The sequence below is a fragment of the Pelodiscus sinensis genome, chromosome 11 (assembly GCF_049634645.1).
Source record: "Pelodiscus sinensis isolate JC-2024 chromosome 11, ASM4963464v1, whole genome shotgun sequence".
NCBI lineage: Eukaryota > Metazoa > Chordata > Testudines > Trionychidae > Pelodiscus > Pelodiscus sinensis.
This window is the reverse complement of record NC_134721.1, coordinates 10,186,072-10,330,250: the sequence shown is the minus strand read 5'-3', so window position 1 is coordinate 10,330,250 and position 144,179 is coordinate 10,186,072. Positions and strand designations below refer to the sequence as shown.

The 144,179-nt window shown below is 44.9% G+C and overlaps 2 protein-coding genes and 2 long non-coding RNA genes across 5 annotated transcripts; 2 read left to right on the top strand and 2 right to left on the bottom strand.

Annotated features, from left to right (window-relative positions):
• Positions 1-9,408: 9,408 nt before the first annotated feature.
• On the bottom strand, positions 9,409-11,972 carry GPR27 (G protein-coupled receptor 27). The gene has a single exon (XM_014573635.2). The coding sequence runs from the start codon at positions 11,362-11,364 to the stop codon at positions 10,222-10,224; it is 1,143 nt and encodes a 380-aa protein (XP_014429121.2). The 5' UTR covers positions 11,365-11,972; the 3' UTR covers positions 9,409-10,221.
• A 26,686-nt stretch (positions 11,973-38,658) lies between these two features.
• Positions 38,659-84,450, top strand: EIF4E3 (eukaryotic translation initiation factor 4E family member 3). The gene is made up of 7 exons (XM_075938642.1): positions 38,659-38,901; positions 67,988-68,060; positions 70,643-70,737; positions 73,294-73,354; positions 77,806-77,872; positions 79,838-79,993; positions 81,034-84,450. The coding sequence occupies exons 1-7, from the start codon at positions 38,735-38,737 to the stop codon at positions 81,078-81,080; spliced, it is 666 nt and encodes a 221-aa protein (XP_075794757.1). The 5' UTR covers positions 38,659-38,734; the 3' UTR covers positions 81,081-84,450.
• LOC142830912 (uncharacterized) lies at positions 49,918-59,868 on the bottom strand. The gene is made up of 3 exons (XR_012906450.1): positions 59,579-59,868; positions 52,923-52,975; positions 49,918-50,554 (listed from the first exon to the last, which is right to left on the bottom strand). It is a non-coding gene; the product is annotated as an uncharacterized LOC142830912 (long non-coding RNA).
• A 9,583-nt stretch (positions 84,451-94,033) lies between the features above and the next one.
• Positions 94,034-142,411, top strand: LOC142830911 (uncharacterized). Of its 2 annotated transcripts, none has more exons than XR_012906448.1 (3): positions 94,034-94,172; positions 124,170-124,317; positions 142,313-142,411. It is a non-coding gene; the product is annotated as an uncharacterized LOC142830911 (long non-coding RNA). The 2 variants fall into 2 exon arrangements; XR_012906449.1 differs by lacking the exon at positions 142,313-142,411 and adding an exon at positions 124,879-125,062.
• The last annotated feature ends 1,768 nt before the right edge of the window (positions 142,412-144,179 follow it).

Genomic DNA, 144,179 nt, shown 5'->3' with positions numbered 1-144,179 from the left:
GCACCCCCAGTCAGAGACCTCACTCCCTCCCATACCCACATTCCTGCCTCAACCTGCAGCTCCTTCGTGCATTCTGAACCCCTCATTTTTGGCCCCATCCCAGAGCCTAGTGGTCCCACAAAATCTAATAGCCCTAGGCCTCCAGAATTGATCTGCCCCTGTTTAACTAGTACAGCCGGTCCCCGAGTTACGAACGCATCAACTTACAATTGTTCATATTCATGACCAACCTCCTATACAGCCGGAACCTGAGTTACAAACGAAATCCGCACTTATGAACAGCGCAGCCATACATAAGTGAATGTAATCCGACTTACGAACAGATCGAGTTGCGACCTAGTGTTTGGTACGTAACTCATTCGTAAGTCGGGGATCGGCTGTATATGGAATTCTCTGCCCTCCGTCTAGGTCTACAATGCCATTTTATTACACTGCAACTTTCTTGCTCTGAGGTGTGAAAACACATCCCACCCAAGCACAGCAAGTTACAGCATTATCAAGCACCTGTGTAAATGGGCTCCCAGCCCTGGGAATTACTCCCCTTGTTTAGGTGGTTTACATATTGCGCTGGTGTTTTTGACCAGGCTTTCACTTTGAAACACGGCAACCCTTTAATTTTCTAAGTGCAGACTTAGCCTTAGCACTAAGAATTGCCTACAAGTGTAGCAAGTGGTAAACAGTCTCAAGTATTTGTTGGCATTCTTTTGTCTAAGCCTTTTAGGGCATCAGACCCACTTTGTCACTGAAGTCAGCAGCAAAAGAGCCACCATCTTCAACGAGTATAGGATCAGGTTTACTATCCCCACATGTAGAATAGTAATAGAGATGTAGCCATGTTAGTCTGGTCTTGCTGAAACAAAAGACAGGACTAGGCAGCACTTTAAAGACTAACAAGATGGTTTATTAGGTGATGAGCTTTCGTGGGCCAGACCCACTTCCTCAGATCAAATGTGGAAGAAAATTGGCACAACCATATATACCAAAGGGATACAATAAAAAAAAGTCAACACATAAAATTGACAAATCAGATTTTAACAGAGGGATGAGGGGGGGGGAGGTTAGTGTCTATGAGATAATGATATTAAGGGTGATAATTGGGGAAGCTATCTTTGTAATGGGTAAGGTAGTTAGCATCTTGGGTAAGATGTAGTTCAAAGTTAGTTAGCTTACCCAAGATGCTAACTACCTTACCCATTACAAAGATAGCTTCCCCAATTATCACCCCTAATATCATCTCAGACACTAGCCCCCTTTCCCCCTACCCCTCCTCTGTTTTAAAATCTGATTTGTCAATTTTATGTGACTTTTTTTTATTGTATCCCTTTGGTATATAGGGTCATGCCAATTTTCTTCCACAATTTGATCTGAGGAAGTGGGTCTGGCCCACAAAAGCTCATCACCTAATAAACCATCTTGTTAGTCTTTAAAGTGCTGCCTAGTCCTGTCTTTTGTACCCACATGGTACTTCATGTATTGAGGTGGAAACTTCTCTGGTTATAGTGAGAGACTGTCACACAGTGACAATGTCCTTTACAGCAGAATGGTCTCATACTGCTGTCTGAATTCCTAAATATTAATAGAACCACCATTCTCCTGGAGGTGATTTTTCATTTCCACCAGAGTTGATTATAGATTTCTGTTCATGCCTCTAGTCTTTCAAGAAGAGAAATTTGGCTCTTGCAGAGGCAAGAACACTTAAATAACTGCATCTTCACATTATATTTTTTAAAAAGCAGTGCTCTTCCCATAGGGTATGTCTACACTACCCCGCTTGTTCGAACTAGCGGGGTAATTTATGCATACCGAACTTGCTAATGAAGCCCGGGATTTGAATTTCCCGGGCTTCATTAGCATAAAGCCGGCGCCGCCATTTTTAAAAGCCGGCTACTGCGAACCCCGTGCCGCGCTGCTACACGCGGCACGGGCTAGATAGTTCGAACTACGTAGCCATTCCGAACTATCTAGCCCGTGCCGCGTGTAGCCGCGCGGCACAGGGTTCGCACTAGCCAGCTTTTAAAAATGGCGGTGCCGGCTTTATGCTAATGAAGCCCGGGAAATTCAAATCCCGGGCTTCATTAGCAAGTTCGGTATGCATACATTACCCCGCTAGTTCGAACTAGCGGGGTAGTACAGACATACCCAGAAAGAGTAGAGAAACTAAGTTTAGTGGCTTCTCCATTCTCTCCTCCTTTCTTGCACTCCCCCCAAAAAATTAACATGAAGCTTAGAAGGAAAAAATACTGGGTTTCTTATTTTTGTTTTCATGGAAAGGGAAAAGAACTTGGATGTGCAGTTTCAGACTGTTAATATGTCCCTAAAATGCATCCCCGACTGTTGTGGGAGAAAAATCAAATAACTCCAATTGTGTCTAAAGGGGGGAACTGTGCAGAAATCATAACTTTCTAAAAGAAAACTGCTGTAAGGGTTAAAAAGTTTTCCAGGCCTCTCTCCCTGTAACAGAGAGAAATCAAATTAGCTCTAATCAAAGACCCTTACAAATGACTATCTCAAATTCATGGATACTCCTAGTCTGTCACAATTTGTCATGTAAACCCTTATCTTTGTCACAGTTTGCCTTGTAGACTCCTCCACTCAAGTTCTCATGTGGCTTTGTGTACTGTAAAAACTTACTTCTAGCACTCCTGGGGTGAACAGAAGTCTCAGAGTACTTCTGCTGAGACTTTGATATGTTAAAGAAGAACAATTCTGTATAAAGGATACCTGAATCTGTCTGTCAGGGCTGCTGCTTCACTCTTGGAAGTGACAGCCTGCATGCATGCATCATAAAGTTTTCTCTTCTAAGTTTCTTTCCTGCCTCGCTGATTTGACCTCCGGCCTCGAACCCTTCTGGGGGCTCTGTACCCCAGGGGAGCGAGATTTCCCCCTCAATTTGGTGTCAGAAGTGGGATGGCTTGGAACTCCAGTTGGAAAGGCTGATGACGGGGAATGGGAACGGACTACAGCGCGCATCTGGAGGGTAAGGGATCCATTTAAAATCCCCCGGTCCGCCTCCCTGTTCTCGTCACCAGCTGGACCGGCTGGCGGTAAGAGTCATCTTTTACTTAAAATTTTTTTTGTTAAGAGGCTTGAGGGAAATTTAAAACGAAAACACTGGGTATAGCCAAATAGGGGTTGGATTTTGTTGTTGTTGTTGTTGTTGCTGACTGATTGGTGGCGAGTCCAAGCGCATGGTTTTGAGTGAGTGAAGTCCGGAGGGGGACTGCAGCCGCACCAGTGCTGTCAGTGTCACTGCACAGCTGCTGAAAGCAAGGGCGGTTTCCCCCGGCACATAAGGAGTATGAGTGAAGCTGACAGTTTGTGTGGACTCCCACACTATCCTTGGAGAGGGTAGTGTTGCTGGACGCCTGTGCTATCCTTGGAGAGGGTAGTACTGTTGGGCTCCTGCGCTGTCCTTGGACAAGACAGTGCTAACATGGATAAGATTGCTCCCTCAAGTCTGTCTCCGACTGAGGGAAAAGGTTTCTCACAGCCTGGGACTCCCTTGTCTCAGATGATCAGTCAGCTAGGTATTGCCTGCAGGTTTGAAACTAAGGAGACTTAAGGAATTATTGAGCATTTGGAATGGCTATACTCAGGGGAATTCCCAGAATACATGACAATTAGAACTTTGACTTACAGAAGCTTGCTTATCTTAGAGTTTTCCTCGAGGAAAAACATCCTAACCAGATGGAATATTGGTGCCTCTGGGAGGATGTGGCAGTAAAAAAATATAATCAGAGCATTATGGCTAGCAAAAAAGATTCTATTGAAAAGCTGCAGCAAGAATTGGCTACTCTAAAGAAACAGCTTGATTCCCCAGATGTGCCATCTGCACCCCCACCCCGCTTTGGACCCTTGTCAGCTGAACATTCTTTCCTGTTATCTCCCTGTTCTCCTGTAAACCTTATGGGACGTGACTTGTTGTGTAAATTGGGTGCAAACCTTCTCTGTAGAGAGGAAGGGATATTTGTTGACCTTCCCCCCCTATCAGGCTCCAAATTGATGGCATTACTACTCTCAGAGGAATCTGATGAGACCTCAGGACATACACCCCTCCTGGACCTCTCAGAAGTCCCAGAGACATTGTGGGCAGCCCATTGTGAATGAAGTGGGGTTGCTAGCCTCTGCAACACCAGTGCAAATAACATACAGACACAACAAGCCTTTCCCAAGGGTAGCCCTGTATCTATTGGCTAGGGAGGCACAAGAGGGCATTAAGCCTGTAATCTCTCCCTCCTTAAACAAGGGATACATGTTTATACAACTTCACCATGTAATACACCTATACTACCTGTGAAAAAGCAAATCTATAGATTTGTAGAAGACTTAAGAGCCATTAATAAGTTTGTAATCCCTAGATTTCCAGTAGTAACTAACCTGGTTTTCTGTAATAGATTTATGTTCTGCCTTCTTTTCTATTCTAGTGCACAAGAATTCCCAATTTCTCTTTGCCTTTTCCTTTCAGGGTCATCAATTAACCTGGACATGTTTTTGTAAAGTTATTGTAAAAGCCCTACTCTGTTTTCTCAGTTTTTAAAAAGCTGACCTTAACTCTCTCTCTCTTCCCTGCAGTTCAGTATGTTGATGATGTGTTAATTGCTAGTGAAACTGAGGAAAGATGTAAAACTGATACCTCCTATGTGTTAAAGTGTCTTGCTAATAAGGGTCACAAGGCTTCCAAAGCCAAATAGCAATTTGTAAAACAAAGAGTTCAGTACTTGGAACATTTACTTTTAGGAGATGGCCGCCAGTTAACACCTGAACGAATCTCAAGTTTTTTTCATTCCTCACCCTTTCACCAAAGTCAGGTATACAAATTTCTGGGTACTGCAGGATATTGCAGACAATGGATTCCTAACTTTTCTGGACTCACCAGGCCCCTTACTATTCTACTCTTAATCTTAGCTCCTGACCCAGTGACCTGGTCCCCAGAATGTGAATCTGCTTTCCTTTCCCTTAAAACTCTTCTGCACAGTGGGCTTACCTAAATATAGCAAGCCTTTTACTCTGTTTTGTCATGAACAGGATGGAATTGCAGCTGGAGCTCTCTGTCAACCCCTTGGACACACACCTCGTCCAGTAGCTTATTTTTCTGCAACACTGGACTCAGTAGCCCGTGGGTTCCCACTTTGTCTGAGGGCAGTTGCAGCTACTGCTGAATTACTTTAAAAAGGCCCAACCTGTCACATTAGGCCACAGCATTATCTTACAGGTCCCTAATGCTGTCTCTGCTCTCTTACAGTGATACCGCACCCAGCACCTATCTGTTCAGAGACAAACCCTGTATAAGAATGTTATCCTCTCTTCCCAAATGTGGTAATTCAAAGATGTAATGTACTTAACCCAGCTACTTTTTCTCCTTTACCCTCTAATGGTAAAGCACATACCCATAACTGTGAAGAATTGCTTGAGCACTGTGTAAAGCCTCCCCAAGATTTGTCTGCTCAACTGCTGGAAAATGCAGTTCTTGTATTGTATACTGATAGCTCATGTAAAAGAAATGCAGTTGGTAAACTAAAGGCTGGATATGCAGTGGTCTCAGATAATAATGTTTTAAAGGTTTTTTTTCTCTTCCAGGAATCAAATCAGCTCAGGCTGCTGAGCTCATCGCTTTAATTCGTGCTTGCCTTTTAGCGTCCGGACAGTCTGCTGCCATTTATACTGATTCAAAGTATGCTTTCTCTGTCTGTCATGCCACAGGACAAATTTGGAAACAACGAGGTTTCCTTACCTCTTCTGGCTCTGCTATCTCTCATGGTCCCCTTATCTCCCAACTCCTTGATGCTATTCAGCTACCCACATCCCTTTATATTACCCATTGCCCGGCCCACACAGGTGCCACTGATCCTGTTTCTCTGGGTAATGGGAATGCTGATGCAGCGGCCAGACGTGCAGCAGCACATGGACCTCTGGCTCCCTTTCAGATTCTGGTCTCTCTTTCCCTCCCTGTTTCTTTGCAGGACCTGATAGAACTACAGCAAGCTGCTCAACCTGCAGAGAAAAACCTTTGGGAGAAAGCAGGCTGCTCCTTATCCCCAGCTGGGATAATGGGTGCACCTGATGGCTGCCCAGTCGCCCCAAAAATCTCTCACACGGCAGCTTGCTCAGGTGTCTCATCAAATGACACACATGAGCAAAAGGGGGGTGGCCTCACAAATCCCAAAACAATGGTACGCCCCAGGCATGCACCTAGAAGCTGTCTCAAGAATATCTAATTCATGTGTGATTTGTAAGCAGTTTAATGTTGCAGGAGGCCCACAGGCTAACAGCCACACAGAAAGAAGAAACCTAGACATAAAATGATGGTTAGGAGAGCTTGCACCTGCAGGTAAAGGAAGCCCTCCCAGCACCTACTGATGTGCTGTGCCACAACATCCAACCAGGCGACTACGTGTTCGTGAAGGAACATAGCAGAAAGAATTCCCTGACAGCCCGGTGGAAAGGACCGTTCCAATTGCTGCTCATCACCCACACAGCAGTAAAGGTGAAGGAGCGCCCCTCGTGGATCCACGCAAGTCATGTACGCCGAACTGCAGATCCAACAGAGCTGATTGACCCCGTCACCCAGGACCCCTCCCTGGAGGAATCACCTGAGGACGAGGTTCAGCGGACCGAGGCGGCAAACTTTCAAACCAGACTGTTACCAAACCGGCCTCCACCAGGAGCTTCGAGGTACAACCTGAGAGGTAGGACTGTACCAGCAAAGACCTACAGGTGAGCCTGGAGCCCTGTAGCTCTCACAAAGGGAAATCCATTCCAGTATTGAGTGAACTAAGAGACTACGAAATCTCGAAGAGTGCCTGCAGAGGCAAGCCAAACAATACTAACTGATTAAGCTTAGTTAAAGAGACTGCTTTGCTAGTTGCTAGCTAATTACTATATTATTATTATCCTTTCTACTTTAGAGACTTAAGATACTATAATAAGATGGGGATTGTTTTCCTTCTTTTAGTAGTCAGAATAGCCTTAGTATATAACTTTCCCCACCCTTATTGGGAAGCCCTGCAAAAGGTTGTGTCCCTCACCAATACAAGTGATACAAGTGACTGTTGGATATGTGAACAGCTTATAGAAGGCTCTGAAGGCCTTTTACCATTACAGTTTATCCCAACTCCTGCCTCCCTGTGGACCAGACCCCTAAAATTCAGATCTACTGGTAGTCAGTACTCTACAGGAGAGCGGGAGCGGGTAGATGCCCAGAATGATAACACTGTGCCAAAAGTACATAGTCATGGGGGGGAACAGGCAGATTTGGCATAAAAATCTGATTGCCTCAGGGATTCCCCTTACTCAAGCATTACATCCATCAGGGAATGCTTCCCTTATGTTTCCCTTATGTTTTAAAAGCAATATTGGCACTGGTAAAGATCTGGGGGTGAATGGGCAGTGGATCATTTACCCAACTGATAAAGAAAACCTCCCTCTAAGATAAGAATTCATCCCAGCAAAAAAAAGAATACCTAAAAATGTCTAGAATAACTTTGAGTAATACTCCAATAGGAGTATTAAAGGGGGGAATTGTGGGAGAAAAATCAAATAACTCCAATTGTGTCTAAAGGGGGGAACTGTGCAGAAATCATAACTTTCTAAAAGAAAACTGCTGTAAGGGTTAAAAAGTTTTCCAGGCCTCTCTCCCTGTAACAGAGAGAAATCAAATTAGCTCTAATCAAAGACCCTTACAAATGACTATCTCAAATTCATGGATACTCCTAGTCTGTCACAATTTGTCATGTAAACCCTTATCTTTGTCACAGTTTGCCTTGTAGACTCCTCCACTCAAGTTCTCATGTGGCTTTGTGTACTGTAAAAACTTACTTCTAGCACTCCTGGGGTGAACAGAAGTCTCAGAGTACTTCTGCTGAGACTTTGATATGTTAAAGAAGAACAATTCTGTATAAAGGATACCTGAATCTGTCTGTCAGGGCTGCTGCTTCACTCTTGGAAGTGACAGCCTGCATGCATGCATCATAAAGTTTTCTCTTCTAAGTTTCTTTCCTGCCTCGCTGATTTGACCTCCGGCCTCGAACCCTTCTGGGGGCTCTGTACCCCAGGGGAGCGAGATTTCCCCCTCACTGTCACACATTCTCATATCTCTACAAGATAATTTTTAATTTTCAAAGTCCGTGTTAGTCTGTAAAAAACTTAAATACAACTGAAAAGAACTACAGTAAAACAAGTTATACACACAAGGCAGTTACCAGTGCTCTATGGATGTCTGTAAGGAAGCCTTAACTAAATAAGAACTGTAACATACAATTTTTATGTTCTCCCCCCTTCCCCTAAAACCTCCCATATTTCCACTTGAAGTTCTGTAACTGTTTAAGTTCCATGTTGTAGTTCAAAGTTCAAACCTTTGAACTGATTAAGTCACTCTCAAGCTCCTTTTTCAAACTTTGGCCAAGTCTAGCCACTGATTATTTAAATTCACGTTCCTGTTTTTGAACCTTTCCCTCTGCTTTCTGTATGTTACTACTGAAGTGAAAGCTCAAAGCCTGCACTTCATGTTGCAGGAAATTTTATTTCTTAGGTTTTCTAGACTCAGTGTTACAGCAAAATTTGGTTTCACCATTCAAGTACTCACTTGTCAGCCTTCTAATTTTAACTGCCATACCTAACTCCTCAAGGTCCTGTCCAATAAGGTTACAATACAGCAAAACATATTTATGCAACAACTTTACACTCAAGAAAGATCTCATCTAGTGGATGAACAATAATTTGTGGCTAGTGTTTATGGAGATACTACTGTTGTGGCAATCACTGAAATTTCTTTATAGAAATTAAGCCCCTTATTTCTGTCATGCATGTGATTTGTTACAAAACAGTAAAAGATTACTGTCTGCTAAATTTTATGTTTGAGAGGTTCCTTGATATAAAACAAAAGTTTTTGACTTCTCTGATGAAAGTACTTTCTGATATAGATACGATAGGTTGGTTCCAAGCAACTCAGTTAATACGTTTAGATACGTCTTTACAACATAAGTCACAATAATAAAATATAAAAATACCTAGTCCATTAATAATTCAAAATAACTTTCCTGAACAGAGAAGCTTGTAGATGCGCACAATGTTAACCAAGCAATTGTGTTAAACTCCTTTTCCTACTAAAATTAATGATAGATAATTATCCAGAATTTTCCCATCATTAATGGAGCAATTTTCTACGTGGGAATTCATTGTAACCGACAGAAAAGGAATTGTGCTATTTAAACCCGTCACCCATCATGAACTTGTCTCTTTAAAAATATTTTAATTACTTGTTTATGTTAATACCTAAAATGAGACTGAACAGCAAATGCAAACTCTGTGCTTCTCCATGATATCCAAAACTGTGAATTATACTCAGCCGTAAGGGACATGCAATTTTATATGCACACTTATGTCAGAAAGCACTATTCGGCCATTCTGAAATAATTTCATAAAGTTTAGTCTTTTATTAAAGAAAACAGTCAAAATGTACAAGTATGTGACCCAGTTTTGTAGATAACTTCCTACAAAGTCAGTAAAATATGAATTCAATCTAGTTTAAAAACTGATATAATTGATCATTTTTAAAGTTGAGATTCATTTTAAAATCACGTCACAAAGAATTATGAAATATTACCAAATGAGTAGTGCAACAAGAATATCGTTCTACACTGTGTTTGCATTTCAGGCAAAAATTACATCACTGCTTTCAATACTTAAAATCACTTGAGACTGCCAACTCAACAGCTCCCCATAAAAACTGACTTCTTGACTTCAAAACAAATAAGAAAACAATACCTGTGAAGTCATCAAAAATAACTTTAGTATAAAATGTTTGTCTTGGCCTTTATCAAATCCTGAATAAAACTGTCAAGCCTTTATCAAAACAGACAGGAGTAAGGAACAAAACTACCATGGCCTTTTAGCTAGATCAGGTGCAATCACACCTACAAAGGTTAGAAGCAAGACCAGAAACTTGGAGCCCTGTTTTGTTTTTAAAAACCACACAAAGACAAATAAAACTGCTTCTTACAGCCTAAGTGGTGGGGTATTTTGTTCATATAAAGTAGCCCCATAGGCAGCAATTTCTTATGTTTTGAAGACAGCATATGCAGAGTATAGAAAAATAAACAATAGCTTCTTACAGCTAAAAGTTTGGGGGCTGGGTGCTGATTTGAATTTCCTCAGAAACAACACTTGAGTGCATGTGCAGAAATATGGGAAAGGATTCATTTTTTCGTGATAAGAAAAGCCACCCTACATCCCAAAGCTCTTCAGATCACAAAGGATGGTGCCCTGCGTGCTCTGGATGCTTTGGCAGCAGGGGAAATGAGCTCTGAAGCAGACCCTGAGCTCTTTGTTGAAGATAAAGCACAGGATGGGGTTGACTCCCGCCTGGGCGAATGTCATCCAGACCGAAGCAGTCAGGTAGACCTGCGGGAGGGTGCTGGCCTTGATGAAGACCCGCAGGTAGCAGGCCACGATGTAGGGGGACCAGAGCAGCAGGAAGAGCAGGGTGATCATGTAGAACATTTTGCAGATCCTCTTCTCCATCTTGAATTCCTCCAGCACCAGCAACCTCTTGATTTGGCTGTGGGTGGCCTGCCTGATGCCCACCAGGGTGGGTGGGGTAGGGCCCCTACCAAAGCCAGCTGTCCAGTTGGCCGCCGCTTGCCCAGTTGCTCCGGGGCCATGGAAGGTCCAGTTCTGGCTGATGGCTGGGACCAGCTGGGCCGGCTTCATCTTGCGGTGCCCGTGGATGAAGAAGAGGAGCTTGACGTAGACCAGGTGGGTGGCGGCGATGACGGCGGCCAGCATGAGCATGAAGCCCAGCGTGTCGTTGGCCTTGACGTAGCGGTGCTCGAAGATGCACTGCTCCTCCTCCCGGATGAACTTGTAGGTGCCCACGTCGAAGACGGGCGGGAAGGCCATGGCCATGGCCAGGGTCCAGACCATGCACACCACCGCCAGGCAGGTCCAGCCCGTCATGCGCTTGGCGTAGAAGCGGTGGTGGGCGATGGCCATGTAGCGGGTCACCCCCACGCAGAAGAGCAGGAAGGCGGCGTGGAAGCAGAAGAGGACGGCCAGGAAGGCCAGCACCTTGCAGCTGAGCGGCCCGTGGGGCCAGGCGCCCGCCCCGCTGCGCACCGACAGCATGACGAAGGGGAAGCAGGCCAGCGAGCGCAGCGCGTCGGCCAGGCACAGGTCCAGCAGCAGGTAGTAGGGGGCGCGGTGCAAGTGCCGGTCCTTCAGGATGAGCCAGGCGAAGAGCACGTTGCCGGCCAGGCTGACGCACAGGATCAAGCCCAGCGTGGCCAGCTTGAGGCCGGAGGCGCTGAGCAGGCCGCCGGGGCTGGGCAGGTGCGGGCTGCTGCTGCTGAGCTCGCTGGCGTTCGCCATCGGGGGAAGGGAGGCGCGGGGCTCGGCTCAGCGCTCGCCCGCCGCACCCAGACGGCGGCTAGCGGAGCGCGCTGCGCCTGCCTCCCTGCCAGCCCCGGCCCGCTCGCCGCGCCCCGCCGGCTGCCGCTCCGCAGACGCTCGGCTGCTTCATGCCCGGGCCGGGCTGGGCGTGTGCGGAGCGCGGCGCCCCCATGCCGGCTGGCGGCCCCCCGCCTCCCCCGCCCGCCGCCGGGACCCCGCTGCCCGGGGCGGCAGCCGCATCGGGCGCCCCGCGAACTTCAGGCGTCGCCTAGCGCAGCCGCCGGGGGGGAGGCTGCCGGGGGCGGGGGCGGCTGGGCTCCGGCATCCTGCCGCATGGCCCCGCGCCCTCCTTTGTCTCTCCGCCGCCGGGGGACCCAGGCGGGGCGAGCCCCTGGCGGCTCAGCTACCCGCGGGGCTCGGCTCGGGCTCGGCTTCCGGCGAGCGGCTGCTCCGGAGCCAAGTGGAGGGGCCGGCTGGGCCTGCGCACAGGAGCGGGAGCCAGCAAAGCCCCGGCTCGCTGCCGGCAGCGCCAGCCGGGCGGGGCTGTCCTCGCCCGCCCGCGCCACTCAGCCAGCCAGCCGTCCAGCAAGGGATGACGCCGGCGCTGTCTCTCTCTAGGGGCCCTCCTGCACGGGTGCAGCTGAGTCGTGCCCTGGCGGGGCTGGGCTGGGCTTCTCCCTCCTGCGCCCCTCCCGCCCAGGGGATCAGTTTTGTCTCTGCGTCAACCTGGAGGAGCTTCTTTGCCTTCGGCAGGGACCAGCTGCTATGTAAAATCCCGGGGGGGGGGGGGGAATGGGAGGTGAATCCCCCCCACCCCCAATAAAGGACACACATTCACTCTTCAATTCACATTCCCATGATAGCTCCTACGAAGGGAAGGCCATCCTTAGGGGTTACTAACAAAGGTGACGAGGAGTCCTGTGGGTGACAGGACTCCTCCTCGCTTTTGCAGATTCAGACTAACACGGCTACCCCTCTGATACTTAACAAAGGTGAAAGTACTTCCCAATTTCTTACAGGTACTGTGGTACTGCAACCCCGGTCCCTGCCAGCTTTTGCCAGAGCTCTATCAGTTCTTGTCAGACCTGCACACCAGGGCGCACCCACTTACTTTCACCTCTGGTTACTAATGGTCTGCCGTCATCCAAAGGTGAGGATAGAAGGACCCAGAATGAGGGCTGAGAGACCAGATTAAAAAAATGTGGACTCTTTTCTGAGGGGGGAAAATAGGTGCTTATATAAAGACAAAAGCCCTAATATTGGGACAGTCCTCCTGATAACATTGGGATCGCTGGTCACCCTAAATGAGGGACGCTATGCCACAGGATAGTTCCTGAAATGGAAAGTAGGATGGGATCCATTTGTTTAATATGATAGCTAATACTTTAGTCAATGGGAAACCTGGATAACTTTACTGGGGATGCGATCCCTGGGTCTGAGATACTACTGAAATGCAAATAATTGGGCAGCTAGAGGAACATACAAAAGGAGCTCACTGAAAGAATAAGCTCTTCAAATACTACACAGAGAGGAAAATGTCTGGGACTTGATACATGCAAAGGGCAGACCAGGGATGCTGCAGATTTTTCCATAATCTAAACCCATCTGCCATGATGGGCTGGATTTAGATGATAAAACCTTTGTTCTTGGACCAGGGCCCCATTGTGCCAGGCGCTGTGTAAACATAGAACAAAAAGATAGTCACTCCCAGTGTTCCCACTAATCTTTTCCATCCATGTGTGGATTTTTTTCCATCCATGTGTGGACTAAATTTTGATGTACAACAATACATGGGTGAATGTGCACCACCAGTAGAAACAAAAAAGCCTAGGTTTGCGTGCTCTGCTAATCCACTGGGCAGCATTTAAATCTTTCCTGAGACCACACAAGTGCTCTGCTTACAGGAAACACTGGTCACTGCACCAAGGAATTTGCAATCTAAGTACAAGACAAAAGATTAATACAGATAGATGGGGGGTAGAAGGAAATAATGAGACAGTGGTGGTCAGCATGATAGACAAAGGCACCCTAACTGATGTCACTTTATTTTGGTGATATGATGGCAAAGGAGTGTTTTAAGGAGTTATTTAGAAGGAGGCTAATGAGGTAGCTTTGTGATTGTTTATGGGGAGATCCCCAAGGACCAGTACTTTATGACAACTGTAAAACAGGAAGTGACAGGAAGTAAAGTAATATTGGGACATTACCATGAAAATAGTGTAAGGAACTGTAAACCTTTGTAATACTACCTGGCTTAGGTGGACTGCACAGCAATAGTGCTTGCCTACTGTAGCCTGTATATCACTGTGCAATGGTTCCCAAATAAATTAACACTGAGTATAGCATAACATGGTGATTTATAGCAAAACAAGCACCTCGCGACTTCCATCTGTCAGGTGACGGAGATGACCTATTCATTCTACCCTGACAGTAACACAGTAACACATAGATTAACACAGGAAAGCTTTTGCAGTCAGTAAAACTAGATTTAGGCATTTGGGGTTTGGAACGGCTGCCATATGAAGAAAGGTTAAAAAGACTGGGACTTTTCAGCTTAGAAAAGAGGAGACTGGGGGCAGATCTACACCGCAGGGCTAAACTCTAAGTAAGCTACGCAACTTGAGCTACACTAATTGCGTAGTTTAAGCACAATTTGGTGTTGTCTACACAGCAGTTGTTTCAAAATAGAGCACTCTTCCCTCAGCTTCCCTTACTCCTCATATAGTGAGGGTTACAGAAGTACGAGTAATAAGCCCATTATTTCAAATGTATTTCAAAATAATGGGCTTGCTGTGTAGACGCCCACTACTGACGGTATTCCAAAATAACGCTGCTGTGTAGACATTATCCTAAGGGGAGGGGATATGATACAAAGACTATAAAATCATGACCGGTGTGGAGAAAGTGAATAAGGAAACATTATTTACTTGTTCCCATAACATAAGAACTAGGGGTCACCAAATGAAATTACTAGGTAACAGGTTTAAAACAAATAATAGGAAGTATTTCTTCACGCACCACACAGCCAACCTGTGGAACTCCTTGCCAGAGGATATTGTGAATGCCAGGACTATAACGGTTAAAAAAAGAGCTGCATAAATTAATGAAGGATAGTCCGTCAATGTCCATTAGCTAGGATGGATAGGGATGGTGTTCCTAGCCTCTGTTTGTCAGAAGCTGGAAATGGGTGACAGGAGAGGGTTAGGACTACCTGTTCTGTTCATTCCCTCTGGGGGCATCTAGCATCGGTCACTGTTGGAAGACAGGATACTGGCCTAGATGGACTTTTGGTCTGACCAGGGCCGACTTATCCATTAGGCACAGTAGGCACAGTGCCTAGGGCCCACGATACTTTTAGGGGCCCACGAAAATGTTTTAATTTCTTTTAAAATCAGAAGAAAAAAAATGAACTTTTAGGGTCGAAGAAAATGTTTAAATTTTTTTCTCACATCAGAAAAAAATGAAACTTTTAGGGCCCACGAAAATCTATTAAATTTTGCCTAAAACAGAAAAAAAGGTTGAAGTATTTAAAGTTATATCAAAAATAATGTTTAATATTTGTTTTTTATGGAGGAAGGGGCCCACTAAGGCAAAGGTGCCTAGGGCCCACGAAAGTCGTAATGCGGCCCTGGGTCTGACCCACTATGGCCATTCTTATTTAAACATTTTTGGCCTGTGTCTGTTTCTAGAAGTTTCAGAGGGGTAGCCATATTAGTCTGTAACTTTAAAAATAATGAGAAGTCCTGTGGCACCTTAGAGACTAACACATGTATTAGGTCATGAGCTTTCATGGTTTTACCCATGAAAGCTCATGACTTAATAAATGTATTATTCTCTAAGGGTACGTCTAGACTACAGGCTTTTGTCGACAGAGGCTTTTGTCGACAGATACTGTTGACAAAGCTTCTGTCGACAAAGAGCGTCTAGACAACATCCAGTTCTGTCAACAAAGCAAACCACTTTGTCAACGTGAGAGTGTAGACGCAAAGGACAGAGTAGATGCAGTAACGCCTTCTGTCGACAGAACTCGGTCGACAAAAGGCATTATTCCTCGTAGAATGAGGTTTACCACCGTCGACAAAACTGCCACGTTCTGACGACATTATGTCAACAGAACTCTGCGATAGTGTAGACGCAGGTATAGTTTTGTCAACAAAAGTCCACTTTTGTCGACAAAACCCTGTAGTCTAGATACACCCTAAGGTATCACAGCACCTCTCTGTTTCTAGAAGTATGACCGCACTAGGGCAAAATGTGCGAGTTAGATCTAACCAGTATGTTCTTCCCTCCACTGATGCTGAGATAATGGGGAATGGCTGAGTATTAATGAATTCAGCATAATACCCTTCCACCAAGCCACTAAACATGCATATGGCTATGCATGTCCCAACTGGAGGTACACGAGAGTTGCTCTTTGATTTTTGAAGAGGTTATTCCTGACAGCTTAATATTTCCATACTGGGGAATTGTATTCTATCTTGACAGGAAAATGGTCTCTGACTTAATGGTCTGTTCCATCTCTAACTACCAAGTTCCTGTAGCTGTTGAAGAGGGGGAAAAAAGAGCACAGCTCCACAATGACACTAATCCTCCTCCACAGCAAGCTGGATGTTTTGAACTAGAACAGTGACTCGCATTTTCCCCCATGTGATTATGAGTCAGGCTTGGCTTCTCTATTCTTCTCCATAATTGAACAGAAGATTTTTTTTTGACTGGAAATAACCAGACCCAGGTACCATGACTGCTAGTGCCTCTGTTCATGCCACTTTCTAAAAGTTCTTTAGCATGCACGTTCCCTACAATAGATGCTTAGACTTTTAGAAGTTCACTTAATGGAGAGGGAAGAATAGGCATTTGGAATTCTGTTCTGTCGCTGTCTTTTCGAAGGTTGACTTTCTGCCCTGTTGATGACGTGCTGTTCTTTAGAAACTGAGCGTTTGCCGACTGATTACTCTGTGACTGAGGACACGGCAAGGCAGGAAATACGAGCATCATCGAGTCTTTTATATGAGGTTTTGGCAGCTCTTCCAGATCACATGTTGAGAAAATTGCAAAAATTGAAAATCTCTAAGGAAAATTCCATGTGCATGCAAGTTTTCTTCCTGCCTCAATCCACTTTGCCACATTACCCACACTTTGGGCCAGAGCTTATCTGCTTTGGTAGCATTTTACATCCTCTTTGCACATGTGAAACTGACTAATTACTATGCAAGGTACTGGGGACTCAAGCCCCTGACCCTGAAAAGGTTCCCCACCCCTGAGTTAGAGACTATGCTCTGAACCTGTTAACAATGAAGTAAAATACCCACTGACTAAAACAGAAGCAGAAAGCAAGTGTGTTACCATAATCTATGAGCTACTGCTCTGAAAAGCAAGTGGATGTGTTAATTGGGCTTTTTTATTGTTTTTAAAAGGCTTAACAGAGTTTTCTTCAGCTTTCTACAAAAACATGTTCACTTCTCAGCAAAGACAAAGCATGAGCAGTTTCAGAGAAAAGGGAATCTTTTGGAATACTGGGAGCATGCGGTATGAAACCAGGTTAGAATGCAAGTTGTTTTGCAATAGTGAATATATATATATATGGCTTGACAGCTATACTGGATACTGCAGTAATAATTATTTGCTAAAAATGTAAGATAAGCTTATTATCATTCTCTTTGTACATCACATAATATGGTCCTGATTGGGCTCTCTAGGTATTACTATAATATCTGGCCTACATTTGCATAATTAAAACATGGAATCATAATTTACTTAAAATGGAAAATACTAATTACTCCAATATTTCCTTCATCTGCCATCAGATAGAATCAACCATAAAAAAACTGAATTATTTTCACAGAAAGGACATTGAATATATTAACACGAATGCTTTACGGTCTCATAATAAGATGAGAGGATATATATTTCTTTTACACCTTGAATAAGGAAAATTATCCTTTTCATATGATTAATAAAAAAGAATTTGATTAATTTTGTTAGGAAAATACGCAGTTCATCCAGACTCTACATAAAATGTATTTAGAAATGTTTATGCCGATTTAATTTTTGCAATGAAACATTGAATTGTTGGGATTTTTCCTTTTGCTGGGCTATAAAAGGGCAGTGAGTGTTCTCGAAAGTGATGGAGAGAAGCCAACATAAATTTATCCTCCTCAACATCCACTTGACTCAACTCCATAAGACGATCACTGGCAAACTCAGTCATGTGAAGCATGGATAGAGTATGAAGCAGAAATGATCATGCATACTAAAATAAACAGTTTTAGGTATGTACAGAACAAAAGAAAACCAATTTGGATAACATTTGAAATGGAGTCCGATTTTTCTTTTTTAAAGGCCCCTCATATTGCAAGGTCCTAAACTGTGTCTTAGTTAGCCTATGCCTTTATTTAGCACTAACCACAAACTTCCACACCTGGGAGAATTAGCTAAAAAAAGGAAACTCCAACAAAGTTTTTTTTTTCTCCTGAGGGAACGAGTACACAAGTCTTTAGCAGTATCATAAGAACTCTTCACCCATTTCTTATTCAGGTTAATGCCTACAACCAAAAAATGGTGTTGCTAAAGTCAAAGATGTGACTCCTGGCAGTAACTGCTTTTTTTTGTGGGTGCTGGATTTTAAAAATAAAAATATTTCTAATTGGCTAATCAAAGATCCTTTATTTTTATTCTGTTTTGCCTTATTTTAGCTAAAAATAAGTGAGCCTGGTTCTGACTTCAATGGAGCTGCACTACTATAACTGAGAAGAGAATTTGGAACATACCCCCTGTGTCTTTTACATTTTGAAGTCATTTGCTCTCCATGGAATTCCTGTAATTTTGATCTACTAATTGAATTATTTGGCATGACAGCAGAAATAATGAAGTCATACATTGTCGCTAGGTTATGATAGGACATATTCCAGAAGACTGAAAAAGGGCAAATCTAGTGCCCATCTATAAAAAGGGAAATAAGAACAACCCAGGAAACTACAGACCAGTTAGTTTAACTTCTGTGCCAGGGAAGATAATAGAGCAAGTAATTAAGGAAATCATCTGCAAACACTTGGAAGGTAGTAAGGTGCATGGATTTGTAAAGAACAAATTATGTCAAACCAATCTGATAGCTTTCTTTGATAGGATAGTGATAGAAATGTGACTTTTCTTCCACTATTTGATCTGAGGAAGTGGGTCTGGCCCACGAAAGCTCATCATCTAATAAACCATCTTGTTAGTCTTTAAAGTGCTACATTGTCCTGCATTTTGCTTTGATAGGATAATGAGTCTTGTGGATAAGGGAGAAGCGGTGGAGTGGTATACCTAGACTTTAGTAAGGCATTTGATGCAGCCTCACAAGATATTCTTATCAATAAACTAGGCAAATACAACTTAGATGGGGCTACTATAAGGTGGGTGCATAACTGGCTGGATAACTGTACTCAGAGCGTAGTTATTAATGGTTCACAATCTTGCTGGAAAGGCATAACAAGTGGGGTTCCGCAGGGGTTGTTTTGGGACCGGCTCTGTTCAATATCTTCATCAACGATTTAGATATTGGTATAGAAAGAACGCTTATTAAATTTGCAGATGATACCAAGCTGGGAGGGATTGCGACTAATCTGGAGGATAGGGTCATAATTCAAAATGATCTGGACAAATTGGAGAAATGGTCTGAGGTAAACAAGATAAAGTTTAATAAAGGCAAATGCAAAGTGCTCCACTTAGGAAGGAACAGTCAGTTTCACACATACAAAATGGGAAGCGACTGTCTGGGAAGGAGTACGGCAGAAAGGGATCTAAGGGTTATAGAGGACCACAAGCTGAATATGAGTCAACGGTGTGAGGCCGTTGCAAAAAAAGCAAACCTGATTCTGGGATGCATTAATAGGTGTGTTGTGAGCAAGACACGAGAAGTCATTCTTCCGCTCTACTCTGCGCTGATTAGGCCTCAGTTGGAGTATTGTGTCTAGTTCTCGGCACTGCATTTCAAGAAAGATGTGGAGAAATTGGAGAGGGTCCAGAGAAGAGCAACAAGAATGATTAAAGGTCTAGAGAACATGACCTATGAAGGAAGGCTGAAAGAATTGGGTTTATTTAGTTTGGAAAAGGGAAGATTGAGGGGGGACATGATAGCAGTTTTCAGGTATCTGAGGGTATGTCTACACTAGCCCCCTAGTCCGATCTAGAGAGACTAATGAGGGCAACTGAAATTGCAAATGAAGGGCGGGATTTAAATATCCCACGCTTCCTTAGCATGTTCCCGGTCGGTTGCCATTTTAGAAATTGACTAGCTCTAAGTAACTGCCCATGTCTACACGCGGCAGTGAAACGGGATTCCAAATTAAAGCCCTAAATCGAATTAGCTGTTATTCTTCCTGCAATGAGGTTTACCAGCTAATTCGATTTAGGGCTGGGGAAGATCAGGAAGAAAAGTGGGGGAGAACCGGCCGGGAAGGGGTCGGGGAGCGAATCGGCCAGCGGGGAGCAGGACTGACCCAGGCACATGCAGATCCCAGGGCGTTGCCTGTCCTGCGCACTGTCCCGGCAAAGCACGAGTGGGTCTGTGTGAGGCTCCACAATGCGCTGAAACAGCGCTCAGGAGCACGGACAGGGCTTCCCCTCCTCTCCAAGGCTCCCAGTGCTGATAGCGCCCCACCTCCCAGCCACTCCCCTCGTCCCCGCCAGGCTTCCCTTGGGAGCCCAGCCGGAAAGCCAGAAAATACCGAACATTGCACATGTGCAGTATTTTCTGAATTTTTTTTATCAGACAGAGGGCCTGAAAACCAGACTGTCCAGTTGAATACCAGACACCTGGCAACCCTAGTCAGGGTTGAGAGAGAGGATTTATTTGTACTTATTCCAAATTCTTACACTTCTCTCATTCAGTTTCAAGTTATAAGATCACTAGCACATTTACCTGGTATTGCTTGGGTCCTTCCTTACAGAGGGGCTCAGAGCAGGGCACTGGGATACCTGGGGGGGGGGTGTGTGTGTGCAGGAGTCAGGGTTGGGGGTGAGGAGGGGCTCAGGGCACAGGTAGTGTGTGTATAGAGGAATGGGGGGGGAGAAGATCCCCTCCCATCAAGTTTCATACCAGGGTTGCTTGCTCTCTCCCTTCCTGTCCCTGTCAGAGAAAGAGAGCAAAGTGCACAGTTCATCTGCCCCCTGTGTTCCCCAGCCAGAGTGAGGAATGCAGCAAAATGTGAACTTTCCCTCGCTCTCTGAGGAAGGTTAACAGTCAGCAAGATCCCCTTATGAATCGGGGGGGAGGGGACGGAGGGAGAGAAAGCTACCCTGGTGATTGTGTCTCTTTTCTGGTTTTATGAGAAGCAATCTCATTCCAGGCACATCCCATTTTCCTAGAACAACCAAACCCTTACGTTGTTTTAAGTTATGATAAGAGGAAGCTCTGTACTGAATTTGATGGTCCTAGCTCTAATGATTTAGGTCGGGGGTGGTCCTTGAGCTACCAGACAGACAAACGCTTTTATAAAATATATAGTAGATTGGAGATTGCACATGCTCAGTCACAGCAGTCTAAATAAACTGACTTGTTAAATTGGTGTAACTTCTGTGTTCAGCCAAGACCTAAACCAGTGTCAATAGAACATTAGGCAAATAGTACATTACCACTCCCTGGAGGAAAGAGGAATTAAGGAAAAACTAGGACTCTACTGTGCCTCCAGAGACTATGTCTGAGATGGTGCAGTTTGTTCAGGGTTGTGCCTGGATTAGAATCTCACCTTTATTGCTTTCGTGTATGGGGTGTTAGGTAAACTATCCAGCACTTTTTATATTTAAACTACTTCTCCAGCATTATCTCATTTAAAAAAAAAACTGTAATGCAGGAAATAGTGCAGAAAAAGTGTATCTCATTTTTATGAGTGTTCATAGGTCTTTACTGAGCTTTTGTGGGCTACTAACTAAAGCTTTTAAAACATTTTTATCATGCTATATTACTATTTTAGCTTTTAAGACAGTCTAATGAAAGGGAATCTATTATTTTAATAGCTCTCTTTCTAGCTTTCTGGTAAGAGGTCTTACAGACTGAAGTAAGTAGAACTTGAAATGTCAGCTAGAAACTGACAGGGAAGCTGTGACACATACTGGAGATGAGTGAATTCTGTAACCAAAATTTGACTGGAGTTTAAATGTCAAAATACCCCAGAACCCCAGATGTCCATTTGGGTTGTCAGACACAATGGATTGCTCTCTTTGTCCTTTTACCCTTCTTTTACCTCTTGGGTAGGGGGATTTTTATTTTCATTCTTAGTTCTCACATTCTGTCTAACTAGGTTCAATTTGACAGGAGTGTTTGGAACAAAAGCTCCACTTCAGAATGACCCAGAGGCCAGAGCTGAATCAGAATGAGGAGAAGAAGCTCTGTAAAATGGGAAATAAGAAGAGGCAGCTTGGTCAGTGCCACAGAAAAAAGGGTTACTTTAATCTTCCTGGGCTATGTCTAGACTGCAAGCCTCTTTCGAAAGAGGTTTTTTCGAAAGTATCTTTCGAAAAAGCCTCTTTCGAAAAAGAGCGTCTAGACTGCAAGCAGTACTTTCGAAAAAGCGAGCCGCTTTTTCGAAAGAAAGCAGCGAGTGAGTCTGGATGCTCTCTTTCTAAAAAGCCCTGTTGGCATTCAAGAACGCCTTTTTTCGAAAGAGCACTTTCAAAAAAAGGCGTTCTTCCTCGTGAAATGAGGTTTACCGCCATCGAAAGAAAAGCCGCGTTCTTTTGATTTAATTTCGAAAGAACGTGGCTGCAGTCTAGACGCAGGTGAAGTTTTTTCGAAAAAAGGCTACTTTTTTCGAAAAAACCCCTGAGTCTGGACACAGCCCTGGCTACATCTAGACTGGCATGATTTTCCGCAAATGCTTTTAACGGAAAAGTTTTTCCGTTAAAAGCATTTGCAGAAAAGAGCGTCTAGATTGGCACGGACGCTTTTGCGCAAAAGCACTTTTTACAGAAAAGCGTCTGTGCCAATCTAGACGTGGTTTTGCGCAAGAAAGCCCCGATCGCCATTTTCGCCATCGGGGCTTTTTTGCGCAAAACAGTTTTTAGCTGTCTACACTGGCCCTCTTGCGCAAATACTTTGCGGAAGAACACTGACAATCTTACGTTAGATCGTCAGTGTTCTTGCGCAAATTCAAGCGGCCAGTGTAGACAGCTGGCAAGTTTTTCTGCAAAAGCAGCTGCTTTTGCGGAAAAACTTGCCAGTCTAGACGCAGCCCCAGAATATTATTTTAATAGCTGAAAGTTATATGTATGAATCCCGCAGTGAGAAAATAGGACTTCTCAGGTGAGTGAGTGAAGTAGGAAAGGATCATAAGAGATTTGTGATTTTTTTTTCATTTACACATAAAGGTTGTAATTCATTAAAAAAGCGGGGAGTCAGTTATGAACAATAAGTAAATTCCATCCCTCTAGTGAGTCATCCATGCCATTTATCACCCATTTAAGTTTCACGTTAAGGGCTTACATGATGGAAAGGGGCATCGAGACTGGCGTGCATTATTGAGTCCTTTGGCTCACCCAAGATTTGATCCTGCTCTCACTGAAGAAAAGGGGAGTTTGACAGTGGCTTGAATGAAAGTAGGATTGAACTCCATGGAGACTGAGTTCCATGCAGTGGTTCTTTTTATCCTGGGTTGTTGTGTCAAATCCATTTCTATAATAACGATAAATACGTTTTATCTGGCTGTTGATGGTATTGAAAATTTTAAAAAATGATTTCAAACAAGTCAGAAATAAAGCACTACTCTGTTGGTAGAACAAGGTTACTATTACAATCCACATTTTCATGGAATTTGTTGCGTTGGTAGGACACTAAAAACTATTAGTATTCTTTTTTGTTTTAATAGATTCAGTCTAACGCAATTAACAAGTAATATGTTAATAGGAGCTTTAACATCTAATAGGAGCCTATGGGCCTGATTTTTATCTCATTTATGGTATGATTTCAGTGGAGTTAACCCCAATTACACTGACATAACTGAGGAAACTTTAACCCAGTTGAGATCCCCTCATCTGTTTATGTGAAGAAAATATGTTAGAACCAAAGTCTGTATTTCATAAAGTAGAATCTTGATCTGAACTAAGGAACACACTTTGTTTAAACTCTCTAGCCTTTATTTTCTTAAAGTTGTTCATTTTTAAAAAAATATACCTGTTTCAGTTACAATCGTGAAGCAGTTCTTCTCTGGGGGCTAACTTACATAGAGGTCTGTAGCGTTGTACTACTGTAGCTTTGGGGATGACAGTTGCTGTCTTTGATGTAGAAGATTGTTGGCTGATTCATAAAACAGATTCTAGGTCACAGTCTGCAAAAGCTGAGAAAAACCTCTACCATACGTTTCCACTTTGTTTCATATTCTACCCTGTATTGTGGAATCTGGTTTAATTCTTCATTCTTTAAAAACATGTGCTTCTCCCAAACTTTGCAGTTCCCAAGTCAAATCCACACTCACACACACATTTAAATGCTCTGCCCATAGTATAAGCTATCATAGTATAAGATATATTGATCACTTCAACTCTTATATATACAACATGAAAAAATTTCCATCTCAGCTGATGTATTAGCATAAAGCAGGTGTTAGATGCAGTGCCAATAGTATTCCTAAAAAAAAAAGTCAAACCTTTGCTCCAATGGAGAACCCTAAGTAACCAACTAATTACCAAGTATTTGGGAAAATGCATATGATAAATGAAGCACATCCAATCCTGATTTTAAGTTACTACTCTGATTATATTTTTCTGTTGCATGTCTATATTTGTATCATAGTGATAGAAATGTAGCTGTGTTAACAAAACATATTAGACAGGATCACAAAGAAAAAACAGTTTCTTGCCATTTCAACCAGAAAGGACACTGTCTCAACGACTTAATTACCTGCATCCTGCTTCAGAATCCTTTTAAATTTGCACTTGAAAGGGAATCCTCTGAACTGTCATTCATGCTAAAATTCAACACTCTACGTGGGGGTCTCAACAAAGACTCTAGCTATCTTACCCATTACAAAGATAGCTTCCCCAATTATCACCTCTAATACCATTAGCTCACAGACATTTACCTTCTCCCCCCCCTCCCCGCATCCTCCTTCTGTTCTGAAATTTGATTTGTCCTTTTCATATGTGTTCATTTTTTTTAATTGTATCCTTTGGTATATATGGTTGTGACTATTTTCTTCCACTATTTGATCTGAGGAAGTGGGTCTGGCCCACGAAAGCTCGTCATCTAATAAACCATCTTGTTAGTCTTTAAAGTGCTACATAGTCCTGTATATTTGTATCAGTATTTGTTCCTTTCGGTGTCTCAGGGCCTGATCCAGTGCCTTATGCCAGTGGGAGTGGAGATGATTTGCAAGTGGGCCTGGATGGTCTAGTGGTGAAAGTAGAGTCAGGAGATCTGGGTTCCAAACCAAGCATCAACTCTGAGGCCCAGATTCTGCACTGTGTTGAAGATGTGTTGTCCCCAGAGCTGGTATGGGAGTAGGGTGACCAGATAGAAAGTGTGAAAAATTAAGACGGGGGTGGGGGTTTATAGGTACCTATATAAGAATAAGCCTCAAATATCAGACTGTCCCTATTATATCAGCACATCTGACACCCTATGTGGGAGGATTAAGGTTCTGATCTCATGCCCGCAGAAGGCAATGGAAGTCTTTATGTTAATATCAATGGGCTTTGAATCCAGCCCTGGTTTTTTTCCATAACCTTTCCCACTGGACTATGGAGGGGAAGATATTTTCCCCTCTTATGTCCTCTACCCTCCCTCTCTCCAGTTGCAGATTCCCAAGATAGTTATGAAACATCTTGCATAGGAGAGTGCTTTGGTGACACTATCTATGCCCTTAGTACTAATCTTCCAATCTGGTCCATAGAAACTGAGGCTTAACACATTGTAAATCATAGGCAGATCCTTGACTCAAAGGTGACACAGAACAGGAAAGAATGGCCATTGTTTATCGATAAGATACTTGTTTCCAAAAGGATACCAGATAGATGTATATTCATACATATTTTTCCACCAGTTGTGAGTCATACAATAGATAACACATTATAAGAGATGGAAAGATGGAATCAGAAACTCAAATTAGGATGCTGATTTGAAGAACCATCCATTTTAGAACCTAAGATTTTTCCCTACGGCTCCTCTTCCGACCCCTTCTTTGGCTGCGACAGCTTTTCAACCAATGTAGGTGTGACGACGCGTTGGGGAGCCCCTGACCCTGCACCCTCCTCCGCAGCCAGATGTGACTCCGCCAGCCAGTCGACTAGAAGGGTTTATTGCTTCTCAGAGGTACAGCACAGCATAGGCTCAATGTTGAAGTAGGAGCCAGGGAAGACAGCCTTAGTCTTCTTGGGGGAAAGGGGTTCACAGGCTCCTGAACACCCCCCTATACTGGACTTAGTCTGCCCTCTTCATGCTTCCCCCAACCAAGACTAAAGCAACTCCCAGCAACTGGACCCTGAGCCCCCAGGCAGCTCCGCCTCCTGCATTGTCCTGCTCCCAGACCAAAGGTGAATCTTTTGTCACCTGGTCCCCAGGAGGTGAGACACTGACATACTTCCACAGTGAGTCATGCCTGGCCTCTCCCCCCCATGCAGAGAGAGGTGCAAAGGCGGGGGGGGGGGGCAGGGGAAGAGAGGGGACTGAGATACACACACACTACAGCATCCCCACTATGTCACAGTCAGTGGCAGCCCATCAATACAGGCAACCTAGGCAGTCGCCTAGGATGCCAAGAAAAATAGCCGTTGAGGGCTTTGGAGGCGGAGGCGCCGATTGCATGCCGATCATGTGTTTCGCCTAGGGTGCCAGTTGCTGGCAGCTTGTCTAGGGCCGCTCCTGGTCACAGTAGGTTGTTTGGCTTTCAACATTTCATCTTCAGTCTTGCCTCATGAACAAATCAATAGGGAAAGTCCAAAACGAAAGACAGGCTCCTCTGCTCCAGAAGAAAAGAAACTTTCAGCCAGTTTTCATAATCACAAGAGCAGGAGATTGTGAAATATCATAATGATTTTACTACCATTCTACTAACACTCTCCAGTGCATTATCTTCTGTAATGAATGTGCTTCATGTTAATGCTTTTCCTAGTATAACTGTAAATACAATTTTCTTTCCAATTATAATAGAAGCAGCAGCAATTGCCATAGTAAAAACTCCATAATGGTTTCCATTGCGAGGTCAGTTTGGGTCATTTTTTTTTCTCAGACTGAAATTTTCCAAGCTTGCTGTCCTGCCCAAAGGTGATTTGTTTTAATTTGAACGGAAACAAGTCAGTCTCTTTTCTGTGTTCTAAATATGTATTGTTCTTTTCCCACTATATTAAAAAAAAGTTCTTGCCAAAAAAAATGTTTTAAATACTTTATAATGAAAAATGTACCAAAGAGGCAGTGGGTTTTGAGAAGGTTACTGTTTGATTTGTAACCTACCAAGGGGTCTAGAGGATGTAGAGTAGGGATTTCAGACTCCCAGCCCGCAGGCCATCCCCACCCAGAGTGATTGCACAGTCTGACCCGGGACTCCAAGCCCCTCCCCTTCATGCCATCACCCCGCCCTCTCCCCCATGGCCCCTCCTCCTCTGAGGCTACGGCTATACTATGAGTTTTGCCGCAAGAGCCAAGGCAAATGAAGCACAGATTAGCATTTTCTCATGCTTCATTTGCATACTCCCTTTCGTTCCGTTTTTGCGCTAGAGGTTTTTGCGTAAAAACAGGCAGTGTGGCTGTGGCCGTTTTGCACAAAACCCCCTTTTCCACAAGATCCTTATGCCTGTCTCGGAGAGCTTTCAGGGTCATCGGGGAGTGGGGCCTGGCACCGTGCCGTGACAATAGTTGTCCCCCCTCCACTACCCATGGCAGCAGGAGCTGCCGGGAAGCAGAGCTCAGCAGAGTGCACTAGATAGTGTGCTCCGCTTCTCCCGCAGCCCCTGCCACTGAGGGGAGTGGAGGAGGGCGTGCAATGACTGCCACTGCGCCACACCATATCGCCTCAGTGCTCCTCAGAGGACAGGGCTCCATGGTGGGAGAGGGTGGGGTGATGGCATGAAGGGGTGGAGCTTGGAGAGCTTCCCCCTGCCTCTACAGCCTGCCAGGACTCCTAGGATGGATTGTGCAAGTGCTCCAGCTGGGGATGGCCCAAGGGACGGGAGTTTGAGACCGCGATGTAAACGTTAGAAATGAGTATTAGGCGCTTCACAGATTTTGCAAGAGGGGGCCCAGTTCTGACCAACTTTACTTTCTCCTAAGAGGGGGAAAAAACCCTAGGACATTCCAAACTAAATACTACATTTAGGATGCCTGTCTAAATACTCAAAAGACAGGACGTGCCAAAGCTAAGGTTGCACCGTGGCTGAAACGTGGAGCACCTCAGGTGGATCTGCCAAGGGGAAACATGCACTGTACAGGCCTGGCTCCATACTTTGTAACACAAATAAAGGGAAGCCTGTTTGTTTTTAACAAAATACAGTTACATAATGGATTTGAGCTCTGACATGTTCCCAATTTGCAGCAAACGAAGAACACATTAAAATATATCGCTGCCCATATCATTTGAATACATTCTGTTTCCATGACAACCTCTGCTTAACAGCTTGGCTGAGATGAAATCTTTCCTGGATGGGGAATCTTTTGCCAAAAACCGTGCAGTTCAACATTCAGAGGCAACTAGTGCCAGCATGAGGAGAGGCTGCGGGGAGGGCCACCCAGAGGGGCAAGGAAGGGGCATGTATAGAACCTCAGTTAGCAATTAAAATATTGGTGAGAAAATAGGGGAGGCCAGTGCACCTCTTGAGTGCTACCATGAGTTACCTAAACATTATACCCAATTTTAGGCATTTGAAAACATTCCCTTTAACCTTTTAGAAGTAAATATAATGGATTGAAGGTTGCTTCTATTTTATTCTAAACTTTGCTTTGGCTTTTGGATGGTTTGCTTGTCACCTTACCACCTACTATCAGCAAGTCTTTCATTTCTCACAGTGCCTCAACCCACAGCTCTGTCACAGTCAATGATTCAGTAGCAAGTGACTTGTAATATAAGGGTTAGATCCAGCAGAAGTTAGTTTTCATGGCTGCTGTGCTGGCCTGTTCTCTGAGCCTCAAGAGTACTAGAATCAGCAACTGAGTTATAAGTAGTACTAGCAACAGGATTCATTGAACGGGGAGAATGATCCAAGTTTCTTTGGAGTTGGTGGAAGTTTTTGTTGATTTCAGTGAGCTTTGGTCAGGCCACTGATGATAGGAGACCTCAAGTTGGCTTAGAATGGAGGTGGCATCTTTTTTCATTTTAATTTTAACAAGGATGCAGTCTCAGTTGTCAGGTCTCTGTGGGCTTGAGAACACACAGGCTACATTAACACTACGATCATCTTCCGCAAGAGGAAATGCAAATGGAGTGCTCATTTGCATATATTGTGCATTTCCTCTTCAGATCCCTTTTGCGCAAGAGGTTTTTATGCAAAAAAGCACTGCGTAGATGGCTCCTTTTGTACAAAAGCCCCCTTTCCTCATTTTTTGAGGAAGAACGGCTCTTGTGCAAAAGGGGTTTTTTTGCACAAAAAAAGAGCCGTCTACACAGCGGTTTTTTGCACAAAAACCTCTTGCACAAAAGGGATCCAAGGAGAAAATGCAAATGAGAGCACAACATATGCAAATGAGCGCTCTGTTTGCATTTCCTCTTCCAGAAGAGGATTATAGTATAGACATAGCCACAGAGAAACTAGTGTATTGCAAGTAAAACCTACTAATTCCTAGTTATAAACTGAACTGTATAGAATTCACTAACCAGAGACCTTTTAAAAAGAAGCTAATTAACTTATATAGTGTTATGTGCCAGAACAAATAACCAGAGGCCAGCGTAGATCAAATGTAGTCCAAAAATTGGTAATGTTATATCTTCTAAACAAGGGTTGCTGATCTCTCATGATTAAGTAGATTAAGAACTTGGTACCATGTCTATAGTTGTGGTATAGAATAACTGTATGTCCTTAGGTCAATAATAATATTCATGTCCTTAAATATGCTATGTAAAGTTAATAATATATTTTTAGTTTAATTAAATGCTACTATTACTAGATACAGGCTAGGGGAAATACATTAATGCATAATAATGCATAGGGTAATATTACAGTAATTGTACTAGCAATTAGCTAGCGTGACATCTGATACGCCAGTATTGGTTCATTAATTTCTAGTTCTGCATTTTCTTTTTTTACCAAGCATGATTTCAGTGTAGTCTTGAATTACAACAACATGGCCTTTTTAGTTTGAATTAATTTAGTCTTTGGTTCTCTTGCATCTGTTTAAAACATACGTTACTGAAAACAACTTGACCTACTTTCCATCAACTTTTTTATTGTAGGTTATTGTAAACTATTATGAATGTTCATATAATTTTGATAACTAAGATCACAATCAAGGTACATTTGTCAACCCAGATATCATAATAGGTCTTTGCCAGTTGACAATACATCAATCATTCCAGGCTGCTTACTTTACCATTCTGAGTTCTAGATTTGTTTTTTTCTCTCAGCGATGTCTTCTACCGTAGTATCAAATCTGTGATCACCAGTGAACTTTCCATTAATCCAAAGACCATGTGGTGCTAGTTTTCTTCCTTGCTTCCATATGCTAACTTATACTTTAGGAAAGAAAAAAAACACCCTAAAAATTCACTCATATCACTTTTTCACGAGAGCAATCGTGGTAGTTGCCATAGTGATTTTATACCACAGCAATGGGCATGGAGGGAATCTGAGCAGTCACAAATGGGAGGAGAAAGGGATCCGCCAAATAATATCTGTTTTCAGACCTGGTCTACAGATGAAAGTTAAGATCAAAGTAGGGGTTTATATTTAATGCTTCCTGAGATGGGTGTCTCTTTTTGCAAATAAGAACCAGCTCTTGCATTTGTGAAACTCTCACTGAAATCAATACAAAATACAGGACTATGTAGCACTTTAAAGACTAACAAGGTGGTTTATTAGATGATGAGCTTTCCTGGGCCAGACCCACTTCCTCAGATCAAATAGTGGAAGAAAAACTATTTCTTCCACTATTTGATCTGAGGAAGTGGGTCTGGCCCACGAAAGCTCATCATCTAATAAACCATCTTGTTCGTCTTTAAAGTGCTACATAGTCCTGTATTTTGTTTTGGCTACACCAGACTAACACGGCTACATTTCTATCACTATTCTACATTAAATCAATAAGACTTGTGGAAGTTCTAAGAGTAGGCCCTAAATGTCAGTTGCCTCCCCTCTTGCCCCAATTGTCTAGGTGGTATTCAGCATTTCTTCCTAATGCTTCCAAAGAGCCTACTCCAGCTTTATGTGTCTGTAATTCCCTGCCCCCAACATGCATTTGATTGAGGCTCTACTATGGCAGAGAGGTGCAAGAACTCAAATTAGGTGAAGAAAGATGGTAATAGAGGCATACTGCTATAGTTACACAGCTAGCTGTGCCTCTGTTGCTTTTCCGATCTCTGCATGTACCACGACCTTAGGCTTTCCCAGGATGGAATTTTGCATTTCTCTCATTCTCAGCTCTTTTTTTTTCTTTCCCCCTCTCTTTATGAGAACAGAGAGCCTGCGTAGACTCTGCTGTATGTTTTGTGGACAGAACTGGCTTCCATCAGTATCCCACAATGCCTGCCCTGATGCCTCTGCTCATTGTTTTGATCTCTGCATCTCTGTGGGCACGTGCTCCCCGCCCCCTTCGAAGTGGTAGTGTCTGACAATTGAATATGCTGATCCACTTGGGAAACAAACAAATCATTGGACCGCTCCATTTCTGCTCAGCACAAGTAACACAACATCAGGCAGACTGCTGCTTCAGGGGGAGGGGGACAGTCACTGTGTTGCTTTGACATTCCTCAGCAAAGAGAGCTCACAGAGCTACTCGTGATGCCACTTCTAGCAATTGAGTAGGCTGTGGGAGAACTTGGAGGGAATTCAAAGATGCACAGCGATAGCTCTGCCTTCCCACAACACTGCACTGTAGGACATATACCCACAGTGCATTGTTCACAGTTCACTGATGGTACCCCAAGTGTGGACATGACCCAATGACAGAGGGAGCAGGTGTGAACACCCTCTGGTGTTTTTTTGTCAACTTTTGAGTGTCAGCATAAGTTTTGGTGACAAATCTTGGTAATGTAGATAAGGCCTTAGTCTCAGCTCTGGGCTACAGTAGTCTATGTATCAGCTGTACTTAATCCAGAAGGTCTAACTAGTTCAATATCTGTGATTATTTTTCCCTTTGGGAGTCTGTGACCAGTGATCAAGGCAGTTGTCTTAAAAGTGAAGTATTGTTTGTTTTAGCAGGAGGAACAAAGCATCAGAGAAAAAGGGTTTTAAAACAGTCCGCACCAATGTTCCTTCTAATCTTTTCCATCCATGTGTAGATTTTTTTTCCATCCATGTGCGGAATACATTGTTATGTGTGCCAAGGCATGTAGGAATGTGCACACCAATAGAAAAACAAAACCCAGCTATGGACACTTTGCTAATCTGCTGGGCAGCATTTGGATTTCTCCTGAGCGGCCACACAAGTGTACCGCTTCCAGGGAAACTGATCAATATGTGTCTGTGCCATACCATCTCCTGATGGTGATCTAGTCACTTCTAACTTTTTCAGAATTCTTTTGTCCTTCCATGTACACAGGATTTTTCCTACCCTGATCCAAATCAGTTTTGTAGGTTGGCTGAAGATGAAGCAAAATTAAGAGAAGGGGTAATGTCTTTAAATATTGAGACGTGACTTACCTTGAGTCATTTTCTTTCCTTTCTGGTTTTTTTTTCCCAGACAGACTTTTGTTGTTAACATAATTTAGTCATACAAAACATACCCCAAGAACCAGGGCAACATACAGTATTCATAAATAATTACAGAACAGCTTCAAATCCATCATCTACTGTCAGACATTTTTTTCAGCTGTCAGTTAAGAGAGCTGAGGTTACGGCATAGTCATATATCTTTTTAATTTGATCATGGCTGGAGGGTTATAAAATTCTTTCCTGGCTTTGATACAGAAAGCAGAAGTTTCCAGCACCACATGAGTATTTACTTTCTAAGAAGAGATGGTGAGGCTGGCTTTTATCAGTATGTAAAAAGTGTAAAAAAAAAAAAAAAAAAAAAAAAAAAAAGTAACCGTGTGACCAATCAAAATTCCATCAGTTACATGGTTAAACGTTTTATCTGAGGATGATGGGGTAAGACAGGAATGGTGCTAGAGGGCTCCCAGCTGTCAGCCCTGTAGTCAATCGGCTCTCAGTCCTGCCGACCCCACGGGCCCCCAGCCCTGACAGTCCCACTGGCTGCTGGCCCCACACTCCCTAGCAGAGTTTAACCTTTAGCGGGAACTGTTACGCATCCGCTTATCAGTTAGCCGGTTAAACTCTTACATCCCTAATCAGTATGTATCCCTTTAAAAAGAAATCCTTTTAACGATACAACAAAAAAGTAGTTAAAAAATGTTAAACGAAAATCCTGTAAAAGCTTTACATGTTTAAATGATTATTTCTCTAGTTTTTTTCCTCCTTGGTCTATTCAAACCAGCTAATGCCAGGAGTGCTTGTGATGCACAGAAGGTTCATCTTAGGATTGTAGGGGGAGTTTTAATAGCTGTTCTTTGTTTGATCCAACCCAGGAAGGTGGCTTTAGTTTCTATCAGAGGCTTCATAGAAGCCCTGTGGATAAAAGATGCATTAATCTAGTGTATTGTCCAGCTGCACTCCCCATCTTCAATCAGATCCACCTCTTCTGTGGGATTTCCGTATTCATTGTATTTTCTGTCCCCCATTGGAGACTTTCTGTCACTGGCAGCCCTCATTTGCAATGGTGTAAACTATGGGTGAATTTAGATGTTACGCTTATCAATTGGAAAAACATCTGAGGGCTTGTCTGCGTGGGGAAATAGCCATTCTTCATAAACTCCCCATTTACATACTCCTATTCTGGACACTGTTTAATCCATTTTGGAAGGGGATTAAGCTAAACCACAAAAAGGTATCAGCACAAAATAAGAGTGTCCAGAAGGAAAGTTGTAGCACAATACCTGTTGGGCTTTCAATTCACTAGCTTATTTTGTAATGGCTTCTCCACATAGACAAGCCCAGAATGTGCGTGATTAGGATTTGTCTATTTCTGAGGTCTGTTTTGTACTGTTAGGGCACATCTACACTACGCACTTACTTTGAAATAAGCTATTTTGGAGTAACTCCCAGGATAGCTGTTTTGAAATAGCATGTCCACACTAGAAATGCTCATCGAAACAGCGCAAATCTCTATTGAAGCAGTGCGTCCACACTGATTGGAGGCTGAATCACATGTAAATCCCCCCGGAAGCATTCTGGCCTGGGCATCAGGACAGCAGTCACTTCCTGTAGCTGCTGCCTGAGGCTAGCTGAAGCTTGTTGCTTAAAGGTGCTCACCTCTACAGTCGTGTCTCAGGCTCTTCACCTTTGCCTACCTTCTTAAGGGACAGCAAACTCATCTTGCTGCCTGCTCTGGTTGCCCTGGCAGACCCCGCAGCACTCCAGCCATGGAGGTGAACCTGCTGCAAAACACTCACCAGCTTAGACCTCATGCCGCACCTCCTGGTGCAGTCACTGCAGGCTGTCCACATGGCCCTGCAGGAACAGGACCCATACCTCACTGCGGGGCACCTCCTCACCTTTCTTCATGCACTGGTCATGCCGCACGGCTCTTCCTGCCCTTCCCTGCACACCATGCACCACCGCTTCTGGCAACAGGACACCAGTTCCAGCTGGTAGGACCGGACCGTCATGGAGTGATGGGCCGACCAGCAGTGGTCCCAGGACTTTCGCGTGCGGAAGGACACCTTCCTGGAGCTGTGTGCGTGGCTTGCCCCTGCCCTCCAGTGATGGGACACTCACATGAGACCCTCCATCCCCTTCCAGAAGTGGGTCGCCATCGCATTTTTGAAACTCAACATGTTGGACAACTACCGCTCTGTGGGGAACCAGTTCAGTGTGGGGAGAAGAACCTGGGAGGGAGGAGGGAGATGGAGGAGGAGCTCAGTGATGGGGTAGGACTGGTGCTTGCCTCGGATAATCCCACTGCCTCATGTGCGGGGCTCTTGGTGGCCACAGGGTGGAGGGCTAGGGGGAGAAGCCAGAGGAGCAGGGGAAGCTGCTGGACTGCTCAACGGCGCCCACCAGGCAGTTGATGGCAGTGGTGTATACCACACATATTCATTCTCCCGGCCTCCTGCAACAGCTCCTGCCGAGTGGTGCAACGCAACTCCAGGCTGGCATCCAACCTCTGGTCCTGCTGCTCCAGAGATGGCTGCAGGGCATGTAGGCAGGCAATCTGCTCTGGCTCAAGATCTTCCCAGGGTCACCAGATGTGACGTCGTGGGGGTGCTGTCTGCTCTGTAACCCGGGGTTCCCCTGTGCTGTGATGTGGATTCCCACTGACTCACCCACATGTGTATTGGCCCAGACACCTAGTCCCAACCTAAGCAGTTAGCAAAGCTCTTCCCAGGGGAGAGACAAAGGAAGGGAGGCGGAGACGAACACCTGGCTGGGGGGCAAGGTCTGGGAACGAGGCAGTTTCTGGCTGGGAAACATGAAGAGAACAGACTAAGCTGAATGCTGAGGGTTGAGGGGGGTGATGCCGTTATTCCTGAAAATAATCAGCGTAATGGAATTGCACAAGAGGGGTTTTCTTGCGCAAGAAGGGGCAGTGTAGACAGCTCCTTCTGGCGCAAGAGCCTCTTCCACAAAAATGGCGGCTCATTAGATATGCAAATGAGGCTCGGCGATATTCCACACTTAGCCTCATTTGCATACTTCTGGCGCAAGATTGCGCCACTGTAGACATAGCCTGGGTGTGTGGGTTACACTTGTAGCCCTTCTGGGGCAGGCTGTTGGCCATCTGTCCATAAATGTCCATATTCCTGCATCTGATGTGCAGATCCTGGAGGTTTGCCTCCTCTCCCCAGACCTCAGTGAGATCCAGGATCTCTGCACCAGACCAGGACGGGGCCCTCCTCTTTTGCCCCCAGGAAGGGGCTTGGGAGCTGCCTGCAGCTGTGCTGACAGCCATGTGGGCTCAGATGGAGCACTGATGTCTGCCATGGTAGCTGGGAAGGTAGAGCAGAGCCCTGCTATGTGGTACAGCTCTAGCAGGGCTCATGTTGTGCCACAAACGGTTTCCCCTGAGGTGGCATCTTTAAGGGCTACAGGAGAAGGGGAACTATAGAGTTCTGATGAGTGTGGACAGAGTGGCCATCACGGCAGCTGTGAGAATCTCTGGAGGCCACTTATTTTGAAATAACCACCGCTGCACTGTCTACACATACCCTGTTTCGAAATAGACATTATGGCTTGTGAAATGAGGATTACAGATTTCAAAATAAGAAGCCCGTTATTTTGAAATGATTTCACAATAACGAGCTTGCTGTGTAGATGCTCACCTTGTTATTTCGAAATAACATGAGTTATTTTGAAATAACGCTGCAGTGTAGACCTGCTCTTATTTTTAGAGAGTTCACAATAAAAACCATTTATTTTAATTTATTTGAGAAATCATTTACAGGTTGGCTAGCTCATTGCTAATGGAATATGGAATCTTTCACCTTGATAAGACCACTGGTTTCAATCTGGTCCAAACTGTTGGCATACAAAAATGAGTAATTGCAAATAATCTGCTGGATTATGTGAAATGAGCTGTGCATATGAGAAAACCACGACATCCACTGGCACTGATTGACACTTCTGATGGGAATCTCAGCAAGGCATATCATAATTCAATAGACATGGAAACAGAACTACTACAATTACAGGGCCTAGAGATGGTCCTTCTAGGTCAAGAAACTTTGGCCCCTTCGTCATCCTCTGCTCCATCTGAGTTAAACAACATATGAGTTATTCTGGCTGAATAAAGCCTCATATTGTGTTCTTTTTGCAAGATTACAATTTTTGGTGTTCACCCCCAAAAACAAGAGTTCACAGCTGGCATATGATATCAATGGATACAGGAATCTAAACTATTCCAAATGGTCATTGATTTCTACTTCTGTTTGAAGAGTTAAATTAAATAAGGATGATGTAACTAGCTTTCCAGATCTTATCTGGCAAAAGCATTTAGCAGTTTTCATCTGCACAGTATAATCATTAACTTTTTGGTACCTTGGTAATGTTCATCGTGTTTTTTGTGAGTGAGCTTACTGATGGATTTAATTTTTTAAAAGAACATGTGTTTATTGATGATCTTTTCTGATGAGGTACGTATGAAATTATTCAGGCTGTTAAATATGCTTTCAAAGAATTGTACATGATTCATAGTCTCCAATCCTGTTGTCAGTTATGCACCTGCTTAACTTTACTACCAGTAAAATTGTTTATTTTTTTATTAGAGTAAGGTTTTAGCATGCATCCTTTCTGAAATATAAGGAACAACTTTCTGTAGACAAAGTTAAATACATTTAATAAGAAGGACAATCAAAAAAAGGAAAATAGAGAATAAAAACCATTTAATTATGTGTTATATGCTGTACCCCTTCCATCATCTATGTGGTCTACTTATGCCTTGATATTGCAGCTGCACATAAGCAGCAGTGTTTCCTCTAAACTGAGCACTTGTGCAGACGCCCAGGAGAGATTCATATGCTACCCAGGTGATTAGCAGAGTGCCCACACTCAGTAACAGCTGGCAGCAAGTGTTTCTATTGGTGGTGCACATCCACTCATGCATCAGTGCACATGACAGAATTTATTCTGCAAATGACTGGAAAAAAATTAGAGGAAACATTGACGAGCAACCCCATTTCATCCATTGGGACTAAACATGTATATGTTACCGGAGGCTGTGTCTACATTTGCATCCCTTTCCGGAAAAGGGATGCTAATGAGACACTTTGGAATTGCAAATCCGCGGGGGATTTAAATAATCCCCGCGGCATTTGCATTTACATGGCTGCCGCTTTTTTCCGGCTCGGGGTTTTTGCTGGAGAAAAGCGCCAGTGTAGACGCGATTCTCCGGAAAATAAGCCTTGAAAGTAGGAATAAGAGATCTTCCGGAAAAGGGCTTATTTTCCGGAGAATCGCGTCTACACTGGCGCTTTTCTCCGGCAAAAACCCCAAACCGGAAAAAAGCGGCAGCCATGTAAATGCAAATGCCGTGGGGGATATTTAAATCCCCCTGGGTATGTCTACACTACCACCCTAGTTTGAACTAGGGTGGTAATGTAGGCATACCGCACTTGCAAATGAAGCCCGGGATTTGAATTTCCCGGACTTCATTTGCATAAGCCGGCCGGCGCCATTTTTAAATGCCGGCTTGTTCGAACCCCGTGCCGCACGGCTACACGCGGCACGGGCTAGATAGTTCGAACTAGCAAGCCATTCCGAACTATCTGTACATCTCTGTGTCTCCCTCCTTTTTGGTAGTGATCAGTGTCCACAGGGGTCCTTCTCTCTGTGTCCTCTTCCCTTCCCCACTGACTGTCCCCTTCCACTAGACTGTGGGTGCCTGTCCCTCTCCTTGTCCGAGTCTCCCTCCCTCCCTCCATCTGCCACCTTTGTCTATGTGTCTGTCCTCACTCCCACTGCCCTTGTCTGTGCCCCCCCTTGTCTGTGTGTCTGTCCCGCTCCCACTGCCCTTGTCTGTGCCCCCCCTTGTCTGTGTGTCTGTCCTCACTCCCACTGCCCTTGTCTGTGCCCCCCCTTGTCTGTGTGTCTGTCCCACTGCCCTTGTCTGTGTGTCTGTCCCGCTCCCACTGCCCTTGTCTGTGTGTCTGTCCCGCTCCCACTGCCCTTGTCTGTGCCCCCCCTTGTCTGTGTGTCTGTCCCGCTCCCACTGCCCTTGTCTGTGCCCCCCCTTGTCTGTGTGTCTGTCCCACTGCCCTTGTCTGTGTGTCTGTCCCGCTCCCACTGCCCTTGTCTGTGCCCCCCCTTGTCTGTGTGTCTGTCCTCACTCCCACTGCCCTTGTCTGTGCCCCCCCTTGTCTGTGTGTCTGTCCCACTGCCCTTGTCTGTGTGTCTGTCCCACTGCCCTTGTCTGTGTGTCTGTCCCGCTCCCACTGCCCTTGTCTGTGCCCCCCCTTGTCTGTGTGTCTGTCCCACTGCCCTTGTCTCTCTGTGTCCCCCTCGTCTGTGTGTCTGTCCGCCCCCCCACACACACACGCCGCTGTCTGTCTGTCTCTCTCCCTTTCTCTGTGTGTCTGCTTCCCCCCCCCCCCCCCTTGTCTGTCCCCCTTCTGTGGGTCGCGGGGGCTGCCCCGCCCGTGTGTCCCGGCCCCCGGCGCCCCCTGCCGCCCGGCGCTGGGCTCGCAGGCTGGCCCGGGCGGGGAGGCCTGACAGCCTCGGCCGGTGTGTGCGGAGGAAGCGCAGGGCCATGGCGCTCAGCCCCCCCGAGAGCCGGCCGGGCCCGGCCCCGCACCCGCCGCCCGAGCGGGACGGCGGCGAGGACCCGGTGCCCATCGACCACCAGCAGCTGCGCAGCCTGGCGCCCGAGCCGGGCGGGGTCCCGCTGCACTCGCCGTGGACCTTCTGGCTGGACAAGTGAGTGCGGGGCTGCGGCCCGGGGACCCCCCACATCCCCCGACAGGCCCCCCGGAGCCCCCCTGCGCCTCCCGCGGGCCCCCCCACGGGCCCCCCGACAGGCCCCCCGGACCCCCCCGCATCCCCCCTGCGCCTCCGCCGGGCCCCCCCACGGACCTCCCCGCACCGCCGCCGGACCCCTCCGCATCCCCCCGGCCCCCCCCACGGGCCCCCCGACAGGCCCCCCGGACCCCCCCGCATCCCCCCTGCGCCTCCGCCGGGCTCCCCCCGGACCCCCCCCGACAGGCCCCCCGGACCCCCCCCGCATCCCCCGACAGGCCCCCCGGAGCCCCCCGCATCCCCCCTGCGCCGCCGCCGGGCTCCCCCCGGACCCCCCCCGACAGGCCCCCCGGACCCCCCCCGCATCCCCCGACAGGCCCCCCCCCCCGCATCCCCCCTGCGCCGCCGCCGGGCTCCCCCCGGACCCCCCCGCATCCTCCCTGCGCCGCCGCCGGGCTCCCCCCGGACCCCCCCGACAGGCCCCCCCCGGACCCCCCCGCATCCTCCCTGCGCCGCCGCCGGGCCCCCCACGGACCCCCCCGACAGGCCCCCCGGACCCCCCCGCATCCCCCCTGCGCCGCCGCCGGGCTCCCCCACGGGCCCCCCGACAGGCCCCCCGGACCCCCCCGCATCCCCCGGCCCCCCCCCCGACAGGCCCCCCCACGGACCCCTCCGACAGGCCCCCCCACGGAGCCTCCCGCCCCTCCACCGGGCCCCCCCACGGACCCCCCGCCAGGCCCCCCGCATCCCCCCGGACCCCTCTGCGCCCCCGCCAGGCCCCCCCCACGGACCCCTCCGCCAGCCCCCCTGTGCCCCCCCTTGTCAGACCCCCCCGCACTCCTACGGACCCCCCTGCGCCTCTGCCAGGCCCCCCACAGACCCTCCCGCCAGACCCCCGACACCTCCCCAGATCCCCCGACACTCCATGGACACACACCCTGCCAGGTCCCCTCGCACCCCACTGTTAGGCCTCCGACACCCCCACAGATCCCCCCTCCAGGCCCCGCACTCCTGCCAGGCCCCCCACAAACTCTCCTATCAGCCCCCTGACACCTCCACAGACCAGTAGCAGGCCCCCGACACTCCACGAACCCCCCCGCCAGCCTCTGTCCCACAGATCCCCCTTGTCAGGCCCCCGACACCCCGCACAGACCTCCCTTCGCCCCGCCAGGCCTTCCTAACACCTCCTGAAGCCCCCATCCATCAGCCCTCCTCCCCCCGGCAAAACCTCTTCCCCAAAACCCTCCAGACCCAGGGACCTTCTGCCAGGTGGCCCCCATGAGATCCTACCCCAACCAGGGACTGTCTGTGGAACCTCTGGGGCCCACGAACACCCCTCCCTCCCACCGTGATAGTTCCCCCATCAGACTCCGCAAGACCTGCTCCGACCTAAACTCAGCCAGACCCCAACTTCTAGGGCCCAGGGGCTCTCTGTCATGCCCCCACGAGACAACCCCTCCACCCTGGCTGAGGGACTCTCCCCTAGCCTCCATGAGACAACTCCACTTCTCCCACCCACCCCCAGCCTGGGGACCCTCTGTGAAACACCTCCCCTCCCCTCCCCCCAGCCTAGGGACCCCCATTCCAAGAAGGATCCCGCTAAACACAGGGCTCAAGGCTGTTGTCTCTCAGACCTGGTGTGGGTGACAGGTCTGGTATTGTCTGCCTTGCAGGCTCTGCCAGGGCACTCCATAACCCCCCCCCCCATCCCAAATACACAAGGCTGAGCAGGGGAGGGACCCTCTCCCAGTTTTGAAGCCCCACACTGTTCCTAACTGCCACAGCTTCCTCATCCCCTTACTCCTAACTGTCCCAGTCCAGACTCAGAGCCTGACACCACTCTGTCCCTATCTGCCCAGCTTGAATCAAAGTGTGATTCTTGCCCCTGTTTTTGACTGCCTGACTGTAAAGTCAAATTCCTTCACCCCATTCCTAATTGGTTCACCCTCTCTGCCCTAACCCCATTTTAGCACACTGTTACCCAAACTTCATAATGGGAAATTGGCTTGTTGTTTTACAGAATTGGGTTGTAACCAGAGAATGAGTCCAGGAGCCATAAATAAAAAGCTTCTTCCTATTAGTCAGCTGTGGCCTGAAACTAAGACAGTTTCTTACAACATCTTGGATTTCATTAGCACCTTTCCTCCCACAGAGCTTTACAAACGAATGTTCCAACTTTATGCAGGGATCATTTCAGCTGCTGCTGAAGTGTTGCCTTGCTTATGGCAGCTGTTTAACATGTGCACAACAGCTCACAGCACAACAAATTAGAACATGAAGTGAAGGGCGACAGTAATAAAAACAAAACTTCTTTGTAATTCTGACAATAAGATCTGAAACACATTTTTAAAGGAGTAAGAGCTCACCAAGTTTCCTGAAATACTCTGTTTTGCTAATTATTGAGCATCTGCAATGCACTTAGTGCAGTACAGAAGAAGAAATTGTCCCAGTGCTATAGTGTTTACTATCTAAATTGAACACTAACAATCCAGTTCAGATGCTACAGGCAGAGTAAATATATTTATCAGTTTAAATGTTGTTTGTTGTATGGTAAACAACCTAGACTATTTTGGTAAATAGGTATCCATTGATTACTGCTATTATTTACAAGCCTATGCTAGGATTTTTAGTATGGTGTTCCTTTAAAAATAAGCATAAAAACATTGAAAAATAGCTTTAAACTTCACCCAGGTCTCTTGTAAAACAGGTTGAATGATGATGAGTTATTTTTCTCCCTCTGACTTTCATATGTTCTACACATAGGAAAGCTTTCTGTATGTAGCTAATGTAGACATAAAATAAATGTGAAATGTCTTTATATACTTTTAGTTGCTAGCTTTAACATTTTATAATACTATACTCATAAAATTAAGAAAACACAAATTCTGAAGTGCCTTTTCTTCCTAGTTTAATAAATAAACATTGATTCATGTAATAGTGTTGTTTCAAAACCCATATTTAGACATGATGCTTGTAAATAACAGTAGGCTAATGGCTATATTTGTAAGATCATGCTGTCATTTCACTTACAGCATGAAAACACCTGGATATTGTATTTTTTGCCCTGATCCTGAAACAGTCAGCACAGGCACTGTCTCCTCCCCCAACATTAGCGTGCTTCTATGTGGGTGAAAGGCCCACCTACGCTGAGTTATTTGAATAACTGTGGCCTACATTTCTAATTTTTTTTAAAAACTGTATCAACACACTTGGTATAGATGATCCAGCAGAAATGAGTTTTTTTTGGAGGAATTAGCTATATTTTACGTTAGTTAAGCAAAGTGAGTATCTAATGGTCACATGATATTTTACCTGTTTGACTTTTTTAAAGAGTTTTACTTAACATACTTTGTAGCTGAAGCATGGGCAGTTAGCAACACTGGAATTGGTACCTGTGATGTTTATAAATGGACATAGAGGAACAAAGCAAAACCTCTGAGAGTTTAGAAATTGAATCCTCTTACTCATTCAGTCACACAGTCTTTGAAGTATCCTCTTTAGAAAAATGTAACTTTTATTTTTAAAAAAATTGCAAGTTTGTTTGTATCCTAATATCGTCTCTGTGTCTTATTAACTATTTAATAGAAAAGTAGAGAAACCTTTGAGAATACACAAGAGGATCTTCTGATCATGCAAACACTCATTTGAGTAATCCCATTGAGTTTAAATGCATAAATATTTGCAAGATCAAGGCCTACAATAGGGGTAGGCAAAATACATCCCTGTGGGCTTCATCTTGCTCACCAAACATTTTTCACCAGCTCACCATGACCCTCTGGCCTGGGGACAGAGGAAAAGGTCCAGTGGCCCTGTGGAGCACTTGGGCAATCTGCTTGCCTGCCATGACCCAAGCTACACCACTCCCAGAAGCGCTATGGCCAGAGGCTGCTGGCAAGTGTGTCTCTGCACTGTCCTTTGGGGGAGGAGAAGGGTCTCTGCTTGCGCTACCCAGGGCGGCAACCTATGGGGTGGGCGCCTGATGGCAGCTGTAAGGGGCACCGTGCGCCTGGCCATGCAGCGCCCCTTACAGCTGCCATCAGGCACCTTGCGCCCGGGGCTGCGCGGTGCCCCTTAGAGCTGCAATCAGGTGCCGTGCGCCCGATTGCAGCTGTAAGGTGCGCAGTGCGCCAGGGGGTGGGGCTGCGCATGCGCCGTGCGCCCTGGGTGGAGCCGTGCATGCGTTGCGCTCCTGCTTCCCAGGATGCAGGAATGGCTCGAGTCGGCCCTGGTGCTACCCCTCAATGGGAGCTCCAGGGGTGGTGCTCGGGTCCTTAACTCAACACCGAGAGACCTGCTGCTCTCTCCCTCCAAGAGGCGTGCAGAGACACTTTTGCCAGCAGCAACTCCCTGCTTTGAGGAGCTGGGGTCACCATGGCATGGAGGCAGTTTGCCTGCCTGAGTGACTGGTTGCACTGCCAGCCAGTGGACACCTATGCTGGGGGCTAATTTGGCTACGAGAAATCAGGAAAGAGATCTTGGAGTTACTGTGGATAGTTCTCTGAAAACTTCCACGCAGTATGCAGCGGCGGTCAAAAAGGCAAATAGGATGTTAGGAATTATTAAGAAAGGGATAGAAAATAAGACTCAGAATATCTTACTGCCCTTGTATAAAACTATGGTACGCCCACATCTTGAATACTGTGTACAGATGTGGTCTCCTCACCTCAAAAAAGATATTTTAGCCTTGGAAAGGGTTCAGAAAAGGGCAACTATAATGATTAGGGGTTTGGAACGGGTCCCATATGAAGAGAGGTTAAATGACTGGGTCTTTTCAGTTTAGAAAAGAGGAGACTGAAGGGTGATATGATAGAGGTATATAAAATCATGAGTGGTGTGGAGAGGGCCAATAAAGAAAAGTTATTTATTAGTTCCCATAATAGAAGAACTAGAGGACACCAAATGAAATTAATGGGTAGCAGGTTTAACACTAATAAAAGAAAGTTCTTCTTCACAGAGCACATAGTCAACCTGTGGAACTCCTTGCCAGAGGAGGCTGTGAAGGCTAGGACTATAACAGAGTTTAAAGAGAAGCTAGATAATTTCATGGAGGTTAGGTCCATAAAAGGCTATTAGCCAGGGGATAATATGGTGTCCCTGGCCTCTGTTTGTCAGAGGGTGGAGATGGATGGCATGAGACAAATCGCTTGATCATTGTCTTCCGTCCACCCCCTCTGGGGCACCTGGTGCTGGCCACTATCAGCAGACAGGCTGCTGGGCTAGATGGACCTTTGGTCTGACCCAGTATGGCCATTCTTATGTTCTTATGCTGGTAAGCATCTCCCTGTTGGAACCTGCACCTGGCACCCCCTTCCATATCCCAAATCCTGCCCAAGGTCACAACCCTCTGCTTCACCCAAACTCACTCCGAGGTCCTGCACTCCTCCTACATCTCTATCCCAGATCAGAAGCAATTCCTATACCCAAACTCCCTACTAGAACCTGTATCCCTTCTTGCACCCAAACTCCATCACAGTCCCTCCCCCCCATTAATATAACAAACATGTGCAACCCATGACCACTTAGCAAAATTCTTGGAGTGCCCCCCCCCCCCTGCAAAAATTATTGCCCAGCCTGACCTAAAGTGTTGAATAACCATTCAGATCCTCCTGGAGTTAATTACGCTGAAGCTGATTTGTCGGTTGTATTTGTTTGCACTTGATCTACACAGCCATTTGGAGATGTTTATGTTTATCTCTTGTGGCCAACAGCAAAGAAAGTTTAAGATCCATGGCAAATTATATATTATGAAATGTTATAAAGCCTATTCTATTTCAGAATTTTTAAAAGTTAAATTGATTTTTTTACTAACTTTTGTGTTGTCTACTTCATATAAGTATATAACAGTATACATTTTTCCTTATTTTAAATGAATGACAATGCTGAAATTAAACACAATAGAACTGAAAGATATGTTTTTGCATTATTGAATTTTCTGACCTGAGCTCCTTCTAACCTGTTAAGAGGAGGGATATCAATGTGTAGACGACTACACGATTAACCAATAAGCCTGGGCTTATCAGTTAATCTTGTTGACTGCATGCATTCTCCTAACCCCCACTGCCTCTTTTCTAGCAGGAGCCAGTGCCCGTGAGGAGCTGGCTTAAAAGCCGGTTCCCCGCAGACAGAGGCTGCTCTGGCATCCCTCTGCTTTATCGGGGCAGCAGCGCAGGGCAGCAGGTGAGAACCGGTCTGCACGGGAAGCTGGTTTTTAAACTGGCTCCCCTCACAGACCAGCGCCTGCCTGCCATCCCGTGTTGCTGGCTCTGATAGGCAGCAGTGTGGGGTGGTAGGAGGCTCTCTGGGAGTGGGAGCCCCCAGAGACTATTGAATAGTTGTGTAATCACTATAATTTCATGCGGTTACACAAGTATTCAATTACGTGCTATCTAACATCCCCAGTTAAGAGTCAAAGGTTGTGCAATATAATTCAAAAAGTATGACCTCAAAATCAAAAGTTTCAGATAGTCTCCAAACTCACCATACACAAATATTACTTCTGTGCATTTCCTAGGAAGACGGGAACAAACAATGGACTAATGTCAAGAGGGAAGGATGTCAGCAAATAGAATAGATGTTTTCGATACCATTTTAAAAATAAATATAAGCTAAAGATATAAAAACAGAAGGTAGCTTTTGATATGTAGGACCCTGATCCTGCCCTTATCGTTATGTGGGCAAACCCCTGTTCTTATGCAAACTCTCATTGAGGTGACTATGGGCGGAGGCATCCACCTATGCAGGCCTGATTGTTGCAGGATCAGTGCTTAGGACTGTACAGTCTCTGAAAAGGGTTGTAAATAATTGAAATATATCCAAACAATTACAACTCTATCTGTAACTGTGTACATTATATTTTTCATACACTTCTAAAATAAGGATGTTAAGGAGCAGGTATTTGTCTAATTGTGTAGTCAATGCAATTTGTATTGATTATGTGATTAGTCGATAAGGGGAGGTGCTCTGTAGAGCTGCAGCAGAGTAAGTCCAGCAGCCCCTGTTCATGATGGTTCAGGCTGGCCATGGGCAGAGGCTGCTCCAGGAGCAACCCCTGTCCATGGCAAGCCCGGGCCACCGCGAACAGGGACTGCTGCCAGAGCAGCCTCTGCCCACAGCAAGGCCAGGTTGCCACGAACATTTGCATTTCTTAGAGGCAGTACGACTTTTTCCGTATGTGTGGCAATGGTATTGTTGATTAGATATCTTGTACTGGTATCTTGCCATGTATTTGTTTTAGGAAAATGATGGAAGTGTCTTGGAGAAATTATTATTCAGCAGTCAGACAAGGAAGATCTTGTATATGATCTTCAAATGTTAATATTCAGCTGCTTCCTAAAAGATCCAGGTAGCGGCCAGCTTTTTTAAAAAAAATGATCTACCTAACAAGTGATGCAAATTTCTACTTTTAGATTATGTGCTAAGTGTTCAAAATGAGAAGGGGGCCTTTAGCACATGAAAATGAAACTGTTTTCTTCTCCTTTTGCAGGGCCCCTAGTCTGCTCCTGCTGTAGTTTACTTGACTTTGTTGTTTATTGTAATGCTGCAGCATGGACTATGTTAGTAACATCGTGTTGCCCCCGGGCCTCCATTGGGTCTTACAGATGCCTGTAGCTCCAACTCTGCAAACTAATCTCTACTAATGCACCCTTATACCTACTTGGGGCAGAGGCTGTGCACAGGTGTAGGGTTCTGGCCACCTGAATTGGCTTTCAGGATCTTGGGCCTTTCAATGAAAGGCAAATCTTGTGGTTTTTAAAATAATCTTTTGAAAAAGTGAAGACTCTCTTTAGACAGCAGTTTCCTGGTGGGCGGGATGTCTGGGTTATTGTGTTAAATGAGAATTTGACAGTCAGAATTTGGGTATTGCAGAAAAAGAAAATAAAACAGTAAGTAAGGAGCATGGGTGTCCCTAATACTAAGGTGGCTTGAGGCATTCAGAACAATTGTTTTATTCGATTTTAGAATTTAGATCTGCAGATCACCACCTTTGTATAAAAAACAAAGCTACAACTAAAGCACAGTAAGGGTTTGGTTGTGCCAGGAAAATGGGATGTGCCTGGAATGGGATTATTTTTCATAAAACCATACAGAAGAGACAGAATCACCAGGCAGGTAGGTTGGGGGTGTACCCCCTCCCATCCAGGATTGCCCCAGCCCCAAGCCTCCCACCCATTCATATGGGGACATTGCTGGCTGTTCCCCTTTGTCAGGGAGCAAGGGGAAAGTGCAGTTTGTTGCATTCCTCACTCTGGCTAGGGAGCACAGGGGAGCAGATGAACCTGGACCTACCCTGACCAGGGAACGTTACCCCTCTCCCAGCTGTGCCTGCTGGAGCTTCAGCAGCCATAGAGAGGTGCTTCTCACCTGGCCCCAATCTACTGTGGTGAGAGAGAGCTGGGATAGTCCTCTCTCCCCCGGACAGCCTGCATCCTGAACCTCTCATCATTGGCCCCAGCCCAGAGCAATGAATTAAATGAAGCATAGACATTTTCATTTTATTTTCCAAACAAAATCCAAAAAATAATTGAGTTAAGGACCCGAGCAACGCCAACTCTTTTATTTACAAATAAAGGATTTTAAAATATAGTTTTACAAATTTCCAGCAGCCAGTTAAATCTGTGTATTATTAATGACCATTTTGAAATCTACAATTGTGAAAATTATATGTTTGAAACAATTTTGAACTTTTAATAGCTTTCGCTGCTCTCCTGCAGCATCCCTTTAATTGTCTAGGTAGCTGTCAAGGATTATGAACACATGGCTTGTAATGAAAACCATTAGTAATATAAAAAATGTTCATCTTAGCAAATGCATTCTGACTGTTTCAGTGGTTTGAAGTCATTTTTGTCTATATTCAGACTGGATTACTTGGCCAGTTGCTAGTGTTGCACACAGTTGCTCTGTATGTACATTTTGGAAGAAAATAGTTTATTTTGCTTATTTGCATCTAAATATTTAGGGTGGAATTTCTAGAAGCTCTCAGCTTTGGTCTGATTCTCTTCCTATTGAAACCAGTCGTAAAAATCCCAATGTGGGAGCCTAGTTATCTCAATGTTGAGCCTGTCTGAAAATTTGACCCTTAATTCTTGCAGATAATTTAGTGATAGACATTGATATTGATAGTGAAAACATCCAGAGTTGCTTTAGAAAATAGTAAATGGAATCTAAACGTTAATGTTTCAGGCATAATAAGCAACTTCTAATTGCTGAGAATAAGAAAGAAACTTCAGGTCTTGGCAGTTATTCCAAATGTCAGATTTCTTGCACTTTTGTCCAAGCAATTGTTAGGGTATGTCTACACAGCAGCATTATTTCAGAATAACTGGTGTTATTCCGAAACAACATAGTGCGCGTCTATATTCAAAACCTTATTTTTGAAATAATGTCAAGATGGAGAACTTCTTATTTTGACTCATGGTAACCCTCATTTCACGAGGAGTAAGGGAAGTCAAAGGAAGAGTGTTCTTCCTTCGACTTCCTGCTGTGTAGATAGTGCCAAAAGCCAAATTAAGCCATTTCAACTTAAGCTATGGAATTGTCTTAGCTGAAGTTGTGTAGCTTAATTCGACTTTAGCCCTGCTGTGTAGATGTACCATTACTGATTAATATCAAAGACAGCATATGAGGATAGGTGGGCCTCTGATCCAGTATAGTGTGACAACTCCTTTATTTCTTGTGTTGCATTAATTTCCCCCCAGCTAAGATTCTGATGGTCAGGCAGTATTTGGGTTTTATAGGAGAAAGCTTGAGGTTTTGGGACATAGGTAGTCTCCCTATGAATATTCCTCATTTTATGTATGTAATGTAGTTGTGGCTGTGTTGGTCCCAGGATATTAGAGAGACAAGGTGGATGAGGTGGGTCTTTTAATGGACCAACTTCTGTTGAGGAAAGATACAAGCTTTTGAGCCATACAGCTCGGCTACGTCTACACTGGCCCCTTTTCCGAAAGGAGCATGCTAATTTTCAACTTCAGAATAGGGAAATCCGTGGGGCATTTAAATATCCCCCGAGGGATTTAAATAAAGATGTCCGCCGCTTTTTTCCGGCTTGGGGAAAAGCCGGAAAAAAGCGTCTAGACTGGCCCGATCCTCCGGAATAAAGCCCTATTCCGGAGGATCTCTTATTCCTACTTCAAAGATCCTCCGGAATAGGGCTTTATTCTGGAGGATCGGGCCTTTCGGAAAAGGGGCCAGTGTAGACGTAGCCCTCATGTTTAGATCTGGAAAAGGAACTCCCAGTCTCAGAGCGAAATGCAAGGTGGAACAGACTGTGTAGTAGTATTAATGGTTAGCACATATTGTGAAGAACTGTTCAAGGTAAAGTGTGTTGTTAACGCGTCTGCAGTCATAGGACAAAAAGCGGGGGGGGGATTCATAATAAGCCATAAATCCAATGTCTTTGTTCAGTCCATCATTTTTTGCATCTAGCAGAGTGAGGTGTAGCTTGTTCATAGGTTTCTAAAAGAAAATATCACTTATATGGCACTTATATGAAGAACTGAAGTAAGACAGTATCCAGATCAAAAATCCCATGAAACATTTTGGCTGTGTCTAGACTGGCCAGTTTTTCCGGAAAATCAGCCGCTTTTCCGGAAAAACTTGCCAGCTGTCTACACTGGCCGCCTGAATTTCTGCAAAAGTAGTGACTTCCTACTGTAAGAAATCAGTGCTTTTTGCGGAAATACTATGCTGCTCCTGTTCGGGCAAAAGTCCCTTTTGCGCAAAAGTTTTGCGCAAAAGGGCCAGTGTAGACAGCTGAGATTTGTTTTCCGCAAAAAAAGCCCCGATCGCGAAAATGGCAATCGGGGCTTTTTTGCGGAAAAGCGCGTCTAGATTGGCCACGGATGCTTTTCCACAAAAAGTGCTTTTGCGGAAAAGCATCCGTGCCAATCTAGACGCTCTTTTCCGCAAATGCTTTTAACGGAAAACTTTTCCGTTAAAAGCATTTCCAGAAAATCATGCCAGTCTAGACGTAGCCTCTGTGTTTAAATGCTTGGTGTCTTAGAGGCCAAGTAAATATTTTAGTTGCTGACTTTTTATTAATGATAACATTTTTGATGGTACTTTTCACATGAGCATGTGAAAGATAAGGTGGCAGACAGGGTTGTTCCAATGAGGGCACAGTGCCTGGGCACCCCCTCCTCTCCGTGACCCACGTGTGGGGACTAAGGCAACCTCCTGCTGCAGGCCCTGTCCCTGCCTCTGCTTTCCTGCCTCCTCTCTACCTCTTCCTCAAGACCTGCCCCTGCTCTGCCCCTCCCCTGAGTAACTGGAGGAGGGGGGAATTAAAGGGCCTTGTGTGGAATGGCAGCAGAGGTCAGCTCCCCCTTCTGCACTTTGAGTGGCCCAGCAGCTTGCTCCTCCCCACTCTGCCACCCTCTCTCACCTTCTTCACAGGGACAGAGAAAGCAGCCAGCTGGGAGAGAGAGGCCCAGCAAAGCAGGACAGGCTGCTGGGCTGCTCTGGATCCTGCCACTACTGTGAATGGGCTCCTCCCTATGCTGCCTTGCACCAAGCTCCTATAATCCTCTGAGTCCCTTCCGGCCATAGCACAGTTGAGGCGGCTGCTGCAGGGTCTGGGGTGGCCATTCCCAACGATCCTGTGGACAGGACAGCTCTGATGGCAAATACAAAAAATAAGGGATTTAAACAGTACCCTGTCGTGGGGTAAGGAGTGTTGTAACTACTTGCATAACAGAGGTGTAAATAATAAGCACTGTTTTGCCATCACAAACCATTTTAAAGGCATTTGTCAATCTCTGCTCTTGTCTGCATCTATTAAAATTAGGATAAATCGTCCACTGTCAGGTAAAATGGTCTAAATAGCCCAATATTAGTCTAATCCTTCAACTTCTGTGATTAGGTTCTTTAAAGTTAGGTTGTTCCTTAATACATGGAATGCAGCAATGAAGAGCTGTAAAGATTAATTTCTGGTCTTCACAGAAAGGTGAATGGCACTTTTGTTTTATCTGTTTTAAAAATGTGAAGGTAATTAAACAGTTAGGGTATGTCTACACTGCAGCATTATTTCAAAATATCTTATTTCGAAATAGTTAAATCGAAATAAGTTATTTCGAAATAGCGTTTCTACACACAAAATGCATTTTGAAATAGCATTTTGCTATTTCAAAATAGCGCCGACGCTGAATCGCATTTAAGGCCGTCCGGAACCAGATCAGGAGTTACTTTGTGTGGCTGCTGCCTGAGGCTATCTGAGGCCTGTGCTTAAAGGGACAGCCCCTGGACAGCCAGTTCTCAGCTTTCCCTGCTTGCTTCTCTACCTCAATGAGGGACAGCAAAGCATTTTGTCTCTGTGTGCTCTGGTTGCCCTCACTCGGGATACCACAGCACTCTGCAACATGGAGCCAGAGCTGCCCCTGGCACTCTGGTGCTTCTCGTGGACATGTTACTGTGAGCCTGGCTGCTCTTTCTGCAGGCTGCCATCCGGGAAGTCCATCGGGAGGCTGTCAGTATCCAGGAGGCCCTGAGAGAGAGCTTCCACCCTGAGGAGCACTAAGAGCCTCCCTGGTCTGCCCCACTGGGGGCTTGTGCCTCATTCCTCCCTCATGTCCTTCCACTTACCCCTCCCTCACCCCCATTCCTGATGTCAAATAAAATACATATATTTTCATGAACACAAACTCTCTTTATTTAACAAAACTAGGGGGGGGGAATTAAACTCTGGTGAGACTGGGGAAAGGAGGCGGGAGAGGCGAGAGGAGAGGGTGGGAGAGGAGAGGGGGAAACCTGGGAGGAGGGAGCTGGAAGGGGGAAGCAAGGGGAAGAAGGGGGAGGGGAAGCTCAGGGTTAAGGGTCTCACCGGGCCAACTTGATTTTCATGCAAACCTGCTCCTGGGTTCGCATGTGGCCTTTGGTGGCCAGGCTGGCAGTTATCCTGCCATAGACGGCCGCATTCCTCTGACTAGTGCGGAGATCATGGATGTTGGGGGCATCCTCCCCAAACCTGAATAAAGGTCCATGATCTTTCAAAATATTGGTTTGGTTGTGTAGGTGCTAGTAAAATTATTTTGAAATAATAGCTGTTATTTTGAAATTACTTTGCTGTGTAGACATACCCAGAGAGTTTGAAAGTGGTCCTATATTTTAGTCTTGCTTCAAAGATTTTGTGGAGATTAACAAAGGGCAGTCAGTTGCCAAACCCGTATTAAACAGCATTGGTAGCAGTAATTAAAAATATCACCCCCATACAATTTTTTAAATTGATATTTGCTGTAGTACTCAACTAAAACAAAATAAATACTCATGTACATGTGAGTCCATGCATAAACTGGACAATAGAGAGCATAAAGATCTGTCTTACTGCATCACTTACATAAAATACACTGATTCTTAGAACCACAAGCACAAAACCCACCAGCTTTTTGGTGGTAAATAAGCCTATTGAGCCTTCTTTCCCTATGTTTCAGGCAGTGGGTGGGGTGGGATAAATGGGATCACAAACTAAGGGTATGTCTACTCTACCAAAAACACCTAGTTTCAGTGACAAAAAGTTTCCACCCCTACAAGAGCCTCCCTCCGCCGCCCTTTATTGTAGACAGAGAGCCAGTGTAGACCTGCTGATTGTGTTGTGGTCAGAACTGACTTCCACTAGTAGACAGTGCCTGCGCTGATGGCTCTGATCAGTGTTTTGATGTCTGCTGTCCTGCAGGCCTGTGCCCCTCCCCTTTCAAAGCTCTGAAATGTAGCTGAGAACTGTGTGCGCTCTTTGTTGGGGGAACAAAAAGCAAATCATAGGACTGCTCCTGTTCTGCTCTGCATTAGGAACACAGCAGCAGGCAGACTGCTGCTACAGGGGAAGGGGGACAAATGCTGTGCTACTTTGACATCCTTAGCACAGAGAACTCACAGAGCTATTCATGATGCTGCTCCCAGCATTTGAGGAGGCTACCATGGGAGATCGTGGAGGGAATCTCAAGATGTGATCAGCAGTTCTTTCACATAACAGTGTACTGTGAGATACATACCCACAGTGCATTGCCTTCACTGATGATGATGGTGCCCCCAGTGTGGACATGATCTGTTGACAGAGGGAGCAAGTATAAACACCTTCTGGTAAGTTTTGTTTTGTCAGTTTTTGAGTATTGACATAAGTTTTGTCAACAAAACTTTTTAGTATAGACATTCCGTAAATATGGGTCAATGATAGGGATGTTTAAATATGGGTAATTTTGTAAGCGTATAACCACTGGAAAACTCAGCAGTTACACATACCCACAGCCAACTCCCCAGAAGCCAGTGCTCACCGCTCCCGGGGAGCCAGCTGCCGCCTGCGCTGCTGCCTCAGATACAGAGGCAGCAGCATGGGATGGCAGCTAGCTCCTGTCTGCAGCGCCGCTTCCGGGGAGCTGATTGCCGCCCCTTCACTGCTGCCTCTGATGCAGAGACAGCAGCACAGGATGGCAGCAGGCTCCCCAGGGCGGAAGCCTGCGTGCAACCATGAATGTTAACCAATAAGCCCAGGCTTATCAGTTACCCGTTTACATGGTTATACAACTACATACCTAGTCAAAAAGGGAATATTGTTGCAAAAAACAAAACCCCAATCTAGAGATGTATTAGCAGCAGTGTTGTATGCAAGAATTAATTCTACTCAGCCCTGATAATGCCTCAAGTAGTGTATAGAAATCATGATCTATGAAGAAAGATTGAAAAAATTGTGTTTGTTCAGCTTGAAGAAGAGATGGCAGGGGCAGAGAGAGGTGATAATCAAGTACATAAAAGGCTGTTATAAGGAGAAGGTGATAAATTATTGTCCTTAGCCACTGAGAACAGGACAAAAAGTAAATTTAATCAAGGGAGATTTAGGTTAGACATCAGGAAAATCTTCCTAACTACATGGGAAGTTAAGTGTTGGTTAAGCGTCTTTCTCCTTCTCAGTCAAGGGCCACAGCAAGGGTTTTTTCCCCCGCTTTTCACTTGTGTGTGGTCCCTGACTGATTTTTCTATGGGTCAGTGGCCCCTAACAGAAAAAAGATTCCCCAGCCCTGCCCTACACTGAGGGAGGACTAAGTATTATCTAGACTAGTGATACTCAGGGTATGTCTAGACTACATCCCTCTGTTGCCAGGGTCGACAAGGTTTACAGGATCGGCCGACAAAGGCTTTCTTTGTCGCCCGATCCCCCTCTTGACAGCCGCTTTTTGCCGACAAACTGCTGACTCGGCAATACGCGATGGCCATTTTTATTCAAATGACGCACAGGAGATTTAAACCTCGCTTCATTTGCAATGTCAGTATGTCTAATTTACATCCCTCTGGCAACAGAGGGATGTAGTCTAGACATACCCTCAGACTGGGGCTTGGGAGCAGCAAATGGGTCCCCCTGCTCTTTCCTCACCTGCCCTATCCGCCTCTCCTACCCCCTGCCCATTTCTCCCCTATCTACACTCCATTCTCCCATCCCCGCCCCTTCCCCATCCTCCCGTCCCATCTCTCTCCCTTCCCCCTCTTACTGCTGCATTCCTCCTTTGACCTGGCTCCTCACTGACAGTGTTTGGAAACCTCTATGGGACCGTCACCCAGAACACACTTACGCCAACACCAATCACCATGCGGGAGAGGCAGAGCCTGCTGTCTGGTCACCCAATCCCTTTGCCCCATATGGAGCAGAGGGCGGGACTCTAATGACATGATGGTTGCTTGCTCCTGCTCACTGGGCAGACTAGGTTAATCAGTTGTGAATTCTGAGATGATATATTTGTGGAAATGCTGTGCATGAAGAAATGATTGAGATATTACCAATGAAAAATAAAACAAAGGGTAAACACATCCTTGAAACTATGATAAACTTAGTAAACGAGAAAAAAAATACTGGATAATCTTGTGTCTCTGTGTACGGACCCCTAGCATGGTCAGCAAATACAGGGGATTCCTTACTCTTGTGAGAACAGCTGAATTGCCCACTTTCGAACTTTCATCATATTGTGCATCAGGAGGCACTTTGTGTGCATCTTGTGGAACTGAACTCAGAAATGTAATGGGTATGGTTGTTTACATTGTCAGTTGGATTCTTTCCCAAGCCCTTAATCACCATTTTACTGCCTGCGTTAATGATAGTAAGCCATTTTTGGATATGAAGGATATCAGACACTCCAAGCTTTCACACTGTGACTGGTTGGTCAAGTTTTACTATCTCATTTGAATGAGTTGAACCTTAAGCTACAAGGACAAGGAAATACAGTCCTGTCTCTGCAGCAGACAGTGTTTGGATTTGAGTCAAAATTGACTGTCTTCATCAAACATATCGAGATGGGCAGATTCATGCATTTTGAAAGATTACAAATGTATTGTGATTTGTATCAGAGAGAGAATCCAAATAACAGCCTTGATTTGCGGCAGCTTCCTGGATTTGTTTCTGAGCTCCTAACGGCATTTGTGACGGGGCGATCGAGTCCCGTGGTGGTGGGACGCTCGAGCCCCGCACTCCAGCTGGGTTCTTCCCGGCGCTGTGGGGCGGTCCGCCCAGAAGGCAGGGGTGGCACACTCCTGCGGAGGGAGCTAGGAAAGTGCGCCATGGGGCGTGCTGGCGATGTTGCGGCGTGCACCGATGATGTTGCACTGTGACTTTGGTGGGCGATTTAAAAACCCGCCGGATTGGGGGGAAGAGGGAGCGGCAAGGCACCAGCACTACCCTGGTGGTCCCAAGCTGGGGGGCCAGGGGACAAAGGGCAGCCGAGAGGACGCTGCAGAGAGAAGGCAGAGGCCGGCATGGAAACCCGGGAAAGGAGCCGGCAGACAGTGATTCCCCCGGCAAAGGGACGGCGTAGAGAGGTGCAGAGTACTCCAGGGCTGACCACCCCCCCACCGAGCTGTGTAGCAGAGAGGTGGTCGGTAAGATTGTCTCCTGGTGGTGACCCGCTGAAGCCCCAAGTCAGGGGTGTGGCGTAGGAAGTGGCCCAGGGTAGGGCGTTGGGCCCGCAGGTTGGTGTGCTTCAGAAGGCTTCCCTGCCAACCTAGACAAGGGAGCAGCTGTGACCCCGCCTTAGGGCCCTGGGCCGGGACTCAGTGGAGAGGGAGGGCCCGGGTCCCCCTACTCTGCCATTGACGGCCAAGGCCAGTGACCAAAGGCGAGTGGAGACTTTGAACTGCAGAAAGACTAAAAGAGCCATTGTGATACAATTGGACCCAGAGGCATTCGAACTGGGAGAGGGTCCCACAAAAGGGTGGTGTCAGCGGTACATAAGCAGGTAGTTGAAGGCTGCCCGGTCAGACGAAAACGGCATGGGCGCGGACCTAAGGGAGGGGTGCACCGGTTGTGTTCTATTGTTAGTGAGGGTGATACTAATAAACCGAGCGGTGGGGCCCAACCCCCACCGGCTTCTGTGTAACAGCATTCAAGTCTCGTTTTGTTGACTTTTGCAAACACAGTGCTTTGTTTAAGTTTGATTCATTCACATAAATCGTCTGTTGAAGAACTGGATTTGACAGTCATTCTAGGCATCTCAGTCAGCAATTTGGAAATGGAAATAGAAGATTTCAAGGAATCAGCTATCTGGGTGGAAAAATCCATCAAGCTGAATTCTGATTTAGAACACCTTGCTTGACAACGTGCAGAATTGGCAAAACTGCACAAATGGGCTGACATGGAGAAATTGGAGCACGATGATAATCTGATTCTGCAAACTTGGAAAGAATATTTCGTCACATACAACGCCATACAGAATGTCAGGTTGCCCTTACTTTCAATGTTTGGCTCCACCTATGTGTGAGCAGACTTTCTCTCATTTGAATCACATCAAAGGTAACTTGTGCTCAAGATTGGCAGAAGACAGCCTGAATGTGCTTATGAAGTGGATTTCACCAGTTATCATGTAAACTTCAAGAAATGTGTGAAAAGATGCAGTAGCAGAAGTCCCATTAAGTAAAGCCATTGGCTACAATGTTTCATTTATGCTATTATTAATCATCATGTCAATTATTAGTAATATTAAGTTGTATATTTTCAGTCACGCAAATGGACATTCTTACCCTAGGTCTTGTTGACCACGTGTTCTGAAGTTTGATGTAGTTTGGCTATTTGGTTTGAAAAAGTTGCCGATCCTTGAATTAGATGGCTATCAAGGTCCCTTCCTGTCCTACATTTTTATGATTCTAAGAAAAGTCTTTTATAACTAACATAACTTAATCTATTTTATAATCATCTCTGTGGTATCTTATAATCATCTCTGATCTTTTAGTCAGAATAAGAAGCACTGAGTATATCCGAATAGACAGCGAGGAGACTCGTATGTTGAATCTTGGCTAGGGAACACCAGTCAAGGCTCACATTGCCTCTAAGTAGAAGCTCACATCTTCCCTGTTCGATGGAGGAATATTTTTGGAATCTGTCCTGTTTATAAAATAGATACATTAGAGGCATTCATCATAAATCTGTTACACTGTTGGCTGATCTGACTACTATGGCTCTGATCATCCATTCCCCATCCTGAGAGAGTCTGGACATGATTGAAAGCAGTGGTTTGGGCCTACTATAGCAATGTCAAAGAAGGTCAAGGACACATTGTAAAGTTAGAATTTGTCAGCTGATACAAAACTTTTCTGTCTCTGAAGTGATGAGGAAAAATATATACTAAAGATCACACATTTATCATTGGAATTCAGTGAAATGGCCTTTTTCATTCTTGATGATAGCCTTAAGTAAATCAAGACCTCAGTGTTACAGGAACAATCTTGATAATGTTATGGTTAGATATGCTGTTTCTCTGTGTTTTTCAGAGAGAAAAATAAGTAATTTCTCACGTAAGCTATTTAAACTTGTTTGGTATAAGGCCCTTGTTTAACAAGAGGAGGCACAAGAAAGGTAACTAAAGGGCTAGATTATTTGATATTAAATCGTGTGAGAACAAGCATGTAGCAAAAAAATTGAAGGATTCCCTGAGGGAAATTTTAAAATTGAGCAAAAAGAGATTCTCACTGTGATTGGAACAGTGGTTCGCGAATATTAAGAACTAGAGAGAAGAAATTGGTTGAACTTTATTAAAGTTGTAGAAAAATAGTTGCCTATTAATTTATCATCACAAGGCTCCAGAATTAAACTCTTTGTATGGAAGGGGCAGTTATATCTTCTTAGGGCTCCTGTTTCTACATAAGAACTCCATTATTTCATATACAGAAACTTAATGTCATGACTATAAGATCTAGAAAGATTTTTTTTATTAAGGAATGCTTAAATTTTGCAGAAGCCACTGGGGTCACAGAGAAGTGGATGCTGATGATCATGACATAATATGATATCAGTTTTATTCATGATGAGAATACAGTAAAATTATCCACTCAAGTTCTAAAATCTTAGAAATCAGCATTTATAATTTCTTTAATTTGCAGTTAAATGAATGATTCAGTTAGTTTTTCAGCACAGCTCAAAGTTACATTATTATTTATTTGCATCAGTAAATTCCAGTTTTGTTTCAAACAGGAATTAATTTTGAAAAATTTTAAAACAAGATTGGGTATTTTGTGAAAAGATATGGTCTAGTGTAAATAAGAATAAATTATGCAGGAAGTCAGACTAGGTGACACTGGCTTCTGGCTTTCTAATCTGTGAATTTATGAATCCAGTATAATTGGGTGTTGGAAGAATGGGAACACAAGAGGTTTGTGTCTCTAAATTTTGTTTTTCATAATTTTTATGTGTTGATTTATATCCAGCCCAAACCATTTTTGTGTGCATTCTGCAACAGAAGTTAATATCTCATAGATTTAAGGCCCAGAAGGAACCATTCTGTCCAGAGGGAACCATTCTGATAATTTAGACTGACCTCTTGCACTTCCAGGTATTGAAATACCATGGAAGGCACCTTCTGTCAGTGTTTTATGTACATTTTGCAGCAAGATTAGACATTTCTCCATTTCTCTAGCTCTTGTATGTTGTTTGGATACTCTTCTTTATCTCCCAAGTTATGGCTTGGGCTACTCTTTTCTGTCTCATAAATAAATATGTAATTTTATTTAGTGTGGCAACTAGTGGAAAGCTTAAATTCCAAATTGACCATTTGTTCACATTTTAGGACTCTCAACAGTTTCTTTTGCACCTTCAAATAATTTTTTTGGAGAAAAAACAAAATATTGACAAACAAACTGGAAGTACAGAGGAGTATTCTGAAGGACTTGGATAATTATTTTAAAAATGAATTGGATAACAGCTCTACCAGGATTACTGAACCACTTGCATATAGTTTTGGTGATCACTTTTTTGAAGTGTTAATTTTTTCTTTGCAGCTCTGATTTTTTTTCTCATCTTTAGTTTGTATCAGTGCCATGAACGGAAGATTTATGTCATTTGGTAGCGTTGGGTATAGTGTTGAAATATGCTAGGCAAGCTCGTCCCCACAGCACTGTCAGGCAAGTTACTAAAAATAAGCAATGAATCATATTCCACCTAAACCTTAAAATGAATAATGTGATGATTGGTTGATATTCTCTGCCAGCTTGTAAGTTGTGAATGTTGTTTCTTTGGAATATGGATTTATAGCTATCAAACTGAATGATTTTATGGCCCCAAAGCAGAGTACTCTGTTCTTTATTCCCCAAGAGATTTTTAAGTGGCATAAAAATGTGATAAATATCTGTTGTTGATACTTTGTCAGCTTTTGAAGTTTACTGTTTCATAATGCTTACTTACCATTCATGCAAGTTAGGTTTTAGTATTATCACAGCACTCCAATGGCAACATCAGTGTACATACATGGGGATGATGATGTCATGTATAGGAAGGCAAAATTATGTCCATATACACTTGGGTCTATGAAGTTAGGAAACAGGCAAAAGGACAGCATGTCAAAGCTTATTTCTCAGACGGCTATCTGAAACACATAGAAACAAAACAATCCACCCATATCTTTTGACCACGGAATTACAATGTAAGAAGCACAAAATGTTAGAGTCTCTAAGGCCATGTCTTCACTACATCAATGAAAGACTGATGCTGCCATGGTCGAACTCGCTAAATCAAACTCAGAGGACGCCCCATCGGCGTATGCTCCCATTGACCTCCCACTGTGTGGTCACCCCAGAAATGTGATTTAAGATATGTCACTCCAGCTACCTAATTAACATAGCTGTAGATGCATATCTTAAGACGGCCTTCTACTGTAGTGTTGACCAGGCCTGAGATGGAATCATAGATTACTAGGACTGGAAGGGACCTCGAGAGGTCATCGAGTCCAGTCCGCTGCCCTCATGGCAGGACCAAATACTGTCTAGATCATCCCTGATAGACATTTATCTAACCTATTCTTAAATATCTGCACAGATGGAGATTCCACAACCTCCCTGGGCAATTTATTCCAGTGTTTGACCACCCTGACAGTTAGGAACTTTTTCCTAATGTCCAACCTAAACCTCCCTTGCTGCAGTTTCAGCCCATTGCTTCTTGTTCTATCCTCAGAGGCCAAGATGAACACGTTTTCTCCCTCCTCCTTATTACATCCTTTTAGATATCTGAAAACTGCTATCATGTTCCCCCTCAATCGTCTCTTTTCTAAAATAAACAAACCTAATTCCTTCAGCCTTCCCTCATAGGTCATGTTCTCTAGACCTTTAATCATTCTCGTTGCTCTTCTCTGGACCCTCTCCAATTTCTCCACATCTTTCTTGAAATGCAGTGCCAAGAACTGAGCACAGTACTCCAACTGAGGCCTAACCAGTGCAGAGTAGAGCGGAAGAATGACTTCTCGTGTCTTGCTCACAACACACCTGTTAATGCATCCCAGAATCAGGTTTGCTTTCTTTGCAACTGCATCACACTGCTGACTCATATTCAACTTGTGGTCCACTATAACCCCTAGATCCCTTTCTGCCGTACTCCTTTCCAGACAGTCACTTCCCATTCTGTATGTATGAAACTGATTGTTCCTTCCTAAGTGGAGCACTTTGCATTTGTCTTTTTTAAACTTCATCCTATTTACCTCAGCCCATTTCTCCAATATGTCCAGGTCATTTTGAATTATGACCCTATCCTGCAGATTAGTCGCAACCCCTCCCAGCTTGGTATCATCTGCAAACTTAATAAGCGTACTTTCTATACCAATATCTAAATGGTTGATGAAGATATTGAACAGTGCCGGTCCCAAAACAGACTCCTGTGGAACCCCACTTGTTATGCCTTTCCAGCAGGATTGTGAACCATTAATAACTACTCTCTGAGTACAGTTATCCAGCCAGGTATGCACCCACCTTATAGTAGCCCCATCTAAGTTGTATTTACCTAGTTTACTGATAAGAATATCATGCGAGACCGTATCAAACACCTTACTAAAGTCTAGGTATACCACATTCACTGCTTCTCTTATCCACAAGACTCGTTATCCTATTAAAGAAAACTATCAGATTGGTTTGACATGATTTGTTCTTTACAAATCCATGCTGGCTGTTCCCTATCACCTTGCCTCTTTCCAAGTGTTTACAGATGATTTCCTTAATTACTTGCTCCATTATCTTCCCTGGCACAGAAGTTAAACTGACTGGTCTGTAGTTTCCTGGGTTGTTCTTATTTCCCTTTTTATAGATGGGCACTATATTTGCCCCTTTCCAGTCCTCTGGAATCTCTCCTGTCTCCCATGATTTTCCAAAGATGATAGCTAGATGCTCAGATACCTCCTCTATCAGCTCCTTGAGTATTCTAAGATGCATTTCATCAGGCCCTGGTGACTTGCTGGCATCTAACTTTTCTAGGTGATTTTTAACTTGTTCTTTTTTTATTTTACCTTCTAAAACTACCCCCTTCCCACTAACATTAACTATGTTAGGCGTTGCTTCAGACTTCTCGATGAAGACCGAAACAAAGAAGTCATTGAGCATCTCTGCCATTTCCAAGTTTCCTGTTACTGTTTCTCCCTCCTCACTGACCAGTGGGCCTACCCTCTCCTTGGTCTTCCTCTTGCTTCTAATGTATTTATAAAAAGTCTTCTTGTTTCCCTTTATTTCTGTAGCTAGTTTGAGCTCATTCTGTAACTTTGCCTTTCTAAGCTTGTCCCTGGATTCCTGTGCTGTTTGCCTATATTCATCCTTTGTAATTTGTCCTACTTTCCATTTTTATATGACTCCTTTTTTATTTTTAGATAATGCAAGATCTCGTGGTTAAGCCAAGGCGGTCTTTTGCCATATTTTCTATCTTTCTGACACATCGGAATAGCTTGCTTTTGGGCCCTTAACAATGTCCCTTTGAAAACCTGCCAACTCTCCTCAGTTGTTTTTCCCCTCAGTCTCAATTCCCATGGGACCTTACCTATCATCTCTCTGAGCTTACCAAAATCCGCCTTCTTGAAATCCATTGTCTCTATTTTGCTGTTCTCCCTTCTACCCTTCCTTAGAATTGTGAACTCTATGGCTCCGTCTAGACTGGCATGATTTTGCGGAAATACTTTTAACGGAAAAGTTTTTCTGTTAAAAGTATTTCCGCAAAAGCGTGTCTAGATTGGCACGGATGCTTTTGCGTAAAAGCATCCGTGGCCAGTCTAGACGCAATTTTGCGCAAAAAAGCACCTATCGCCATTTTAAACATTGGGGCTTTTTTGCGCAAAACAATTCTTCCCTGTCTACACTGGCCCTCTTGAGCAAGTATTCTTGCGTGTCGGCCCCCCCCCCTCGACTGGGGTTGCCGCCCTCCTCCGGGGCATCATCCAACCCGCTTGGGCCTTGGCCCAAAGCGTGAGGCCCCTTTTTAGGGGAAATATGGCCCACTGGCCTAGTCCCAAAAGTTCACTGCCCCTGCAGTAGGGGAAATATGGCCTCACGGCCTATTCCTCAACACGCAGGCCCAGAGGCCTAGTCCCAAAGTTCCTTATCTCAGCCCCCACTCGCCGGGGTCTAGGGCAGCAGGGGTAGGGGGGCCCGGGCCCTCCCTCTCCACCGGGCCCTGACCCAGGGCCCTATTAGTGGCGGGTGGCTCCCACCACTGGCTCGGCAGGGGCTCCTCCCCGCAATGCGCCGAGCCCTCGGGCTTTTCCAGCTCCCTGCCCTGGGTCGCTTCCTACCCCCTGCCCCCAGTCTGTCGCGATCCCACCTGTTGGCGTTGGTCGGTTGGCTGTACTGGCTCTTCCCCGGGCAACGTCGGGGTTGGCAGAGTCCGGTCCGGTGCCTGCATCCCAGGGGGTCGGTCGGCGGCTCCGGCATTGGGGCCGAGCCCGGCTGCGGCCTGGCAGCAGCACGTTCAACCGTCCTGGCGACTCCCTCTCTGGCAGTTGAGTGCTAGCTCCTGCTCGGGCCACGGTCTGCCCCTTCTGAGCAGGCCAGCAGCCTTTTATATCTCTGCTCCTCTCGGAGCATGCCCAGTAGGGCTGTGTGGGTGGGGCTCTCTCCACCCCCGGCCCCAGGTGGTTTCCCTTGGCTTGAGTGCGGACCGGGGACGCCCCATCACATTGCGCAAGAGGGCTTTTTCCCGAGCGGGAGAGTGAAAGTATTTGTGCAAGAAGCACTGATTTTGTACATTACAAAGTCAGTGCTCTTGCGCAAATTCAAGTGGCCAGTGTAGACAGCTGGCAAGTTTTTGTGCAAAAGCAAGTGCTTTTGCGCAAAATCTTGCCAGTCTAGACGCACCCCATGATTTCATGATCACTTTCACCCAAGCTGCCTTTCAAATTCTCAACTAGTTCCTCCCTATTTGTTAGGATCAAATCTAGAACAGCTTCCCCCCTGGTAGTTTTTTTAACCTTCTGAAATAAAAAGTTGTCTCCAATGCAGTCCAAGAACTTATTGGATAGTCTGGTGCCCCGCTGTGTTATTTTCCCAACATATATCTGGATAGTTGAAGTCCCCCATCACCACCAAATCTTGGGCTTTGGATGATTTTGTTAGTTGTTTAAAAAAAGCCTCATCCACTTCTTCCACCTGGGTAGGTGGCCTGTAGTAGACTCCTAGCATGACATCACCTTTGTTTTTAATCCCTTTTAGCCTAACCCAGAGACTCTCAACACTTCCGTCTCCTATGTCCATCTCAACCTTACTACAAGGGTGTTCATTTTTAATGTATGAGGCAACACTTCCTCCCTTTTTCCCCTGTCTATCCTTCCTGAGCAAGCTGTACCCTTCTATAGAAACATTCCAATCATGTGTATTATCCCACCAAGTTTCTGCGATGCCAACAATGTCATAATTGTACTTATTTATTAGCGCTTCCAGTTCTTCCTGCTTATTTCCCATACTTCTCGCATTTGTATATATGCATTTAAGATCCTGATTTGACCTTGCCTCCCAGTTTTGCCCTGACCCTCCTTTCTCTCTGCCATTGTAGCCCATGCTCCCTCCCATTTCTGACCCATCTCCCAGGTCTCCATGTTCTCCACTTACCTGTGGGCTTTGCTCACCTGTCCCCATCGAAACTAGTTTAAAGCCCTCCTCACTAGGTTAGCCATTCTGTGTCCAGATAGGGTCTTCCCCCTCCTCAAAAAGTGGACACCATCCCTGTTTAGCAGTCCTTCCTGGAATAGCATCCCATGGTCGAGGAAGCCAAAGCCCTCTTGGCGACACCATCTTCACAGCCAGTGAAAATTTTTTAAAAAAGCATTGTTACACAAATATATTTCCACAGTATTTTACGCTGATTAGTAAAGCTGTGTGAATGCAATGAAAGTTGTGCAAGGACTACCCTTATTATGTAACCTTCTGGCATCAGAGACCACGTCAGTGTATTGCCAAATATATTGATTGTCAACCTATTCTCCACTTATTAGAAAACACTCTCTGTTATAAAACTACTTTTTGTTCAATTAAGTTCAGATTCACTGGACTTATATAATGCTAGAAAACTAACTTGTGAGGAGTGCGCATTAAGGAAATCTTTGTCACTTGAATATTTTCTTCAGGGGACATAGGGCAAAGATTTCTTTTTAATTTAGCAGATTTAATGATATAATGTCACTTTCAGTAATTTTTTCATAGTGTATAAAACAAACTGCCATTTAAAATAATCTAGTTTGTATTAAATCCATGACTGGTTGAGAAACAATGTTAAAACATTATAGTGGTTATAACTTGTTTATTTAAACACAATTTTTTAATTGGGTCCATCAACATAATGCAATCTCTGTGCTATTATCATCAAGAGATAAATAGTTAAACATGTTGCTGCCTGCTCTACACTGAAGAAAAAAATAAGCAATTGTTCTATGCCGTTTTTTGTGTTCTTACAAAAACATTCAGCTTTGTAGCTTTTGGTTTGAAAAGAGAGACAAGATAGACACTCCCATAGAGCAGTAGGCTGCCTTTTTGCCTTCTGTGCACTAGAGGATTTTGCCGTTGCATGCATCTGTCATACTTGTAACGTATCGTTTGCACACACAGTTGTTTGCAGTTTTGCACAGCATTTGTGAGTTCTACCAGCAGTAGCAATATCAGAAAATACACACCTGCAATTTACTGATAATTTGTTTGTGTGTTTTGCACAGTTGCTACTGTCAGTGGAGCTGCACAGTAATAACTACAATATTACTTGTTCAGGCTCAGCTCACCACTCTTGTATCCTGGATTGGGCACAAAAACTATTAATGCTGAATTTGCATCATTGTAATTGATCCTCCTAATATGGGCCCACAGGGTGTATCTAGACTACAGGGCTTTTTCGAAAAAAGTGGCCTTTTTTCAAAAAAACTTCCCCTGCATCTAGACTGCTGCCGTGTTCTTTTGAAAGTAAATCGAAAGAACGTGGCAATTTTTTCGACCGCGGAAAACCTCGTTTTACGAGGAAGAATGCCTTTTTCAAAAGTGCTCTTTCGAATGCAAACTGCTTTTTCAAAAGAGAGCATCCAGATAGTGTGGGTGCTCTCTTTTGAAAAAGTGGCTTGCTTTTTTGAAAGTACTGATTGTAGTCTAAATGCTCTTTTTCAAAAGAGGCTTGCAGTCTAAACGTAGCCACAGTCTCCTACTGTGCCCATTGACTCTTCCAGTCACTATCTCCTGATTTCCTGATTACTTGTTTGTTTCATGCTTCTGCAGTTTTCAGCATCTGAGCTTTTATAAGGTGAAATGCATGCAATCTTAAAGCTATTTTAGTGGAATAAAAATAGTATGGGATTTGCTTGGAGAGGTGAGAAGTATTCTTTCAGCTCCTCATCTGATGTAAATCAACATAGTTCCATTGACTTAAAGTGAGGCTACACCTGCTATCAGCTGACCTTTTCCCTATAGTCTCACTAAACAAACATAGTATCTTTACTGCTGCAATTGCTTTCAATAATGTAACCATATCTGTGATAGCAGTGTTGTAAACTTCAACACCTACAGGGCATAAATGTTTCACCTGCATGTTATACAGGGCTAGACAACTCTGGTGTGAAAATGCTAGTGCTGGTCTTTGCCGCTACACCATCACCTTGTTGATGTTGGAGCTGTATGAGCATTAAGCCAGTGGTAGGAGAATTATCTGAAATTCCCAGTGTAGACACAGACTCAATTCCCAAAAAGGACAACTAGAAAGCTGACCCTTTAGGGTTTATACATGCATAGGTACTTATGTACTGTATGCTTCTTAATGTCAACTCTGCTTGGTTTTCGCAGGGAGATTCTGCCATCTGTTTCTTTTCTTTATGTTTGTTTTACCTTTTGTTATTTGGTTGTGCACAATGGGGAGTGAATTTAAGTATCAAGGCTTTGGTGGAATACCAGCCTACTGTCAAATAATTAAGCATAAAGCTGCAAGATCCTTTGTAAATTTTCTGAAACTGCAACTGCTGGCATTGCAGCCAAAGAAGTGGGCCCAGGTCTATCAGTTTGATCTCTATGTAATCCAAGCCATTTTAAAAATGTGACATCTGACTAAAAGTGCTTCTGTTTCCCCTTAGAGAAGTTACAGTTAACAGTTGATAAAACTAGCTGTTCCTTTTTAAAAGTCTGGTGTGGTTTGTTGTTTTTTAAAATTTCAGGTACTATATCAGTTATGAGACTTTATAGTATGTTGCCATCTAGTGGGGTGTGTGTGTAAATTAAAGGTGATTTAAAAAATGTTATTTTGAAGTGCATTACTAATACAGCTAAAACTCCTTAATAAGAGAACATAGCATGACATAAAATATTTAAAGTATTCAAAGATAAATCAGATATAAATCAAGTTGAAATTTAAAAACAGTAATCCTTGAAATTTGATTTAAAGGGACACTATCAGTACTCATGGTTCAAAATTTGGTCCAGATTATTTTCTTATTTCTGAGGACTCCTTTTGGTTACAGACAAATAGAAAACCCACTAACCTACTTTTTCCCTTTCTCAAAATCCATATCAGCAATTCAGCAAATGTGTGTAATTCCATAATCACAGACTAGTATACTTACATAATTAAAGTTTGTGGGCACTTTTAGAACAAGCAGATGTATCTTTGTTTAAAATACAGGTTGGACCTCTCTGGACCAGCACCTTTGGGACCTGACCAGTCCTGAATGCAGGAATTTACCAGACAAGAGGAGGCCACCTGCTACCAGCTCCCCAGACCACCTTTCCTCCCCGCTGCTGGCCCCAGCCACCCCCCTGCTGGGCTGCTGCAGCCCTAGCAGCCCGGACTGCCCCAGCCTCGCTATTAGAGATGCCGTGTCTCTGGCCCCACTACGGGGGCTGCCGCGTCTCTGGCTCCAACACCACTACCACAGCTGCCACAATTGCCACATCCCTGGCCCTGCTACTAGGGCTGCCATGGCCCCTGCTGCGCTTCTGGTGCTCTGGCACCTGTTCCAGCCCCAGCCCCGCCAGGCTCTGAGCTGCCAGCCCCCTTGCCACTGGGGCTCCTAGCCAGGACTGCCTGGTCCGGGAACACCCCTGGTCCTGCTGAACCACAGATGTTACCGGATGAGGGAGTCCCAGTTTTGGGAGGTCCAACCTCTATTTAATGTACATTTTTAATAAGAATATACATATTTTGAAATACCCTTGGAACTCTCAAATTAAACTAAACATAAGAACGCTCAGCCTTTACTTTTAAAACTTTATAATAATTTTACTTGGAGTTGATAGTATAACTTGGAGACGTTTGTAAACATTTCAGCCATTTGCTAAGAATGAAATAATCATTTTTTGGATAAAGTATTTTAGTAACATAAACTTTTTTTAGGTCACTTCCGGGTACCACAGCAGCTGAATGTGCATCAAATCTTAAGAAGATCTATACAGTACAGACAGTACAGGTAAGATTAAAATAGAACTATAGAAATTGCTACACATGAGAAGTAACACTCAAGGAGTGAGATTATATTGACAGTCGTGTCAGATGAGTAATTCTCATGCTTTCATCTCTCTGAAGTACAAAATAAATAAGTATCAGTTGATTATATATGATATTCCTTAGGCTTCCCTAAATACTCATTGGTAATATGTTTAGTTCTTGGATGATTTTTAAGGATTGTAAAGAGGTGAATTGCAGGATAATATGCTTGTTTTTGCCAAATACTCTGTCTTCCTAGAAGATTTCAGAGCCTCAGGCTGTACCTGTAAATTGGATCAAGAAACTTGATTTCCTTTAAGTGTTTGTCTGCCTTTTCTCCAGCTATTTTCAAATGTAATAAACTATTATATGAGCAACAGAGGATATAGTGAAACAGAAGTCTTCCTTTTAGTACCTACTCTGTGAGTAACTTTGTTTCTTGTGAGCTGATTTGTTATGTTAAGGCTTTGTCTCATTTGTCACTTGGAGCAAATGAGAGATTGTGCATAATATCATTCTCTGTTTTCCCTTTTACCTGTCATGTAACTTTGTATCTGCAAAAACACAGTGGCTAACACTTGCACTCTGTATTCTGAATGGAAATAAACTTATTAGGAGAGTAAATACAGTAGTTTTGGAGCAGGCATGAAAAAGCTGTTGATGGGTTTTTCTTACATAATGTTAAAAGTCTGGATTTAATTCACAAAAAGCCAGGACATTCTCATTTGAGGCTAAACCTCTCTTGTGGAAATTTGAGAAATCTATGAACAGATTATGACTTCAGTTTGATACTGGAAACTCTGTGTATCTGACTGCAAACTCCTATTTGAATGTAGATTGTGTTCACCTTTTCTACTGTCCTTTGCCTACATATAGAAATAACACCCACAGGATTGGGTAGGAGGAGTATACAGTCTAAACTCACCCAACTCTGAGGTTTTTTTTCTGTCAGGTTTTTTTATTGTTAGGTCTCATGGATTTAAGTAGTGGTATACAACTTTTAGCTGCTGGATAACAAAGTAGCTTTTAGATGGAATTACAGAGAGCCACAAAATCATATTATAATGTTGCAAAGTGTGTTTTGTAAAGTTGCACTAATACATGATTATGATGCACCATAATGATTTAATATCTTTAATATCTTTGCTGCTTTTTTTTAATGTATCTGTTGGGAAGGGAGGATCTCTTTGTTTTCCTCTTGTGCCTACTGTCCCCTGCTTTCTTTCCACTCCATCTACTTGGTGTGTTCGGATCTCCCCAATCTTGCATTCCCATGGTATGGTATATTTTATTATAAGCAGTACTGTTTTTGCCTGCTGTCCAGACAAAATAGGTAGATCACCAACGAGGCGTGATGTTCGCAAGAGTTGTAATGTAATCTTGAGATACAAAATACCACATGGAGTGGTGTGATCTAAATCTCTAAACAGAAGAGCTAGAGGGTTACAGTTTCATGGTGTTGAACTAGTTAGTAAAAAGTGTTTGTCTCTTTTTAAAAAGCATGCTAAGAAAGTTTTATTCAAACTTCTCCAGTACTCCTTGCTCTCCACTTTCACCATCACAGAAACATGCATTTGCTAAGGAACAGCAGCTTCCTACTTGGCGTAGTTTTAGTGACTTGTCATTAAAAATATTACCTCTCCTGAATTATGTTCTCTTTAACAAAAAGCTAAAAGTGAAATTGTGACAAGAGCTTTAATTTGGAAGAACCCAAATACATCACAAGGATAAATGATAGCCAAGAGCGGTAGATTTGTAAACATTTTGGTAGTGCCCAGAAGGCTGAGAGCTCACATCCCTCCACCCACTTGCCTAGGGCTCTATGAGGGAGTTTGGGTGGGGGAGGGTTGCAGGTTCTGGGTCAGGCTTTGAGAGGGAATGTGGGCATGGGAGAGAGTGTAGGGTGCAGGCTCTGGGCTGGGTGCTGGGTGCAGGCTCTGGGCAGGGGCAAGGAGTGGCGTTGCAGCAGGGGATTAGGAGGGCATGCTCTGGGGGAAAGGGAATAAGCTTGTGGGAGGAATGTGATGGGTATGTGAGGGGTGAAGGGTGCGAGGTGTGGTACTTATCTGGGGCCCTATTGGCAACAGTTTCCAGGTGGGTGAGGGTCTAGGTGTCTCTGGTTGCTGCTTCCCTCAGCACTATTCCCACCTCTCCCATTGGCCACAGGGCACTCAGGTCAGGAGCAGCAGACAGGCACACACGCCCCCTTGCCCAGGGGCCGCAGGAATGTGCTGGCAGCCACACAGAGCAGAAGGACAGAAGCTGCTCTAGCCTCACTGTGCTGCCAGTGGTGGTGGCAGGGACCTCCTGTCCCTTTTAAATCACCTGGGGACAGCAACCACCTGGGGGAAAGATCCGGCCCCGAACTTTGCTGGAGCAGGGCACTTGTCCCAAAAATATTCCTGGAGCCTGAGCACCAAGGTCCCATAAAACTAACTGCCTTGATGACAGCTTTTTGTGAGCAAGAATCTTCACAATTTTATGAAGCATAAACAGAGCAAGTAAGTTTGTATATAGTTCGCTGTCATACATGAAATGATACTAGAAGCTTTTTTTTCTTTACAGATTTTCTGGAGTGTCTATAATAATATTCCTCCTGTGACAAATTTGCCTCTGAGATGCAGTTACCATTTAATGCGGGGAGAAAGACGGCCCCTTTGGTAAGTATCTTATCATTATAAACTCCTGGGGATAAAGACACTTCTGTCATTATATAAATAGTAAATTATGGGTTAATGGAAGGAGGAAAGAGTTGCATGTCTGTACTGTTCTGCCATTAATTAGTTTGTGATAAGTGACTTTTATACATCACCAAAGATCTTGTTCAGCTTAAAAGCTAATTATTTGAAATTGAGCATTTATTAAAACTTAGCGTTGGGAAATATGTGCTACAAATTAATTGTCTAGATTTGATTATCCATGTGAATGATAAGAAATCCTGAATTGAACGTGCGTCTTGATTAAAGTCAAGAATATGAAGAAAAAACTTTACAGTATAGTAAACATTTATTTTGATTAATAGTATTTGAATTATTTTTTAATTTACTGACTTTTATTTTCTCTCCAGACAAAATAGTGGCATGCTAATGCGTGTGATAAATACTCATTGGTAATACTCTCTGTGCCAAGAATCTCCATATATGCACAAGTATATACATATCTGTAGACATACACACATTCATATAGGCTTACATCAGAAAAAACAATCATGTTTTGTAACAGTACATTGCAGCTCATTCCAGTTTGATAACCTATTGTTCATAGAATGGAAACTCAGAACTATAAGCCATCTTTTTTTTTTATAAACTGAGTTTAATTTCTCTTCCATTTACATTGTTCATGGACATTTTGGTGAGCTAGATTAGGAACCTTCTGAGTACACCTGCTATGTTTTTGTATGTTTTCTTATTAGTGTGTCTTGTGATCAAATTACATTTCTTTATATGTTAACATTAGACCATAAAATGTTTTGCTGAATGTCAGCTAACTACTTTAGGTTCAGGTGACTAACAAGTAAGTACTCTTTAAGTATCTTTTAAAAGATATTACTGCTCTGTAGGTTAAATTGGTTTTAAGTAAATGTCAACACTGAGATATGTATACACCAGTCTTAGTATCTTCACTGATGGTGTCAAAGGATAAGTGAGAGAACTTTTTGTGTGTGTTCTTCTCTATTTTTAGTTTTGATTTGGTCAGTGCTTTTGAGGGCGGTGCACTTCAAAGACCTCTGAAGATGATGCAGGTCTATTTTAAAACTCCTCAGTCAAAGAAATTCAGTGTGCTGTATTTAAGGAAAGGAATGTGCAATGTTGGTTTCATCACTAAGTCACTTGTCTTAGTGATTATTAATAAATTGTTGCACAGGAAGCCAGGATCTTGTTGAGATTCTCAGATTAGCTAGGGTTTAAAGGGTGTTTTTGGCTAATTACGGCCATGTTTTTATAAACATAATCTGTTTTTATTGGTGTTTAAAAATGTGCTGTCCTTGATCTATCTTCTTCCACAACATTGCCTCCCACCTACCATTTATGGGAGCTCATTGAGGCTGGGGAATTTTTAGAGGCAGCAAACAGTTTTCAGAAGTTCAGACATCGTACATTGAACCTATTAGCGTACACCTTTTAAAAAACTGGTTCTTAAACTTTTTATTTGGTGGAGCCATGAGTGAAAAGAAAACACTATTTACACATTAACTGCAACAGACTGCATTGGAAAAGGCTGTATATAAAAGCATTATGAAGAATGATTTCAGAGTGGTATTACCCTTAACTCCTTAACTCCAGATCATTTGATTTTTTGGAAGGATAATTAATTCCCAGTGATTGTAGAACTTAACTGAAATATGTACAGGCTTCTGTGTTCCTTTGCAAGAACCTCAGAAGAAATGAGCTGCTGACATATGAGGTTACTGCAATAAGCCATGTCATGTTTTGTGGACAGGTGCTCTCTGAGAATTTGCTGCCATTTCAAAGATGCCCTGTGATCATGGAAAAGAGAATTAACACAAATAACATAGGAGAGAGACTGTATGTCAACTAGGGATGTTAGAGTGTAGTCGTTTACACAATTAACCGATAACCCCAGGCTTACCAGTTAATCCTAATGACTACATACACAGCCCACCCCCCTTTGCTGCCTCTGTATCAGAGGCAACAACAGCAGGGGAGGAGGGGGAATCAGAAACTGGTGCCCATGGGGAGCCAGCTTTTAAGCTGGCTCCCAGTTTGTGCTGACTCCTGCAGAGCTGCCTGACCCCTCTTTCCCCATGCTGCTGCCTCTGATAGAGAGGCAGCAACATAGGAGGTAGGGACAGGCGGGAGCCAGTACAAGTGGGAAGTGGCGTTCAAGCTTGTTCCCGTGTGTATAGGCTCCCATGGAGCCGCCTCCCCCTTGCACTGCTGCCTCTCCCATCTGTCCTCCCACATGTAAATGTATAACCCGCTAAAAAATTCAACGGTTATATGTTTACACAAATACATGTTAGTTAACATCTCTAATATTGACAGGTGTGCTTCACATGAACAGTGAATGATTTCTCTCTGCTGTCAGCCTTGTTACCAAGATTTAGTACTTACATTTCAAATGGAATCTTCCTGGAAAATTAACCCCATCAATAAATTTAAATTTGTATCATACTATGAAAAGTACACTGTATGCAACTTACCTACCTGTGGATTTGAATGTTTTGTTTTCTTTGATATATTTCCCTCAACCAGGGAAGAGGAAAGCAATGCCAAAGGAGGTGTATGGAAAATGAAGGTCCCCAAAGAAAGTACAGTATGTAATGTCAATTTCTATCTGGAAATGACTGATCAGGGTTTCGGCTTAATCTTCACATATAAAATGATGACATTTTTCTTTATAAAAATTCCTTTTGTGAAGTTCTTAGTTTGGTTGTTGAACTGTGTTGCATGATGTCAGTACACCATTATAAAGTCTAACACCTTTTATTTTAAGAAAATGAGAAAATGTGTTGCAGCAGATAAATCAGTACTTGACTTTTTGCTCATAACATTTATGTGACAATATTTAAACAAAAGCTATAGGTAAATATTTCATACAGCATCTCTATTTGGCTGGCATAGTATTTGGTAAATTTTAACTTCCCTCTCAAGACTTGCTTTATTCACTTACAGATACACAAGATAAAATATAATAATGGTCACTGTGATTGAAAATTAATAGTTAATTATAGCTGGAGCAGCAATGATGTTCTCCAAGAACCTGTCCTCAATTCAGAGCTAACCAGTCCTACAAAACTCACATGTGAGTAGCCCCATTGAAGGGAACTCAATAGAACTAGTCATGCACAACAATATTAATTTTCATTAAGTGTTTTAGGAGTAGGGCCGAAATCAAAGGTGTGGAACCTTTTTTCCTATCAGGAGCCACTGACCTCTAGAAAAAAATCAGTCTAGGGTCACCCACAGCCCGCAGGGAGGCGGGGAGCAGGCAGAGGGTTAGGGCTTTCCTTAGGCTCTGGCATGGTGCCAAAAAGGAGGGGTTCAGGATGTAGGAGGGGGCTCAAGCCTGGAGCAGATTATTGGGGTGAGGACTCTGGGGTGGGTCTGAGGATAAGGGGTTTGGTGTGTAGGAGGGGGCTTTCGGCTGGGGTTGTGGGATTTGGACTGCAGGAATGGACTCAGGACTGGGGATTTGAGTTGGGGATGCAGGGTCTGAGCAGGAATTAGGGTACGGGAGCAGGCTCAGGATAGGGACAAAGGGTGGGAGTGTAGGCTTTGAGAGCAAGTTTGGATTCAGGCGGGGCTTAGAACTGGGGCAGAAGGTTGGGTTGTGGGAGGGAGTTTAGCTCTAGGGTGGGGCAGGGCTTGAGGTGCAGGAGGGGGCACAGGGCACTTACCTCAGGCAGCTCCCAATCTGTAGCACAGTGGAGTTAATGCAGGCTCCCTGCCTGCCCTGGCCCCATGCTGCTCCCAGAAGCAACCAGGGGTGGGGGGGCCAGTGGTTCCATGTGCTGCATTCGCCTGCAGGCGCTGCCCCCACAGTTTCATTGGCTGTGGTTCCTGACCAGTAGGAGTTGCAGGGGCAGTGCCTGCAGGGAGGGACAGCACATGGAGCTTCCCTGATAACCACAAGCAGCTCACAGCTCCAGCCCAGCTCCCCACTGGGACTCCCCCATAGTCTCCCCTCCCCCGCGCTGCTACCTCTAATAGATCACACTGTGCCTGTCACTAGCTAGTCATGTTCTTCACTGCCGTAAGTTCTAAAATGTACTGCATAATAACAGTTTAAAAGGGTGGAAAATCACTCCAACAATTTCTGTTTCAGCATTGCTGAAATACCTTTTGCTTTCTATGTGTAGAAGGTTAGGGCCCTATTTTGCACGAACACGTATAATTTCTCATATGAGTTGTCCCTGTGAAAATAGGGGAATCAGCCTGAGATTCAAGCCCATAGGAGCAGCTGCAGAAGCCTGCAAAGCAGGGACCTTTGGACAGTCTGTGACCTTTCAGTTCCCTGTGCTGATTGGCTGTTTGCTCCAGCCTTCATTCCACTGATGTCTTCACCTCAGCTTCACTCCATACCTGATCCCCTACCCTCTCCTCACTTCTTCATTGTCACCTTTCCCTTCATTTTTCCCCACTTAACTGGTCCCCTTTTAATTCCAGCCAAAAATATAATTATAGAATTGGCATGATGTTTGCTGACTCGCAGCTCCATAGTGGATTAGAATGTTCAGAAACAAAGTGAAATTTTGCTTGGCTCATCGTATTTGTGCTTTTTGGATTTAACTTTATTTTGTTTTAATTTCTTAACCATTTTAATAGTACCTAAAAATACAACTATATTGAAAAAGTGAGGCCATGGTTTGTTCCAAGCAGTATATACAAAAGTCATTATGGCTGTATAGAAAAACATAGATGTTGCCATATGGTCCAGAAATATGATTATTTCCCTGTAAGCACACATGTTGGAGTATGTTATTGAACGTATTAGCCCAGAGTTGCTTATGAATTATCAACATCAGGGTTCCAAGTTTTGAATTCTCCTTTGGCTTACATAGTAACAAATGTCAAAAATGTCAAAAAGGAAATAACAGTATCATCAGACTAACATAACCAAAGACAACTGTGTGATAGACTTATTTCCTGTTTTAATTATCTAGTTATCATTTGAATTTGTTGAAAAAAAAATTTCATAGTCAAAAGGAAAATCAAGACATGATATTTAAATACAAATTTTCTAGTACAGGTTGGCTCTTAAAATGAACGGTACTTATTTTTTGATAGAACAAGTGGTCACAAATGCCATTTAGTGATCTTTTATATTGCATAAGCAGGAGGAATACTTCAGAGAAATCTACATTTGTACTTTACATTAGCCTACTTAGGTCAGGTTCCAGACACGAATTTAAGGAAAGTAAATTTATGCTTAAACATTTATTAGAAGAATTTCAAGTTATGCTACTGTAAAAGCTATTTTATGTTTAGCTAGAAGCCATCTTGTATATCAGAAACCATTTCAGCTTTTCTCTCAAGCACGTAGACCAGAGTGAACTTTCTGTCACCCCGTGAGAAGAGGCCTACAGGATGGGCTATTGGTATGTGTTAATTGAGCTGGTTGGGACAGGAGATGTACTCCCTCATACCTGTCCGCCATCTTGTTGATAAGGCTTTGTTTTTCCAAATTTAATTGAGGATTTCTGTAATTGGATGCCCTGACGTCAGACTCTTTGGCAAAGGATATAAAGATACTAGGATTGATTGTGCAAAAGCGACGAGGAGTCCTGTGGCACCTTATAGACTAACCGACCGCTATACTTACCTGCATGCCTCCAGTTTCCATCCCGGACACGCCACACGATCCATTGTTTACAGCCAAGCACTGAGGTACAACCGCATATGCTCCAACCCCTCAGACAGAGACCTACACCTACAAGATCTTCAACAAGCATTCTGTAAACTGCGATACCCACACGAGGAAGTGAGAAGACAGATTGACAGAGCCAGACGTGTACCCAGAAGCCTCCTGCTACGGGACAAGCCCAAGAAAGAAACCAACAGAACACCACTGGCCATCACCTACAGTCCCCAGCTAAAACCTCTCCAACGCATCATTAGTGATCTACAACCCATCCTGGACAATGATCCCTCGCTTTCACAGGCCTTGGGAGGTAGGCCGGTCCTTGCCCACAGACAACCTGCCAACCTGAAGCATATTCTCACCAGCAACTACACACCGCACCATAATAACTCGAACTCAGGAACCAATCCTTGCAACAAACCTCGGTGCCAACTCTGCCCACATATATACACCAGCAACACCATCACAGGACCTAACCAGATCAGCCATACTGTCACTGGTACATTCTCCTGCACTTCCACCAACGTAATATATGCCATCATGTGCCAACAATGCCCCACTGCTATATACATCGGCCAAACAGGACAGTCCCTACGTAAAAGAATCAATGGACACAAATCTGATATTAGGAATGGCAACATACAAAAACCTGTAGGGGAACACTTCAATCTTCCTGGACACACAATTGCAGATCTAAAAGTAGCCATCCTGCAGCAAAAAAACTTCAGGACCAGACTTCAAAGAGAAACTGCTGAGCTACAGTTCATTTTTAAGTTTGACACAATCAACTCTGGATTAAACAAAGACTCTGAATGGCTTGCTAACTACAAAAGCAGCTTCTGCTCTCTTGGAATTCACACCTCCAGATCAGCTGCTAGAAGTGGGCCTCATCCTCCTTGATTGGATCCACCTCGTCATCTCCAGCCTGATCCTGGCCTGCATATTTATTCCTGCCTCTGGAAATTTCCACTACATGCATCTGACGAAGTGGGTCTTTGCCCACGAAAGCTTATGCTCCTACACTTCAGTTAGTCTATAAGGTGCCACAGGACTCCTCGTCGCTTTTGCAGATTCAGACTAACACGGCTACCCCTAGGATTGATTGTATTAGCAGCCTTACTGGGCCCGGCTCTGCTGTGACCACGTTTGGCTCATGCTGTGCTTTATTAATTAATAAAGCTGTTTGTTAGCTGCCTAAACACAGAGGAGCGTGTTTTTGCTTCGACACTACTTATTATAAGTATTATAAATTCTTGCCCCAACTCTTTGTGGAAGAAAGGAATAGTGTAACATAAGATGCACTTATAACACACAACTTCAGAAACTGCACTCAAGACTGAACAAGAAAACCTAACATGTACGTGGAAAGATCCTAGAATGGTAACTGATTTTTTTCTTCTTAGTCTGCGGTTTGGAAAGAGTTACTGCTGGCAACTATTGGGGAACAGTTTACAGATTGCTCTACAGCAGGTAAAGAGATCTTGTTTTTACAGTGCTTTCTGTGTATTTATTTAGATTTATTTTAAGCCCCTGTTCCAAGCACTAGGTTCTTGTTCTAAAAAAAACTTCTGACACTTAAAACTTGTGTGTCAGAATATTAGCATACCTGTTCTCTCTGTCAAGGGCACAGGTCAAAGAGACAAACAGGGTTTCCTGGCTTGTTATGTGGGATAGAGTTAGCTCTAGATCAAGGTTCTTAACGTTTTTCTTTCTGAGCCCCCTCCCCCAACGTGCTATAAAAATTCCAGGGCCCAATGGGTGGGAAATACGAGGACTTTGGGCTTCAGCTGTGGAGATGGGAGAAGATCATGGGGCTGAGGGTTTGGGGCTTCTGTCCCAGAGGCTGAAACTTCCCTTCCCACCTCGCTGAGAACTTCTGTTTGATATGATTGTTCTACCTGCCTCCAATGGCCCAGCTTGAATCCCTAGGAGAATGCCAAGTGTTCTACAGGTAAAATATCTGTATATCAGCAGTGTTGTAATGGCTTAATGCTAATTCCATAGTGCTAGGATTCTGGACGTCTCAGCACGAGTCCATTTGCTTGTTATGGGGTGTTTTGTACCATTACTGCTGTGAATCTATCTTGGGCATTATATGTCCCCCATTACTGCAATACCTGTATATCCCACAATCTTCAGTGTATTTATCTTTGCAGCACTTTGTGGGATGAAGAAGTACTGTTTTCCAATTTAACAGTTAGGAAATGGAGACACAGATAGGTTAAATGATTTTCCCAGGGTCACAAAGGTATTCTGTAACAGAACTGAGAATGAATTGGAATCTGCTGAATGATCACAGTGGACCTGCAGTGGACCACCCTTCTTCTCATTTAATTATACCACTTGAATCACATTAGTTGTTAGTGTTAATTTTACACAAAATGTACTTGAAATATGTCGCCTGTTAAGTGGAACCACTAAATTCAGAAACACAATAGGTGATATTGTTTAGATGCAATAATTTAATGACAGTATTTTTCAGCAAGGGTTTGTTGAGGTAGTATGATAGGTATCTACTTCTCTGATTAATTTCCATGCGTTTTAGCAGCCTAGGAAACAGAAACAGATGCCCCTCATCTTTTCACAATAAAAAACATTAAATCTGTCCCTGCTCATTCCTCCTTATGGAGAGTTGAACTGACGTCAGGAAGTAAAAAAGCATGTGTGCCCTGTACACTTAATTGTCTATGCAGAATTCTGTTCCAATCTCAGTGATTCAGCAGTAGACAACAGACTCCTGGATACTTGTAGCAACAGTGTGAAACTCACTATAGTCTTGTTAATTTCATTCTGCTGCTTGAGAAAACAGTAGCAACTAGGGATATTAAAAAGCTTTTGTGAAAATGTCAGCAGTGACATGTTTACATGCAGGGGAGTTGCATGGGAGAGTGGGGGGAGGCAACTCCACAGGAGCCATTGCACACAAGGAGTTGGCATAAAAGCTGGCTCCCTGCACACATCAGCTCCCACCTGTCCCCCGTGCACATTAACTGATGAGCCCATGCTTATCTGTTAACCATGTAAACTGTAACACTCTCACACCCCTAGTAGCAGCCCAGTAATAAAGCTAAACATTCTGGAGAGATTACTGTTTGTCTCCTTCACACTTCGAAAAATAAAATTTCACTCAGAATGGTGACAGATTTCCCAGTCCCTCAGTTCCTTATATTACCATAACACAGAATTAAAGCCATAGCTATCAATTGTGTATGAACTGCCAATTCGCTTCAAGGCACTATTTACAACAACTGCTGCAACTAAACACACACATGGTTTCTATTCTGGTATTCTCCTCATTCTAGACTGCCCTGTTTCATTTCTTCATGTTTGTTTTGTTTTTGTACAAAATGTTCCACAATAGCATAACTAGCCTGTATAGACTCGTCTCCCTTTTAAAGAATGGATTATTTCTTCAACACTTCTTCCTCTACACAGATGACGAAGTAATAGGGGTTAGTGTCAGTGTTCGTGACCGTGAAGATGTTGTTCAAGTCTGGAATGTGAATGCATCTTTAGCAAGTGAAGCAACTGTTTTAGAAAAGATCTATGAACTTCTGCCACACACGTCCTTTAAAGCAGTGTTTTATAAGCGTAAGTATCTTGTCAATTTATTTCCTCCTACCAGGATTTCCAGTTTTATAGAGAGGGTGATCATAGATGAGCTGTATGCTTTAGGATAACCTTGTTAAGTGACTGACTGAACCTTTAGCATTCAGAAATGTAGTATCATAGCATAAGAATTTTTACTTTCTAACTATTGGAGCTTTTTTCTCTGTACAAAATAGTGCAGGTGTTTTTCATAGTTAGGTGTTAACAAACTGGTTTGTGAGATTCACAAAGCTATATTGCCTGCAGATGAAATAATAAAAGAACTCATTGTTCATTAATGAGTTTATTGGTATTGTAGCAGTACAATAAAGATCTGGGGGGGTTCCACTGGGCTAAGCTCTATATAAACACACTAGTAAAAATGGTTGTTGTCTTTTCCTGTCCCTCCTGACCACTCACCTTTATTATTGATTTTTCCTGTTGTTTTCATCTTAATTTAGACTAAAATTAAGGTCAGGCAGGGACTCTGGGTGAAATTCTTGTCTTTGTTGAAGTTAGTGGAGCCAGGATTTCAGCCTCTGTCTCTGCTTCTTTAATTCAAAGTGTACATGAAGGTGCTGGACTGAGAAGAACAGAATAGGGGAATCCTCCAGGGATCTGAGCCAAAGCCCATAGAAGTCAATGGGTGTTTTTTGGATTAAGCGGCAGCGCAAAATCTGAAATTTACTCAGGACTTGACATAGCAGCTTGAATCCATTGAAGTAAGGCTTGCAGGGTTAGGACCATAAGTACAGTAATGCTAGATCTTGTATTATGCCTTAAATGTACAGGCATTTGCAACAAAAAGGTTTATTTAGAGTGAAGTTAATTCTGAAAGTAGTGGTAATTTTTTATTCTATTGAATGCCTTCACTAAAACATACTGTTTCTTGCTAACAGTAGGAGAATCCATAGGAATATTTTTATCCATCAAAATATACCTCCGTCCCCAAATCTCCATCCCTTAGCATTGTTTTTACTTAGTTCTTGTTCATATAATTAATTTAAAAGTTGATTTTTCTTCTCTCTCCCCACCCCACTTAGCCCACAGAGAGCATCATGCTTTTGAAGGTAGACGTGGAAAACATTAATAATACCCTGCACAAAACTCATACTTTGTAGCCTAAGTTTTGGACGTGGCCTGAGCAGAGAGATGGAGGAGCAGAAGCCTTGCAGAAGCACCACATCTGCTTGTCATTTTCAGTTTGTTTCTAATGCTTTCAAATTGAGCCATTATCACTCAAAATGAGGAAGGTGGTTGCCTTTATTACTAAACATGGTGCTCCTTACTTTTTAGGCTTTCTACATTCTCTGTTTAGTTTCCTTGTTGGAAAAAATAATTAGCCATTTGTTTTTCTTTTATTCAGACTGAATTTGTATTTCTTTTGTTAAACATAGAAGACTCTTTTAAAGTAGGTGTACTGTACTTAGTAAAATGCAAAGATGCACAAACATGATATGCTGCTTTTTCTAGATTTGCTGTACATAGAAGAATACTTGCTTGGTGAAACATGTGTTTTCAATTTTTGTTTTGAAACATTCCTATCATGTTAAGATTTACTCACTGTCTTTGTCCCAAGAGAGAGAAATTGCACTGCATTATTCTAATATAAAGTCATCTGGTCTTGCACTGAGAATAGCACACATACTGTAAAAATAAATAATAATCACTGAATGAGACCCTCCAAACAAAGAACACATTTGTATTGGGACGGACTTAAATTCTGTGAGTTGTTGTAAACCAGTGTTTCATTTATGCAGTCTCAAAACAACACATTCAGCAGAAAATGAGAGATCTTTCAATAAGTGGTAGTTTTGTATGCTTTCTTGTGAAGCTTTTTGGTGCACTCATTACAAAAATATTTCCCAACTCAATTCTAGCACATTTTACTAAATGGATCCTTCCCTCTCCTTGTTTTAATCATATTGGGCTTCTGCCCATACCCATGAAGATTAGTACCAAACTCCTGTTGGCTTCTGTACAAGAAGATAGCCCCCATCATATTTAGTTTCAAGTAGTGGCAGCATCTTCAGTGAGGTAGGTTTTAGTTTAGAAAAATGAAGTTAATATTTTACGGCATGACTCTGAATATTTACAGTGTTAACCTCCCAGTGTGTTTTGTCTCTATTGAAAATTGGAGGGTTCACTATGCTTTATTATAGTACCAAAGATTTATTGAGTTAGTTCTTTTTACTAAAGGAAGCTACAAAGTAGAAATGAATGTATACTCCACTGAGTATTCCGGGGTTGATGTGTTTTTTAGACAGTGTTCAGATTGCACTGATTTTCACATATTTAGTATATTAAGAGGGCAACCATTGGAATGAAATACATTTATGAATTAAAATTCCCTTTTCATTTTTTACAACTTCATCTGTATTTATGAATTATAATTGTGCAGTTTGTGAGGATTATTAATTAAACAAATTTTTCTAAAATCAAATGACTTGCTTCAATAATTGCTTTCTGAAATTGTGTTACTAGAACTGCTTTCTTAAACCTAGATATGTTTGAATGAAAATTAGTCTGCAAGAAACTTATATATATAATCCTGAATATATATAAAAATATTTATTTTTAAAAATTCAAATATATTTTTGTTAAGGTGTGAAGAAAGGGCATATTTGATTCATCTTTATTAGAACTGCCTTTTGTGCGTTTTCAGTAGCAAATCTGATTTAGGATTTATTTTTATTTTGAAAGACTTCCATTTCTTTATGTGTCATATTAAAGTTTACATGTAGTTTGATGTTCTGAAATAAAAGCAGAGAGACTTTATGCTCATCTTAATGACTTGATATTTTACAGTTAACATTGTTTCAGTGTCACAGAGCATGAAATTTACTAGTTATTGTTGGTTGTCGAAATGAGCTTTAAAACCTGTGCTATTCTAAAGTCTAGTCACAAATTGCAAGGATTTCCTTTCATTATTTTAAATTAGGAACATAGCCTCCCTTGGTTACCCCAGAAAAATTTATTTCAGAAATTTTAAAATTAAATATTTAACTTAGAATAGACTACAAACTAAAGAAGCTGTTATTTCTAAAATTTCTTGATAACACACTAACTATAAAAAGGAGAATGTCTAGTAGAAATGTAAAGATATACTTTATGTCCCTGGTGACCTGCATCTTGCTTATTTTCTTAGGCCCAGATTCAGCAAAACACTTCGCTTAACTGCCTTACTGAATAGGGATTGATTTATTCACATGCTTATAGGGCCTTGTGCTATACTACAAGGCCTATGCTACGAGAGGGAACAGTGTTCTCTTTTTCCCCCAAGAAATGAATAGTATCAGGACCCAGAAAGCCCAGAGCTCTTGATTCTGCACAAGCTGATGAATGTAGATTTGCAAAACGTGGATAACCAAAACAAAACAAAACCAAACCCTCTAGCTCTACATTGTGGAGTTGCAAATCAGTTTCAGGCCTTGTCTAGATTACCAAGGGCCATCAACCTAGATTACACAACTTCACGTAGCTGAAGTTCATGTATTTAGGTCTGCTTACTGCATTATCGGCACCACTGTTAAGTCAACAGCTGACGCTCCCTTGTCAACTCTGTTTACTCTTCTCATTTTGGTGGAGTACCGAAGTCAATGGAGAGCACTTGGTGATCACAATTTATCGCATCTTTACTGTCCAAGTGTCCAGATTGCACAGGATTATGAAGTTAGTGAAGGTATTTGTTTTACAATGTTTAATCCTCAACATCTGCTAGTTGTGAGTTTGCACTAAGTGCTAGCAGCAAACGCAAGGAGATAACACTGGCTCTCTGGAACCTCAGAATATGGTGTGGTCGGGGAGTGGAGAATTTGGCTCCAGGCACACAAATGGTTTGTTTAGTTTCTGTTAAGGAGTTCTGTCAATTCCAGCTTCCAGAGTGCAGGTCACCTGTGTAGCTCCCTGGGGAGGACTGTTTTTGCAGTTTCTGGGTCAAGGAAAATGCACTGGCTGGCACCTCTTCCTGATCCTACATGGGACAATGAGTACTTTCTCACAAAAGAACCATTCATTTTGAGATGGTCTGGGAACCAGCTTGGGGTGGGAGCAGGCAACCAAGGAAATTGCTGGTGCGCCCTTGTGGCAGATGCCAAGTGCAGGTACTCCATAAGGAAAGCATGCAAGGAACAGATAAATGGCCTGGTAAAGGACTTAAAAGGAGGCACTGGCTAAAGGAACAGCACAGGGGAGGGGATTGGGGATTTGGGGATTCCTTTGGTATGACAGGGAGCCAAAATCTTCCCCCTTCTCATAGCCCACCTTAACCCTCCTATGAGTGTGGTGGATGTTATAGTCCCAGACATGGGTTGGCTGGGGGACCTGGATGGAAATCAAAGGCCGCTGGCAGAGCGCCAAATAATGATTTAAAGAAACATGGATTGACCTGCACTGTACAGTTCATCGGCTGGGTAGTCCCAGACATCTGTATAATAAAGCTGTGGCCTGATTAAAACTCATATCGCGTGTCTCCTGTCTTTCTTTCAGTGTACCCCGACCATTAGTGTTTGCAAAATTGGATACTGTCAGCCTAGCACAATGCTTCTTAGGGAATTGCATTCAGTCTCTAAACTAGCATGAGTTGAAAGCTATGCGGAAGTTAGACATTCAGCTCTCCTGCAAATATATCTTTTGTTTATGTAGCATAGCTAAATATTGTCCATAGGGAGGAAGTGGGTATACTACTTCCTGTTTTTACTAATTAGAATGGGCTTAATCATTTACTGTGAATTTCCATGGGTTTTTTTATATTTGAGAGAGACGATATCTTTTTCACTTTCATTCTATACATTTATTTCTGATTTTAAAATACTTACATAGAACTTCCACAGGTTAACTTTGGTTCCAGGACTGAAATTAATAAGGATCTTTTTTACAATTCAGTGTTTAGACTACAATTCAGTAAATTGCATGTCTATAAAAGAAAATTGGATCAAAATCCATAATGCAGGTCCCCAAGACAGCACTGCTCTTTTTTTCATACATATTTTAATGCTTTCCCATACTCGGGATATCTACACTAGAAACATACATTGACCTGTGTTAGGTCGACTTACAGTTACCACAGAAGATACTGCGGTGATTGGTGTCCACACTACTCTTCTCCTATTGACAGTGCATGTCCTCACCGTGAGCACGCCCACCGACTTGAGGGGCAGCATGGGGGGTAGAAAAGGGGGTCTCTTGGTTCCTCACTTAGACCCCTTTGGGAGCCCATCTGCTCAGAGTCACTGGAACAGAGCAGGGAGGTCAAGGGGCCATGGCCTCTTTGCTTTTTACCATTCTTAGGGGTGAGCAACAGGAGGGAAAGGCAGGGGCTGGAGGGAGTTGGAGAATAAGGAGCCATGCAGAGGGTGGGGCCACAGTTCTGGGGAGCTATTGCCATTCTCTTGGATACCCACCACCATGAGCCCATCTGCCCCATCTTCTTGACTCCCCATCACCAGAAATCTGGCACCCTGATGCAGGACGCTTGCGCCCCTTCTCCCCAGTCTTCACTGGGAGCCTGGCTGCCTGCCCTGTCCCCACCAGACTCTCAGCTGCCTGGCATCAGGAGTCCGCCTGCTTTCTGGGGCAGGGAACTCTGTGCCCATGGGGAGCTGTGAGCCTCTGGCCAACAGCTGGGCTTCCAGCAGGAGAGTGGGGAGCTGGAAGTCGGGCAGGCACAGCCTGTCTCAAATGGGGTGGGGGGAACACAGCTCAGAGGAGGAGCCAGGCAAAAGCTGGGCTGGCAATTGGGAGCTGGAGGCGACTGTGCTGCAAGGGAGGTGGGATGGGTGCAGCGCGGCTGGCAGCAGGGAGCCAAGGGGCAGCCCAGGATCAACCTGAAGCTGTGAAAGTGGCAAGACAGCCAACATTCAATGTAAGTAAGGTAGTGTCCATCCAGAAGCTGCATCACCCTAACTGTGCCATAAACCCTACACCTCTCATGGAGTGGGAGTTAATTTGTGTAGTAGGGCACTTACTAGAGCACACTTTTTCACTAGCCCCAATTAATGAAACTCCACTCCTGCACAGGATGGATGTGAAAGAATGACAGCTCCTGAAGGGCTCCGTGAAAGTATGGCTTTTTCCCGTTGCTAGGTATTCACCGCAGAACAGCCTTATTTTCAAGAGGAGAAAATTAGTTGAAAAACAGTTCGTTTCTTCGTCATCTCCTTTTAATTCTTCATCCAAGGATGGGGGTCACGAGGAAATTCAATTTTAAAAATAGCAGGAGATCCCTTGTTTTGATTTTAAAAAGAAGCTCCGATAGCACTTTAACTCTGACTGGTCTCCTAACTTCCTAGTTTGACACACTTAACAAAGGATGTATTACACCAGAACTCCTAGACTACTCAAGACAAATTAGTATGCTGGGCGGTGGGGAAATGAGATAAGCTGCCTGTACGTACGTTTTCAATAAACAAGACCTCTCCTTCTAGTTGGGCTGCATAGCTGTTCAGCTTTGCTGAAGGGAAGGTACATATGGATTGGAAATGTTTGGGGGCAGGGACCATCTTTCTGCCTATCAGAGAGGGTTTCTGGTCAGCAGCCAGGGCCCCTAAGTGCTACCACACAGATAATACAGTGTTTTCATTGTCCTGTAGGCACAGAAATGTTACTTGGATAAAGATTTGGAGAGCTTTCCCAAATCAGGCACCTGGGCTGTGTCTAGACTGGCAGGTTTTTCCGCAAAAGCATCTGCTTTCGTGGAAAAACTTGCCAGCTGTCTACACTGGCCGCTTGAATTTCCGCAAGAACACTGACGATCTCATGTAAGATCGTCAGTGTTCTTGCAGAAATACTATGCTGCTCCCGTTCGGGCAAAAGCCCTCTTGCGCTAATGATTTGCGCAAGAGGGCCAGTGTAGACAGCACAGTACTGTTTTGCGCAAAAAAGTCCCGATGGCTAAAATGGCGATCAGGACTTTTTTGCGCAAAAGTGCGTCTAGATTGGCACGGATGGTTTTCCGCAAAAAGTGCTTTTGCAGAAAAGTGTCCGTGCCAATCTAGATGCTCTTTTCCGAAAATGCTTTTAACAGAAAACTTTTCCGTTAAAAGCATTTCCGGAAAATCATGCCAATGTAGATGTAGCCCTGCAGTCAATTAATTGCTGATGTGCTACTTTAATATGCGTCCCCCCCGGTCAGGGAGGAGGAAGGAGAAGAGTGATGGACTGAGAGGAGGAAGTGTGTTGCTGAGAGCTGAGAAAGGAAAGATTCGCTCAGGTACAAGGGAGAATTATTAGGGGAGTGTTTGGGGAAGTGGCCCAGGGAAAAGTCTGCTGTATTGGGGCTAGAGGGAAACATCCTGACAGTTGCTGCTATCTAGAGTCCCTGGGCCAGAACCCAGAGTAGTGCGCATGCCTGGGATCCCCCCAATCTTCCCCACCCCACTAAAAAGTCTGAGCCTGGAAAAAGGAGGCTCAGGATTAAGAAGGGGTCTCCCCCCAATCCCTTGACTTTACCAATGATGTGGAGGGTCACAGCAAGCCTCTGAGGCATACAATAACCACCTAGAGGTGCAGGACTCACAGGGCACGGCCAGAGCTTCGTCACAATATGTACGTATGCACTAATATTTGGCCTTTTGGTATTGTGTGTGCATGGTCATTACATTGATTCCTTCTAGTTTATGGACTCTACGTGTGCAGAAAATGGACGGTCACAAGACGCCATGCCAAGTGTATCTGTAGAAGTTCAGCAGAGGGGGAGGGAGGGATAACTCAGTGGTTTGAGCATTGGCCTGCTAAACCCAGCATTATGAGTTCAATCTTTGAAGAGGCCATTTAGGGATCTGGGGCAAAATCTGTCAGGGATGGTACTTGGTCCTACTGTGAAAGAAATTAAAATAATGCCTCCCAGGGATGGTCTAGACAGTATTTGGTCCTGCCATGAGGGCAGGGGCCTGGACTCAGTGATCTCTCAAGGTCCCTTCCAGTCCTATGAAAGTATGGCTTCATTATAACTCAGGCACCAACATTATTATCATTATTCTGTCAAGGTAGGTTGCCCAGGATGAATACCACCTTACATGACCTGGAGAAAGCTTCTGAGAAAAGCAAGGCACATTCCACCATCAGGGGGGGTCATAAAGAGCAAATGATCTGTCCCTCAAGGAAGTAAGCCTCAGCAATGACACTAGCATGCGGCTCCATTTAATGCACCAGGGAGTCCAGCCAGCATCATTTCAATGCTTTACTGCATTGAAAAGTTCACTGATAAAGTTCCCTTTATCAACCCCTCCCAATTAGGGATATAATGGAGTAGTCAAGTAGTCGACTAACTGATAAACTTGGCCTTATCGGTTAGTCAAATCGATTACTGACATTACCCTCCTTCTTCGCTGCCTCTGAATCAGAGGCAGCAAGTGAGGGAAGCAGCAGCCAGTGCTGGGGGGGGATCTGGCTTAAAAGCTGGTTGCCCCCAGCACTGTCTCGAGGGTGCCACCTGCCCCTTTACCCCACATGCTGCCTCTATTAAATGCAGCAGCACAGGGGTGGACAGGAGAGACTGCTGCAAAGCAGCCTCTGCCTGCAGCCAGTCCAGGCTCACCGCCAGTAGGGGCTGCTGCCAGAGCAGCCTCTGTTCATAGCCAGCCTGGGCCACTGCGGACAGGGGCTGCTTCGTAGCAGCAGCCCCTGTCTGCAGGGGATCCCAGCCCCCCACTGGAGCCCGCTGTGGAAGGGAGCTACTGGACCCAGCATGAGCCACGACTGAGCAAGCCCAGCCCAGTCCCAGCTTGTGCTGGGTCCGGGAGCTACATTTAAGCTGCAGAGCTGCGGGGGGCTATGGGGGGGGGGAGGGAGATACTCCCAGACCCAGCACAACCTGGGACTGAGGTTTCCTCCCTTATTGACTAATCGTGTAGTCGATAGAAATTCTATTAACTCCACGATTAGCTAATGACGTGCTTCCTAACATCCTTACGCTCATTTGTCTGCTTCCATCTCAGTGTGCACAGCTGGTTACCTTTTGCTGCAGGTGGCTCAACTAAATGGTTTCCTCCAGAATGGTTGTCAATAAAACTCCATAAATCAGGGAGCCAGGGCAGACTGAAAGCAAAGACCAAAGTTGGTATCCTCCATAGGGCCGCTTGGTGCATGTTCTTGCCAGGGCCGGATTAAGGCGGGGGGGCTAGCCGGGCAGCTGCCCAGGTCATCATCCTATGGCGGGCGCCTGATGGCAGCTGTAAGGGGCGCCGCGCACCCGATTGCAGCTGTAAGGTGCGCAGTGCGCTGGGGGGTTGGAGCCGCGCATGCGTCACGCGCCCGCTGCCCAGGGCACAGGAATGGCTCGAGCCGGCCCTGGTGCTTGCTCCTCGTCTAAAAGGAAAGGCAGGGTTATCAGTAGAGAGGGGTTGAAGTCATTTACTTGTGGGTTGTGAATCTGTGACAAGCATGTAGAACAATTTGTATAACACTGCGGGGCATCTTTTTCCCACAGCGCTCGTTCACAGCCAGGGCCTAGCTCCTAGGAATGCTTCATAGTTTTAAAAAAAAACTCTCTGTGGCAGCGTGCCACAGCAAACCAGTGGTTGGTGTGACCCGGGGTGGCTGCTGCATGCAAAACAACACAGCACTGCTCAGTGTGTCCTCATCAGGCCCCCTAATTCTTTTCTGATTTACTGTCGTCGGCTGGAGGAAACCACTTAAAATAGAGCATCCGGTAACTACACTGCAACCTTCCTTTGCTTCCACGTTGCTGAGGCACTTGCATGCAGCAGTGAAATGTTCGTTTTTCAGCATCTTGATGCTTTGGTGCAGCACCCCTGTGTTTTTGCCAGCCCTGGCACCTGCCAACAAGACAAGAGCCGAGAGTCTGTGTTAGGATTTCTGGGGCCCTATGCTGCTGATGATTTTTTAAAGTGATTTTATGATCTTCAGCAACACATTCCTGAAGTATTTTGAAACCAAATTTTAAACTAAGTCCTGTGTAGACTAACTCAGTAAATTCAGAAACAGTCTATACCTGGGCTTGGCAAATGCCTTTTAAATGGCTTAACTACCCCCTGCATGGTTCTTTCCCAGGATCAATGTTCTACTAATCAGTCAGGCGGGCTTTTTAACTAGATCCTCTAGTTAACTAGTCACTTTTTAACTAGATCGTCTGCGGAGGAACCAGAGCCACACAGCCGAGATGGGAAGAGGCAGGTGGGAGGATATTAAGACCCAATGGTGCCCCACATTTTTAGGGTGCCCTATGGGACTGCACATTTGGTGTATGGGTAAGGACAGCTCTGGTCTGTGTAGCTTATGTGTATTAACTCCTCTGGCTTGCAAATACAAACAACGGCCTGCCAGATCCCACTGTGGCTACACCTTTCAGCTCCTCCCAACAGAAAAAGGTGGGAGCCCTTGACTTCAGCAGATTGTATGCGGCACCCACCTTTATTGCTGTATCCCATAACAGCTGCTGAACAGGGAGGCCCGTTGCTGCTTGTAGTTTGCACAGCCTGGAGATACTGTCGCAGAAGATGAACGGCTAAAAAACAAAAGCCAGGCGGCTTCTGACAGAGCAGCATTAATACAAAGTTGCAGGGGATGGGCAAAGCCCCATCCACTGTACACATCATAGGCCAAAGGTGGGCAAAAGGGCTTCCATGGGCCAGATCCAGCTCCCCAGCCCACAGGCCAATTAGGACCAGGGGGCGGGGGAGCCCCTGAAGCCTTCTCCGCTCTTCCCCCACCTTTCACCCGTTGCAGGCAGCATCTCCAGAATCACATGAGGATGCCTTTGGCTGTCTTCCCAGGAGTGAGAGCGCCCAGGGAAATCATCTGAGATGGCAGGATCTTGGAAATCTCCCACTGCAGGAGAAAAGTTTGGCTTGGAATCCACAGGGAAGCGTTGTTCTGTAATGGCAATACCCAGCTCCTAGAGGGCATTTGTCATCCCTAGACCTCAGAGCATTTGGCAAAGGGGATAAATACTGCTCCCATTTTACAGGTAAGGAAACTGAGGCACAGGGATCTAAATCATTCCCAGGTCCAGGTGCCTGTCGGGATTCAAAATGAAGACCTTGCACTAAGCGGGACTGCTGAGCTTAAGTGGCAAGTGACTCTGAAATTCTTACATTATCAGGGAGCCTGCAAAGATTCCCAGGCATGCTAATACAGATAAAACCTCAGTCACGGATCTGGCCCATTCCCAAGGTACAGGACCGCATTTTATGATTGATTGCTTGGTTTGGGAGGAGGGGGGCTCAAATACATTTTAGGCCCACTCCTGCAAAAGGACCAAATCACATGGTTCCTAGAGCCCCTTTCACTTCATTAAAGCTTCATGCAGATTTAGCTCCCTCTGAGTCAAAGGAGGGGCAGGTTCATAGTTTCTGTCCATGTATGTTGCACAGGTTAATATCAAGCTAGTAACTTCCCTGCCAAGAGTCTACTTTTTAGGTCAGAGCTACTCAACAGGCGGCCTGCAGGCCACATGCGGCCCGCGGCTCGTTTGTTTGTAGCCCGCAGGTGGGAGCCAAAACAAAAATGTAGTCAATAGAATGGTCTTCTGTTGAGATGTTTTAGTAGTTACATTCCTGGACTGTCATTGCTCATTAAAAATGCTGACATATGGGTGGAAATCAGGTAAATATTGCATTTTATTAATATCACAGAGCTGACTTAAATGGGGCCTGCATGTTGTATAGTCTTGCCTTAATCTTTGTATTCATGCCCATCAGTGTGAAAGAACTATTTGCATATATTTGCATATATATTTGCATGTATATGCAACTTAAGTTATGGCCCTCGGCATGTGCTTTGAGTACCATTGCAGGCCCCGGGGCTTCCAAAGTTGAGTAACCCTGTTTTAGGTGCCTAAATGGGAGGCATCTTAAAAGGGTCCAATTTTCAGAGGGGCCAAACCTCTACAAATCTAGCTCAGGAGCTCCAAGTGCTCAGCTCCATGGCACAGGAGCCTTGGGGCACGAGTAGGGGGCACCCAAAATGAGGGCGCACTGCTGGACCAGGACTCCATGGTACAAGGTGCAGTACAAACCCAGAACAAAAATATAGGCCCAAAGAGCACAGGGTAGAAATTCCAGGGTAGAATACCATGTATCCCAGGGAATGCCTCCTGACCATTGGCTACAGGGCCCGAGGGAGGGGTGTAGAATAAGCATGACTCAAAATGTCCTTGCACTACCACTGCTTAGCTACCAGCTCTTTTGTGTGTGTGAGTGGACATGTGTCTGACAAAAGATGCCTCATGGACCCAACAGTCAGTGCCGTGAAATAATTCACACATGTTCCCTGCAAGAGGTTTCCCAGGTTTTTCAGCTGAGATCCTTGAAAATTTCCCAAGCAGCTCTCTGGGCTTGTATCCCCCACAATTAGCTCGAGGGCGTCTGTGCTCCCGCCACTCGACTGGCGCTAGCCTCGCTCGGCCCAGCATCACCGCTGTCAAATAACACTCCCATGGCACAGACTGGATTGGAGGAGCAGCTGAGCAACCCCTGTGACTGGAGCAGCCGTGTGACCCCCACTGCGGGAGTCGCTTCAGCATCAGCCGCACGTAAGTGTCAACCCACCGCCAGCAGGCCTGTGAGCTCAAGCTGAAAGTGCCATTTCGCTCCAAGCAAGGCACGTCCACGTTGCAATGAAACACAGGCCGTGTCTGCTGACCTGGGCGCAGGAGGTTTTAAATCTGCAGCATAGAAAGTCCCAGCTCGGGCTGGAGAGTCCCAGATCCAGCTTGAACCTTGATGCCCACACTGCAATTTTCTAGCACCCCAGGTGGATGAGGTGAGCCAGCTGTGGGTGTTTTTATTGCAGTGTAGACAGACCCTTTGAAATTCAGTGGGGGGATGGAAATTGGGGGCAGGGGAACTTGAGTTCTAGATGAAGCTGCTGTGGTAGGAGAAACAAACCCTTAGGTACTGGCCAAAGTTACTCACCTCTGTGAGACGCGGCCCTATAACGTGTCTGCCTTATTATAGGAGAGCCCACAAAGCACTGATCAGTATTGCTGGGACTAGGCCCGGTTTTTCTGAGGCGGGCAGGATGAGGTGCCCACTTTGTCACAGACTTCCTGTGGGACCTACGACACACACTAGCCCTGGCTTCTCAAAGGCATTTAAACCCACATGCCCACTGAAGTCAAGGGGAGTCTGGCTCTTAGCCTACACTGCTGCTGCAAGACGCGTTTCCCAGCCTGTGGGGATCTGGCTTGAGCTCACATGCTAACGGCACCAGTGAGGGCCTGGGCTAGCTGCCTGAGTCCGAACCCACCTGGATGCTGGGTCTGAGCTCAAGCTGCGGGCCTGTGCTGTCATCAGTACTGCAGCAGTGTTAGCGTGCTAATTTAAATCTGCCTACCGGCCCTGGGAATCACACCTCCCAGCTGTACCCACTGTGCCTCAGTTTCCCACCAGTAAAATGATGGTAATGGCACTTGCCTACCTAGCTGTGGTGTTGTAAGGATCAATACATGACAGGCCATGAGGCGTTTAGACACTATGATAATGGCAACTGTATAAGTATTGTGACCGGGTCAGGCCGGAGGGATACAGGAAAGTAATCCTATCTGGTGTCTGGGAGGTGTGTGGGCACTAGTGCACCCACATCTAAAGGACCCCCCTCCCCCCAGCCTACGGGAAGGGTCCACTACAGGAGAGTAATGGAAGGGAGGTATATTAGCCCCAGACTGAGTAAATCTCTGTTCCCATGGCTGTCAGGGGCTAGTCCAGAGCCAGCAAGAACTTGCCAGACTCAATCAGCACAATTAAGCACCTGGAGCTAATTAGGAAGACTTGCAAAGTCAGGTGAGCCAAGGCTAGTTAGAACACCTGGGGCCAATTAAAGAACCAGTTGAAACAGAGGAAGTTGTATAGGGGGCTGAGGAAGAGCCAGCACAAGTGGATACTAGTAGGGAGAGCCAGAGTGAAGGAAGGTGCCTGAGGTTTTTGTAGCTGTCTTGCAGATTTTTATAGGTAGCTGCTATTACAGGGCCCTGGGCTGAAACTTGGAGTAGAGGGTGGGCCTGGGTTTCCCTCAAAACCTGCTTCCCCATTTCCACTTGGGGGAAAAGACTGGCTGGGGAAAAGGAAGGGGTTTGCCCTATATCATTTGGGAGTCCTTTAAGACTGTGGAGTTTGGTTTCCTTCTATGCTGTATGCTGGCCAATGATGAGAGGAGCTCAACAAACAGCAAGCTGATGCCCTAGGCATGGTACCTAACTTGAGGACTGCTGTGACCCTCTGAGGTAAGCGAATCTGCCTGAAAACATAGGACCCACCAAGTCTGAGTAGGAGCTTTGTTGCGGTGTCTAGAATCCATTGTCTCACCGCTATGTCCCAGGGCAGTCTGAATCAATGTGAAACAAAGCAACACCATCTTGCTTTGAGCAAGCCTCTCTTGGTAGTGAGGAGCATTGCAAAGAAGGTGACCTCTCTGTTGTGTCCTCTTCCTGTAATAAGGACCATAGACCCCACCTGGAAAATACCATAGAAGAAAATCCAGTGCAGAAGGAAGCCTCTTATCCAGACTCTGCACCCTCTGATTCAGACCCGCTAATCAGGAGACCCAGTCAGCTTTATCCTCTTGGAGGAAGGCTACAGACAGATCCACGGAGGGTGGATCTCAAGTGCTTGCTGCTCTGAGTTTAACAGGATGCTGCCTTCCACCAGTCTCTAACTCAGACTCTGTCAACCCCCCTCCCTTGCAAGTCTTCGTCCTGGGGACAAAGCGGCCAGGGTGCTGTGTGGGTGGTATAAGAAGAGCTCTCAGAACTGAACATGAAGCTTTTGCCAAAGACCCTGCTGCTGCCTGGGGTTATGCCCGGGGTAAGCAAGCTGTGGAAGCAAGAGATAGGAGCTACCTGCAGGCCCTACCGTGCAGCTCTCCCTGAAGCCAGCTGGGAAACGCACATCCCAGTGAACATGTCAGAGGAGGTAGGGATCTCGGCCTTCCCCCAGGGCAGAGGGTGTGTTACTAAAAGCTCTCCTCACGGGCTCCCTTCCCCCACTCGCACAACACCCTTGTGGGAACGGCAGCGCTGGGCCCTGGAAGACGATGGGGAAGTTTCCAGGCATTTGGAGTGGACTTCAGTGCAATCGAAGTGGTTCATTATACTGCCTGCTTTTCTTTCCTCTCTCCTTGCTCCTGCTACCTTCTCCCTTGTCATCCTCCACACTTGCTAATGCTCCCCTAATGCTGTCTCCTCCCCTTCCCCTGCATATGCTCCCCTGTCACTTTCTCCCCTCTGCACGAGCTGCCTGACTCTTCTTCTCTCCCCCCCCCCTCCCCCGACACACTTCTGCAACCATCCCTCAGGGTTTCAAGGGCAAACCCTGTTTCTACTCCTTCTGCTCCACTTGAACAGCAGCTTCTAGTGTTGGTACCTCAGCTCTCTTGTTCTGTTTGTTTGCAGCTGCTTTTCTGGGCATGCAGGCTCAGCTTTGCAGTATCTCTGGTCACCAATAACTCCACTGCCTACCTGCAAGCACTTGTGGTTGTCTCCCCCTGGTCATTGTTTGAGAGCCACTGTCCAGTCGGGGGCATGATTGCTTGACTAAAATAGTGATGCAGGTGCACTCGGTGTGGACAGAGGAAAACCAGTAAAAATGTGCCTTGTACGGGGCAACTTGTACCCAGAAATGCGTTAGGCTAGGTCAGTGTTTCTCACTCTCTTTTTAAAGGGGTACTTTATTAAAAAAAGTTATCCCCAGTACCTACTGTTTTCAGACACACAATTTTTCTACCATTGCAACACATTTGTTTAAACAACTTAATCATGGGTGGCTGATTACACTTTTGGGTGTAGAAAGTACAAAAATAATAAAGCGCTGTGAAACTTAAAACAAATTCAGTTTTCTCCAATTTTTAGATGTTGACGTTACCCACCCTTCAGACCTCTCTCAAGTCACCCTAAGGGGGCTGAGAAACACTGGACTAGGTTACTCCAGCAAGAGCACCTTGGCATCAGTACAGGTGTGTCTGCGTGAGGGTGGGTGCACTGGTGTCCTTACTCCCAAGATAGCTAAAGCAATAACAGGTTTGTGTATAGACAAGGCCTAGCCTTGTCTCCACTCTGACTCTCCCAGCAGAAGCAGAGCCACGCTGGCCGAGTGACTCGTCAGTTCAGCGCCCTCAGGGTGGAGGGGTCAGTGTTATCGAATGAACTGGTTTAGTTTATGCTCAAACCACCAAGGCTGTGCTCCTGGGCAACAGGTGAAGGTAGGGTTAGGGGAAACGGTGTGCTTCCCCCCTGCTGCCCCCATACCCCGAGCCCTGATTGGCAAGAGGAGCGTGCAAAGTCCCCTTTCGCCCTGCCCCATTCTGCAAGGAGTGGGCAACGTCTCCTTTCGCCCTGTGAGGGGTGTGGCATTTCTAAGCACTGCATGCTCCTTGCAGGATGGGGACAGAGTGGGAGGAGACTTCATGCACTTCCCCCTGGCCCTGATTGGCCTGGGGGTCGGGAGAGTGGCAGGGCCTCTGTGGGCCGGATCCACTCGCTTGGTGGGCTGGATTCAGCCCTTTTGCCCACCCCTGCACTGGGAGGATGGCTTAGGGTTACCAGGCATCAGGTTTTGGACTGATCTGGTAATGGCTGGTAAAAGTCCAGTTGGCTGCAGTGGCCGGCCCAGCGCCTCTCCCGGAAGTGGCCAGCATGTGTCTCCACCTCCTAGGTACGAGGGCGGCCACTGGGGTCCACACTCTGCCCCTGCCCACGGTATAGGCTCTACCTTGAATGCCTGTTCCACAGCTCCCATTGGCCAGGAACCACAGCCAGTGGGAAGTGTGGGATGGCGCCTGTGGACGGGGGCAGCAATCAGACCCCCATGACTGCCCTAGGAGCTGGAGGGATATGCCAGCCACTTCCAGGAGCCACCTATGGTAAGTGCTGCCTGGAGCCTGCACCCTAAGTCCCCTCCCATGCCCCTCCCATACCCCCTGCTGCACTCGTCATCCTCTCCCACCCCCCAAACTTCTGCTCCAGCCCTGAGCCCCCTCCTGCATCCAAACGACCTCCCAGAGCCAGCACCCACATCCACTCCTGCACCCAACCCTCTGCCCCAGCCCAGAGCTGCCTCCCACATCCAAACTCTCTCCCAGGACCCACATCTCTTTCCGCACCCTGAGCCACTCAGCCCCAGCCTGGAGCCCACTCCTGCACCCTGAACCCCTCATTTCTGGTCCTTCCTGGAGCCCCCACTCCCTGCCCAGAACGTGTACTGCCTCCCACATGCCACTCCCCTGCCCCAGACCAGTACCCATTCCCACACTCTGAACCTCTCAGCCCTGCCTTGGAGCCCCCTTCTGCACCCCAAATCCCTCATCCTTGTCCTCACCCTCTGAACCCCAACCCCCTGCCCCGTGAAAATGAGCAAGGGTGACAAAAGGGCAGAGCAGGGTGTGGGGTCTTGGGGAAAGAAGCCAGGTAGGATGGGACAAGGGTGTACAGTTCCCTGCAACCAGGAAGTTAACAGTCTGAAGGCTGCTGCCTCCTCCTCCTGTCCCTGCCCAGCTGTTTTGGAGTCAGGTGGCTTCTGAGCATGCCTATTGGATTCGGTCCTGCAGGCCACTTAGAGGAATGCTTGTCTTCCCCCAGTTCACAGATTGCTCTGGGACTGGGGAGGGGGAGAGAGGAGGAGAAAGATGTCCAGATGCCTCGATAAACACATGCTCAGAGGCAGAAACAGGGACCTAGGGAAACTTTCTGCAAACCTTTTGGCACTGATGCATTTAAGCACCTACAGGGTTTGGCAGCAGCCACACGGGTTTTGTTGTTTGCAATGACACCTAAAAAGAATTTACCCACAGACATCAGTGGGTTAAGGGCCTCAGTACCTTTGTGGACCTGAGCCTCAATTCATTAGCTGTATGTAGCTTAGCCACAGAGGGCAACAAAGAACCGCACGGTCCTGGCTTGGTTGTGCCCTGCCCTGAGCTGTGTACTTTTCTCTATCCGTATATGATCCTTATTGTTCTGAATAATTTTCATCATGCCAATGCCAACCAGGGTGGCTTGGATCAGGGACCTACCGGGTCTGGCTTTGGGCCTGAGCAGGAGGGAATTGTTCTAAATTTCAATGAGAACCTTTTATGGAAAAGGGGGAAGTTTCCCATATTTAATTATTTTATATCTGATTAGTTTCTGGTCACATGTCAATCATAGCTGCAGGGGTGCTGCACTGCCATGGCCCTAGCAGGATCAGTGTCACCAGGAGCAGCACTGGGTTACCAGAGAAATCGGTAGCATAACAAATACGTTCCTATAATATTTGCTGCTCAACAGCCTTGTTGATTGTCTGGTGGGAGGGGGGAGGAGGAACAAATCTATTTTGACATGTCAGTTACTTTTCCAGAATGCTCAGTCTTTGGCTGAAAACCTATTTATTTTGTGGGTGTGGACTAAATATCACTGAGAGCCACTGATCTCCTGGGTTATACGTGGGACTCTGAATCAGGATTACTGCTTCTAATCCAGAGAGTCTGGCCTTGGGAAAGTCATCCAGTTCTCAGACTGAACCATAGTACCTCTCCCACAGGGTGTTTGTGTGCACTCATTAATGATTAGATATTAAGTGCCAAGTCGTGTTGTTTCACTCGCTCTGAAATAAGACTCCCCACGACTGGTGGTGTTAAATCTAGATGGGAATGGAACTGATATTCTCCCCTGGTCATGGTGATGCCAGCATCACAGGAGGAAATTGTCAGGCAAGGACTACAATTATTTTAGAGCGACACTTTGAAAGCAGCCTCGACTCTGTTCCCAATTTCTCACATGCAAACAGAATGATTGGTGTATCTAACGTCTTGGCTTGTGCAGACAGGCAGTGAAACACTATGAGGCTCTGAGCCCTCAAACTGGAGACATTATTTTGATAGACAGCGTAATTAGATCAGTCTCTTTAAATATTTGTCTCTGATCTGGTCTTGGAACTGTTAGTGGTTAGGTCTGAAAGTTTTAGAAGAGAAAGTATGGGAAAGAAAATATTTTTATTTTTGCACATAGACAGGCACTCCCTATGGGGAGAGATGTTTACAGAAGCAATACATCAGTGATTTTACTTTCCTGGTATAGAACGGCGAATGTTTTAACTGGTATATTGTAGCAAAAAGGTTGCTGATTTTTCACAACATTTTGCCATGCCTCATCAGGCAGACACACGTTAACAAGACATAAATTGTACTGAATTGTCAGTCCAGACCCTTTAGGTTATGTTCACCCCACATAACAGAAGTATTGCACTGTAGCCTTCCACATAGATGAACTGACCTACAGTCAAACCTCGGTTATAGACGCCTCAGGAACAGAGGTGGTTCACAACTCAATGTGTGTAACTCTGAACAGAACATTATGCTCGTTCTTCCAAAGTTCACACCAAACATTGACTTAATACAGCTTTGAAATTGTATGATGCAGAAGACACATGCTGCTTTTTGCCATCTTCATGAAACCAGCTCCAAAACAGTTTCCTCACATTTAACTCAGGACAGTACTGTATTTGCTTATTGGGGTCTCTGCTGCCTGATCGCGTTCTTCAGATTCCAAATGAGGCGTGCAGTTGACCAGTCAGTTTGTAACTCTGGTGTTCGTAACTCTGAGGTTTTGCGGCATTTAGTGGAATAACTTTGAGTAACGCTGGCTGAAAAAACAATGTGGTGAAATATTCTGCAATTTTGAAGCTGTGGGGTTTTTTAGGGTTTGAAATATTTCAGTATTTCCATTTTTTCAATATTTTTTATACATCAATGACAGGGTTATAATGTTTACACTCCCCCTTTTATTTTCCAACCTTTGCCCCACATGTGCTTAAATTCTGCCCTGTTAAAAGGAAGTTGTCTTGAATCGGGGACTACAGGTCTGCAATGTTGGTGCCAGCATGAGTGCCATCCTTTACTCTGAGCTGGATGGCATTATTTGGGCAGTAGGGTGATACTCAAGGTAACAGTGTCAGAATTGGGCCCAAAGACAGCAGGACAGTCTGGAAAGTAACTTTGTGGAAATCTGCACTAAAACTACCTATTTGTGTCCTGAAAACCTGGCCCCGCTGAAGTAAATAGGAGTTTTGTTGTTGATTTCAATGAAGTCAGGGTTTTGCCCACAACATTTTGAGAGAACACTTGTAGCTGTTTTGTGTGTTATTAACAGTAGCTCTTACACAGCTATTGTTCGATCAAATTGGATTTAATCCTCATTTGCTGCAGCAAAACTTATTTTCCTGGCTCCAGTGTTTCTCCTGTAATTAATTACTGTCCATTTCCTCAGATGGAGGAAATCCTATTGCCTCAGTAGAATTCCTGGAGGAGTTTTTGCATCTGCTCACTCCAGTTGTTTATATTTGTATCAGCTGGGGCCGTGGTACTAAATGTTCTATACTGCAGAGCTATTTAGTAGAGTTGACTCCACACTGCTGGAACCATTCTGTTGCTAACATCTAGTGTGTTGCAGTGTTGTTTGCCTTTCTTACTCAAGTTCAGGGCTGGCTGAAAAAAATACCTTTGTTTTCCTGTTCTATGCTTGATGTTCAGGCAAAACATCCTTCCTGGGTCAATGCATGTACAGGCATATCAAAAACCAGACCTCTTAAGAAAGGACATGCTGGGTCAGACCAAAGTATCCTGTCTGCTGACAGTGGCCAATACCAGATGCCCCAGAAGGAGGGATCACAACAGGTAATCCTCACATGATCCCTCTCCGGTCTCCCACTTCCGGAGAAACAGAGGCTAGGGATACCATTCCTACTGTGGGGGGTTCGGGGTGCGATAACCCCCTCCCAGCTCGAGAGGGGGGTTCGGCAGACCCCTTCGCCTCCTTTGGTTTGTCTTATGGCCGGGCTCCTAGCCGGAAGCCCGGGCGATCAGCAGGAGGGGGGGTGTCAGCGGACCCAGTAGTTGTTACCTGTCCCTGCGGGGGGGGGGCTTGCGCCCCTTAGCCTGACCCCACTTCCTGGGGGTGCGGGGCTTGGTTCTATCGCACGCCTACGCCGGCGTTGCTCGGAGCTGGATGCTCCTCCAGTGGAGGGAGGGGACCCGGTCTCACCCTCTCTCCGGGTCCCAGCCCGGGGCCCTAAGCGTCGGGGCTTGCTCGCGTCCCAACGCGGTAGACGGGGATCGCTCCGCCCATAACCCGTCTACCCACGGGCGCCAGAAGGCTTCCGCCCCGGGCTGCTTCCTCCCTTCACCCCACACCCTCGGACGATCCGTCCATTGGCCCGGCTTACCGTGCCTCAGTCGGAGGGGTCGGGTGTTGGCCCGTATTGAACCCAGGGGCCAGCCTTCCGCCCCGTCGTCTTGCCCAGTTGGGCCACTCCCTCCGTGGGTGTCATGTACTATCCGGGTCGCTGCAGGAGCCCGGACTAGCAGCCCGTCTGCGATGGGGGCTGGCTTGGGATCCCCGAGCGCGGGGCTGCGCCACCAGCCGCGGTCGGGTGCGTCCCCGGTCTGTCCCGGGACACGGTCTACCTCCCGCTCCCCCAGAGAAGAACGCCCTTCCCTGTGCCAGCGGGGCGTTTTAAACTGCCCTGCCGGCCCTTATGTCGGCTGCTGGCCCCGCCCCCTTGCTGACATGGCCGGCGTGTCGGCAGCGTCCTGAGCAGCACTCGCGGCCCCTCCCCCTGATGCCCCCGGGTGGGGGCTGTCTGCCTCACGTCGGCGCAGCCACGTGCCTGCCGCCACGCAAGTCCCCCGGGAGTGTGGGCCTGCGGCGGCCCGTCACACTACCCATCCTGGCTAATAGGTATTGATGGACCTAACCTCCATGAATCTATCTAGCTCTTTTTTGAACCCTGTTAAAGTTCTAGCCTTCACCGCATCCTTTGACAAGGAGTTCCACATGTTAACTGTGTGCTGAATGATGAAAAACTTCCTTTTGTTTGTTTTAAACCTACTGCCTATTAAACCTTCTTCCCTCTCCCTTTGTTTTTAACCCTGCTTGCATTTTTCACTGCAATTCTTCCAGATTAAGCCATACACTATTCAATGCTCCTAGAAAGAATTAGTTTGTTCTTGAAGGGAAACTCATCTGCAATTTAGCTTTCCCAATACCTATGGTCAACCTTCAACCACTGATTCAGATGGAGCTACTTTTGTAGTACACTGTAAATAGGAGTAGCACAATAGACACTCTTATAGCCTGAAACTTTTTCATTCATGAAAACAAGAATATGGTCTTTGTATTCACAACCTACACACTTCTGTAATAACTTTTGCATCCGCATGTCTTATAAGGCATTTCTAAACATACAATTTGCAGGTCAGTATTGTCCTTGTGAAATGTGTATGGCAACATTGTATGTGAAGGGATAAGATTTTCCTCCCCCTTCCCCCCATGTGATGTTATAACATGTTACAAAGCTCATAGCTGCAAGCAAGCAGAAGTCAGCTCAGTCCTGAACAAAGGAAGAACTGTGCTTGCGTTCATTTGCATTTAAGCAGAAAACAGCCATCAAGCAGGGAGGGGAAGCAAAGGACATTCAAACAGGTGGAAGAGAAACCGCCAGGGAAAATCCTTCCACATAGTTTCTTTGTCTCCTGTTCCTAGCTGGAAAGGTTCGTCAAAGAGGAATGAAAGTCTATAAAAAGCAGGGCCAGACACTTCAAGGCATCCTTTCCCTCTGTCTATTTCTGGTATGGCACCTAAGAAGATAAAGGCAAATAACTATTGGATTTAGGGGAAAGGGTCCTGACTGGAAGAGTTGCATCTGTAATCTTGTTTGAAGCATGTGATACGAATTTTTTCTTGAATATAATATAGCTTGCAAAGCTAGCTAATAGTAAGCATTTTATCTTTATTTTTTCTTGCAACCATTTCTGACTTTAATTCTTCACTTCAAATGTCTCTTGAGTTGTTTTATTGAATCCAGTATGTTTAAATCAAAATGCTGGACAACGTTCCCTCATTTTTTTTCCCCATCCATGTGTGGAATACATTTTGCTACATGCATGAAGGCATGTGCAAATGTGCACCACCAGTAGATAGATATACACGCTGCCAGCTATGGATGTTCTGTTAATCAGCTGGATGGCACCTCACTCTCTCTTGGGTAGCCACCCAAGCGCACAGCTTATCGGGAACATTGGTGTCTGGGTATTGCTAGTTTACATTATAAACTGGTATATGGCAGTTTACAATCATAAGGAATAATTTATAAGGAATAATGCATTTAAAATATTTGTATTGTCCAGAAGGGGGCTGGCTAGTCCAGGTCATACATCTTCTGGGGGAAATCCAGCTTTGGGGGTGTGTTGTGGGTCTCCCAGCAATATAGCTCAAGTTGATGAGTCAGACTGGCAAACTGCAGTTACACACAACACTCACATTGTGGTTTGCAATGCAGGATGGAAGGCAGCTTGTGGGCAGTCCAGGTGGGACCTACTAGAGTAAATCATTGTAAGGCACCCGAGGTTTCAGGGTATGGGTGACTCAGTCCACCTTTGGTCTGAATTGCACCCCAATATGTGTCCAAAGAATCAGTTTCCAGCCTTCTAGTAAATCTGTGAACCATTATTTAACTTTATTTTTTTTCTGCTGAAATAGAGAAACTGCTGCGACAGTCTGTCAGTCCACATGCAAGACCCATGTTTGTATAATACTGTACATCTTTATTTCCAGCCGTTTGAATGAGAAGGTAGCACATCTTCAGAGAAAGAGGTTATCAGCTCAGGGCTCCTGCCCTGTGCTCTAACTTTCTTTGGCAGTTCTTAGTTTTTGGCAATAAAATTTCCTTTCGTTTTTATGACCGGTTTCAGAGAGCCATCAGTCTGTTTCAGCAAAAACGAGTCTGGTAGCACCTTACAGACTAACAATTTTAGGATAGCATAAATTTTTTGGAATAAACTCACAAAAGCTTATGCCATAATAAAATTTAGTCTTTAAGGAGACTTCTCGTGTTCGTTTTTATGTTTGGAGTGTAACAGATCCGTGGGGAAATATTTGGGAAGCCTGGTGGAGCTGAAGAAAATGGAAATAAAGCTACCATAAGATGGCACTGTAACATAAATTATGGAGCAAGTCAGCTATATGTTATAAGGACTGAAATAAATACAACTGTATTTATCCTACTCGTTGACCTACACGAGCATGCTCCTTGCTGAAAAATGGCAAGAGAACATATGTAAGACGAATTCTGGAATGATTCAGTGAGAATCTTTCATGGCCTGCTGGACTGGGCAGGGCTCTTCCTGCTTTTAGTAAATGCATAATGCATTAGGAATCTGCATAAACAGCACAAAAAAGAGCTACCTAGACAAAGCAAGGAAATAAACTTGCTTTGAACGTTGCCAGCAATTTCAGAATGCAATTGATTGCTGTATCCTTTGGCAAACAACTGCAGAAAAGTAGCGATGTCCTGTGATCAAATTAGATTGGTGTCTGCCCTGTGAGGTCGTCTTTTTTTTTTTCCACATTAAGTTAACGTAGTTGTCTAGCAATGGGGATACACTTGGAATGGCAAAAGTAAGGACCAGATTTAGGCATAGGTCTCCCGCAGTGATTGGACAATGCTTCATTCCCTAGGGTATTCGTGTACCCAGCCCACCAATGGTGGGGAGGGGATAAAGGGGACAACTGCCTCAGGACCCAGTGATTCAAAAGAGCCCAGGGTGCCTGGATGCTGCTACCGCTACTGCAGCAACAGCAGCAGCTGGGCCCTTTAAATCACGGTTGGAGCACTGGGCAGTGTGCGCCAGGTGGCTCTGAGGGGTTGGCTGTCCCTAGCATCCTCCCCTTCCACCTGAAGCCCCACCCCTTCCAACAGCATGGAGCTAGCCACCCTACAAACGCACCTCGTGTAGGGGCCTGGCAAGTCTGTCAGCTCCTCTGCAGTTCTGTCTGTGCATCCATGCAAGGGCCAAGAACGATCTAGCCTTCTATTTCCCAAATGCCATGCAATAGAAAATTGGTTACAACTGTGGAACGTTCTGACCTCCTAGCTTTGTCTTTCTCCTGCAAAAGCAATCCATGCTTTGTGCAAAAGCACCGTATTCTGCTCCAGTTTAGAGGGGGAGGGTCAGAGCATTTGGCCCCAATGTCATTTTATTAAACCCATCTTTCTGAAAAGTATCACTATTGGGCACATGCCGATGGGAATCCAAATTCAGAGCCAGTCAACCAGTTGCAATTTACTTTCAGGTATTTCTGCAGCCCCTCACCACCTTTAACACGCCTCCTCTGGGTGGTAGGGTGGGGGCTTGTCTCCCCATTGTGCAGATGAGGGACACATGCTCACAAGCACAGAGGTGACGGAGGAGTGTAGGTCATTGAGTCAGTAGGTCGGACGCTCCTAAGCACCTCATTCACTTGTGAAAATTTAACCCAAGTGGCTTGCCAAAGGATACTCAGGAAGTTTGTGGCAAGACAGGGAATGCAACTCCATGGGAATCTTTCTTCTGACAGGAGAAGAAGTTGGACTGAGCCCTTAAGGTGGTGTTATGACCCAATATCTCTACTACCTTACTTCTTCACAGTGGGGTCTCATTCCTCTGTAAAATGCTTGTCACCCTCATGAGGCCCAAATGTCTGACAGTTCTGCAATTCGAATTGAACCTAAGTTCCTCCTCATGCCCAGAAGTCTGGTCCTCTGCTTTTCTTTGGCTGAACCGAAGCAGGCTTTTCTTTCACTTCTAACCTAGCAATAAATAGCTTTGCTCTTCGGCTTTGAGACACTGCCTTGGCTCTTTATGATTCTTCAAGAGCAAGCCAAAGCATGTCAAATAGATTTCCCCACTGCTAAAAAGTAGCCGTGGTTGGCAGAACTTGTAGAGGAAAAAGTTGCATAGTAAAAAAACAAAACATGTTAATAGTTTTGCTGTTGGTAACAGGGCAGATTGGGAAATAGTTATAGCTCGGCATTGCTTACAGATCCTTTTACTATCCCAGCTAGACCTTTCTGAGAACATGATCAGCAGTGGAGTATTTAAATGTTGACATTTAAAGTGTCCCATTAAGTTTCAGAGTCAACACCCCACCGAACTAACAAAGCTCTTCAGATCTCTCATAGAACTGCTGGTACATTCACAAGACACTGCAACTTGATCACCTTCAGGTACAACTGGAAATGCTAGAAAAGCAACTTTTAAAATATAGCTTAAGTGAATATGGTCATTTTAGACCTGCTGCCTTTGCTTTCCAGTTCAGTCTGATCCCTGCTACAGGTGTGCTAGATAGCTCTTTGAATACTACACCAATGAAGTCCACATGTATTAAAACATCCCATCTCACTTGTTTTATCATTTGTGGTCTTCCCAGGTCTCCCTTTCCCTTCCTTCCTTTTCTTCCTTTTCTCTTGCCCCATGCCAAATGCTGCCTAGATCAGTTGTACAGGAGTTACCTAGTATGCTGATAGGTTCCTTAGAAATACTGAATACAGAGGAAGGAGCTTCATAGAGCCAATTCAACACAATCACAGGACCAACAACTACAGTCCGTGGATTTAGAGTCAATGGAGAGTTTGGAACCTGAAGGCTGCACATACAGGTTGAACCTCTCTAGTCCGGCACACTCTGGTCCAGCAACATCCATGGTCCGGCATGATTTTAGTTAGCCGGAAGTCCATTTATCATGGGTGGGTCCAAGTTTCTCACGGTCCTGTAAAGTTTGTTTACAGCTACCAGTCCTGGCTCTCGGTGTTCTGTGCTGTTATTGATCTCTAAATGACTTCTAAGAGCCCAGGAAGCAGTGGAAGTGTTGCTAATGCTGCTAGACAATGCTCCCATGGTTCAGCAAATTCTCTGGTTGGGCACCAGTCAGGTCCCAAAGATGTCGGACTAGAGAGGTTCAACCTGTAATATGCTGTGGATTTTGTCCCTCTCTGCAGTCAGTAGGAAGGGCCCTTTTACAGCCACAGAAGAGCAATTTCTCAAGAATCAAGGTACTACAGGCGTACTTGCTGGTTTCATGAAGATGATAAACTATCCTGACCCAATAGACTCTCATGTTGGTATCTATACAAAATTGATCTGGTGGATCCCTTGTTTTTAGATATAAACACCTGTTTGTAACTGAAATGTTCAAGATCTGCCCTACTGGGGTAATAAAATCTTTGCCTATGAAAACTCAGCTGCCCATTTTTTTTCTCAACTAGCAGACTCTTCCCCGCCTCGGCCATGCTTGTAGTTTTCATGTGTATTGGCAATGCTGAGCCTGCATTGCCAGAAAACAGCTGCTGCTTGCCTTTTCCATGCCGATTGATCATTATGCCATTCCACATCTGGCCACTCCAATCACGTCCTGTCACATAACCAAGCACTGCATCAGGCAACTCTGCATTTGGCCCAGCACAGCAATGATCCAGCAGCCCCAAGAGGTCTAAAGTCAAGCACACTGTTTGTGAAAGCAGCAGTGGAAATGCCACTGTGGAGTCTCTCTCGGACAAACAATAAAAGGCGGTGTATTTTCATTGTTGTGATGGCTTGGGTTTCATAGATAGAGCCTACAAAACTTAGTTTTAATAACTGGACTTAAGACCAGATAATGGAAGTGAAAGAAATTCCTAATGTTACTGGAAAGGAGCTCCTCAAGCATTTGCTGTCTGTTCTCATGTCTTCCTTGTTTCTTTTGAACTTGCTAGCTCCTAACGTACTCATTGGGCTCTGAACACCTTGTAATGGTAGCTTTAGGGGGTAGCTGAGTTAGTCTGTACAGGATAACTTAAAAAAACAACAAATTGTCTGGTAGCACTTTAAAGACTAACAAAATGAAGGAGGCTGCTCGGGTGTCGCGTAACTAGTCAGCATGCCAGAGTCTCGTTTATCGGAATTAACCAGACAAATCGCTCCACCAACTAAGACTGGCCATGCACCACTGCCCACAGACTCGAGAGAGAGCTATTAATCTGTCAATCCTTTCCATGTCCAGGCTGGGGGAGGTTTTCTGTGTTACCGTGTAATGGGTCTGCAGTTGCTAGACCTGACTCACTCTGGTGTTGCACCAGTCTGTTCAGCGGGGAACTTTGCTTTCGCTTGGTTTTTCTAGTGGGAGTTTGGAACTTAATTGTCTCTTCTGCCTTTGAAAATCTTCCCAGCCCCGCACTGTTTACACTAGCACTGCTCAGAGAGGGCCTCGTTATGAAACTGCAATGAAACGATAAAGGCATAAGTATCTCCTAATAGGAAGCTTGACTGACAGTACTTAGCACAAATGGGCTAAGGGTCATGTGATCAACTCAATTGCCATTCGGGAGCATAGCAGCTATATTTTCTCCCTAGCCTATTCATCAAATGAAAATGCCAATAAGGAAAGCATTACCATGCTTTCAGAGGTGAGTGTGCTATGGAAAGTAGGTAAATCCTGCCCCCAGATGGATAGTCAATCTTATAACAAGCATTGTGTATTAACAAAAAAGAAAATCTTGGCATGTTTCCATGCTACAGTCATGTATCTGGTGGTTTCTCCTTACTACCGTTAGCCTCTACTTCTAGCTCTGTAGCATGTGAACAAGGAAATGAACAAGCTTACTGCAAGCTTGTCAGGATCCAGCGTGGCCCGTCTATGCTGTAGGTGAAACCAAGCAAGGAATCGTCTATATTGCCTCTGTCTGCGCAATTCCATAGGGAAAGGAACCCATAAGAAACCTAATTCAAATCACAGTTCAGTAGGACGTGGGGCTTTAGGCTCCATGTCAGAATCCAAATCCACAGGCCCACCCTATCCGCAGGCCCACCGCTAGGGGGCAGCCAAAGAGGAAGTTGCTGCGGGCCCCATCCATTCAAAGGGACCCAAGGCTCCAGCTGCTGCCACTGTCAATCACTGTGGATTCACCATACAGTTACACAAGCTGCAGGTGACAAGTTGAAATGTCAGTGTGAAGCCATTCGGGAACTGCGTGCTCGGAGCCTTGGAATATCAGGCAACACTTTTAAGCAGGTTGCTAAATATTGGTTATAGGGAACAGCAGATGGGACTCGGGTCTAGTTGTATCTGGGTGATTTCTGGCTGCTGTAGCAGCCATGTGGGGCTGTTGGCAGCTGGTACAAATGAGAAAAACGTGACTGACTAGGTCTGGGGCAGAAAGGAAGAATTGCCTAGTGGCTAGAGTGCTAGTCCCAGACTTTGCAGATCTAGGTTCGGGTCCCTGCTCTGCCACAGGTTTCTTGTGTGACCTTGTGCAAGTACATAGCCGCTCCTTTCCCTATTGGATGCAATGGTAAGGGGGCTGTGCACAGGCAGAGTAACCCCTGGGCTGTGGGAGCATAGAGGGGGTGTGAAGTCACCTTTGCACCTTGTCAAGAGTGCTGAGGGCTGGCTGCACCTAGAGAGCTGCTCCATCGTGTCAGTGCTGTGCTTTGATCTGTTTGGAAGTTAAACCTTTGTTTATGGACTAGAAATTGCCTGGGTCCTTTGGGGCAGGGGGCTGGTGGTGTGGGGGGAGGGTGCAGGAGTCAGGGCAAGACCTTGGGGATATGGGGGCTCAACGCAGGATTCCAGGGGTGTGGGAGTTAGGGTAGGAGGCTGAGTAGGGAGGGGCTGGGGTTGCGCGGTGAGGGCAGGGAGGGGGTGGCTGCTGATTTCTCCCTGGGGCTGGTCTGGGGTGGAAGGGAGCAGTGCACCCTGCCCAGCAGCTTATCCCCAGCCCAGGGAGGGAGGGCTGTGGCCTTGCCTACCAGCTTCTTCCCGGTCCCGGGTCGGGGTGGGAGGGGCCACACAGGCCGGCCCTGCTGGTGCTCCCCCAGTCTGGATGGAGGTGCAGGCCAGCACTCCCTGGGCCTGGTTCTGGGAGTGAAGGGAGGGAGGTGGCAAAGGCCAGCCACGGTGGCGGGCACACTGGCCTGTCCTGCAGTGCTGGGGAGGGAGGGCAGGGCAGCGCTGCCTGGCCTCAGCTGTGCTTCCAGGGTGGGTACTGGAGTGGTTGGATTGGTGGAGCTCTACCTGCTCCCAGTTTGGTGCTGCAGCCAAGGACTGGGGGGAGGGGCTTAGGGCAAGAGTGAGCCCTGACCCCCCAGCTAGCCACTTTCTTCCTTGTGCAACCCTGTGGTCACTCTGCAGAATAGCTGTCCCTCCAATCAGATCCCTCCTTTACCATGTTATGGAAAACAATCGAATTCTGGGCATATCCCATTTTCCTGGCACAACCAAACCCTGGCCTTGCTTTACACTAGGAAAGAGGAAGCTCTATACTGAATTTGGTGGTCCTAGCTCTTACAGTTTAGGAGGAGTTCTTGAACAGACAGATGGACAGACTTGCAGGCAGACAGATGCACTAATCTCTATTATATGTTCCAAATACAAAACCGGTGCAAACAGGCGTCTTTAGGGACATTTTGAAAGTGATGTCTTGAAACAGACATTTAAAAAAAGTATGAAAAATGAGCTACATGGCCTGAAAGCAAGGACTGTAATCCTTTCTCCTCTTCCCCTCTGTAAAGTGCGCACCACTGACAGGCAATGTCTTTAGATTTCATTTTATTAGAGCCAGTCGTCGTCAGAACCCCATTGTATCTGTCGCTTTATAAGCGTATACTAAGAAAAAGTCCCTGTTTATGATCTAAATAGACAATGCAAAGGTTGCACAGAGATCAGAAACAGAACCTAGGTCTCCACCATGCTAGGACCTAGCTACTGGGTCACACTGCCTTTCACTTCACTAGATTTTTCTGTTCCTTTTGAAATCCATGTTCTGGCTTTATAGTGTTGTTCCTAGTGCTACAGCTGCAGCTTATCCATTTCCTCCCTACTCCCACACTCTAATGCCTGCCTTTTCAGTCCCTTCTATTTTCCTTCTGCCTCTTCGTGCCTTCATAAACTCCCCCCAGCCTTGAAATATTTTCAGATAGTTAATTCTCCAAATAAATACCGTACGGCGTAATGAGATGCAGTTGCATTGCTCTCCCTTCCACTCATGCTGAACTGATGGTTGACATGCACTCATGCTGACATGATGCGTGCGATCAATTTGGACAGCACATCTCTAGTCCAGACTGGACCAGATGGAAGCGAAGTCAATGGTTAAATAAACGCGACGGCCGCCTGTACACAATGTGACAGTACTTCCAGAACAATGGAGCAAATTATTTTAGATTGGATATCTGCTATCAATTGAGATTGAAAATATCGATTCAAACTGATTGCAGGGGACAAAAATAAAGTGAAAGGGTAATTGACTGTCATGTCCCTCATTGATTGGGTGCCACAGTTCATAGCTACTAAAATTATGTTCAAGTACTTGGGAGCCTCATTTCTAATAAAGAAGTATAGGATTTGAGTATCAAAGTGACTTACACTAGTGTGTGTGTGTGTGTGTGTGTGTGTGTGTATGTATGTGAATCAGTTCTCATCCTGCATGTCTTTCTAGTTGAAGTGAAGAGTGCTATCAAACACAAGGTGTCGGGATTATGCTTGTATATGTGTGGAGCTATACAATTGTGTATACAAATGTGAGACAACACACTGCTTTAAAAATGTTTAATTCTTCTTTCTTGTTTGACTGCAGTGGCTATTAAACAATTGCCTCAGAGACAAAGGAAGCACTGCGTACGGGACACATGCCAAAAGCGTGTGACCTTGCCTAGCTAGGTCACTTCATATGGTAAAGCAACAAATATTTTATAACATGCGCTCCATCAGTGTGTTGCAGCAGCTAAGCCAAAAAAATCTGTCACGGGAGAGGAACAAATTGGGAAGCATCCCAAATTATTACAATCAAACCCACCAAAAGCGCATAGAAAATGTTCACATTTAATCAGAAGTGTGGAAAAATTACCTTATTCCCCACTGTGCACTTCAGATTAATATAGCCATACATTATTCAGTCCTAATGCATACGGTGACCATGAAACACCTTCCTCCACTCACTGGGAACAGGCAGATGTAATAGATAGCCTTCTAAAGGACATGCACCTGCTGTTGGTTATTACCCTGGGGAGGGAAGTACCAAGTGAGACAACTAGCTAAAAGCCCATATAAAGTTAAACAGTCCTGTTAGTATTTGAGAGCAGATTGTCCTGCCTCAGGGCTAAACATCCTGTCTTTCAGACCCTCCGTATCGAAATCTATGAGGCTCCAATGATTTGAGCGCTAGTTTACACCAATGGAGGTTCTGGCCCAATGTGTACTTAGACTGCAAGCTCTTTGGGGCAGAGACTATATGTTTATGTCCAGTGCCTAGGAGAATAAGCTGCTGAGCCTTGCTTTCCCCCTCTGCGAAACAGGAGTTTTACAAAATGCTTTGGGTGTGAAGTGTTGTGCAAGTTCTCAATGCTGTTACCTCTGTCTGCTTCTAGTGCGAGGGAAATAAAGACCCTATTAGCTTCATGACATCTCTGTTTAAAGCAAACAAACTCATTTGCCAAAGCAGGCTTCACTGTGAATTATTTCTGCTAATGATAATTAGTAAGTTGTTTGTAATCACTGGCTGCTCTGACTCATTACCCAGGCTTGCTTTGTCCCCTCTTGTTTATGTTGTTGCAGCAGCTAATCTAAAGAAATTACAGGTTCCTTGACATATCGACACTCTGCTGTTCTGCAAGTTTTCAGACAATTGGTTCAACACGCCTGCCTCCTGAGGCAGATTCTGAAGAGAGGAGTGTAGCTGGATTATGGTTGTTTGCCCCAATACATTACATGCCCTAGTGAAACAGTGGTTACATTGCACCCCAGAGGTGGCTGCATTTCAATTGTGGGTGAGCTGAATCGGTCTGGAGAAGTGTTTTGGGACATTTCTGGTGAGGAGCCCTGTACATGACTCTGTAGGTTCAGCCTTGTCTAGGTCTTGCATTTGCAACCTTGCAATGTTCTTACCCTATAGTCCTCAGGGACAGACTTTGTATTTCTGATTAACCCTGCTAAAAATGGCCCAGAATTCCTAGTTTGTAATTGTGAACCCTGTGATGAGTTTACTGGGTCTCTGTGCCCTCCCCTCTAAGTCCCTTCCCTTCTGAATAAAATTCACTGAATGTTTGCAGTTGGCCTTTTCCAGGGTTGTCTGGGGCCAGAGGCTTTGAAGTAAAAACACAGCAAAAGGCTCGTGGTTCCTGGCCCTGCGGATACTATATAGCCTGGCAGCCGCTCAGGATTGCTGCGGCTATTTAAAGGGCTCACAACTCTGGCCCCTATTACGGTAGTGCCCCGACCAGGAGTCGGGAGCCATTAAATAGGATCCTGTTGTCTGAGCCACCACCTGGAAATTCAGTGGCATGGGCATCAGGTTATAAACAGAAAGTGGCCTGAGGCTGTCAGCAGGCTGGATCAAAGTGTTAGGTGGACCTAGCTAGCCCTGTCCTAGTGGATCAACTCAAAGGTTCACCTAAGCCAACATTTTTCTCCAGCAGTGTCCAATACTTGCTGCTTTAAAGGAGAAACAAGAATCCCTGACACAGGCAATTATAGCCTGTTCTTACAGGAAATCCCCTCTTAACCCGAATGGTTAGAGGTTGGCTTAAACCCTCCGGCCATAAGGGTTTTATATTTCTTCCACACAGTTTGAAATATTTACTATTAAAACTCTGTCCATCCTTATTCTGTCTATAAGTACATTGCCGTTAATATGTTCTTGACTTATGAGCAATAGGCTATCATGTTCATTAGCATAAGGAGAAAACGTTGGAAGAGCCAAGCATTGTCATCAAAGAGCAAGAAAGAAAACACCCCTGGATCTCGTCAAATTAATTGATACAAAAAAACCCTTTCTTCTTTCAGTGACTGTTACAAGATGCTTCAGACCAAGCTGGGAGGGAAGCCATTCCCAACTTAGTGTAACAAGAGTTAAGCAACATCAAATTATTCCCGATGGATCATTAAGAATGGTGTGTCTGAACGTGCAGTAAGATTACAGCATCATGCACCTGTTTGTGTAAGGAAATTATATTTTGCATATTGGGAAGCACATCGAGAACATCTAGGAGCAAACATACATGCACAGACTAGAAATTTCTCTAGTAAATCCACCACATGTAGTTCTCAGCGGTCAATTTAGCTGGCTAAAAGGTGGAGACAGTGGATCTAAACTACTTATTTGGATTTTGAATGCCATGCTGTATCTGATGTCTTTGATTTCCCCACGGGTCCCTGTTTACAAGGGTGAATGAGTGGCCTGTGAGATGGGTTAAGCAAACAAGAAATGGCGGAGAACTAAGTCAACTTTTGTATATTTCATAATTTTTAAAAGTGTACAATCTTGTAACCAAATTTGAGGCAACATTCCTCCTGCTAATTAGGTGTTTCCACAGTGCTGCAAAGCCTACATCTGTACGAAGATTTCAGGAAAAGCAATCAGCAGCACAATTAAGCAATCTGCCATAATGATAGAACACAACATTAGTGCAGAATAATCAGAAACATATTTTTTTTCTCTCCTTGATTTTCCCCCCCTCCCTGTCCCACAACTACCCAATAATTTGCTTTTGCAGACTTAAAGTGAATCAAGGTAAAGTGCACTTATTTATTCTTGTCTACTACAAATGCCAGGTTTTGTTTCATAGAAAGTGGCAAAATTAATTCCTGCCAACTAGTGATGGCAGCTTTCATTTTTATGGTATGGGGTAGGAAGTCAGAATTTCAGCTTCCTTTATTCTGCTATCCCACTGCCACCGTTTCTGTCTTATTAAAAAGGAGCTTTATTCTTTTCAATTTGTAAGCACTAGTCCAATACTATAATCTTTTGCTTAATATACTATAGGACAAATCATTCATTTAGTAACTCTGGTGTAAATTCAGAATAACCCCATTGGTATCCTGTGCCTTTAAAATTGAATGTGGGAATTTGTTACAATGAAGTCTCTCTCTATGGGATTTGCATAATGTTTCCAAATCAAACCATGCTAGAATAATTTGGACATATACCAGCTAGGGATCTGGCCCTATAAGTTTTAAAATCAATGGGAAAACGAGGAGCCCTGTGGCAAAAGACTAACATGTATTTGGGCATAAACTTTCACAGATAAAACCACTCTGTCAGATGCATGGAGATATCTTCATGCATCTAACACAGTGATTTTTACCCACAAAAGTTTATGCCCAGATAAATCCGTTAATCATTAAGGTACCTCAGGACACTTATTTTTGCAGATACAGACTAACAGATCTACCCCTCTGAGAAAATCAATTGAGTTATTCTGCGTTTACACAAGAGTGACAAACAGCATGTGTAAGTTAAATGGTCAGATTCTCAGCTGATAGTCTTGATTTCAATGCACTTCAGTGATTTCTAAGGATCTGGCCCCTAATGTGTTCCAAACTACTCAATGGCGGCTGGATTTTTTTATTTTAATCCTCAGATACTAAAGGAATGATCCACAGGTGGTTATTACAAAGTCCCAAGACTACACTATTGCTACACTGCTACTACTAATAAAGCTGCTGTGATCTCAAGGACATGTCTTAAGAACATTTGCAAGCAAACTTTGCAACCTCTGAATTCCCTTCTTTACTCAGTTGCTATCTCCGCCTTTTTTAAAAGAACTGTAACTTATCTCTGAGAAGTGTTCATCATGACTCTCAGTAAAGAGCTGTGTGCCAATTTATACAAAAAGGGCTAAGCCACCATAACCTGCATTTTGATCCCATAGCTATTTTAGACACCTGAATTTGTCTGTTTTTGCTTTCTACCTAAGCTATCATATAAAAAGTGTTTTGCTCTTTAATGCTTTGCCACAGAAATTAGACCTAATCAAAGGTGTGGCTTTTATTGTATGTGTGATGGTCTAAGAATCCTCTGCCTATGAAAGAAGGAAGAATAGTCACAACGTTGTTTCATTTGCACGAGGCATTTACCCTGAACTGCAGATGACAAGGTGCTCCAGAGGGGAAGGAGCTTGCTGACCTATCTATCAGTGAACAAGGGATATATGGCTACAGAGAGAATATAATTTGCATGGTCTTTCTACCCAGAATTCCTCTAGTGACACTGAGTCACCGTAACCATACACAAATTCAGAATTCATTGGGTTGTGGGACTGGATCAAAACAGGAAAGAAGGGAAAATGGCTCCTATTTTGTAAGAAGGATTTTGTTTGAGAGTAGTGTTTTTTGCACAAAGAAGTTAGAGGACAGTGGCAGAATTGAGTGCAGCTTCTTCTACCCTGCTCCTAAATTATGCTGAAATCATCATAGCTAGGGTAAGCAATGGAGGTTCAGGAATGGACCCAGCAACACTTTACAAAGGAGCGGAGACAGGCCTTCCCACCTGCACTTCAGATCTCTTTAGTTGTGCTATCCTCTGACACCTGTGAGTGGGGATTAGTAGTCAAATGGAGAAATAGTGTGCTAAAGAGACTGTCGGGAAAGGGGCCCTTCTGTCGCTCTGACAATCGACTGGAGGGATCCGCCTGGGTTTACTCTCGCTCTTTCTCCGAGGGGATAGGGCTTTACGGTGGGGACCATAATGCGTCCCCTTTCTCGGCAAATATGGCCCTCTTAACGAGGAAAATATGGCCTCACAGCCAGGGTTCACCATCACAAAACAACCTCCTCAAGGACACTTGGGGGATGCCCCTTACAAAGACGAGGGAGGAAAAGAGGGTAGGGGAACCTGGGCCCTCCCACTCCACCGGGTCCCAGCCCAGGGCCCTAAAGGCAGGGACCTACTCCACTACCTGGTTGGTGGGGACATAGGCCACACCACACCAACCTCACGGGCATAGTTTCCCTGCCGTGGGCCACTTCCTACCCACGTTCTGACGCTTGGCCCTCGGCATTCCCGGTCGGCCTTCACACTGCCTCGCGGGGTTGCAGTGGTTGAGGTGAGTGTTGAGGGTGTGGCTCCACCCACTGGAGAGGTGGTGGGTTCAGCAGTTCCCTCCGCACTGGTGAGCGGACCTGCCCAGTCGGCAACTGCTGCAGACGTATCAGCTGAGGCGACTCTCGGCGTTGGGGTAGTGATGGCTCTGGCGGCCACCCAGGCACTCGCAGCAGTTGAGGGACCCAGGTGGACAGCCCTGAGTGTTGGGGCAACCGTGGTTCCCGCAGCTGTGGAGGCTCTCCAGGCAGCAGCCTGGCCAGGTGAAGCAACCCTGCCTGTCGCGGCAGTGGTTTCGGGGCCGGCCAAGGCTCAAGTGGTGGCTGGTCAGCCAGGGGGGACAAACCCTCCCACACCAAAGCCAGGCGGGACAGGGCTGGAGCTGGCGCCCGTGCTCCGCCCCTTCTGGCAGCTCCCCCCAGTTGTGCTGGCTCAGGGCTTGTTATAGCCCCGACCCGCCGGGAGCCTGCGCAGCAAGGCCACGGCGACGTAGCTTGCTTGCCCCACAACACAGGGCTCCCCCCACTCTCAGTGCAGGGCGCGCATGCCCCGTCACAGGGACATTTGCCTATTGAATGTTCACATGGGCAAGTGGAGACCCCAGTTAAGACAACCAAAGTTACTATGGGGAAGTGTGTTACTTACCAGCTGCAGGTTTTTATTTCTGAGATATCCTACTAAGTTGACCTCAGATCTTATTGTTTTCAACAAAACCTGGCAGAAGAGAGAAATCCATGTGCCACGGCTAATCAGGGGCGGCCCGTCCATATAGGCAAACTAGGCAGTCGCCTATGGTGCCAAGTTAAATGGGGCACCAAATGGGGGTGCAATATCATTGAGGGATTTGGGGGTGGGGGCGCTGATTGCATGGTTCGCTTAGGGCACCAGTTGCTGGCAGCTAGTCTAGGGCCGCCCCTGCAGCTAGTCTTCCTAATGTAAAATGATGTGTGTGCAAATTATACACACACTAGAAAATGTCGCAGGTTAGTTCTTCTGCCAAGGTTTTGTAAAGAAAAGCGAGTGTAAGTTCTGTCTTGCTTCCTGTCTCCCTAACTTAATGGAATGACTTAGCAAATGACAAATCCTAATTCAATAATTAAAAACTCTCATGAAGGGGAGTGGAAGCAGCTGGGAGAGTAACATTTTTTGCAAATCACCGAATTACTCATTGTCAAACTATAGCCATAAGGGAAAACTTTCAAAGCCATCTCAGAGATCTAGGAACCCAACTCCCTTGAATTCCAATGGAACATGAGATTCTAAGTCACTTGGGCATGGCCAAAATGTTCAGAGGTACCTAGTTTTAGAAACCTAGACCTATATCTACACAGGGACTTTAGTGCTCTCATCTACACAGGGACTTCCGTGTTACGATGCTGAGCATTGCAGCACCTTACTTTTAGGTGTCTAGAAAAGCACAAGAGCAGTGGGATCCACAAATTTTCATTAAAGTGATCTAGGCTTCCCATACAATGGAGCAGAGGGGCCCTAGAATGAGATCCACAAAAGCTAGCGCACAAGGTGGAAGCCACCTGCACTAGATACCAGGAGGCCTCAACAACAGAGGTATGTGTTACGCCAGGGCTACTCAACATGTGGCCTGCGGGCCGCATGGGGCCCATTTTTTTGCGACATTAGGTGTGGTTTGGGTGTACACAGGACTCAACACGCAGCCTGTGGGTGGGAGCCAAAACAAAAAAGGAGTCAGTATAATAGTCTTCTGTTGATATGCGTGTTAGTAGTTAAATTCCTAGACTGTCATTGCTCATTAAAAGTGCTGTCATATGGGTGGAAACCGGGTAAATATTGCATTTTATTAATATCAGCAGAACTGACTTAAATGCGACCTGCATGTTGTGTGGTCTTGCCTTAATCTTTGTATTCATGCCCATCAGGGTGAAAAACTATTTGCATACATTTGCATATATATTTGTATGTATATGCAACCACACTTAAGTTGCGGCCTTCGACATGTGCTGTGAGTATCATTGTGGCCCCCACGGCTTCCAAAGTTGAGTAGCCTTGTGTGACACCTTTCTCCTGAAAACGGGCTTCTTCTGCAGCCTGGACATAGCTGCCTAGCTCTGCTTAGTGATCCGTGAATGGGAACCCCGGGTGACTTAGGTGCCCAAGTAGTTTCTTGTGGGGAATGAGTTAGATCCTTGTTTTGCTCCACACTAAAGAACTCCTGATTCTGGAGAAAGTGGCAATACTGCTGACATAACTTTTATAAGCTGTGTTCTCCTGGTTCCTGGTTCATGGATCTGGGGCTTAGGCAGGAGACAGACTTCGGGGAGCCTGGGGTGACAGTGCACATGCCCCCAGGAAGGAAAGTAGGCATCTAGGGAATTTTTATCCTGAATACATTGGTGGTAAGTGACTTTAGGTGCCGATAGTGCTAAGAGGAGTTCTGTGGAGCATAAACCTGGGATGTATATGTACCTAGGGCTCTGATTCATGAAAGTATTTATTTAAAAAAAAAAAAAAAGTTGGCTGTGCTGTTGACTGCAGATGGTTCAATGTGTATCTCTGTGGGCCAAAATCTGCTGTCACTTATGCTGGGGCCAATGGACAGTAACCCCATTGGAGAATCTACCAGCAATGTGACCATCTAAGCGTGCCAAAGACCATGGAATGGCTAGACCCTTTTTCAGAATCAGTGTACAGCTTGGAAATACATCCTGGAATTCTGGAGTGATCCTGTCGGTCAATGTCAACTGAGCACAACGTGCACCCTGGATTAGTGCAGACAGTGCCTGGGCTAGTCTGTAACCAAGATGTATTTTAAAATTCTGTTCTTCTGCAACTCAATAAAAACATGGGGGAAGGTGCTGCTGGCAACGTGCTTTTTGTTCAGCATAAGTGCTGTATTTCAGTAGTCTCAAAGCTTCTCAGCATGAAGATATTGCTACATCAGAACTACTGGAGGTTTAACACAATTCTCAATTTGCAGGCAAATGGATATAGTGTGCTGAAGGCTTACAACTGGAAGACTGCAGCTATAAATTACAACCCAGCTGTATTCTCTTACTTGGATGTTGTAGCTGTGCCTAAGGATCCTCACTTGTAAGAAAATGGTAGCTACCTGACGAAATCTGATTGCATGGAAAAGGACCTGTACAATGCTGAAGATGGCACTGTATACTTTATTCATGGGCAATACATGTTCTCCAAAATGTAGTGCACTACTCATTTGGGAGGATCACTTATGGTGAGCAAGCAAAGATGGGTGGGAGCCAAAATTTAAAAAAAAAAGAGTCAATATAATGGTCTTCTGTTGATATGTGATTTAGTAGTTAAATTCCTGGACTGTCATTGCTTGTTAAAAGTGCTGTCATATGGGTGGAAATCAGGTAAATATTGCATTTTATTAATATCAGGTGAACTGACTTAAATGGGGCCTGCGTGTGGTGTAGTTTTGCCTTAATCTTTGTATCCATGCCCGTCAGTGTAAAAGAAGCTATTTGCATATATTTGCATATATATGTATGCATACGCAATCACACTTAAGTTGTGACCCTTGGCATGTGCTATGAGTATCACTGTGGCCCCCAGGGCTTCTGACGTTGACTAGCCCTGCCCTATTTTATATTCAGCCCTTCCTAATCACTTTACAGAACATCTGGATTGTTTTGAAATGGAACTAGTGCTAATTTCATCTTTATATTGGACTACAGCTCTATTCCCCAAAGAAGTCTCTATACAGACAAACACCCAGTGGATCAATGGTACAGAATACATTTCAGGTTGATTCCTATGCAGCAAACCTATAGTAAATGGTTAACACCTGTCTGGTTTTTCCTAAGAAGGAAAGGAAGTAGTATACATTTCATCACCAAATGAAACTAATAGGTAGCAGGTTTGAAACAAACAGAAGGAAGTTTTTCGTCACGCAGCACACAGTCAATCTGTAGAACTCCTTGCTAGAGGATGTTGTGAAGACCAGGACTTTAACAGGGTTCAAAAAAGAACTAGATAAATTCATCAGGTTAGGTCTTTATTAGCTAGAATGGGTAGGATTGGTGTCCCTAGCTTCTACTTGTTTCTGGGGGTTGGAAATGGATGACAGGAGAAGGATCACTTGATAATTACCTGTTCTGTTCACTTCCTCTGGGACATCTGGCATTGGCCACTGCCAGAAGACAGGATACTGGGCTAGATGGACCTTTGGTCTGATCCAGTATGGCCGTTCTTATGTTTTTATATTTTTATGCTCTTATGAACACAGAGAACAGCCGAACTTATCTGTGCTTGGAGCTAAAGCTGTAGAAATTTACAAAGAATGTGCAAATTATATTATTATGGAAAGGCACTTTTTTGACATTAAACTCCTCAACACGGGGACTGTGTCTTTTCACTCTCTTAGGAAAGGGCCCAGAACAGGTGCTCCTGCAGTATAAATTAGAATAATTAATTAGCAGCTGTTAACTTTGCATAAAGGAGACTGAAAACAAACACCCTGTGCTGGATGAAGTACATCAAGCTATATATAGGGCAAAAGAAACCCCACTGTGTTGTTTCTTTGAGAGCATTAAGAGTTGAACTAGTAAATAAAGAATATTTGTCAGATTGGGTTTCTATAGACAAGGGGCCAGAGGCGTAGCAAGGGTGTTATATGCCCAAGGGCAAAGGCAAAATGTGTCTCCCTCCCCCCGCCATCACTCACATGGCTGAGCCCAACCCTGGGAGGAGGGAGAGGAGAGCTTGTATCGCATTTTCCCCTGCTCCCTCCAGTTTGGGGCCACCCGCCCCAGATGCACTAACCTGCCAGCGGAGATGGAGGAGGGTTGGCCTGGGGGCAGAGAGGCGGGGAGGAGGCTCCAGCTGGTGGTGGCAGGTGGAGGAGGAGCAGATGAGCCAGGGAATGAAGGGGGACTAAATTGGCGACCCCCAGCATGGCATCCAGGGGCAACCGCCCCTCCCGTCATCCCCTCACTACTCCCCTGCAAGGGACTGAGTTTTAAGGTGTGGTAATACAATCATATTGAGTATAGTTGATTTTTTTTAAGCTCTACAGCATCATATCTTTGTAGCATGGTGATGGGATCCAAAAACTTGCATGGAAAAACAGAGTTATGCTGCCCACTCACCTTGGGAACCAAGCTAAGTAGCTCTTATTAAACTCCATTGTAAGTCGATAGTCTCTTCCTTTATAGACTAACTTGAGACAGCGCACTCAGGAAGAAACTCAGAATGAGACTATGTTCTTACATTTTTGTTTCAGAAAGGGAAAATACAGACAATGAAAGAAGTTGGGAGTGATGAGTTTTTCCCACTAACCTGACCATAAACTAACTGATTATAGGGGAAAAAAATGTCCAGATGCATCTATAATTGTCGATTCTGAAGTATGTTGCACCTTCTGAAGCACCCGGCCGTGAGCATCATCACTTACGATGCTACACTAGATGAACCACTAGAACAAAACGGTGGTTACAAAATAACCACCAGAATGGTTCCCAATTTAGAACTAACGAATACAAAGTCTATGACTCAATATGAAAATGTCACCTGAACGGGCTCAAATAGATTCAGAGTAAATCACGAGTTTAAAATGAGACAACAAAACACAACAAAATGAAGGAAGTATGCATGTGTTTGAATTCTGTCACCTTTGACTTTCTGTTCTTATGGACCAGGTATTCCCCATCGTTTTCTTTTCAGCGTTCAAGCCCCATTGACTTCAATGAAAGTTTTTGGAAGAGTGTGAAATATTTATAGGAAATGTATTTTTTTTCTTTAAATCTATGTGTCTTTGAATACATAAGATCAATATTATTAAACATGGCATTTTTTGCTGCTGAAATACCAGATAATTGCTTTTGCTGTTTTGTTGACCAAAAACATTGCATGAAATCTTCACAGCCTTTTCCCAAGTTCGGAGCTGGGCTGCTTGGTTGAGGTTTGTCCCACAATTCATGAGCTTTTAGTTCCAGTATTGCCAGTTCTCACAATATTTCTGGGGGGTTTTTAAGCCCAAGGTGCCAAAATCAAGAGATTACATGAGAATCTCAGCATCATGGAACAAACTAACATTCATGAGCGACTCAGGTTCTGAGAACACAACAAAACACCCAACGGATAAGAAGCCAGGCAGCTGTTGCGTTGAGCAGATCGTGATTGGCATTCACTGAGTTAGTTAGCCAGTGTAGGCAGCCCCTCGTTGGCAACAGCCAATCAGGAGTAAGTGATACTAATTCAGTGGCAACCCCTGTACAGGCTGCGTGAGTTCTTACACTCACCTTCCATTTAAAAAAAATGTTTCTAGCCCTTGTAGTTGTGGAGATACGCTTGTAAATCTGACACAAGTCCAGCCCAAAGGCTCAGAAACCAGAAGCCAACAAACATTATTTTTAAATATTCTCATGAGTTATTTAAGCCAGTATTGTAACTTTTGGGAGGAATCCAGACACGGTTTTGAAAGCTTGAGTTTGACAGTGCCATAGTTCTTGAGCTGTGCTGGCCTCACATGTTGGGGAGCGTTGAAGGAAGCCATTTGAGCTTTTTTCTGAAAGGGAGTGGCTGTATACAGGCAGTCCCCGACTTACGCGGATCCGACTTATGTCGGATCCGCACTTACGAACGGGGCTTTCTCGCCCCGGAAGTCGGGGCGAGAAAGCCCCATTGGTAAGCTGCTCCGGTGCCCCTGGTCTGCTGGAGACCGTCTCCAGCAGACCAGGGGCACCGGGCGGGTTCCCGCGCTTCTGAGGCTTTGCCAGAGCAAAGCCTCAGAGGCGCGGGGAACCGCCGCTGCTGCCGCTTCAATCTGGGTGCCTGTGGTCTGCTGGGGACCGTCCCCAGCAGACCACAGGCTCCCGGACTGAAGCCGCAGCCGCGGCGGGGTCCCTCGCCTCTGAGGCTTTGCCAGAGCAAAGCTTCAGAGGCTCTGCTCCCTGTGTCCCTGGTCTGCTGGGGAGGGGGGGCAGCTAGTGTGCTCCCCCCCCCCAGCAGACCAGGCTTTTGTTTTGGACTCTGGGGCAGAGCAGCTGGGGTGCTGCCGATTGGTCCTGCAGCGCCCGCTCTGGGCACTACTGGACCAACCCGGCAGCACCCCAGCTGCTCTGCCCCAGGTCGTGATTCAGCCGCTGCTGGTCAGTTTCAGCAGCGGCTGAATCAGGACGCCTGGGGCAGAGCAGATGGGGTGCTGCTAGGTTGGTCCAGTAGCACCCAGGAGCGGCGCTACTGGAGCAACCCAGCAGCACCCCAGCTGCTCTGCCCCAGGCGTCCCCAAGTCAGCTTCTGCTGAAACTGACCAGCGCTGACTACAGGAAGCCCCAGGCAGAGTTGCTCTGCCCCGGGCTTCCTGGAATCAGCTGCTGATCAGTTTCAGCAGCAGCTGACTTGAGGAGGCCTGGGGTTCTTAAGTTGATTCTGTATGTAAGTCAGAACTGGCGGTCAGTTTCAGCAGTGTCTGAATCTGGACGCCAGTTCCGACTTACATACAGATTCAACTTAAGAACAAACCTACAGTCCCTATCTTGTACGTAACCCAGGGACTGCCTGTACTATGTTCTTTCTCTGAGCCACTCAGGGGAAAACACTGAAGCAACAGGAGATGGACTGTGCTTTTCTCTGCTGCCATGCAGGGAGAGTAAAGGCGGCTTTCACAACTCCTGACAGTCACCTGCGGCTTGAGGAACTCTGTCACCTCCAAAGACGTCGGGGAGGAGTCCGTCTACTAACAGCTCAGCGGAAGCAACATGCCGGTTCTTCCGTGTGTGACGACACTGTCAGGTAAGGGTGTTCGGGAAGAACGGAACGTTAGAAATACCGTACACAGGGTCTGCTTGGGTGGAGAGAGACGGTGTAGGAATGGAAGACTGAGAGGCCTGGTGGGGTCCAACACAGGCTTGGGTGGTTTGGCTCAACGAGCAAACTCTGCACCTCCCCAGGCTCCCCATTTTGAGGTTGAATATTGTTGTGGTGCACGTTTGCATCGTCCCTCTTGTAGCGTAGATGTCCCAAGAGTATGTGATGCTTTGCGCGCGTGGTGCAAAGCAGGCTGGCTCGTCGTCTGCCCCAACAGCCCAGCCACCAGTGCGCCCTCAGACTTTCTCGGCTTATCCTGGCTGCTCAAAGCTTCTGTTTAAAGCCGCGTCTCTTGGACTGGTTCAGCCTGAGCCTGTATGCGTCCCAAGGGTCCGTAGCGAGGTGAGGAAGAGGAGCTCACAGCCACAGCATCACTCACAAGGCCAGAGAAGAACCTCCCAATGATGATGCAGTAGGAAGTAATAAGAGCTGTCCTGCCACTGGCCTCTCCATCTATCTCATTCAGAACCCACTTCTCATTTCCAGGCTGTGCCATACTGCCTGACAGCCACCCCTAAGCAACGCAAGATCACTCACTCTCTCCTTGGCCTTTGCCTGACCCCATCTCAGATGGAAGACCAAGTGCTTTCCCATTGTCACTGCTAAAACCTCCACATCTTTCCTTGGTCCTCCATCGTGGCCTGATCAGAGAATGGGAGCAACTGTGGATACAGGGCCAGTTAAGAATGTCTGTACGACACCTAGAGGTAGGATTAAAGTGGTTGGCATAACCACCCTAAACGCTTCATGCCCCTCCCCTTGATTCTGTGACTCTGACTGTCCTTCCCGGTCTTCCAGCTACCATCCTCTACCATGTCTGCTGTGGCTGCTCCCGATATAATTTCCATGATGGAAAATTCCAAGCTGGGATGGGTATGATGCAGGAGTTATCAGAGGGCAAGGGGTGGAATGTAAGTCTTTAAAACTTCATGACATTTGGCGGGTAAGGAAGCCACACCGCAGGGATTCAATTGAGAAGCTGTAAAAAAAGGGGGCTTTACCCTCCTTGTGCCCACTGGTTAGAGCAGATGGACAGAGGTTGGAGAGCTCTCCTTGCACCTGTCAAAAAAGAAGAGTTGCTATGAGGAAACTCTGTGTTTCCAGGCCAGGGAGAGGCAGGCACATTCACTTCTGCTCTTAGCAGACGAAAGGAAGTTTTGCTTCCACTAGACTCCCACCATCTCCAGTTTATGCCTGCCCATGCCTGCGAGACTGGATTAAAATGAGTGTCCTGACTCCTAATTGATCTTTACAACCCGGTGCAACAAATCACATGAATGAAAGGTACAAAGTGTACAATCAAAGTTGCTAGGTGTTAATGTCTGCGTATTTGTGAAGCTAGTTGTCTCACCTGCAGGCACATTTCTCTGGCACTAGAGTTGGTGTGGATTTTTTTTGTTGTTGTTTTAACTTTGAAGTTTGTGTGTTCAGTGGCATTGCCACTACCCTAGGAAAAAAACATCAGCAGTGCCAAAAAGGAGAGGCTTGTGAAACATTACTTGTAGTCAGGTATAAGCAGATCTTGGGATGTGGCTACAAGTTTTGGTGTGTCTGCTGCAGCTCCTTCCCCCTCTCTGGGATTGTGAGATTTTTGCATGTGGTGACTAAGCTATGTTTCCACTTTGCTCTTATAGCGGGGGCGAAGGGACAAAGAGATTCTCGGGAGAACCAGATGGATAACTTGGAGGGGGGTGTCTACACTGCATCTGCCAGTAAGACTCGCAGCCTGGGTCCATGGATATGGGCTAGAACGGCTGACACTAACACACTAAAAACAGCTGTTCAGGGGTTGCTTTGACATTGCATGCTAAAAGTAGCTGTGGCCTGGAGCTCAGACTCTGCAGTCTAGGAGGTAGGGGGGGAGCTTAAGAACCAGAGCTCCAGCGCAAGCTGCAGCATCTATGCAAATTATATTTAGCATGCTCCCACAAGCCCTGGCAACACCAGTCTGTGGAGCCAGGCTGTGAGGCTCACTCCTTGATGCATTGTGGCACATCCTTAGTCTTACAATTAAACTGCAGCAAGGGAGGGTTAGCTTGGACATGAGTTAAGCACTGGAATAAATTGCCTAGGGAGGTTGTGGAGTTTCCATCACTGGAAATATTTGAGAACGGGTTAGATAGACATCTATCAGGGATGATCTAGATTAATGTTTCCCAAATGGTGTTCTGCAGAACCCCAGGATTCCGTGAAGTGAAAATAAGGGTTCCATGATAAAATTCCATTACAACAACATTTTGGCTGTGTCTAGACTACATCCCTTTTCCGTAAAAGGGATGCAAATTAGACACATCGCAATTGCTAATGAAGTGGGGATTTAAATCCCCCCCACTTCATTTGCATAAAAATGGCTGCCGCTTTTTTCCGGCTCGGAGCTTTGCCGGAAAAAAGCGCCAGTCTAGATGCGGATCTTTCGGAAAATAAAGCCTTTTCCAAAGGATCCCTTATTCCTCTTAAAATATACCCCAGGACAGTATTACCAAAATATTAATAGTCTAAAAGGATGCTGGGAAGTAAGTTCTGAGGGAAACCTGCAGGGGTGTGGGCATGCCGGGCTGTTTTTAGAAGGTATCAGTGGCCTGGAGAAAACTTGGAAAGCTCTTGTTTGATTTGATTCTTCTATTCCAGTAACAAGCTTGTTTTGGCTTTCTGGGACTGGGGGAGGTTGGCAGTGATGCTGTAGGTGTGAGGAAAGTACAGGGTTATCCAAACTTGGCTATATGCTTGCTACTGTGCCCTTTGGCAACTGGGATCAGTTTTCACTTCAGGGGAAATGATCACAGAAGTGTTTGTGCATCAGGGATAATGCACACTTGTATTCTACGAAGTTGAACCAAGAAACAACTCCAAAGATCAATTAATTACATCTGAGGACTGGTGGTGCTGAGCCCAGAATTTGGCTCAGAATTTTCCCATTTTAGGATGGAATCTGTGGTGCATTAGCCAGAGAAATAGCTTGTGAAGAGATAAACATCCGAGAGGTTCTTGGATGAGTTAGGTCTTCGTTCACTGGAAAGCCATCCAGGAGATAATAGGACACTTGAAAATCTACCAGTCTCTCCCAGAGGAGGTTTTGCGGCTGCATAAGGCTGGCACAGGCTACAGCAGTCAAACCATGGAAAGCCAGAGGAATTGTGGCTCCAGGCATGGCCAGATTCATGTGACTCTCGAGGAAATTACAAAAGTTGGCCACACTAATGACTGGGCTTACACATGTACTTTCATACTGAGCTTAACTGTGAAATGTAAGTGAAAGTTCATAAAATGTCACAGTAACCCACAACAAGAAATGTTCATGGGGAAAAGGCACCACAGGGAAACAGACAGGCTGAATTCATCCGAGCAAAAAGACTTACTGGTATAAATCAAGGACTATGCTTTAGATCTGCTAAACAGAAAAAGTGGGGGACTGGAAATCAACAAACAAAAATTGGCTAGGCAGAAATGTGGCTTAACTGGTGGACAAAATAATGTTGGAATGGATAATTTCACCCACCACTCCCCTTTTGGGGTCCTTCAAATACAAGATTTGGGAGAGGGAGTGAATTAAGGTATTTGACAAACCACTACTGGTTAGGAGATGGGTAAACCAGAAGGAGCAAGCTTTACCCTCGTGACTGACCCTGTCTCCTAGGACCCCATCATTGGGCCTTTTTTGTCTGACCCTAAGAGAGATCCTGATTCAACCAGGCCAGGGAAACAGCCATAAGAATGGCCAAACTGGGTCAGACCAAAGTTCCATCTAGCCCAGTATCCTGTCTGCCGACAGTGGCCAACGCCCCGTGCCCCCAGATGAACAGAACAGGAAATCATCAAGTGATTCCACCCCTGTTGCCCATTCCCAGCTTCTGACAAACCGAGGCTAAGGACACAATTCCTACACATCCTGGCTAATAGCCATTAATAGACCTATCCTCCATGAATTCATCTAGCTCTTTTTTGAACCCGGTTAAAGTCCTGGCCTTCACAACATCCTCTGGCAAGGAGCTCCACAGGTTGGCTGTGCACTGTGTGAAGAAATCCTTTTTTTAAACCTGCTACCTATTCATTTCATTTGGTGACCCCTAGTTAAGAATCATAGAACACTAGAACTGGAAGGGAACTTACGAGGTCATCAAGTCCAGTCCCCTGCCCTCATAACAGGACCAAGCACCATCTAGATCATCCCTGATAGATATTTATTCAACCTGTCCTTAAATACCTCCAGTGATGGAGATTCCACAACCTCCCTAGGCAATTTATTCCAGTGTTTAACCACCCTGACAGTTAGGAAGTTTTTCCTAATGGCCAACTTAAACCTCCCATGCTGCTATTTTAAGCCCATTGCTTCTTGTCCTGTCAGCAGAAACCAAGGGGAACAATTTGTGTTATGGGAATCAGTAAATAACTTTTTTCCTTATTTACTTCCTGCTCACCAGTGATGATTTTATAGACCTCTGTCAGACCCTCCCTTAGTCTTTTCTTCTTCTAAGCTGAAAAGTTCCAGTCTTAATAACTTCTCATGACAGCAATTCCATACAGCCAAACATTTTGTTGCCCTTTCTGAACGTTTTCCAATGCCAAGATATCTTTTTTTAAGATGAGGCGACTACATCTACATCCAGTACTCAAGATGTGGGTGTACTATGGTTTTATATAGAAGCAATAACATATTCTGTCTTATTTTCTATTCCTTTTTCAGTGATTTGGGAGGGGGAAATTAAGAGGTTGTTTGGTCAACCATTATGGATAAACTAGAAGGACCTCTACTGACTTTAGCCAATCTTTAACACTACCAGAGATGTGAGACTTGGTTCCTGCCCCCTGTATGATGTTTTCTTTCCCCACCTTGTTTCTCCTTGTGTCTTCTGTCTAATAAAAAGTGGGGCTCAGCCAGCCAAGAGTATATTTAGCAGCACTTTTGGGAGCCTGTGACCAAAGAGACAGATAAAAGCAATGCCCTAAATAGCCCCAGGCTTGTACAAGTTTGCCAAGTTTTGACGCGGCTAATAAGACCCTGTGCCATGTGTGAATGTTTTTTCAAGCAGAGAGGCTGTGAATGACAGCCAACACCCAGAGCCTTTGCTGTTCTTTTCTCTCTCTCGGTGCGTGTTTGGGCTTTTCAGAAACACAAACGGACTTTAACAAACAGCAGCAGCTCCCGCACATTTCAACTAACAAGTTAACTTCCCCCCCAAAAGGACAGCTTTACCACATGAGAATGTCAAATGGAGGCTAGGGGTTCCCACTAAAAGTTCTCTGCAGCTAACGTAGGAGTGGGGAAACCTTTTTTGGGCTGGGGGGCTGCTGACCCACAGAAAAATTAGTTGGGGGCTGCACACAACTGAGAAGCAAAAAAACCCCCCAAAAACCAACCTCCCTGGTGTGGCCGCCGACTAAAGACACTCCCCACATTCTCCTCACACACCAGAACCTAGTGGGGCCCACACTAGTACATTTTGTGTGCTCCAGCCCAATGCGGGTTCCCCAATGCTGAGCCTTGAGGGATCCAGGCAAGCTTGGGGGGCTGCATCTGGCCACCAGGGACTTAGGTTCCTCACCCCTCATCTAACGGGTAAGGGAAGAAGGGGCACTGTAAAAATGAAGCATTTATTTAATATTTTACATTTCTAATATTTCCCTTTTTATGTATCTTTTATTCAAAGGTTAAAAGATGCTTTATGGTGTGTTTGCCATGGTTCTGAGTAGGCTGAGGTCTCTGTATACCAACCCCTGAACCTATGTAATGCTAGACAGCGATAAGTTCATGTTAGCGCCTTTCACTCTTTGGAACCTGTAAAGGGGCAGACCAGGCAATGTGGCTAGAAAGGGCCATAGAGAAGTCCTCCAGGCTGACTAGAGGGGCTGGGAAGAAACCAGCCAATCAGGGACCAGGAAGGACTAAATAAGAAGCTGCAGCAGCAGAGTCAGTGTAATTGCAGGCCAGACCTGAGAAAGAGAGGGCCAGGGGTAACTCAGGGCCGGATTAAGGGGGGGGGGGGACTAGCTGGGCAGCTGCCTGGGATGCCAACCTATGGGGGGCACCTCATGGCAGCTGTAAGGTGCACAGCGTGCTGGGAGGCAGGGCCGTGCATGCGTCACGCACCCGCTGCTCAGGGTGCAGGAATGGCTCGAGCTGGCCCTGGGTAACTCAATGGTCTGAGGGAGCGGCAACATGGGGAGAGCTGCTTAGAGGCTATGAACTGGAAGATAAAGATAAAGACCTGAGCTAACGTCAAAAGAGTTGTCTCCACGAGAGGAAGCCCTGGAGGCCCCACTCTCGTCCAAAGTGGGATAACAGACTCAGACACTTGACAGAGGACCATGGATGGGCCACTGTTAGTGGAGTACCCTATAAGGGGTGTGTGAAACACTAAGGCTGTGTCTAGACTGGCCAGTTTTTCCGGAAAATCAGCCACTTTTCTGGAAAAACTTGCCAGCTGTCTACACTGGCCGCTTGAATATCCGCAAAAGCACTGACTTCCTACTGTAAGAAATCAGTGCTTCTTGCGGAAATACTATTCTGCTCCTGTTCAGCTTTTGCACAAAAGGGCCAGTGTAGACACCTCAGATTTGTTTTCCGCAAAAAAGCCCCGATTGCGAAAATGACAGTCGGGGCTTTTTTGCGGAAAAGCGCGTCTAGATTGGCACAGACGCTTTTCCGCAAAAAGTGTTTTTGCGGAAAAGCGTCTGTGCCAATCTAGACGCTCTGTTCCGAAAATGCTTTTAATGGAAAACTTTTCCGTTAAAAGCATTTGTGGAAAATCATGCCAAACTAGACGCAGCCTAAGAGTGACTCGGCCAGAGGGCTGAGCTGAGGTGCTGAAAATGCTTTTGGCTAATAAACTAAGGCAGTACAGGAACCCATACTCAGCCAGATGGGAGCACTTGCATAAGGTGAGTGCCACCCTGTTACCGAACCATTTATTCTATTGACCTGAGTACAACAGAACCCTGGGGGCTCTCCACGCTTCCTGCCATCACTCAGCTCAGCCCTAACTCCCAGGGCTTCTAGATCCCCAGCTCCTAGGGAGTCTTCTGAGCCACAGCTGCATGGGAAGTCTGAGAGCTTGGGCTCTCAGGATTGTTTTCCTTTTGATTTTTTTAAAATTATTATTTCTGAATGGGTTTTTTTCTCTTCCCTTCTGCAGGAAATGCTGCAAATTCTATTTTTTTTTTTTTTTGTGGCATGTCTGATTAAAATTGGTTTGGGGCTCTCTGCATTTCCTGCAGAAAGAAAATTCTGACTTTGAACCCGCTCTCGCCATGACAGAATTGCTACTATGGCATTGCACCAATTATTAGCTCAATCTGGCCTTTGTCCAAGACATTATGTTCATTTATTTAGATAGCACTGTAGTTTATAATCTTCTTTTGGATATGAACAATGGCAGCACAACCTACTTGTATTTCTTAATGATAGTGTTTCTGGTTTTGGTGTATTTCTTTAGATAATATATAACTCAACGAAAGAAAAAATAAAGCTGGTCAAAATTTCTCAGAAGATTTTTAAATAAAAAATTGAGGGTTTTATTTATTTTATTTCTGGGGAATCAAAATGTTGCTTCTTTCAAAATCTGCTATTTATGTAGATGAAAGGTTGGTTTGTTGGTTTTGTTTTTGGGGGTTGTTCTTTTAAAAAAAAAAATCCAGGACATTCACACACAAATGCATGGGAAGGTGGAGGAGAGAATTTCAATTTCTTCCATAATATTTTGAAGGAAAATGCTCACTGTATTGCAACTAGATATAATGTGACCTAAAATGATGTCTCCCTCATCAATGCAACATGATATTTACAGATTGCATTTTGGTCGCTCACATGTGGAGAGGCGTAGCTTGGTGCTCTGACAGTAGCCATGTGGCATTTTGGGCTCCAGATCTCTTCATGCTTTTGGAGCCAGATTCTCAGTCCCTTAGTGACCCCTGACAGTGCCAAGGAACTCTAAAGCCAGCTGTCTGGGGGCATCTTTGAATTTCTCTTCTTATTTCTCCTCTTACCCCAATCCTGGAAAAGGGCTCTGTGGCTGAAGCACCATTGTGAGCCAATGATCTCCAGTTGTTGCAATGACTCCTTGGGGCTGAGAGCAGCCACGTGCAACTTAGACAATTTCTGAGTCTGCTGCTCCCAAAGTGGAACAATCCCCTAGTCAGCCCCAAGCTTAAGCCACTTTTATTCCCCTCTCTCCTCTACCAACTTCTGTGTCAAGTATGGCTCAGCCAGAACAAAGAATCCAGGCCTTCATCTTTCCTTCCCACCGTGACAACCAACGTGCCACAACAGACCCAACGGACACAATTGCAAAGGGTGACTATTCAGCTGTCTTTTCTTGCAGAATTATCAGGGTTTCTTTAAAAGATTATCTTGGTTTGTTGGTCAGTCCGTGTGTCTTCCACCAGTTGAAAGTAGGATTTCACCAATCCAACGGTGATACAGATTTAAGACGGATTAGGTCAACTGCTCTACCTCGTGTGGTCGGGTTTAATCCTTTCAGCTACTGGGGGTTAATAGCCCTTGGTGCACCTGTGACTGACTGATTGGCAACTCTACCCTCCTGAGGCCAGCAGGCAATTGTGACTGGAGATGTTCCTGGAGGTTTTGTTAATCAAAGGTTAACCTGTGATTCCTGCGTCTTTCAAAATCTGTTATTTATTTAGATAAAAGGCTGATTTATTTTTTGAGGGAGGAACAGTCTTGGAAGGTTGGCAACACTAGCAGGGGCAAGGTTGGGGGGCTGGTTTCATGCACCCACATGGGCTGGGCCTCAGGCAGAAAAGGCTGAGCAAGCCCTCACAGCCACAAGGAATGCGGCGTGTTCTCTCCCCCTCCTCCCTGAGCCCTCAGAGCTGCCTGGAGCACGCCACACAGGGCTCCAGCGGTGATTTAAAGGGCCGGGGGCTCCAACTGCTGCAGTAGCTGTTGTGGCAACCAGGAGCCCCAGGAACCTTTGAATTGTGGGGTCTTGGGGCAACTGCCCCCTTTGCCCTCCCCTTCCCCATCACTGGGCCTGGGTGACAGGGACAGAGCTGGATAAGGATCATTATGCACCTGGGCATTATAAGAAAGCCAAGCAGCTCAGTAGGGGGAGACTGTAGAGATGCCAGTACACTTCGGTGGAGAAAATTCACCGAGAACAGGTGGGGTGGAAGAGTGGTTAAGTCAGCAGAGAAGGGAGGATCTAGGGAGAAGACAGAGATCTGAGATCCAAATGGAGGCTGTGTTAAGCACAAGCTGTGGGAAAGCAATGTCCAGGGGGCTTTGGGGCAAGTAGGAGCCCAGGGAAGCAGCACCACAGAATCAAACAGATCTTCCACTCTCAGGGCACTCCTGCTTTTCTTCAGTATGGAAAACGTATGCAATGTAGAGCTGGTTAGAAACTTTACTCTTGCTGTAAATCAGGGCTACTCAACATGCAGCCCACAGCCGATTTGTTTGCAGCCCGCGTGTGGCTTGGGTTTACGCAGGGCTTAACACATGGCCCACAGATGGGAGCCAAATCAAAAAAGTAGTTACTATAACGGTGTTCTGTTGATACGCATTTTAGTACTTAAATTCCTGGGCTGTCGTTGCTCATTTAAAGTGCTGTCATCTGGGTGGAAATCGGATAAATATTGCATTTTATTAATATCAGCAGAAATGACTTAAATGGAACCTGCATGTGGTGTAATCTTACCTTAATCTTTGTATTCATGCCCGTCAGTGTGAAATAAGCTATTTGCATATATTTGCATATACATTTGCATGTATGTGCAACCACACTTAAGTTGTGGCCCTCGGCATGTGCTGTGAGTATCATTGTGGGCCCCGGGGCTTCCAACGTTGAGTAGCCCTGCCGTAAATCTTAATAAAAATGAAACATTTTTTTGTTTAAAAAAATTCAGTCAAGTCAAAGGTGTTAGGTTTTGAGGTTTTCTGGGGGGGGGGGGGTTTCCCCCTCTCTCTAGAAAGTCAAAATTTGTTGCATCAATCATATACTTCCAGGAAAACCTGTTGCTTAGAAAATTCAGTTTTCTGTGGAAAAATACCATTTACATGCTGCTTTATGAGCAGAGGGTCTGATGCCACAAAGGGATGCCTTTATAGTATTTGCGAGATTCTGAGGAGCATAAGGCTCTGATTGGATCTCTTTGTGTAGGATCATGACCAGACATAAGATATTCTATGACCCAGAGAGCTAGACAATGTGGCCTGGTGTATATAGGGCACTAAATGGAGATTTTGAGTTCTGCCACTGAACTCAGGGTGTCCTTGCCCAAGTCACATGAGTGGTCTGTGCCTCAATTTCTCTGTCTGTAACAATGCCACAGATGAGGTCAACTGTAGTCCCTAACAGGCAGCTCTCTTGGAAAATGACATAGCTGACAAGGTACTGCCATTGGGCCCCCAATTATGGAATTTTGAAGTAGCCAAACTAGTTTGACTTCTAGTTTATGCTGCAAGCCTGTTCCTTTGATGTTTGTCCCTGCTCCCATTAAAACAAAGGAAAGGGAATTTATGGGGAACTAGTTTGGGAGATGTGGTGAGTTTATGTGGCACTGTAACTTTTGGTTTTTGTGGACCAGTTTCTTTTGTGCAGAGAAAAGACCATTGCATTGTTACAGCTCCCAATGTTTGTGTTTATCTGTGTGTGTAGAATTATCTATCAGGATGTCTCAAGCCTGAGGGAGGTAATATTTATATGTTAAAATCTAATACATTAATTTGTCATTTTTCAAGCGAAGAGACAAATGTTCTTAAATCTATTTCATCTGAAACTTCCCCACAGTTGCATCACATTTTCTGTCCGTGTCTGCCCAACATTGGCTTAAATCTGAACAAAACATTAATTAGATTCCCAGGGACCCCGGTCATGTGAAGTCCTCCATTTAGAAGGAGGATACAAGATGATTCCACTTAGCACTTTCGGACAGTCGGATATCAGCCCTGCAAATAATGGCAATGGGCCAATAAGGCAGCTGCATATCACAAAATGCTTACTGGCAGCACAGACAAGAAGATTAGTACGCTAACAGGGGAGGCTGCTGTCTTGAGAAGAGGCATTCAATGGTTTCAGGAACCACCACAATATTACGTTGTTTACATAAATAACTTTGTTACATGTAAACTAGACTTTCTCCCACTCCCCTCCATTAGTGTCCTCTTCACTCAGCTTTTTGTCTTGTTTCTGTCCATTCACTTTGACTAACTGATTGGCAGTGGACATCATTTGCAATGCTAATGTCAGATCTAAGTCAAAGTGGACAAGGAGAACTCAGTCCAGGGTCCCATCTGTGCTAGAACAACCCAGTCTGCTCAGGGGTGGCAGCTTGAGGGGAAGGGTGGCGGGGTTAACAGCCAGGAACATGATTTTATTCTCTATTCTCCCAATCTCCCAGATCTGTTCCCTGCTCCCACTCCCCTCTGGCAGTTATTCACCAATAACCAATATCTGTTAGTGTTGTTCCAGTGGAAACACGGCTTGCAGTTTTAACTGCAGCAAAACCTTCAATAGTTGATGCAGGACCATAGGGTTAAAAAATAGCTATAAGAAGTCAAGCCCGGAGCTCCAATAATATCACAGGGTAATGTGCACGTTTGAGATCAACAAGAACAAAAAAAGAGTATCCTTGCTGGAAAAAAAAGCAGATACCATCTTTAAATGACCACGTTACCATCACAATTAAGCTTATGGGAAGTGTAGTTAATTAAGAGAATGGCAGGGTGGATTGTGAAGAGGCCATCAAATTTAATTTGTACCTGTGATCTAATCAGAATTTGAAACTCCAGTAGGTATCCAGAGGTAGTTCATTTCAGTTGCAGGATAATGGCTTTGAACTGCCCTATACATGCCACGGTAATGCAAGATATTTGTTTTAATCTTTGTCCATTTATAATAGTTACATCCAAGGAGGAGGAAGAGACTAATATAATGTTTAATAAGTATTCAAGGGTCAAGTCAACAATAGCCCTGCCATGCTTAGTGTCTGGGTGGGCACTCATTTCAGTCAGTTAGTGCAGATGCTTGAATACATCCAGGACTGATGTCACGCTAACTGAAATCAGGGGTGAGACCCTGTTGGACTTCACTTGGCTTTGGATCAGGCCTACTGGGCTTGTAATGCCTCAAGGGGAACACAGAAAAGTCCCAGGAGGAGATGGAGTACTATTTGAATAGCCATCTCCCGGCCAAAAGTAGTACTACTGCTTTGGAGAATCTTTCACTTAAGGAAGTTGTAGTTTCAGTTTGTTTGATCAGGATAGACACTGAGAAGTATTAAAAAAGACGTTAAAGCATAAGCTCTAGTTAAGGTGAAATGGAGGACAGAAAAGAGCACAGGGCTGAGAATTTAACCTTATCTGACTTACAGAAAGGATGCGGAAGTGGTGCTTTCCGCAGAGACAATCAATTTAATATGTAGGAGTGGAACCACAAGAATGGATCAAATTGCACAGCTATGGAGCTGGTATGGAAAGACACAGTGGCCCATAGCCGCCACGGGTGACATCTTGTTCTTGCCTCATGGAAGTCTATGGAAAAAACTTCCATTGGTTTCCACTGTGGCCAGGATGTCATCGTAAAAAAAGCATTATAATCACCTATGCCAAAAGACAACAGTTGCAAAAAAAATCTACATTAGTGCAACACCAAGGCTGAGGACTTAACTGTGAGAAAGTCAGGAAGTGAAGTTAATCTCATTGCAGAGTGAACTTGGCCACCTTACAAAGCATTTGACTTGGAACAGTTTAATACTGCAAGGAGTTTGTATGTCAACTGAAGCTGCCTTTGATATATTTGCTTCTCATTTTAAGAAAGAGAAAAGGTGGTGGGGTTTAACCCTTTCACCCCTATCTGCAGCGCCATGGATGTGTTTTGTGTAACTCCATACATTTTAAAACAAGTTGTCCTGTGGCACCTTACAGACTAACAGAAATATATATAGTATCATGAGCCTCCGTGGGCAAAACCCACTTCTTTAGATGAGCTTAAGGTCCATACATTTTGACTTAGATACTCTATTTCAGGGATTACAATGCCCTCCTCCTCCCCACCCCCTCCCCAACTAGGAAAAGTTAATGACTGAACTGATTTGGTCCCATTTTCCTGGAGTCTTCACCTTTGAAAGTTAACTTTTTCTTGGAAGGGGGAGAAAGTCACGAGCCTGTGAACTGGGCTCAAATGGAATTTAACACGCACTTATTCCATTCTACTGTTGCAAAGGCTATGATAAACCAGGTTAATACAATTACATAAACCAGTTTTGGGTAAGGGGGGTGGCAGCCTGTCACAGAGCAACATGTCAAACACATGTAGCCAGTCTCATAACCTTTGTACTCTCCTAGATGAACTACTGACCTAGCTTTGGGGGAAAAAAACCCTGCAGATTTTAAGGCTTGAACATCTAATAGTGAAATACCAATAAGCTAAAAAGGAGGTGACCGGTGTTAATAAAGCTCAGCTGTGGCAGAATAATTGTGGAAGATTGCTGGTGGTCTCCTTTGCTTCCAAGCAGAGGGAGTCTCAAGAAGAGAAGCTCCTTAGTAAGGAGAATACTGCAAGCACCATCATATGTCCTCATGATTTTCAATCAGCTCTAAGAGATGGACCTTATGCTGCCCTATAGGAAACTGAGCCTCATGTTGACTATAACTGAAGGGAAATAATAAATATAGTATTTTATCACTGTCGAGACTTGAATTGAAGTTACCTGTTTCAACATCTGTGAGCTCCCATAGTAGGAATAATTATTATTTCTTCACTTATTTGCTTTTGTGCTATTCCTCTGGCATAGAAGTATGATTATGGGTACCAGATATTGCCTACCATGTGCATTGAACTTTAATATACCTGGCTCTGATATAGCATGGTCAGCTCTGGTGGGAAGAAACATGGCTTAGGATATAACATGAGTGATGGGGTCTTCACATTGCTGAAATCACTTTGGCTACATCTAGTCTGGCATGATTTTCCGCAAATGCTTTTAATGGAAAAGTTTTCCGTTAAAAGCATTTGCGGAAAAGAGCGTCTAGATTGGCACGGACGCTTTTCCACAAAAGCACTTTTTTAAGGAAAAGTGTCCGTGCCAATCTAGACCCGCTTTTCCGCAAAAAAGCCCCGATCACCATTTTTGCGATCGGGGCTTTTTTCATAAAACAAATCTGAGCTGTCTACACTGGCCCTTTTGCGCAAAAGTTTTGTGCAAAAGGACTTTTGCCCGAACGGGAGCAGCATAGGATTTCCGCAAGAAGCACTGATTTCAAACAGTAGGAAGTCAGTGTTCTTGCGGAAATTCAAGCGGCCAGTGTAGACAGCTGGCAAGTTTTTCTGGAAAAGCAGCTGCTTTTGCGGAAAAATTTGCCAGTCTAGACGCAGCCTTTATGTTTAATACTAGGACAATGACTGCTTTCTGAGAAGACCTGAAAAATGTTCAAGTGGTTATTAAGGAGGAATAGACCCAGGCATTTAGTAGTTGGCAGAATGTAGTGGTAAGTCTTTGGGCAGAAAGGCCTTCCCATCCTTTGAATACACATATAGCTTCAATCCTAGCCAGGAGTTAGAGATCCTAAAAATGTGTCCGAGGAATTGTAGAGAAGAAAGACTTAAAAAAAAAAAGTTTAAAAAAGTTTTATATTTGGCATACTACTTGTAGAAAAATGTTTTAACAACAATTTTCTTGGCTGTTTTCTCCCTGAAATCTTTTCCTTTTTCACTCGTAAAACAACCCCCTGCTCCCTGCGGTATATATTTGCTATCTTGTATTTGTCTTCTCCGCATCCCAGTTCGCTCAGTAAAATAAGATGGCCCATGTTAACATTTTCCACATGTTGAATACTGCAAGAGGACCTGACTTACGGTTTTCCAAATGAATTGGTCATGGACTTACTTCAAGATTGGATGTCTTCTGGTGTTTGCCACTTCATGTACAGTACACTATATATTGTGTATATTCAGGAAGCAATAGGAATTGAGACAGATATTAATTCCAATAAATATGCATTACAAAACCTGCACCAAACTGGAACAGATTAATACTCTGACTTAAATACAAAGACTGTTCCTCCTCTTTCTTTTCCCACCAGGAAAAGAAAATACCTATTGTTTGGCAATGCAGCGTGCAAGTTATCTGTTAGACTTTAATTCAATGGGCCCACTCGAAGTAATGGAATATCAGCATGAGCAAAGCTATGAGTCTTTAGCCCCTACGATCTGCTAGGATGCCCTTAGGAATCCAGGGCTAAATTCCATTCTCACTCATACTGATGTAACCTTGATGTCAGTGGAATTACTCCAGATTTACATCAATGTAATGGAGAGTAGAATTGAGACTGCTGCATGTGCCTGCCTAATAGCACTTCCACGATGGAGCTGTAAATGAAAACTGGACTGTGGCTTGGTTCCCATCATAAACACCCTCCTCTAATGGCAGAGCAGACAGATGATTTGTGTTCCTCTCAACTCTGCTAAATCTTTCCTCTCCTCTCAGCTAGCAGTCCCTTATACTGCAAGGAGCCCAATATTCAGATGCAATTAATACATGTTCATTTAGACCTGATTTTTCCAGGTGCTAGGCACATCCCATGAGCTTTGTTGTGATGTGAGGATACTCCATAGCTTTCAGGATCAGGCAGGCCTTCAATGCAGATTAGTGCTTGGCTCTCACTAAGAACAATGGGGTAGGCAGAATTGGAAAACAAGGGCAAATACTGAGTCCCATGCGCTTCTGAAAAAGGTGGCCCAGGATTTTTAAGGACATGTTAGTTTTGTCAGTAGCTTTCTTGTGAGGGAATGATCTATGATCATCTAGCTTTGGCTGCCGTTCTCAATGGGAACAATTATATTTGCTTGTTGGACAAGCTAGTTTGAGATCCTGGCAAAGGGACAATGGGTCCCTACCTCCTCCTGCTTCCCCATATTGAAATTAATTCTGCTCCCAATCAACTCAGTGGGGATGCAGCCAATGGCTTCAATGTGGGCAGGATTAGGCTCTGAGTCTGCATCTTTATCCCTTTGTAACACAAATCACTACTTGGATCGCAATGCTGAGCCTTCACATGCCAGAAATTATCCATCTTCTATCATAAACATTGCAAGATTGCATTTCTGTCCTTTCAAACAGCGTCTAGTGTCATAAGGATCTGACTTTCTGCACATTCTTGTTTTATATTTAGAATGGGAGAGAATGCCAGCCTTAGACTTTCTTTGCAACAGAAATCTTATTATTGCGAATTAATGGACATGACTACTCATAGGTTCTCTGCTCTAACTCTGCCTCCTTAGAATGGTGAAGCAATTGATTGAAACAACAAAACCAATACACTTCAGTGGCCAATGTTCCTTTTTAGGTGCCATATTGTATTTTTTTATATGCTATAGACAGAGACGATAAGATCATGGTGTCCGTTTGTGCTTTGTGTCTAAGTAAGACATGAGGAAGCTCTAATGTACTTCCTGTTCATTTCTCAATGTGCCCAACATAGCTTTGTTGATGTGTTCTGTAGATCCTCGTAAACCAGTGACTAAAATGGAAAGGATTTGAAGAGGCATTGCTCATGGGATGCTGGAGGCGTGGCGCTATAGCAGCTTAGAAAACATTCTGACTTTAAAACAGTAACACCTATAATTACAGAGGCGTCATCACCTCCATAATTTTTTTTTATTTTTTACTAACAAGCTGCAGTCATAGCATGTGTACACCCTTACCCAAATCCGCCAAGCATTTGCTCCTGGGACTGTGACGATGGTGGTGGGGATATCAAGCGTCTCTTTCTCTAGGCACTTGTAAAACAATACAGCAGTAAACAATTCAAGTGCAATTAGCAGCTTGCCTTGGTGGAGGGGGAGGGAGAAATCCCTCTGCTCTTATTGTCTATGGAATTAATCATGTTTTATAGCGTTAATATACTGATTTACATTTGCATAGTTAAAAACAAGAGCCAAGAAGTTTGCAATAAACAAAAGTTTATTCTGGGTTTAAATGTATAAACATAAATACGTCTAAAGCATTTCAGTAAGGGAGGAAACAACTGCTATTTATGTGCAAGCTATGGTCTCAAAATTTGCACTATATATTTTCTCCTGTTGTAGTTTCCTATCACAAAACAATGAAGTAAAATAGAAAATAGATGAAAAATACCTTAATGATATTACAAAAATGTAACTGGCCTTTTTCCAATTGCACACATCTTTAAGATATTCTACTGTACATCAGGTGAGTGGGGTAGACTGAAGCCTAGCATTTTGTTGTTGCTTTTTGATAATTGAGTTTATTCAGTAATACAATGACATAATGAAATTATGTACTTACTGTCTTTGAAGATTCCTCTTAAAGTACAGCTAAACCATCTTTGTCTCTGCAAATATTTATTTGCAATGATTTTCCTCTTAATTATTTAAAATATAATGAATTAGGCATAAGTACTTTGCCATTAGTGTAATTTAAAGTGTAATTGCACATCAGTAGCATTTTCGAAATATGCTTCTATTTACTTTTTCTACCAAAAGGTGGCGTCCTACTACCATACCCTTTCTTTTGTGTGAAAATCTTCCTGCTTTAATTTGCCAAGAAGAAACTTCCACTTGATTACTGATCAAGAAATTAAAATGTGCTCTATATGAATGCAACGTGACAGTGTTGAAAATGAACAATATGTTAAGAAGCAGTTAAGTTCCCCACTAACATATAGTAAATGGACATGCAGTTCTTCACCACTTCAGCTGACTAGACACTGAAATATACAAAATCATATAGAAGAACATTTAAAATAAGCTCCCCCTCTTGAATCTCTTATTTCGAACCTGCTGAAAGCCCAAAATGAGGTGAATGCAATTACTAAAAAGCAAAGGAATGGTAAAAATGAGATTATTAACAATTCCCACTTAGTTGAAAGAAAATAGTTTCTGCTAACCAAGTAGGTTGCTCAATAATCCTATAATCAAATTGCCATCTAAATTGTTCTTCACAGAATGCTGCAGAAATGCTGTCACACTATCACACAGGATGTTTCCGGGTCCTTGGCATCTCTGAAAATCAGGCCACTGTTTTAGATACCTAAATGTAAGTTTAGGAGCCTAATTTTAAGCACCTTCTTTTATAAATCTGGCCATTATCTTTATTTCTCAAGGGGTGGGGGGGGGGGGGGAGGTGATACTTCAACACATCACTTACTGTAGATATGCTCATGGACCAAGTTGATTGTTTTAGAATGGAAAGGTAAAATATTCATCTTCAATCTACACAGTCGATCTCTGCCGGACATTCTATATGCAGCCCTCTTGAACATCAGAAACCAGTAGGCATTGTTCACACAGAATGAGTATAAAGGAGGTTGTGTGTGTATAGGTTAGCAGGAAACATTTTATATTTATAATTTTAACTAGTGGGATGGCTAACACCAGCCAACGCGTGGGCCTGTCACTTCCTCCCTCTGTGACCAGGGGCGAAATTCTGGCCCTGTTGAAATCACTGGAAGAAGTGCAATTGATTTCAATGGGACCAGCATTTCATGCGTGGAGTTTGTTGATGTTTTTTGTGCTCTTTGCAGTATTATATGTGTCTGACCCAGAATAACAGTTGTATAGGAGTAACTGTCACTGAACTGGACAACAGTCAGTGGTTCTAAAAGTCCAACTAATCTCCACCAAGGAAATGCCACTTTGCCATGTTTATTCTCTCTAAATTACAGCTATATCTATGTTTTAACTCTCATCATTTATGCCAGTGTGGTTCATGAAGCAGTGGATGATCTAACATACCACGTAAGTGCAATGGTCCTTGGGCATAACACTATTAGATATTAGTAGTGCTTTATCTAATGCTTGGAACAATAAGACAATATTTCAGCTCTTTTTTTTTTTTTTAAACGCAGTAAATTTTTACCAGGAAGCTGTTGCAGCGATGAGTTATTATCTGTTAGATAGAGACAGAGGATCCAATTTTTCAGTCCTTCCTCAGTCAAAACTCCTATCAAGATCAATTGGAATTTTGTTCTAAATGTGGATTGCAGGCGTTGACTCTTGCTCCTGAGACAAGATCCTGTAAGCTCTCAAGTCATGCAAGTATGGGCATCTCATGCAACACTCTGAGTTAGCATTTGGTCTTTTCCTCTGCCTGGCACTGGTACAAACAGGACAAAATATTCATTGGTTATTTTAGATGTATTATTTATTAATAGACAAGTGCAAGTAATTCTTTATATGAAGCACAATAGCAAGAGAGGGCTTAGACCACAGGACTGGGTGGCAAGGAATTCTGGATTCTATTTCCAGCTTTATTACCGACTCATTGCATGATTTTAGGCTGCTAATGTAACCTCTCAGTGCCTCATATATACATGGATCTATAAAACAATTGTTCCCTACTTTACAGGGATTTGGGGAAGCATTTTTTTTGCAAAGTGCTGGGAGCCTCCTAAAAGGTCCTGAATTATAAATTGGTTGTGCAAAAATCATTTTTCAGTTACTATAAATTTGATTCATTTAAAGAAAGGCCTGGACCATGTTATGGGTGAATATTAAACAAGAGTGTTTTTAAAAGGCAAAAAGGTTTGTGAGCAGCAAGACTGTTCCAAACTGCATGAATGAAAGAAATGCCCACATGCTAGTAACTAGCCACTACTGCTATGGCTGTAGCAATATGAATCTTCAGTGGTTCCCCTCCTATTCCCCCCCCCCTTTTGTATCTTTCTTTTTTAAGGAGGGGAGTTAATTTAGTGCTAAGAGTTTAGAAATAATGCGGCATTTATTAAGCATCCCCGGCCTCCTTTATTGGATTTCTTTCAGGCGATTTAACTTCAAGCCTGGTTGCAACCCGCTAACAAATCTCATCCCTGT

Coding starts and splice junctions, on each gene's coding strand:
- GPR27 (XM_014573635.2), bottom strand. CDS start 11,364: ATGGCGAACGCCAGCGAGCTCAGCAGCAGCAGCCCGCACCTGCCCAGC.
- EIF4E3 (XM_075938642.1), top strand. CDS start 38,735: ATGGCGCTCAGCCCCCCCGAGAGCCGGCCGGGCCCGGCCCCGCACCCG. Junction 70,738..73,293: donor GGAGAAAGACGGCCCCTTTG/GTAAGTATCTTA, acceptor TCCCTCAACCAG/GGAAGAGGAAAGCAATGCCA. Junction 79,994..81,033: donor TAAAGCAGTGTTTTATAAGC/GTAAGTATCTTG, acceptor CACCCCACTTAG/CCCACAGAGAGCATCATGCT.